Below are 144,179 nucleotides of genomic sequence, written 5' to 3'. Positions count from 1 at the left end.
TCGTAATCCCCCTCCCCAGGAGCGTTGAACGTTTAATGCAACAGTGCTTTCATACCCCCACCATGATAGCGTTAAACGTTTAACGCAACCTTGTTGGAAGTAGCATAAGAAGTTTCACTTCAAACACGTAACAAACTGCAATCAATTAAGATCAGTATAATCTTTCAGACTACCTTTATATTCATAGATGGTACTAAAACATGAGAAAAATATTATAAAGTATTTTTTTACACACACGACGAAAACCAATGCACTGCAATGTCCGCAATTCAATACGCACTGCATGCAGAATAGGCGTAATTTCTATCAAAGACTGACTGACAGCGAGAAACAAAGTTGCAACTTGCACAGCGCACGCACGCGTGCGTTCGAATTTACTTCATTATAGGTAAAACTTCTAGCCGAAGATTCGGCGACTGAATATTCGGCTATTCGGCCGATGGCTCCGCCGAATATTCGGTATTCGGCCAAGCCACTGTTCGTTGTATCTCTATTGATGATTCATGGAGCCCGATTCAGTCAGAGTTAAGAATTTGTAAGTATTTTGATCTTATTTTTAACCGAGTTTAATTTCATAGAAGGAGGAGGTTATGTATTCGGTTGTGGCTATTTTTTATGTACGTTCACACACACAATACTCCGCCACTCGTGGTCCGATTTGAGTATTTTCTGTTCGTTTGAAAGGCGTTACCTCCAAGGTCCCATATTAATTTGGTTCTGATCTGACGATGGGATCCATGAGGAACTGATGGAACCCCTCATTTTTTAAAGACACATGTATTGGATTTGGGTATTTTCTTAAACAGATCGAGCATTTTCTCTCAAAAACTATCAATTTGATGAAGTGAATCTGATGATGATGATTTTTTTAATAATGATGATTTTTTGATGATAATGATGATGACTATTTTAAATGTAGTAACTATGTTCACCGTTTACTCGGACACGTGTGTTTCGAATTGCATTTTTTTTTGTTTGAAAGAAGTTATCTCTAAGGTGGTCTCTGCATGTGTTATTTAAACGTCATAATTTTATAGAAGTCTGACGACTTTAATAACAATAACGCTTTCAGAGAATAAATGTGGATTACAATTACAATATCCACACCAACCCATACCAACCAACCAACCAACCAACCAACCAACCAACCAACCAACCAACCACCAAAAACCAACAACCAACCACCACCAACCAATATACCAACTGTTGATAAATTCATCTCAACTCCGCTCGTCTGCGCCTTAGTGAAAAAGCAACCTGAATTGCCTGAAACTACGCGTACGCAGTAAACTGATCCATAATGTTCGTTTTTAGGGTTCCGTAGCCAAATGGCATAAAACGGAACCCTTATAGTTTCGCCATGTCCGTCTGTCTGTCCGAGGCTTTGCTCCGTGGTCGTTAGTGCTAGAAAGCTGAAATTTGGCATGGATATATAAATCAATAAAGCCGACAAATTCGTACAATAAAATCTAAAAATTTAATTTTTTTTAGGGTACCTCCCCTACACGTAAAGTGGGGGTGATTTTTTTTTTTTCGCTTCAACCCTAGAGTGTGGGGTATCGTTGGAAAGGTCTTTCAAAACTAATAGGGGTTTTCCAGAAACATTTTTTGATAAAGTGAATATATTCGGAGATAATCGCTCCGAAAGAAAAAAAAAATGTGTCCCCCCCCCTCGAACTTTTGAACCATAGGTCCAAAAAATATGGAAAAAATCGTGGAAGTAGAGCTTAAGAAAGACATTAAATGAAAACTATAGCGGACATGATCTCTGATCATGATCATGATCTGTTTTTGAGTTATCGCAAAAAGTTTTCCCTTCATAGTAAAAAGACTTACTTTAATTAGGTATTGATTATGCAAATTTGTCTATTTGTTTAACTCTGGTGAAAGGTACCGTTTCATCCCTTTGTTAACAATTTACTATACTTTAAGCTCCAGTTTAGCTTATTGTGACGGAAGAGTAACTACGGAACCCTACGCTGAGCGTGGCCCGACATGCTCTTGGCCGATTTTTATTTTTAGATAAACTTGTCTTAAACGCATTTGTGAGAAGCAAGTTGGAGACCTGGTCTTCTTTGTAGACCAGTGAAACTGAGACAACCCTACCATGCATTGTGTTGTTATAGCTCAAAGGGGTTAGGCAGCGTTTTCGATTAAAGTCCAAACCAGCGTGATTATTTCCGACATCGTTAGCAAACATCGACATATGTCAACCTTTACAAAAACCTTACCTTTACCTTTAAAAAAATATACAGTTGTACCTTCCTCAAACGATAGGTGAAAACCCTTTGAAAATCTGTTCAGTAATTTTTGAGTTTGGGGAACGTTTTATGAGATGTAGTGATATAATCACTACGTTTTACACGTAGCGAATATAAGTGTCCTACGTGAGTGATGTCGTTGCGAACGCGAATGCCGTGTCATTTTTAGGGTTCCGTAGTCAACTAGGAACCCTTATAGTTTCGCCATGCCCGTCTGTCTGGCTGTCTGTCTGTCTGTCCGAGGCATTGCTCAGTGGTCGTTAGTGCTAGAAAGCTGAAATTTGGCATGGATATATACATCAATAAAGCCGACAAAGTCGTACAACAAAATCTAAACAAATTTTTTTTTAGGGTACCTCCCCTTTACGTAAAGTGGGGGTGATTTTTTTTTTTGCTTCGGCATTACAGTGTGGGGTATCGTTGGAAAGGTCTTTCAAAACTAATAGGGGTCTTCAACAAACATTTTTTTTTTAAATGAATATGTTCGCAGATAATCGCTCCGAAAAAAAAAATGTGTCCCCCCCCTCTAATTATTGAACCATAGGTCCAAAAAATATGAAAAAAAATCGTAGAAGTAGAGCTTAAGAAAGACATTATATGAAAACTATAGCAGACATGATCTGTTTAGCTGTTTTTGAGTTATTACAAAAAGTTTACCCTTCATAGTAAAAAGACGTACATCCACAGTTCATCCCTTGGTTAACAATCTACTATACTTTAAGCTCCATTTTAGCTTATTGTGACAGAAAAGTAACTACGGAACCCTACTCTGAGCATGGCCCGACATGCTCTTAGCCGGTTTTTTGACTAAAGGTTCGGTTTCGGTCAAAATTAGAGCATAAACGAACCTTCTGTTTCGTTTTCGACGTCGGCAAAAAACCTGTTTCGGTCGAACACTCGTATTTATATAGGACATTCGTCTAAAATGTATTTATTATTGTTAAGTGATTGTTAGTAACTAATTATTCAGTAAGCAAAGAATCCAGAATTAGAGTGTAATGTAAACTGACGTGGGCCAGAGTTTAACAAGATACGCGTGTTATTTATACTCGGACCGTGAAACAGTCAAACATTGCTCTGGAGGTCCAATGTCCAACAAAACGTGACTGTGTAAACTGTTAGTAGCTACAACAAATTGATATGGCAGGGGCCCATTTCTCGAACGATATTAGACTAATAATATTAGTCCACAAACTGGGACCCATTTCTCGAACGCTATTAGACTAATATTATTAGTCCGCGAACTGTCAAATCGTATAGGTTACCATGGTGACACACTAATAATATTAGACTAATACCGTTCGAGAAATGGGCCCCTGTCAAGTCGTATGGGTTACCATGGTGACACACTAATAATATTAGACTAATACCGTTCGAGAAATGGGCCCCTGTCAAGTCGTATGGGTTACCATGGCAACACACTAATAATATTAGACTAATACCGTTCGAGAAATGGGCCCCTGTCAAGTCGTATGAGTTACCATGGCAACACACTAATAATATTAGACTAATACCGTTCGAGAAATTGGCCTCAGGACTGTCTTCTTGGATATAAGCATGCATTTTTATCTATTTACCAGCGACCCGACCCGGCTTAGCACGGGTTGGGCGCCAGTTTTATTTAAACAATTTAACACATATCAGTGAAAGAATAAGGATCAAAGTCAAATGGCGTTCTAAAAGTTTGAACCATGTGTCGAAAGATGGCAGTAAATTTACTGCGGCTACAAATCTTACTTTGACAATCCACCTCTATTTCAAATTCTCTTTGATAACCAATTCGAACGTACCGTAATATCATAATGTCATCTAAATTATGTAATTCAGATATCGTGCATTTCACTCCTACTTATCCGCTCTCGTATTGACGCGGGCGGGACGCGCGATAATTAAATGACATCCAGGGATCGGAACCGGTTTTTTGCAAAAACTTCGAAATATATTATATTTCGGTTTATTTTATACTCCAAATGTAGGACTCAGTTGTGTTTTCAGATAACGACTTCGTATTATTAGATTGCCTAATTAGAAATGAAGTAATTAACGAAGAACGAAAAAATACCGTTTTCGTTCCCATACAAAAAATACCGGTTTCCGATCCCTGATGACATCATTCAAATATCATTCTGATGTCAGTGTACGTTCAAATCGGCCTGTTAGTTGCTATAAGTTGTTGTTGTACACTGAATAATTATTATAATAGGTACTTATTGTTTTGTTTAGAAGCAGTTCTATTTAATAATTAAATTTTAAAATATAACACCCGCTACGCTATATCGCTATATCCCAAAATAAAAACATTTTATGCCAAAAATGCCCTACATCATCTTCCTCTCGTTATCCTGGCTTTTTACTACGGCTCATCGGAGCCAGGGGTCCGCTTTGCAACTAATCCCAAAAATTTGCGTAGGCTCTAGTTTTTACGAAAGCGACTGCCATCTGACCTTCCAATCCAGAGGGTAACTGAATGTATGAAAGAATTGTATGAAGTATGCAAGTACGATATGTATAAAAGCGAGAACTGGTATGCATGCAAAACTAGTTATAGCTAGCTACCTTAGCTAGCTAGGCAAAGTCCGATCATGTTGGAGGAGCACTGAGAAAAAATAACTAGACCTTATTGGGAGTCCGGTTTCTTCACGATGTTTTCCTTCACCGAAAAGCGCCTGGTAAATATCTAATGATATTTCGTAGGTAAGTACATAAATTCTGAAAAACACATTGGTATGAACAGGGGTTTGAACACTTTGAACCCGCGACCTCCGGATTAAAAGTTGCACGCTCTTGTCACCAGCACTTCAAATGCCTTACATCCTTTTTGGAAAAGAGCTGATACTCTTCATACGGATATACGATATAGCCAAGAATCACCGCGAGGACCTTCGCTTTCACGTAACAAAAATCACATCGAAATTGGTAAACCACAGTAAGTTTATACATAGAGTGGGCATATTTTGCAAGCTTTCTAGCCGCTATTAGGTAATTAAACTAGACGTAGTTTATTTGAGGGTAAAATCGTGCGTAGAAAATTGTCTGACCTTTCGTTTAGTAGAAAATATAGTATTTATGGGAAAACTCGAGAGGGGGTTGCTGGGAGGATGCTCTACAGCAACCCCAAATACTTTTGGCTTTTACTCCTAATTTGTTGAGGTAAAAAAAGTAAGTACAAATTAAGTACCTATTCTGTACTAAATCCTCATATAATAAAAAAAAATCCGAAATGCAATGTGGGGTTTCTGGAGAGCATGACGTGGTTCATCCGCTGGTGAGCTACGATTCCACAGACAGACAGATATTAGCGTCAAACATATAATACCTCTCTTTTTGTGTTAGGGGTTAAAAAGTAGTCTTAATGAAAAAAAATGAATAATAAATATTGGTCTTTCAGAACGTATTTATTGAGCACAATCCTTAAAACTAATGTTTTCACAGCTAACAGTGTTACGTGCAGATAAATTATACATTAAATGTTAATTAATATTTGGTAACTCCTAATCCTAAATAAATAAACTAAATATTATCGACAAATAATTATCACAAATCGTCACAATAATTAATAGCTAAGTGTAAACAGCTACTCTACAATAGTTTAATTTAAACATTTAAAGTATCGTGAGTCATATTAACACTATTTAACTATGTATACATGTGTATGTGTGTGTGTATGTATGTGTGTGTGTGTATGTGTGTGTATGTATGTGTGTGTATGTATGTGTATGTGTATATGTATGTGTATTGTAAATATATAAATACAAATGCCAACGGATAGGTACATACTACGATGGTCCATAAGCGAGGTCTAGACCAGCAATACTTCTCATTACATTGCGGTATTTGATCAAACTTTTGAATGCAGTCTACTTTAGTAGTCGGCAATGTAAGATAAATTGCGTGCAAGTTCTTGCTAGTCTAGGCCTCAGTATAACGTTATATAAAGTCATGACTTTTTATTTTCCACAAGGTTTTTTTCTATCTAAGATACACACAAAAAACACAAAGAAAATTTCATATAAAATTTGGAGCAATTAAACACCGTTTAGAGCCATTTTTCTATCAGAAAAGTGTATGAAAATAAATTAACCCATCAATCATTTTGCTTTTTGGAGATGCTTTTGATGGCTCTTGGCGTTGTCTTTTTTTATTTGTATGAAACTATTGCAAGTCACAAAAACATAGCGACCGCTAAATGATTATCAAGTGAGTTCAAATTTGGCACATAGATTACTACTTCATAATAAAATAAAGGGATCCTTGTGGAGATAACATTTTTTTTGTCCAAGTTGAACCACTTTTAAACAGTTCCAGTGTTATACAGTATGTCCCTGGCCATTGGACAAAGCCGAAGTGTACATATACATTAGGGTATTTAGAATATTTTAGAACCAGTGTACAAAGTATCATAACAACCGGTGTAGCGGTTTCGAAGAAATTAACAAATTACCATTTTTACTTTGGAGCAGCCTGTATGTAAGAAGCTCCTAAGGTAATATCCTCAAAGAATAGTATGGCACCTTATTCGACCTCTTTGATTATCTTTTTTATTTATGACACTCATAAACTTCTGACTTTTAAAAATGTCATCATTATCAAATATTTCGAACAAATTGTCAAAAACACTGCCAAAGATTAACACAGTGTGTTTCTTTTTGTTGTCGATTATTGCAAGTAACTTTTGTTAAAAAAAATTTTTTTTATTTTGTTCTAATTAAAAAAATATTTGAAGAGCATTCCGTGAGACGTAACCCTACGTGGGATTTCAGGGTTTGTCCAATGGCTAAGGTCACTAGGCTCAAGGTGTATAAAAAAGGAATCCTAAAAGGGCCCAAACATCCCCCGACGAAAATTAATTTTTTTTTTATAGTTAAATGGTGCTAATTAGCAGATACACCTACACTAAGGTAATCTTCACATTACTATACAGACTTCTCATATTGTCAACCGATCTAATCAGTTCATTCAGTCTTGTCGGGGTTGACAATAGTCGCCGCCACCTTCTGCTCAGAAGGCGCGTCGTCCCATCCCCAAACATGGTGGCTACCATCACCCGTTCTCTTCACTCTTTTCTCCACAATATTAGGAGATACAGATTTCAGATCATACGCCCATCCGATTTTAGACATAGTATCGATGAAGAGCTTGGACAGATTGAGAGAATAACCTCCTAACTCAGCAGTTTTATAATCCCAAGGGAATGTGTGATGATAATTATGGAAGCCTTCGCCAAATACGACCAGAGATACGGGCTTGGTTTCGACAGGGTTGATGTTTTTGTCGTAAGGACGGTCTCCCCACTTGTGGGCGGCGGAGTTGACCAACCAGGTGACGTTGAGGACGTAGCAGTAACGGAAGATAGCACAGACGAAGTAGGCGTTCCAGAGGGATTCACCCCAGAGAGTGGGAATGTATGAAGGCAGGATGAAGCAGCATAGCGGCATCAGGGTTAGGTAGTATCTGGAAAAAATAAACATCAATTTTAACTTTCGTATGTCATATTCGTTAATACAAAATAATTAAGGTTTTACTCGTGTATCCGAAACTATTAGGATACCTACAACAACTATTAGAAACTGTGGAAACAACATGTTTTGTAACGAAATTGTGATATTCAGAATTAATTTACCTACCTGTCAATCAATTATGATATGGCAGCAAAACAATATTTAATTGTTTATCCTTTAAAGTTTTGAGAAGGGCATGTGTGATGTCTGATGTTTGATTTAATTATAAATAAATAATAAATAAATAAATATTATACGACATTATTACATAAATTGACTAAGTCCCACAGTAAAGCTCAATAAGGCTTGTGTTGAGGGTACTTAGACAACGATATATATAATATATAAATATTTATAAATACTTAAATACATAGAAAACACCCATGACTCAGGAACAAATATCCATGCTCATCACACGAATAAATGCCCTTACCAGGATTTGAACCCGGGACCATCAGCTTCGTAGGCAGGGTCACTACCCACTAGGCCAAACCGGTCGTCAATTATAAGTTTTGATTATTTACTTGTATTGTTCACGTATTAGTAACCGATTCAAAAAATAAAAGTAGGAGGATATCATTCCGAGAGTATGTGTTTGTTAGTTTAGTTACGCGATAAATCTGTCAATCAAATGGATTGATTTTGATGATTGTTTTTGTAAATAAACATTTTGTAAGTACATTTTGTGGGCGGGTACTAGGTAGTGTAATAATTTTTAATTTCACAGATAAATTTGTCACTTAAACCAGTTTACGACTTTTAAAAAATCTTACCTAGAGATTGGTTCATGGTTCGAATCACAGCTCAAATTTTTTTAATAAACAAATGGGAATGTTATGCCTATGGTCATCTGTGGATGCACCAATAACCAGACAACGAGCAAGAAGAAGAGACACATTACTTACTTTTTCTGGAAACGCAGCATGGAATCGGGCAGTACGCTGATTATATCGTGTGTCCCTTGGCCTTTATCTGCAGATGCTTTCGCACCAATAGCCATCCTACGTGCGAGAAGAAGACAAACAATTACTTACTTCTTCTGGAAGCGCAGCACGGGATCGGCCAGTAAGTCGCTCATATCAATGGTGTGTCCCTTGGCCTTGATTTGCGGATGCTTTCGCACCAATAGCCAGCCAACGTGCGAGAAGAAGAAGCCACGAGTGGCGTTGTGCGGGTCAGCATCGGTCTCGGAGTATTTGTGGTGCATGCGGTGGTCACGCGCCCAGTCCAACACAGAATCCTGGAACAAATTAATGTGATTTTTAAGTTTTGCTGAACAAATTCTTAGTCGAAAGTGAAAACTAACGGCATTATTCATAAGGGCTTGTCAAGTATAATAAATAAGCCCTTGAAAATCGTTTGTCCTTATCCGTGATTTTGACATGTTTGAAAGGGACAAATTTGTTTGAAAGGGACAAAATTTAGCAAAGATTTGTCAAGTTTTGAGAAAAGTAAAGAGACTGACTCTTAGCAAGAGTTTTAAAGGGACTCTCGGATTTTAACCAAAGTTCTTAATTAAGGATAATTTTCTCTTTAATCGGGATTTATGAGCAAATAAATTAAAGAGTCCTTTATTGAGAAAATTGGTCAGAACAAAGTTATGATTAAGTTTAGATACATTTGAGACACGTAACTTTTACGGTTAACTGTACGCTTATACTGATACCCTTTGTGATGAACTCGGACAGAGATTTTTGACCTTTGTTTGGAGGGTTGGTTGGCCGACTTAGACGACCTGCCCCATTTTTTTTGCGCCTTGTAGGTAACGTAAATCGTGATTAAGAATTTTACAATTCAATTATAGAGGTAAACATAATGAAATTACGTCAATAACCATAATAACAACGTATATACGTATATACGCAGGTAGGTCTGTGCGTAATATACTTAATTAACCATCGAATCAAGCTGTATTAAGCCAGGGTATAAATTAATCCTAATTTGTGAAGCTCGACGATATTAAAATTTTTACTTAACTGGATATTAGGTATATAGTACTGTAATTGATCTAGGTACAGATAAAAAACGAGTACAATTTTATTTTCTATTATATTTAGCATTCAATGAAACAATAAGAAAATGGGTTTTGATAAATTAGTAAATAGTTAAGTAATAAAAACTTTAAAAAATTAAGAGGCAACAGGAGTGGTAATTTCTCCATACAAACGTACTCGACTGTTTCTTCCGGGTTTTTTGAAGCTAGAGCAATGATTTTTTCAACACAGATTATTATTATTAATATCTGTGTCGGACTGTTTTACTTATTTTGATATTTTATATTCCTTAAGGCGCTAGTGCACTTCAAATATTCGCATAAACAGCCTAATTTACTAGGCCGCAAAGAGAAGCATGGTATTCAAATCTGACATCAATTAGCCTCAAAATCAAAATAGTCCGACACAGATAATTTCATTACCATTTAGATCTCAAAATTTTGTTACATATGGTTGAGTTTTGAAAGAGGAAACAGTCGAGTACGAAACATCGTTTTTTGGAGAATTATGCGCAGGATTTTTCGCCTAACCTGGCGTTGTATCCTTATCGCACTTGGTTTAGGAGGCGCTTCCGTTAGCGAGACGGATATATTTTTCTAGAAAATTTAAATATCAGCTTCCTTGTCCTCTTATAGTAATTTATATTTATTAACTACTTATTCGAGATGTTTTATGTTTCCAAAGTTATTGAAATATGATTCTTGCGGCGTTGACGCTTATAATGTCAATACCAATTTTCTTAATATAATGAGTGACGCTGACGGATTGAATATGTAGCGATCGTGGCAGTAATGCGGTAACGACGTTAAAGCAATTTATCAAGGATATTGACAGTGGCATGTAAACGTAAAATGACATGTAAGCCACAACTAAAACAGAGAGACAGGGAGCTCTCAGGGCTTCAGTGCCTAAGCCAAATATAAATATAAATAAATATAAATATTATAGGACATTATTACACAAATTGACTAAGTCCCACAGTAAGCTCAATAAGGCTTGTGTTGAGGGTACTTAGACAACGATATATATAATATATAAATATTTATAAATACTTAAATACATAGTAAACACCCATGACTCAGGAACAAATATCCATGCTCATCACACGTATAAATGCCCTTACCAGGATTTGAACCCGGGACCATCGGCTTCGTAGGCGGGGTCACTACCCACTAGGCCAAACTGGTCGTCAAATAATCTTGACTGCTTAGTTTTTCTCGTATAGTTGACGAAATATAATTTGCACCGATTGGTCATATCATATCATCATATCATTTATTCATTGTGAAGTCATGTACATTTCAATTAAGATGTTATATATACGAACAAGTCAGACGCTGACACCCCGTAGGGGCATACAATATTACTTAAAGCTAATTACAGTACCTACATAAAACTTTATCTCTACGAATACAAAAGGAAAAAAAAGAGGTGTGAAGTGTTTTGCCGTACGTCCCATCCATTAGCCTTTAGCAATAACATTAATCAGTGCAAATAATATTTTCTCGACTAAAAGTGGTTATCACACTGATACGGACCAGTTGCTGTTTGAGCGAGACAACGCAATGCACGTATGTATCGATGTCCCGCTCGCAAACCGGCTGTAATGTTTGTAAATAAATGAATTCATAAGCGGTTGCATGCTTCCGCTGAAGTAACTCAACGTTGTTCAATGTTGCAGTTTTTGTCGTAATCAAGCATACCATCAATAATTATCTTTTTGTAGGTATTTGTGTACACTGATAGTTTGATTAAATTATACTACTATTAATAATTATTGTACTTTTATCACAATTTTATGCGCACGTTTCTAAACCGGAGATATTAAATTAATTGCTACTAAAGTTATACAAATTTAGCTACGATCATTTTACAGTTCAAGTGGAAAATTACCAACACATTAATTAGTATTAATTTATTTACTTTAATTTTCAAAATAATAGGTAAATGGTTTTAACAAAGATTTAAAGTTTTTAATATCAATGTGGATTTATTTTCTGATTAATTATCGTAAAAGTACATCATATTTTTTTAAACTTTATTTAAGAAGTGCTGATTTGCTTAGAAAGCGCGTTTGATAACTAAAACCAGTCACTGGCAGTTAATCACATGACCAAAAAAACGCAGAGGTAATAAATGAAATGTACCTACTAATTATAAATTACATTGTCATAACACTAATTATATGACAATCAGCAGTCATTCGCCGATAACAGACACCACAACACAATCACATTTGAACGACCTTTCAGATTAATATACGCAAAGCAACTACAACGCGCCTAAACTAACTTTGCCTCGATTTGACAGAACAAATTGAGGAACAGTTGTTGTACATCTCACAGATAAGGGCTTGAAAGAAGGGGTGATTTTTAAGTCACGAAAAATGTGACTTGTGACTGGCAGCACTGCAGCACTACTTAATAACGTCACGCGTAAAACACATTAATTACATGACAGCACAGATAAGACCACAATCAAATTCTTGAGACCTTTTAGATTAACATGAGAATTAGGTAGGTACCTAATATCAGGCCCCCAGAACGCCTCCGATTATTTTAACTAAAAAACTATACCACTCTAGGGTATTCCTATCTTCTTATCTAATATCGAAGAAGGCACAGAAGTAGTCACATTTTTATGGATCAAGTCACATTTTTGTCCTTTCATTATAAAATATTTAAAAAATAACGTTCAAATACAGCCAAATCATAAGTCACGCATATTGTCGCACATGTCACAGCTAAGGTCCAAAAGTCACAAAAAACGTGACTTTTGTGACAATCTGGCAACATTTCATACGCATTACTTAATAACGTCATGTGTAGAACACGTTAATTACATGACGAACAGCACAGGTAATAATAGACTACAATCACATTTGAACGAGTTACGACGACAACATTTGGCGATATTATTAGGCCCCCAAAATGCCTCAAATTATTGGAACTAGAAAACTATACCGCTCTTCTTCTTATCTCCTAATGTCTAAGTACCATACGCACTACTAAATTATTAAACATCATGTGTAAAACACATAAATTGACGATCAGCACAGATAACAGACAATCACATTCGAGCGACCTTTCAGCGTGACACTCACATGGAAGGAAATGTACGAGATCGAAAACACGTCAGATGATTAACTTCGAGGGGTCAAACGTGGTGGGCGCGTGCCGATAAAACAACGGACGAAAACGTGACGTACTCTCATCTCGGTTAAGTCGGATAGTCACGTGCTAACCCTTGCGTTTTCACGCAAACGCCGCGAATGACGTCGAACTGATATAATTCCAATATCATTCTAATATCGGTTTGATGTCAGTGCACGTTCGAATTGACCTGTGATGCGCTATCCTTGCATGTGTCCATCAATATAAAATCTTTTTGATAAAAAGTCATTGTTTTGTTTGATGTCACGTAACATACATTTACACACACACACACACACACACACACTACACACACTTGACCCTACTCATAGTGTTGTGTTCCTGCCGGTGAGTAAGATTGCCAGAGCTCAACGAGGGGGGGTGGGGTTAGGGTCGGCAACGCGCATGTAACTCCTCTGGAGTTGCAGGTGTACATAGGCTACGGAGACTGCTTACCATCAGGCAGGCCGTATGCTTGTTTGCCTCCGACGTAGTATAAAAAAAAAAACATCGCTAATTATTCGTCATGATCGCCTATAACAAGAAATTATATATACAACGTATATTTTTGATACGACCACATAATCAAAAGGTAGTTGGTTTAAGCTGTATGAACACACTTTCAATGTTTTATAGAAAATGGACGGCTTTTTTTTTCATATAAAATAATTCAGCAAGCAAGGTATCACTACTTTGTTTTTATTCAAAACGTCGTTAATGACGCGACGTCACAACTGTCACAAGTGACCATGAGAAATACATTGCCCTTCGGATTTTTTTTTAAATTAATTATGCTCTGTTAGTTAAGACTAAATTAAAAAAAAAACCTTTATAATTGTTTTATAACACTATAACCTACGTATAGTTTAAGTTTCTGGTTATAACAAAAATACACGCTATATAGTTAATGTATCAGTAACCATGCTAAAAAGTTTCGAAAATTGCGAGATTCACCACATGGGAAAAAATATTTTCTACACTGTTTATATTATTTATACACAGTTTCAAGAATCTTGATGCCATGCCTCATCGCAGGAACAAATATCTGTGCTATCACATAAATAAATGCCCTTACCGGGATTCGAACCCAGGACCAGATATTTTGGTAATATTCAACTTATTTGTTATTTAGGCGCATAATAAATAATATTATGCATAATATTTTGAATATAGTAGTAATCATGAAATATACCTACGCATTGTTTTTGATCAGCAAATGTTAAACGTACAATGCGTGACATGAAACAAATTTATGCATATGTCACAATTTTTGTGATAATTATCTGTTAACAGAGTGTATTATCATCCTATAGTAAACTACAAATATGCCATACATTTTTGAAAATATTTTTTTTTAAACCGATCTATGTCAATTATAGCATATTTTTTGTTAATTATTAATCATTAAAAAACGATGATACTCAGAAATGGATATGACACAATTATATTCTCAGCCGGCGAGATATCATTTTGATGTCACAACGAAGTTTATATAGGCACCCAGTTCCATGGCACGGGAGTGAGCACGGCTCCACTGAACAATTAATGATTCATTTGTTAATTAAAAATTTCAGCATCACGCTACGTATTCCCGTGGTTCGTTAGCACCCGAAAAATTTATTTTAACGAGGAGGTAAATCGTGACATTATCGATGAGTTTAAAGTGCAGTTGCGTTTAAGGTTCAGTCAGTAGAGTTAAATAAGTTTATGACAAAATTTTCATTTTTGGTACAAGATTTTATCGTTGCATATAATTATCTTTCCACAGGCAACTAATACTGCAATTCTAACAGAATTAGTCTGCGTTTTTTGTTACAGTTCCCATGGTCATCTCCGTCTCCATCATCAGATCAGCTCCATGTCATCATAATATTGAATTATCATCCGATTTACATAAGTATGCAAAATTTCAGCTCAATCTAAAATCGGAAAGTGGGTCAAATTTAGCTTCTATGTTTAACCGACACTACTCGTAATTAACATACATACTAACAGGGTAAGTTAAATAAAAGCTTGTAAAAATCGTAGCTCTTATTGAGATCACAGTACAGTTGCCAAAATTTAATGAGCAATCTTGAGGCCTGTTTTCGTAACTTCATCGATTCGAAACCTGATTTCTGGACTTTAGCTCGATGGAAAAATCCAGAACATAGGTCTGAAACGCACCTTAAAATTTGTAATAATTGTAGCATAAAAGCTAAAAATATGAAATACTCCTGAACCCACGGGGCCTTAACGAAGAGGTAAATCATGAAATTATCGAAGCGTTTAACAAGAAGGTAAATTGGTTACATTTCACCAGGGGCGTCCGTATAGTAATTTCATACAAAAAGGTTCACGCTAGATGGCGCTGAACCGACAGCGTTGATTCATACATCACGCTAACGAAATTCTTATCGGGTTTGTATAAAGTGGAGCTCAATAAAATTGCAATTATGTAAACAAATATGATAGACGTTTTGAGCATTTAACATATAACCTAAATATCTTAAGAAGAATATTTTGATAATACTAATAAAATATTTAAGTATCTATTTTAACTGTAAGTGTTAACTGTTGATTTACCATGGTTGCCTTTAAAACGTGCAAGATTACGAAGTAATTAAGGTCTCAATATTTTTGTGTCATCCTTATTGTATTTTTTGCTAGTGTAATAATTTCTGTTTTTGTTATGGTGTTTTTTTTTACACACACTTTTGATTTGTTTACACACACACTTTATTATATATGGATCGGGCATTATTTGTTTGGGCGTATTGGCTTTATTTGTGAAAGTTAATGTTTGTTTTATTCCTTTTCCCCCCACGAGCGATACCTATACCATTGTTATCGACTCAGAAATGGCAGGAAATTTTCAGTGTCACGTGTCAATGCTTGGTGAAATAGGCCCCAAATTTTACCAAAAAGTCATACCTCTTCTACCAGAGTACACCCTTTTATACTCGTAACAATTAGTTAAACTTGGAGCAGAAACCGCGGGGAAAAACAAATGACAACGGGCCCGTATTACGTTCCCTTAGCCATGATAAGACACGATTTCTAAGCGGCTTGTCGTTGCGCAAGCAAATATTATTTAGGTACCGAGATTTTAATTTCAGAGTTTTCTAACGTGAAATAAATGTTCAGAGATAAGTTCAGAAAGCAATTCAATTAAAAGCTTCATAGCTGTTAATTGAATTGATAGGTATAAATTTATAATGGGTCTCTATTGTTTCTCATAAAGTATTAAGTCATAATGTATTGTTTGTCCGCATTTTCGTTAGCCATAATTTGGTTTTTCTCAGAAACGCGTAACATTCCAAGATTGCCATAAAACAAACCTAACCTATCTATAGGATAACCTAAGGAAATTCCTGAAAAGTTAACACTTTCAGAGTTATGACTAATGTTAAAGTATATGTATTTGTATCAATATTATTTATATATATATATGTATGTTTATGTTTGTGTATTTCTTATGATTGTATTGTGTTCGTACATGTACCTAATTGTATCACCTATACCTCATGTTTTTGCACCGCCTACAACTTATTTGCTTTGCATAAAGGTTGACTGGTAGAGAATGCCCCACGGCATTAAGTTCGCCTATTGTACAGTGTGTTTTCTTATGTGCAATAAAGAGTAAATAAATAAAATAATATGACCATCATTACATTATGACTTTCAATAATTATGCCAAACAAAGGGATCCGATTTATAACGTCTTTAACTGATTTATTAACGTCTATAGACATAAAATTATTCAAGAATATCGTCTTTGTATTGTACTTAGACTGCTTATTAATTTAATAGCAATAATTATACAAGGAAAATACAATTTGGGGTAAACAGTTAATAGCTGATTGTAATTAGAATTTAAATGTTTTGCAACTTAAGTGTGCTGTGAGAATCGAATGAAAGCACCCCTGATTTTGTCTTAAATGCGTCTTAAATTTCAAATTCGACAGAATTTTTGGTCATTAGGTATTCCTACTAATATAGGAAAGTAAGTAGCTCTGTCTGACCTCTTCACGCTGAACCGATTTAGTTGACGATTTAGCAGACGAAGTCGAGGGCAGAAGCTAGTTTCAAATAAATAACTTTCATATCTTGATTTTTTTTTTTGCAAATAAACTGAGCAGATTAACACAACTTTCGTGTAATTTAGTTCACCCGCTCTGTAATCGAATAAGTTCGTAGAATTGTTTACAAATAACTTTCGGGACCTAAATTCTTACCACGAACAATTAAGAGGAAATATCAGCCGAGTCCCGTCTCAGTTTTGACAATTTTAGGTAAACATCTCCGTCGAACTGACGGGGGTCGCTACGGATTAATTTTATAATATAGGAGGCAAAAAAGCAGACGAACCGCCTGTTAGTAAGTGATTACCGTCGCTCATGGACACCCGCAATACCATGAGGAGTTGTAAGTTGTAAGTGCGTTGCCGCCTTTAAGATGGAAGTACGCTCTTGCAGAAATCAGAAATCATCGCATTTATTCGTGATAAAATGACATACAAAAGTATAGCATAACAAAACAAAGTAATTATTAAACATAGAATAAATAAATAGTTTACCACGAAATGGCCCCGCCTCAGCATAAATGCTAACCCAAAAGTCAGCGCTGATCTTTCGGCTAGACCATGTGGGTCACCACCAGCTGTACGATATGGCATAAAATTGAACGCGACTTTGCGGCGGCTGAAGGACTACTGTTCTATCGAATGTGTACTGACCTGGAAGGCAATGGTGTTGAAGAGCGTAAGCAGTAGCCTCAGAGGCAGGCGCGCCTTGTACGACTTGTGTGCCCATAACCTGTGCGCTCCCGCCGTGATGCCCAGACCGGACATGATGTACAGTAGCACGGCTGAAATTAAACAAAATAGTACATGACGATACAAGTGCGAAAAATAGGAAATTCGAAACGAGTGGCGATAAATTAAAACACGACCGAAGGGAGTGCTTTAAATCGACACGAGTTGCGAATTACCTATTCGCACATGTATCGTACAACGTTTTACAGTACATATGGCCCTTTAAATGTTCGACACAGTAACGTAATATGCTACTTCTCGCACTAGTGCTATAAAGTAGCCCCATATGTACTGTAAAATATAATTTTTCTTATACTTGGTATAGCAGATGAACGATAAAATACACGAATCATTCTAGGGATAGTTTAAAAACCCACTTTATCAGTAAAAAAAGGCACCAAATTGAATAAATGTATGCGCAAAGGGTTGTTGTAATTAAACGTCTACAAAATAAATATCTGTCTACAAATAGATTTTTTTTGTGTGCCTGTACAAACCCAAATAGCATCTCAATCTTTACCTACATTTCTAGTATTATCCAAACACCCCCGCATAATTCAAAAATGAAGGAATCTTATTGGAAAGGTTCTTAGTAGGTCGCAGCACTAGTATTCCTGGGAGAATCAACTTTTTAGCGTCACTCGTTGCCATGGTTACTATTAGTTGTCCAGGGGACAAAAGTTCATTGAAATACTGATTTTATGGTACTTAAATGTATCAAACTTGCGTTTTTGTGGTCGTTATAACCAATGTCCATAATGGGCCCCCTACTAAGCATGTTAATAGAACGGCATACAACGTCTCTTCAAACAAACTGTGCCACTGTTGTCCCTTGGACAACGGGACAGGATAACAAAACAAAAAAAGTTGATTCACCCTCCTACGTGCGCACTTACTGCCCGTATGATAGCTACGTGTTCTCACGTTAATCTCACCCATAATAGCCGTAAGTAACGTTCGAAGACTCATTCCATTTTGTACCTTAAACTCATGCAATATAATTCAAGTTCAAACAGGTTTCTGAATGTTATTTACGGTTGTTTTGTGTGGTAGTAAAGAAATCGGATCCGTAGATGAAATATTATTACTTATTTTGTGCCCGTAGATGAGTAGTAAATCTATAAAGGGTAGAAATCGAAGAAAAAAGAAGTAACAAAAACCATTCTGGATTTCCTGCAATTACAATGGAATCTTCACGCTTGAACCGCTGAACCGATTAAGTTGAAATTTGGTATGCAGGAACACGAACGGTGACGTTCCTCCACACAATCTGCAGTTTTTTATTCTGGGCCTCGGGCTGGGGTGACCATGGCCACGTCTTTGTCTTATATTAAACACTCACTGAAAATCCTGGTGACCCACATAGCCATAGTAAAGAACAGGTATCCACCGAACAGCACCCCAAGTACAGTGATTCTCCACACAATCTGCATTTTTCTCCTGTCGGCCTCCGGGGCTGGGCCCACATTTTTGTCTTATATTAAACACTCACTAAACATCCTGGTAATCCACAAAGCCATAGTAAAGCACAGGTATCTACGTACAGCACCCCAAGATGCAGCAACATGAACAGGGTGATCCTCTTCCTCTACAGCTACACAATCTGCAAAGGTCTTTGTCTTATTTTAAACACTCACTGAAAATCCTCGTGGTCCACATAGCCTTAGTAAAGAACAGATATCCGCCGTACAGCGCCCCGATATGCAGGAACACGAACAGGGTGACATTTCTCCACACGATCTGCAGTTTTCTCTTCTCGGCCTCCGGGGCTGGGGTGGCCACATCTTTGTCTTCGGTGACGGCGTCGGACTCATCTAGCACCCAGGCTGGGGGTTGCCCTTGAGGCGGCATTGTGCTGCAAACAAAGATTTTCTATTCAATACGACGTTGGAATACTCATTGATTACATACTCAATAAGTTCAAAAATGGTTTCTCAATGGCCGCTGTGACAGGGCTCATTTTAAGGCGCATGAACTCTCATGCGAGTTCAGTTATATTGCGGACAATTGAGGTTTCATTTCACCCAATTCAGCCGGCTGATTAAATTCCGCAATGCAATTAATCTCGCATGCGAGTTTTCGCTAAAATTAAATACATTAAATTAGGGATCAGTAATCATCATCATCATCATATTATATATAGATATTAATCATGATCATCGTAAAGGATTAAGAATGGTAGAATGTGCATTTTGCAATTCTCAAAAAAATTGCGGTGTTTTTGGAATTAAAAAAACGGATATAGCGGACGAACGGATACCTTAATTTATAAATAAATATGTACGAATACTGTTTACTTTCACTCGAGTCTATTATCAGGCCCTGATTTAGCAACCTAGGACCCCTAGGCACTTGGTACGGCACTTGGAATTTAGGGGGCCCCCTCCTCTATCTTAAAACCAGTGCTAGATTGCCTGGGCCCCTAGGCCCTTGGGCCATGTGGGCCTAGGCGGAAATCCGGGCCTATCTATTATAATTTATTTATTCAATGTATGTTTATTTGTTCATAAACAAAATATCAATAATCAATCCAAATAAAGAATCGAACCTTGTTCTAGAAATTTTCTTCAAATACTTAAATAATTATCACAACTTTCCAGCTAAGCCAAGAGAAAGTCTATCTACACCTACTTTGCACTTTGAATTACATACGTCAATACGTGAACAATCATATTTATACGAAGGATAAAGATCTGTTAATTATATTTCACATAATCTCCTTAGATTTAAAAAAAACCGGCCAAGAGCATGTCGGGCCACGCTCAGTGTAGGGTTCCGTAGTTACTCTTCCGTCACAATAAGCTAAACTGGAGCTTAAAGTATAGTAAATTGTTAACCAAGGGATGAAACCGTACCTTTCACGCGAGTTAAACAAATAGGCAAATTTGCATAATCAGTACCTAATTAAAGTAAGTCTTTTTACTATGAAGGGGAAACTTTTTGTGATAACTCAAAAATAGCTAAACTGATCATGTCCGCTATAGTTTTCATTTAATGTCTTTCTTAAGCTCTACTTCCACGATTTTTTTCATATTTTTTGGACCTATGGTTCAAAAGTTAGAGGGGGGGGGACACATTTTTTTTTCGGAGCGATTATCTCCGAATATATTCACTTTATCAAAAAATGTTTGTTGAAGACCCCTATTAGTTTTCCAACGATACGCCACACTGTAGGGTTGAAGCAAAAAAAAATTCACCCCTACTTTACGTGTAGGGGAGGTACCCTCAAAAAAATTAAATTTCTAGATTTTATTGTACGACTTTGTCGACTTTATTGATTTATATATCCATGCCGAATTTCAGCTTTCTAGCACTAACGACCACGGAGCAAAGCCTCGGACAGACAGACAGACAGACAGACGGACATGGCGAAACTATAAGGGTTCCTAGTTGACTACGGAACCCTAAAAAGTCATGTTATTACATGAAAATAACGATTGATGTCGATGACAATGTTTTTATTTATGCATTAATCGTCATTTAGCTTTATCGACATGTGATTTGATAAAAACAAAAACGTGCGTCAAATAACTTTCTTATCAGTTTAATTTGCACGCGACTGTCCATAGAGATACTCGTTTGAACTCGTTATATATAATCTAAAGGCCTACTGCAAACCACGTTCGATGTGTTGCCTCCCTGTCACACTTACGTACGAATTTATAAGTGCGACAGAGAGGCAATACGTCGAACGTGGTTCGCGATAGGTCATCTGATGCCGAGTAGGCCAACACATATTGGGCCAACGTAGACCATTTTAAAGGACGGACGCAGCTATAGGGAGCGCGCATGAACTTATAGGCAGCTCAAGATCCCCTTTTTTATTGGCGCAAAGTGTTAAAGTCAAGTGTATGTTTCCGATTTAGACCACAAGATGGCAGCACCTACAACGCGCAAGAGAGCGTGCGTGCGCTGTAGGGGGCAGTACCGGCTTTGACGTAAAGTGTCAATGTCAAATTTATGTTTCCGATTTAGGCCACAAGATGGCAGACCTACAACGTGCACGGTCCTTATACTGTGGAATAAGATAGCAATATCGCTTGCTCCCACTAACGCCAACCGCGTCCCTAAGATTAATTAAGGCCCAATACGTGTACTCTGCAACAAGCGAGCTGAAGGGATACATTAAACTTTCATCAACATATCACGTGTGAAAAAGGGACAACAGATTAATTTGCGTGACAAAGTTTGAACTCATTGTTGACCAACCTTTCAAATTAATAAAATATAGTTCGTGTCATCCACGAAGACGCGTAGGTTGGTCCAATCTAACCTTTAAGACAATACGAGTCAAGGCGTCTTCGTAAATTACACGATTTGTATAAAGTTATAAAGGCCAGAAAACCGAACAACAATATTCATGGGACAGGGTTTACGGCTTGAAACGTTCTATTAATATTCATATCGTTTCGAATTTCAAATAATAGGGGGTATTACTGCATTGTTCTGCCGCCAGAGTGCAGCTCTAGCTTATATTGTAAACCATAAATTAACTTATAAATGCTATCCCTTAAACAGTTTTTGAAAGTTTTCACTGTCACTTGTTCCATCATACCTATACGTTGGAAAGGGACAAACGATGATCAGCGGCATCGTAACTTTAGTACACGTTTATGAATAAGGGGGAAAGAGTCTACCGCGAAACGCGAAAATCGAAATTTCATTATCCGCCTCTCTATAGGGGGCGTGCATGAACTATAGGAGGCTGCACAGGAGCCGTCAGATTTTTAGCGCGAGGCGTAAATGTGATGTTTATTGTTCCGATGTAGCCCACAAGATGGCAGAACCTACTATGCACAAGAAAACAGGTGACGTGTAAATGTACATGTTTATGGTTCCGATTCAGGCCACAAGATGGCAGACCCTCCAACGCGCACGGTCCCTATAGCTCTAATATGCAAGAGTTATAAAGAAGTAGACCCTAAGATTGTGATGGATTGCGGTAGTAGCGCCCCCTACGCAGAGTTTCGCGTAATATTCCCTATTCGCAAAAATTAATTGGCTATCCTATAAAAAACCTAGAAACTGCCCGAACTGTTATTTCTGTTTGTATTTGAATTGCTAAATATTACCGTTTCTGTTTTAATTGCTAAAGTGTCTTAATAATTTTATACAGTTAAGAATTATTATCAATTAGAATTAATACAGAGCGCTAAGGCACTTTAATAGCGTAACTGGGAGTCTGGTTTCTCAAACTGTGCAATTTAATTCTAATTTAGGTCTATTTGAACGCTGCGAAGGAAACCATTGATGTTGTGTAACCAATCTCGGCTCGGTTTCAATAGAAATTAGTATAAATTGCATTTAATACAAGAGTTAATGTTTACGTTGATTTCTAAAGGTGTTTTTTAAACTCTTTTAATTTTGAGATTGTATTCCTGAGCTTAAAATAAAGTACTTTTTCAAAGACACCGGTATTCTAATTAACTCCATTTCGGAGATAATCAAAAATTGAGTTTTGTCTGGTAAGGCCCTTATCAACTTGTACACTTGCGATAGAGCTTGTTAACATTTTGATTAGTGTTAAATAAGAGTTTATGCATTTGCTACTAAACGCAAGTACTATCTTGGACGATCGATGTTGGAAATAATATTGATATGTCAAAGTCTTCATTTTTTGATTAAGTTCAATAGCATACCCATGTTACAACAACGCTATATGCAGCAATACATATGTTTTTACGAAAAATAATAATTTAAATGTTGAAAATTAACTATGCCATTCAGTTTCCAGCCATACCCCGAAGTTAACGGAGTGTTAAAAACACCGTTTTGTTTGTTCTCAAAAGAGGTTACAGAAATAACATAAAAGTACCCAATTCTACATAACTTTACTGTTAAGTGTGTGTGTGTGGTATAGTGTTTTTTTTAAGTCATAAATTGCTCGACATATTTCGCTCCATAACGAGTGGCTTCAACGTTAACGGTTGGCGAATCGACGACGCTCCGACGCAGACATAATCGCGCGTCACGACGAGGCCGACGAGTTACCCACACCCATTTTAATGTATATAATTTTGATTACAACTGACAAAATATATTTGAGTATTGTTAGAATTTTGAGGCAATTTAAAATAGTTTCTTGATACGTAGAAATAAGTAGTAAAAGATACTGGATTACATGATTACCGGTGCACAATAGAAACATCGTAATATGAAGTAAATAGACTGATTATACTTTTATCGTGTATTACGGGTACTTACATGACGTCAAAAGGAAATCGTTTTTGCTTTCATATTAACCGATTTCAAAACAAAGATGTGGTAGTTTAAGGTAAACTTTCGAAAATATGTTTTTAAGTCCAAGAAACTGATTTTAGTTTGAAACCAGACTGGGAAGTAGATTTGGTAATAAAACAGAAGTTAGAGCTAGACCAAGACAACTTTGCAGCGATTTTGATAGCACGGACTGGAAGCGCTGGTGGCCTAGCGGTAAAAGCGTGTGACTTTTAATCCGGAGGTGGCGGGTTCAAACCCCGGCTCGTACCATTGTGTTTTTCGGAACTTACGTACGAAATATCGTTTGATATTTACCAGTCGCTTTTCGGCGAAGGAACAAAAAAAACGGTTTTTTCCTATGTAGGTAGGTGTATTTGTTTACGCGGCCGGACGGCCGTCTCGTCGCTCGCGGAATAAACCGGAGTAACACCAAAATAAACTGGTATTTACTGCTATTTTAAAACCGGTTCCAAACCTAGCTATGAGGTACTAATCAGTATACAAAATGCGAGAGTTTAAAGTATGGTATTGCACCTAATTGTACCTAAGGCTCCATTAAAATTAATGCATTCCTAAAATGCCTAAATGGCGTTACGACAAACCTGTTTGGTGATCTAATTAAGCGATTACACGTAATCGATCATTACAAGCGCCTCTATCATTTGCTATAATAATGGATACTGAGAGATAGTCACGTACGCAATTGGGAAAGTTTTTGTGGAACGAGTGATGTTTTGCGACCTTTGTACAGCAATCAGAGCTATTGAGGAAGATCAAATGAATCGGATGCCTATTCGCACTTCATAAAGTGATTTAATTTTGACATCATTCACATTGACCTCATTCCTCCGTTGGAAAAAACGATCATATCTGGATGCTGTATTGTCAAAGAAAACTTTGTAGCCACGTAAATTTACTGCCATCTTTCGACACATGATTAAAACTTTTAGAACGCCATTTGACTTTGATCCTTATTCTTTAATGATATGTGTCAAATTTGATAAATATCAAGAAGTGGCGTCATAGTCAAATGGTGTTCTAAAAGTTTTAATCATGTGTTGAAATGAAAGATGGCAGTAAATTTACTGTGGCTACAAAGTTTTCTTTAACAATCCACCTCTATTTCAAATCTCTTTGGTAATAGGGTCACGTTTTTACCCTTTGGGTACAAAATAAAAAATAGCCAAAATGATGCGGAGAGAGCTAAGCCTCACTGTCCGTCCGTCTGTCAGTTTATCTGTAAGCAACTCGGCAAGCTGTAAACAGGAACCGTGACATAAATATAAATACTCTTCATTTCACACCTCAATACAGGCAAATAATACAGATAATACAGCAACTCAAGTACCCAGGGGTAAACAACATACATACATACATATAATCCGTGGTCTCTGCCTACCCCTCCGGTAAATAGGCGTTTCCGGAGGGGTAGGCAGAGACCACTTGCTACGATCCTGACATACCTCTTTCGCTTCCTTCACTTTCATAACATTCCTCATACACGCTCGTCGGTTTAGGGTGCTCTTGACCTGGCCTTTCTTCAGGATTTCCCCGATTTGATCAGAGATAGTCCGCCGAGGTCTACTCCTCTTAGGCCTTGTAGGTAAACAACAGGCGGTCTTATCGCTAAAAAGCGATATCTTCAGTGTGCATATAAATGTGTCATTCAAATATCGGTTTGATGTAGATGCACGTTCGAATTGGCCTCCATGAAAAACCTTAAAAGTTGTCGTTTGACCTTCCCCTAACTTCAAAGCTATCTTTCAAAGGTTTTCCTGTGAAATCAAAGAAATGCTGATATTCCAGGCAAAATATTCAATAACTTAAACAGAGGTTTTTCTTTTTCTTAGGCATCTAATTCTCCGTAACAAGCTTTGTTTTGTACGACGGAGCTTACTTGATATCCCTTGTTTATTTAGCTTTTCGCTTACACAATAAATATTATTATTATCAATATCATTTACAAGATGAAATTATGATTAAGTTTAGAAATAAAAATAATACCATTAAAATGGTACTACTGCTCGTCAGATATAATAAATTCATTGTATACCATTGTAAACCTACCTACTTAAGACGATGCATTGTAATTTATCTCATTTTATTGTACATACCTATGGAATATTATTTCTGGAATAAAAACATTTCATTTCATTTTCATTACATTTCATTTTCATTACATTTCATTTTCATTACACTTCATTTTCATTACATTTCATTTTCATTTCATTTCATTGTAATTTTCGGCGTCGTAAATATTGTTTGGTAAACTGGTTATTTATGGCATCGACTTCATTTTTGTACATTTAGTTACTTTTTATAGCAAAGAAAATCGTATCAAAGATGCTTTTTTTAACAAACAGCTTCATTGTTCGGATAAATGGTACCGATTCAAGCCTCTATTAAATTTTCCATGTAGATTGGTCTAAATTCACACTTCAATACTGTAGTTGTGTTTTTTCGATTAATTCTTGTTTTTTTTAGTTTAAACGGTAGGTAAACCCCGTTTTGCCGTATTCAACCTTATAAAATACGAGTAAGCAAGCTCAAAGGCAAATTCACTAATTATGCGCGAAGTATCGGGATGAGTGCGGGTTTCGGGAATACTGAATAAACATACATAATCTTGGTAATCTAGTAAAATTACAGGCAATAAAAAACGGATTATCGCAGACCCCATATTTAGGTGAAATATTACAAATGTAAATCAACGGACAAAGCTTTAAACGTTACTTTTTAAGGGCAAAAAGCGTAAGTCTAGTAATAAATGAAATTAATAATTAGACTCGAAAGACGTTACTCTGTGGAAATATTAATTAAAACAAAAATATTACTTTGCTAATACACGAAATATCATATTTATTGTATGCAATTGACATCTCCTGGTCATACCTCGTAGAGAGGCGAAACACGTGTCTAGTTTTTTTGGTGGTGGCTTCTTTTATTTACTACCGTATTTAATTCCGCTGTGAAGAACGACGCACCGAAACCGTCTGTACAAACTTTTCATACAAAATTCCGCTACATTTGATTTTTTCGGTACAAAATTCCGCTTCGTTTGGTTTTTTCAATATGACAGGAGTAATAGAAGCAAAAAACAAATTCCATGCAATTTTTTAAAAACTCCTAACTCTTATACTAATTTAAAAATAAAACTAACGAAGGGCCATAGTTGTGGTTAATATATAAACATCAGATTGCGTAAAAATATTTTCCATAATGTTAAATATCTGGGAGAATGCTCGGAAAACATTTAAAAACTCAAAAATGCGCGTTTTTTCCATAGATAAGACGTAGTTAATTTTTCGCCCCCGCAAGACCCATATAGGTAGCAAATTTCATCGAAATCATTAGAACCGTTTCCGAGGTCCCCGAAATATATATAAGAATTGCTCGTTTAAAGGTATAAGAAAGATAAGATATCCAGAGAGAAAAATGGGGACCTTTCGTCTTAACATAAAGGTAAATGTGTAGGTATTTGCCCCGGACATTATACCTAAAATTCAATCAAATATAACAATGCATAACAATCACTATCTTACTGCAATCATTGAATTATCCAAAAGCGAACATTAATAAAGATTATTGTATTTTTAGAGGACAATCCGGTCAAAACGTAATGGTGATACTGGTGATAGCAACTTTGGATTGCAGCTTCACAATACGTGAATGTGTGCGTCCGTGGCGTGATCTGAAGATGACGCGATATGGGTCGAGCAAGACAAATAACTTATGTCGCAGTGACCTGTGACTATATGTGACCTTACTCTTTTGAGGGAACTATCAATTGTCCGATACGCGTCATTGTGTGAGCCGCTCGCGTGACGAGAAATGGTAGCGATTTCGCATATGGTAATGACTAATGGCATATGGTGGCAATAAGAATGTTGAAATGAAATTTGACAACAAAACTAAGTCCCGTAAAACCACTATACCTAGTCTAAAATATCTCAACTAGCATTGTGCCATTTGTACCAAAAAGAATTTTCAAAATATACAGATTGTCATGAAATTCTCTCGGTATTTTTTTCTTCGCGTTTATTCCCATACCTTCTTACAGTTAGTTTCGATTTCTATGACACTAATAGACGCCAATGAGTGACGTAAATGTTGAATGAAAGAGTCGTCAACAGTTAGAACATTGAGTAATAATCCCTAATTTGAACGGGAACTTTCTAAGTGGAAACTTGCAATGAGATAAAATTACCGAAATTTTGAAAATGTTTTGCAACTTACTACTTCCAACTATGCTCCAACATCGACTTCAACATTTCACACATTCAAACATTGTTTATTTCCCCAAAAAATGTGACGGAGTGAGCTTTTTGTATGAAATGGAATTTTGTTATTAATTTTTTCACATCTTAGAAAGACATATAATAGCACTCGACTTTTTTTTTTATTTGATAGAAGACATAGATAACGTGACAGAGTGACCAGAAACAAAAAAACGAAAATAATTTTGACCCAACTACTAAAACTATCATTGACATCTATGATCATGATAACGTGTAAAAATCCAAAATAAATACTACAATTTTACGGGAGCCCCCTCTTAACTAAGTAGTTTAACACATTAACAGCCTAAAACTGTAACGCGAGGAGATTGGCGTTTGATGCTACAGCCTTCTGAAATCGCTACGTTTTTTCGTTCTGTGTGTATCCAGCATTACATGGCCAATATCCTGCCTATCCTTTCTTTCCCTAAAGATCGCGGGTCTCATAACAATGGATCGACTTTAGCGTTATCTGATCGCTAATATACCGACGGCTTATCGGTTTTGCCTTAACGGGCTTCGACCCCCGCGGCCTGTTTGAGATAGGGAATATAAGGGCCTTTGTAAATTATTTGTATGTACATAGTTAGCTGTACATACAGTGTGGAAACTTAACGAGCAATATTGTAAGATACAACTTTAGTAGTTTTTGTAAGTAGTTTAATTTAGACTAGTACTTTTTTATTCACTATGGAGGCAATATAAGTCCGTGAACAAAGTTTAGTAAAGAGCACTAATGACTAGGTACTTGTAAGAAACTGATAATAAAAGTAACTAGGCGTTTTTCATTATAGTATTACATCCGAATAATTTAACGATAATTTATTACTATACGATTTTAGCGCGACTATTCGTTGTATTCACTAGCCAAATTACTTACCGTAATGCCAAACCACACACTCAACAATACGTCCTCTAGGTATATACATATGTTACGGGTAATATTTTAATTAAACTTAAGTTTACCTAGGTATACATAGTATTACCCAAGCCTTTTGGATAAAGCCCGAAAATTAAATCAACTCTAATTTTACAGGTCTACCCAACACTGGGAGGGTAATGTCAGAAGTGGTGATGCAACACCTAACATTATCCAGCCAGTTATACCAGGGTTAACTTGAGTTTATACTTGGCGCAAAACTAAGTGGCGAGTCAGGTCATAATGCCATCTCTTTCACTCTTGGTTGGTCTTAACAAGGGTAAAGGAGATAGCATTATGATCTCAGTGGCCAGTTAGATTTGCGGCAAGTATAATTAATCTTCTAACATTACCCGTAATATATACACGAAACCGTCATTGTCAGTGTCCTGTATATTTTAAATTCGTATTTCTCTATACTTTTTAATGTGTAATTTTATTCATTCATCACCGCCTCTTCTGAAAATGCGAGACAGTTGACAAACACGTTTCTATGCAAATACTTTAGGGCTTTCCTGAATAAATTAAGGTCAACGTAAGGCCTTATAAGTCACAAGTGATTAACAATGTCCAAATTGCAGAACATTCTCTAATTTCCGTAAATTTCTGCAAACTTAAATGAGAAACTTCTCATGCAATTTTCCACTTAGAAACTTCTCGTTCAGATTAGGGATTATTACTCAATGTTCTTAACTGTTGACGACTGTTTCATTTAACATTTACTTCACTCATTGGTGCTATTTCACGTGTCATAAAAATCGAAACTAACTGTAAAAAGATTTGGCAATAAACATTTGCACTTTGCAATTTTTGAAAATTCTCGTTGGCACAATGCTAGGTCAAGGCCTTATACTATTCCAAATCTTACACTTGATAGCGAGAGGTTAAACAAAATGTGCAAAGTTACTGCTACTTATATGTAAATATTTACCTTGACTTTTTTCTAGTTTTGTTCTTACTGTAGATAGTTTTGTTAGTTCGTTAACGCATGAAATATGTATATTAAGTATTATGTCCCAACCCACCCCACCCCACACACATACAGCAACCCGATGGCAGCTGGAGAATCCGCAAAAACGTCGAAGTCGAACAGATAGTAGCTGAGTCAAATATCATGGGTGTCACAAAGGCGCAAAGGCTGCGGTGGCTCGGTCATCTAGAGCGAATGGGAGCCGATCGGGCGGTGAAAAGAGCGTTTGAGGGAAAACCGACAGCACGCCGCCCGTCCGGTCGACCTAGGTATCGATGGGCGGATGTGGTGGACACGGATCTATGCGAGCTCCAGGTTGAAGACTGGCGAGAAACTGCACAGGACCGGGATCAGTGGCGAGCAGTAGTGTTGGAGGCCAAGACACACTTTGGGTCGCTGCGCCAGAGGAGTAAGTAAGTATTATGTAAGATGTTTTATCTCATTGATTATGGGAACCAAAATTTTGTACAATAGTTACTTGTGCACCTAAATTGTAACTTGGTTTTTGCTGTGAGTACTTATGTTGAATCCCTAGCAAGCGACTGGTTTTAAAATCAGAACTTGCAGTTTAACCAACTTTTGCTCTCTTTTCGCACAAATGCCTAATATGCACATTGCTTAGTAAAATTCTATAAATTAATATCAATTAAAAATGTATGCCTCATCGTTTGATATTTTTTTTAATACAATACAATGACATGACATGAGAGGAGGCCTGTGCCCAGCAGTGGGACGTATATAGGCTGAATTATTATTGTTATATTATTTAATACAATACAAATCCTCTTTATTGCACTACCTCAAAATAAATTTACAAGGAAACACACATAATACATAAAGACAGGCAAACAAAAGGCGGCCTTATCACTAAAGAGCGATCCCTTCCAGGCAATCTTAAGATAGTGGAGAAATGAAACTCTAAATTCAACTAATTAGGAGGTACAAAAAACTAAAATGAATACTAAATAGCGGTAAAGAAAATGCCTTAATATTTATGTTTGTGATTATTAATGTGTGTTAAATGTGTGTTCTTTCTAAAATATTTCTCAATCTCCCAATGAAAATTCAATAAGTTCTACAATACAATAACTAAAATGTTCACGTACTAACATTTTATTTTAGGTTTAAAGTTAAAAGCTAGTTGTGAAGTCCAAACAACACTTTCCCAAATAAATAAGCAGCCAAGCGCCGGCTAAAAGAACTGGGAACTAGTACACACCTGCTTGAAATTTGTGTTGAGCTAGCCAACTAGTTTGAAAATACACTTGATTTATTTTTTTATTTACCATTCCATAACGATAGGTATTTTACGATTAAAGATTGGCATTGACAATTGCCGAAAAACGGAGATGTATTAAGGTATTGTCTCTGCGTGTTGAAATTGAGATTTTTTTGATGTCAAACTATTGCAGAACAAAACCTTAAGTTTATTGAAATTTTGTATTTAGAGTTTGATATTGCTTAAAAGAGTTGGCATTGACAATTGTGTCATAGTACATTACGATACAAGTGCGAAAAATAGGATGTACTATTTTCGTTGTCTTGCCAAAAAATGTGACGGAGTGTAGCTTTTTGTATAATATGATTTTTTTTTAATTTTCCTCATGGTAAATGTAATCTACAGCTAAAACGACATGCAATAGCACTCGTTTTTTTTTATTTATATGATAAAATACAGATATACAAACGTGACAGAACGGTCCAAAATAAGACAACGAAAAGAACAACGACCCAATTCGCCAAACTTTATAACATCCTCGAAATTGATATTTTATTGATGTTAATTTTAGAACAAACTCAAGTTTATTGTTATTTTGTATTTCGATTTTGTTACAGTTAAGAGTTAAGTACTACATTTAGAAATAATATTCAACTTCGGCGTCAACACGCAAATTCTACGTGCATAAAATATGCAACTCGAAATTACTAAAAATATTATTTTCTACTTTTTAACTTTTCTAAGTCACTTTCTCATTTTATAAAACAAAAACTCACTATGCAAATTCCGTCCCCGTCCGTTTTAAATCAAAACACAGGAAATAAATAAAATACTTACAATTAATAAACTAGATTACTTCCGACACTTGACAGCAGCTCCTTATGGTCACTTAACCGCGCGACTGTAACGTCTCATTTCTCGCGCGCGATATATATAGATGTGTGACAAGACCGCGTGCGCACCGCGGGAATCGCAAGCGCATATCGTGTAGCGAAACCGTGCGGACCTTGCCCGGCCGTGGATGGCGGGGTGGTCGCGAACTCGCGATGTCTAGGCGTGGATGGGTGATAGGTGAGGGTATAATTGAGTTATAAACTTATCAGGTGAACTTTTTCACTCCTCCAAGCCGAATTCACCACTGTTTTTAAACTGAACTAGGTACTAGTAACTCTGTGAACTGTAGACCTGGTGAGCATGGGTTAAAACTCAATAAAAATAGGGCTCCGTCATTTTGTATCCGATATTAGTGTATGTTCCACAGTAGGTAGACATTGAATAGAATAGAATAGAATATCATTTATTTCAGTATAAGTACACAGTTATACAATACATATAGAGAAAGAAAGAGAAAAAATCGGTTTTCGGTTTAAAGACATTTTATTCTCATAAGAACAGAACAGTTCACTTACATGAGATTACAATAAATTAACATTATGTAACATATTCCAACACATCTTAGTAAATATTATTATATATATATTCTTTCAGCTTAGTTTTAAACATTGTCTCTGAATGACTTTCTTTAACATCTTTTGGTAGGTTGTTATACATTTGTGCACCTTCAAATAAAATGGTTTTTTTTCCATAATTAGTTCTATGTCTAAATAATTTTATTTTATTAGTATTTCTTAAATTATGTCTAAATTTTCGTTTTGTTAATAGTAACTGAGAGTGTATATTCTGTGTAAGTAACTTATCGATGAGTATGCAAGTACAGTATGTGTATAGTTGTTTTAGATTAAATAGTTTTGTTTTAGTATAAAGTGACTTTGATTTCGTGAGCTGAGGATATTGAAATAGAGTTCTTACTAGTTTATTTTGTGATCTCTGCAGAAATTGAAGATTTGTCTTAGCTGCGCATCCCCACACTTCAATTAGGTATTGTAAATGAGACTTTGCTAAAGAATTATATATGAGTAGCCGAGCTTTATAAGGTATGCAGCCCGCACAATGTCTTAATGCTCCTGTCAGAGAAGATAGTTTGGATCTAATTTTATTTATATGACTTTTCCAGCTTAGTTTCTCATCCAGTATCAGGCCTAGATATTTTTCGCTAGTGGAGCGATGTATAGTATCGTTTTCTATCATTATAGTGGGAGGATGCTGAAGTTTTTTGTTTTTCGCAGCAAAGATCATGTAGGATGTTTTATTTGTATTTATTGTCAGCAAATTACTTTGACACCATTTGTTATACAGATGTAAGTCTGCGTGTGCTTTATCAACCAGCTCTGTTAGACTTCGGCCAAAGTAAAATAAACAAGTGTCGTCAGCATATAGAGTTACATGTGCTGACAGACCTATAGTACTAACGTTGTTGACATAAATGGAGAACAGCAGGGGACCTAGTATGGATCCCTGCGGTATTCCACATTGAACAAAAATCGGATCACTTCTGTAATCGCCTATTTTAACAATCTGAGTTCTGTTTGACAAGTATGATTTAAAAATATTGTATGCTGTACCTGTTATACCAAGATTTCCGAGCTTCTGCAATAACTAACTGTATCGAAAGCCTTTTTTAGGTCGATAAAGATTCCGAGAGCTACATTTTTTTTATCTATATTCGTTTTTATTTTAGTCACAAGGTCCACGGTTGCTGATAATGTATTTGATTTTTTTCTAAATCCATATTGCTGTTCAATAAGAAAGTTTAGTTTAGTCAGGTGATTATCAAGTCTTCGATACAAAATTCTTTCAAAAACCTTCGATATAACAGGCAAAACAGATATTGGGCGATAGTTTCCAGGGTCAGTTCTAGACCCTGACTTGTAAATGGGTGTAACTCTGGCTACTTTTAGGCTGTCGGGAAATATGCCAGAACTAAGACATTGATTAATACAATTTGTCAGACCAACCACTATTTGGTCTAATTGATTTTGTGCTTATATTATCAACCCCGGTACTGGTGCTAGTGTCCAGTTTGCTAACGATTCTTACAACTTCATCTACAGTACAGGGTTTCATAATATCCATGGTTATTTCAGGGGTAGATTCTATGTAAGTTAATATGAACTTATTGCTATTAGATGATCTCGGAATTAAATTTGATAATTCAATACCTACATCAGCGAAAAACTTGTTGAAAGTCTGACAAACTGCATATCCGTCGTTAATTACATTAGAGTCCATAACTAGTCTCGGTGGAGAAGACACATCCTTATATTTATTAGTAGCAAGTGAATTGATCAAATTCCACATTTTTTTTTAATTCTTATTGCAGTTTTTAAATTCTTTGAGATAATAGCTTTCTTTTGTAGATTTAATCAATGCACGTACTTTATTTCTTTCCATTTTAAATTCATTCCTTTTTTCTTCATTTTCCTTGTCTTTCTTTAGCTTCTTCCATAAAATGTTTCTTTTTGTTATTTCAGCTAAAATGTTTTTGTTTATCCAATCTTCCTTCGGTTTGTTTAGTATTTTTGTTTTCATAATTTGGTTTTTTTCTAAATGTAGCTTAATAAACGTTTCTAGTTCGTGATATGAACAGTTTTCGTTCGTAAAATTAGATTCACTTACACTTTTATATAATCCTGAGTAGTCTGTAGCATAATATTGTTGTTTTTCTTTAGATGTATGTTTTTCGTTGATTAATTCTACGTATATTTGTTTATGATCTGACAGCGGTGCTTCTATAATAGTCAGATTGTAGGTATTATCCATGACATTTGAGCACACATGATCTAGAAGCGTCTTGCTAGTAGAAGTTTCTCTGGTACAGTACTCGGGCTCTATTTTGTTCATAACGTAGTACCCAGTTTCTCGGAGGCACGTCATATATTTAATTACGTCACTATCCGTTGTTAACAAGTCGATGTTAAAATCTCCGAACACAATCGCTCTGTTCCATTTTTCTAATTGTTGTGTATATACTTTCAAAAAGGCGTCCGTGTTTTTTTTATCTGGTTTATAAATAGCTCCGACGTATAGTGCAAATTTATGTAACCGTATCCATAGGTAATGTATGCCATTGTCATACAGTTCTTCTACTATGTCATACTTTAAGCTATTATGGATGAAAATGGATACGCCGCCTCCCTTCTTGTCGGTCCTATAGTTATATATGTGTTTATATATTTGTAGATAGAAAAAATTGGCTTCCGATTCATTTTTGATCCATGTTTCAGTAAGAATGATTACATGAGCTGTTTTAATTGATTTTAATATACATTTCAACTCATCAAACCTGCCTGCTTTTCGTAAACTTCGTACATTTGCATAAAATAATTTTAAGGAACAATCAGTAACAGGTATTTCATTGCAGTTATATTTAATTAAGTGGTAGTTGTTATCGGAGTCGCTTGGGTCGCCGCCTCGGAGTTTTTTGGCTGAATTCTAACGATTTTCGGTATATTTTTAACGTATCGAATCGTAAGATCTTGTTCTCCGTTTTGTACGCGTCTTTTTAATTCGTCCCTGATATTTTGTAGGTATGTTTTTTGACTGGGTGTCTGGTCGGCAAAAATGCGTCGCGATTTCTCACTATTAAATTTGCCTAACCTGACGACTTTATTTGGCACCGGGCATTCATTAAATATTGATTTAATGATCTTTGTAACCTCATTCAAATCATGTTGTTGTCTAATTGCAAACTCTTTGTTATTAGTTTCCGGAATACCCGCTAGCAAAATATTCTTCGTACGTTCATAACGATCTTGGAATTCTAGGAGTAGGTCTTCGTGTGAAGCGGGTAGCGGATCCAACGATGGTTGCACATTTACGTGGCCAAGTTTATCTTGGTTCTGGTTAATTTTCAGCGATGTAAAATCTTTTTGAAGGTTTTTAATTTTTGCCTGAATGTCAGAATTTTCAGATTTTATATTTGTTATTTCCTGACTAATTTCATTGTATTTTGAGTTAATACATCTGTAGTACCTCTAAGAGTTCTGATTTCATTTTTGATTTCATTTAAATCTTGCCGAATTTGACTGATATCTTGTTTTTGAGTCTTGGCAAAATCCTTGAAAAAAGACATCATTTCTTTCCGAAATGCGTAAAGTTCAGTTGCCATATCAAATGAATCGGGAAGAGTTCTTTTTCTTTGCTGTGCAAACTTCTTACGACGACTTTCAGAGCTTGAGTCAGAATCTGACCCGGTCCCGCTACCGCTTGTGACGTGCGGCGAGTTCTGTCTAATGACTTATAACGAACTTGTACACTGTATATAATTATACTGAAAAAGGTGAACACTCAGCATAATGCCATTGACATTTATGTATTTTTTCTTTTTGTAATATTCAATAGTTTATTTTTATTTTGTTTAATATTTCCAAAAGCATGGCATTGACAGATATTTATTTTAATATATTATTTTAAATCCGCCTATATTATTAAAAAAAATAATGTTGACATAAACATTATATAAAATATATTAAATGACATGTATTAGAAACAATATATTGTACAGTTAGCGTCAAATAGTTCGTAGCAGTCAAAGTAGCCAAATAGTTCGGTACACCATATATTTAGTATGGTGTACCGAACTATTTGGCCACTTTGACTGCTACGAAGTATTTGACGCTGACTGTACGCCAATTACTTGCTGATTTTGACGCACTTCATGTAACATAAACATAATTTCTATTAAGTACTCACTTTCTAAATATAACTAAATGATTTGAATTAAAAAAATACAAAAACAAAAAAAAATCGAACAAGAACATCAGACATTGGTACAAAAGCATTTTTGCACTAGCTCAAACGAAGACCTTTGCTAACACACGGTCAACTAATCATCATCAAAAAAAGTATTTAATACATTACTTGGGCACTTGGGTAACTCCACCAAGACGAGCGCAATGGCGACGATGCCCATCTGTCAGTCCAGGGGGCCTAGCCAAGGTGACAATGGTTAGCAGAAAACGAAAGAAACGAAAGACTATAATTTCCATAGTCCATATTTTACATTTATCTTAGCGTTTCGTTTCTTTTTCTACAAACGATTGTCATCTTGTTTAGGCCCCCCAACCACGCTATAGTAATGTGACCATCAGCAACACCGGCCGTAGGGCTGCAGGTACTCAGAAAGCCTCGTAATCGGTCATCAACACGAACCAAATGGTTTGTAATGTAACATATTCTTCAATTATAACAAATAGGCCTCTGTAAATAGAGAGGCCAAGAACTCTAGTGGCTCTGTGAGACCTCGCAAGCATAACGCTCTACCATTGAAAAATAACCAAAATCTAAATCGACAAAATAACTATAATTGAATCATCGAACCTGCTCACAAAATTACACGATTATCGGTTGAGAATTGTGACATGTACCTAGAGGAAAACATCCGGACATACGAAAGCGGACATGCACTAACGCTAGGTCAACAAGCCATTGAAAACGTATTAAAGTGTAAGCTGAGTCAGAAACGTTTAGGAAAACGGGCATCTTTCCCGTGTTACATAAGTACATTGGTTCATGTTATTTAAGTAGGTACATTAGACTAAAGGTTTTCATCAAACAGCTTTAGAAAGTAGATGAATAATACACCTAAAAAAATCAGCAAGAATTTTGGCTTTAAAATCCAATTATTTTAGGTACATATTTTTACTAATATATGTATGTATATACTTTATTGTACATAGAAATAAAAACACGAAAAACACAGTTACAGAGTAAATTAATTCCCTGTATGCGATCTCTTCCAGTTAACCTTTGAGGAAATGAGTAGAACAGAAGTAACGCTGAATGAATGACAAACACAAACAAAAGTATACAATCAAGCTGAAATTAATGAAATGCACGTTTTGAATACACATTGATACAAATATACATAGATAGAAAAATAACCATAAAATAATGCATACATATATAAATATAACAGAAAAAAAAAATATTCAATATATAATATAATTAGATATGAATTCGAACCAGAAAAGTAAAGTAAATTAAAAAAGTAGAAGTACTCAATGGAACTTGTAAGTCGTAACCAAAGTATCGGAAAGCCACAATTTTTTAAGCCTCTCCTTGAGTGATGCTACAGATTGGGATTGCCTCACGGACACCGGGATCTCGTTCCATAACTTAACGGCATGGACAGTAAAGGATTTCTTATATGTGCGCGTCGTATTGGAAGGAATTGTGAGTGAAAGATTGGTGCTTGATCGAGGGCGATGACCACAACCAGCAGCTAAATAACTAAATCTGTCGGAAAAATTAATATAAAAGCGGGCGGAGCAGCAGGAAGCGCCGAAATTTTTAAACGTAATAAAAATAAGAGCCTCGAACTATTTTGTACCATTTGGCGTTGAAACTCTAGGTCCATGGGTCTCAGGTCTCAGCGCGCACAAGATTTTTGCAGAAATCGCGAAGCGTCTGGTTAACATAACGATGACCGAAGAGCTGGCGACTTCCTCGCACAACGTATCAGCATTGCAATACAACGAGGAAATGCCGCCAGCATCCTTGGTAAAATACCTCAAGAGCCCATTTTAGATTGAAGTAATGTAGTTATAGTAACACCACTGTATATATCCACTATGTATACTGTTATTGTAAGTAAAATATGATGTAACAAATTAAATTAGTAAATAAGTATTATTATTATCTCCTTTATTTATTTCTTTTCAGGCTAGGATTTTTACAATATGTAGGGTAAGTTGTTGATCAATGAAACACCAAAAGTTCAAAGTGTTCAAACCTTCCTATCTCTGTTGTTTTTAAAGTTATGAGTATAATATTTCGTATGAAGATAAATAATTTAGTTGGCTATCGTATGGCATTCTTGATTTCTACTTATCTTTAACAGTTTCTGTATTATAATCCTTTTAAAAAAAATGAGTTTTGTTTCATTGTGTACTTATGCATGTTTTCAATGAAACACTCCAATTTTTACAGTGAAACAAATGTAATAATTTTAGTCTACCTTGAAACATCGTTAATAAACGTTGAAACACTGTTATAAATACGTGACATTAATACATATATGCTTTAAATCAATTAATGACAAAGGAAAGGAGAAAATAGTGGTACCCTGAAATTGGTTATTTAAGAGGTTTCCGACATATGGAATGCATATAAGATTGCCGAAATATATAAGAGCGAAAGACTTGTATCATTGTACACAAATAAAGTTTCATTGTGAATGGAGAATCTGGTCGGCGCGTACGGCATGCTGCAAGAAAGGTACGCCTTTTATGTCCACGGAGCATGATTGCCAACTAGGTGGGCCCGGGAGGGTTTTGAGCATCTCCATGCTTGATATTATACACTTTCTGGCAACATAGTGTTTTATAAATATCGTAAAGTTTCATTGAGTACGACTGTTTTAATGTTAGACATGTGACCTTAAGCCTTGCCATCAATGAAACATTCAACATATAAACCATCCTATATCAGTCGTTGCTAAAGTTAAGTATCTTATATGTTGCCATAGGATAGACAAATTATCATAAACGTTCATGGTATTTTACTTTCACAAATTTCGCATAAATTCTTTAATTATTTAAAAAAATAATGGTTTTGTTTCATTATGTACTGGAACTTGGTGTTCAGTGAAACACCTGGACTGTTACAATGCTGTTTCATTGTCAACAAAAAATGGCATTGGTAATCAACAGTGAAACAATGCTATACGGCCAAGTAGGTTGATCATTTAGATAAAAGTGTAGAAAAAAAAACAAAAGTAGAATGGTCAAAAACAAATTATGAAAGAAATGAAATTTCGGTTATTAACCGGTTTGTGTATCCGCAAAACCGGTTATTAACCGAGCCCAAAAATCTCAGTTAACCGATTTTCGATTAACCGGTCTAATCCCTAGTTGGCAGCCAACGCTCTACTGCCCTCTATGGTATAGGTTTTTAATAAACACTCTATAAAACATTGACTACTCCGCCTTTTGCAAGGCAATGTATGGAGGTGGTTTCCAGATTATTGGCATAAAACGAATTTGACAAACAATTCTTGAAATGAACATATTCACAAAAACAACTTAAAAACCAATCTAAAATAATTTTGTAAAAATGGTATCCTATTGCAATTTATGACTTGGTCTACAATTCTACATAATACATAATGGTACATAATATACAATGAAACACGAGACATGATTCGTTGTACACTATTGTAAAAATGGAAACCTGTTGCAATTTCTCACTCGGTCTACAATAAAACTACATAGTATACAATGGAACATGAGACCTGTTTCATTGTACACTACATACACATGTTTCATTGTGAGACAACGGGATGTTTATTCAAACAATTTAACTGCACCAAAGAGTGAACGATATTTAAAAATATTTAGCTCCAAATAAACTTTAATACACATAGAACACAACAAAAAATTTAATAACACCAAACTCGTTTCTATTTCTTGGTTAAAAATCCAGAAAAATAAATAAAACAACTTACTTTTGCCACACGAATTTATATTAACGCTCGCAACAACGTGCTCTTTCCCCGAGGCGTGCTCGCGTATTGGGGAGGCGCGGGGGGTCCCTGAGTCCATCCTTGCTTGATTGCCGGCACTAGCTGGTAACACCTAGTTTCCGAGATATTGCAAAGTTTCACTGTGTCCGTTTGTTTCAACCTAGGACAACGGACCCTATATAAAAGTAAAATATAAAAACACAAAAAAATACAAAAGATATAAACACATTATAAAAAACCTAACCTAGGGTGCCGCCAGCAGCGGGGCAGGGCCCAAGCTGCCGGTGGTCAGGGCCGCAGAGAAAGGAACCGCCGGAATATCCGCGTCGTGTCCAAGATTATTATTATTTAAGTATTATTGTATCTCCTTGGATTTCACGGGTCTATAAATTCCGGTCTTTTGATAGGCTTGCGTGGGGATATAGATCCAACACGTAGAGGCCTCTTGGAGAGCTTTAATGTCATGTAGAACGCCTGCTGGAACCCGTTCACGGGCGCAACAATAGACACCCATGAACCGGTCGCAACAGGCATTGGGACTATTGTAGTAAAGTGAACAGTATAACGGTCTATGGATTGAAGTTTGGGAGGACAATGAGACTGGGTTATTGCAAAGACGTCCAGACACCTGCCATAACAATGTTTTCACTAGTTATCGAGGCAGGCGGTGACTCGCCGCCCACTAGATGGGCCCCTGAAAATGCCGTCGTGAAGACGACCAGGAGCAACACCGGTGTGAGCGGCTCAGGGGTGTCGAGAGGTGTACGCCGCTTTCTACCCAGTGGCTGATAACAGCCACTGTGCCAACTCGCTTCTTATGCAAGTTTTCACTTCCACCCCTGGAGCATTTAGCTCTTGCGACTCCTCTCTGGACGGCCAATGAAGGCAAGCCAGAGCTGAGAGTCCTGCGGGTCCCCTTGGGGTCCACTCCGACCGACGAAGATACGCCAGAGACGGAGACCCTGACCGACTCTCGAGAATATTCGGGTCCGTGGGGTCGTTACTCCCCAACAGCTCGCCACAAGCTGCCCTGCGGTTTAAGTATTACTATTATTAAATTAGTTAACTACTTACGCATATTTAAATTTTTCTTGGACAAAGTTAATTGGAATCATTTTATGTCTGGCTGTCAATTATTCAAAATGCGAAGCTATTCAAATGTCTGTCAAATGTTAATAATTATAAACACACACCTCGATCGATCAAAAACGCCTCTCCATATAAACGTAGTCCCCATTTCCCTCTCTGGATATTAACTCTATAGAAAATGGTGTTACACAATTTGATTTGTATTAACCACAGCTTTGCCCCTTTGTTTCAATTTGTTTAGACCTTATAAGAGTTAGGAACTCATAAAAAATTTAATAAAATTTGTTTTTCGCCTCCTAACTCTTTTAATATACCACGTTGGTGGCAAACGAGCATACGGCCCGCCCAATGGTAAGCAGTTATCGTAGCCTATAGACGCCTGCAACATCAGAGATATTACATGCGCGTTGCCGACCCTTTAAATACCTGTACACTCCTTTTTTGAAGAACCCCATACTGTATCCCGTCGGGAAAACCTCGGCAGTTATAAAAAAAATCGAAAAAAATCAAGTGAATGGGCCGAGCATTCGGGGAGGAAAATGGGGACTAGGTTTGCATGGAGAAGCGGTCGTCCACTATTTACTTAAGAAACATAAAATCATCAAAAAAACTCTTGCCTGATTATTAATGCACGAAATTTAGCAAATAATGGGTGGTAAGTAGGTAATAAAAATGTAAAACGAATATAAAATTAGATGATTATAGATACCTATTGAATAACCTCCTAAAGCCTGGGGAGCAGTGGGGGAAAACTGTAGCGTTCGGGTATTCTCGGCTCCGTCCGGCACAGCATTGCTACGAGCAATTATTAGGGTTGGCACAACTTCACGTGCGTGCACAAACAGTGGCGGGGCAAGACCAAAATTTTATATGGGCAAGGTACATTTACCGAGGCCCTCAGCTCTGGTGGCGCAAGAAATAACGCACATTTTTACGTTGTATCCGAGATAATATACTTATTTGAGGCGCGAGGCCCTTCGGACCGCGAGGCCGAAGGCGGTAGCCCACGGCGCCCATGCCTATAGCCGCCTCTGTGCACAACCACAGATAAGATAATGACTTGAATTTTCATTATCATTTTTGAAGACCTATCCATAGATACCCCACACGTATGGGTTTGATGAAAAAATATTTTTTGAGTTTCAGTTCTAAGTATGGGGAACCCCCAAAATTTATTGTTTTTTTCTATTTTTGTGTAAAAATCTTAATGCGGTTCATAGAATACATCTACTTACCAAGGTTGAACAGTATAGCTCTTATAATTTCGGAAAAAAGTGGCTGTGACATAATCGGACAGACAGGCGGACATGACGAATCTATAAGGGTTCCGTTTTTTGCCATTTGGCTAAGGAACCCGAAAAATGAGGACTACATTTATATGAAAAGGTTCAAGCGGCAAGCTTTAGTCTTTAATAATTATGAGTTAACATTGTGGATGGTATAGTCGCGGACATTAATTGTTGAACCATTAAGGGTTTAAGTTACATAAGTTACATTGGACATTTCATACCGTTAATATTGAGAATCAAATTAGCTTGAACCATAAATAGATCAACAATTTAAGTCCGTGACCGTACTTACTAGGTACTTTTCCTAAGTTCACTTGCACTGATGATAGGTCACGTACGCTTTTCATATCGGACTTTCATTCAGTCGTGGAATGATCTAACGATAGATAATATTTCTAAGAAATTATGATTAATCGTATAGGCATATGTGAATTATAATATAAATAAATAATAAATAAAGAGTTAAGAGTCACACAATGGTATGGTAATATGGGTAAATCATATTTTATTTACAATAACAGTAGGGCTAAGATGGTCGGCTCTTTATCATTTGTCACCATGCCTGTCACATTCTAACAAGTATGTAAGCGCGAAAGTGACGGACATAGTGACAAGTGATAAAAATGGAACCATGCTGCCAACGCTGTTATACATAATGGATATATACAGTGGTATTACTATAATTAGCTTAAATCTAAAATAGGCCCTTGAGGCATTGTACCAAGGATGCTGGCGGCAATTCCTAGTTGTATCACAATGCTGATACGTTGTGCGAGGAAGCCGCCAGCTCTTCGGTCACCATTTACGTCAACCAGACCAGAGATTTCTGCAAAAAACTTGCGTGCGCTGGGACCCCATGGACCTGGAGTTTCAACGCCAAATGGAATTGACATGGAATTTGACTTGAACATTCAATTAGTACCGAGTTGGCCGTCGGCGGCCATTACATGATTACGTCACAGGTAAAATAACTAGTACCTGTCGACAATAAATAATTTCGTACTTTTTTTTATATATACATCGTTTCGCCGATGATATTGCGTTCGGCCACTAACTCCTCGATCTCGGCATTTGTCCCTGATTCTTCAGGTGCCATCGTCTTTCTGAATAAGTCCTAGGATCTTGCGAAAAACTTTCCTTTCCGCTACTAGGAGCGAAATGAAATCCAATAGACTTCGTTGGTTCGGTCTCTAACTCAGAATGGGAGAGGATCGGGCTGTCCAGAGGGCGTCCTTGGGACGACCGACTGATAGCCGTCCGGTGGGTCGGCCCAGGTATCGCTGGGAAGACAGTGTGGCGACTGCTTGCTTCAGCTTCGCGTCAAGAACTGGCAGGAAGTGTGCGCAGGATCAGGGCAGGTGGCAGGCTCTCGTTTTGGAGGCCAAGATTCTTTTTGGATCACTGAGTCAAGTCAGTTTGAGTTTTTTTTTATGAGGTTTTCGTAAATCAGAGGAAGATTTTTAGGAAATACTGAGAATTTGCGCTTAAGTATATTGTACAGAATTGGGAACTCTATCTATGTTTTCACCAAATGTTATCAAAATCTGACGAAAAAAGAAACCGAAAAAGTGCGAGTCGGACTCGCCCACCGAGGGTTCCGTACTTTTTAGCATTTGTTGTTATAGCGGCAACAGAAATACATCATCTGTGAAAATTTCAACTGTTTATCATGGTTCATGAGATACAGCCAGGTGACAGACGGACAGACAGCCAGACGGACGGACACCGGAGTCTTAGTAATAAGGTCCCGTTTTACTCTTTGGTTACGGAACCCTAAAAAACCACAACCAAATAAAATTCGGTCCTCAAGTGTGTCATAATTCATAAACGGTGTCATTATAATATTGTTTGGTGCTTTGACCTCCCTATTTATAACCGCCTGAATCCATCAGGGGGCCTAGTCAAGACGACAATCAGAAAACGAAACGCTATTGTCTTTCTATCACTCTTCTATATTCGTGCGATAGAGACAACGTTTCGTTTCTCTGCAAACGTTTGTCATCTTAGCTAGCCCAGTCCCGTTAATCGCGAAAGTTTAAACCAGTATAAAAATAGAATGTACTTTGAACCTAAATATGTTATTTCGCGGGTCGCGTGATCCGAAGCATGCTCTCGTGCACGGCAAGGTCGCTCAATGTCGGGCTATCACCATTCTTATCCATGAGCTCTCTCATTTGGGTTCAAACTGAGGGTTTCCGTTATTTTCCTCTCTATCACTTGAATATGCAAGAGCGATAGAGGTGCAGATTATAAAATTTCGATTAGCATTTCGACGGGTAGCATATAGGGATTGCAATCCGGTCCGGCGGATCCGGTAATCCGGCCGGATCCGGCACTTTTCAATGGCTACCGGATCCGGTAAAAATCACCGGATCCGGACCGGATCCGGTAAAATAAAAAAACGCCTAAATACAGCACGCGCTGTGCGTTTTAGATGAGGAAAATGCGACGGATGAGAGGTATGAAGTTGAATAAAACAAAAAACGAATGAACAAGTTTAAATTTAGTGAGATAAAAATATATTTATTATGACGATGACTAGGAACAGGAGAGAATTTCTTCTTCTTTCATGTTGGTGGCATGATATGACGATTACATAAATACTGTAATACAAGGAAAAATTAAAGGATGGAGATGCCATGGAAGGCATTTGTTATGTGATAATGTTGTGATAGGAGATTAAAACTAAACACATGAACAGGATTAAGTCGGCGGTACTCAACCGACTTGAATTGAGCTCTTTAATATGTGTGAATAAATATATGATAATCTTTAGTTTACTCCGATTATATATATATATATATATATATGATAAAATATAGATTATTTTCTGTTCAAATTTAAGAAAGAACCTTTTTCTTCACAATTTCATCCAATTGTATGCAATTTCCTTCATCTTCAGGTACGTGCTACTCTACGTCTAGCCAATTCTTTATTTGATCCATGTAACTTTTCTTAGGGAGTCCCTTTCCGCGATGGTTTTAATCCTACACTCTATTATTTTTGCACGAGTTCGCCGTGTCGCATTTCGTTCCCTATAATTTGCCCTTCTATCCCTAAAAATCATTTTTTTAAATCATACAGTCTAATACTTTCTCGCACAAAAAAAATTAGAGCAAGATATATTGGAGCGCATTTAATATAATTTTGGTTAAAAGTAAAATATCTTATTTTGTTACTAGAATGGATGTCAACGTTACAAAGAATTCAATTAAACAACAGTTACGAAAACTTGTCCTTTCAAGGAGTTCCATTTCCCACCCCACATCAAAAATAATCAAATTCATAATTATAATCGAAAATTTGAGTACATGTGAATGATTAAATATGATAAAAAACCGATTTCATATTTTGTTTTTAAAGTGATACTGACATTGTAACACTTTTTACTACTAAGTTCTATTTTATTGTTAAGAACTTATTTATTTACTTCAAATTATAGACTTAGGAATACGTATTACGCAAAAAACTAGAAAAATATGTCATTTAATTAACCTTAATATCCCTATACCAATCCGGATCCGGTCCGGCCGGATCCGGCCGGATCATGGCCAAAATCCGACCGGATCCGGCCGGATTGAAAATCAATCCGGTTTGCAATCCCTAGTAGCATATATGTGTTCTCGAGTCGGATATTTAAGGCCACTTTTCGACATAATGTCAGTGAATTAAGTATTAATCAGAAGCTTTTATCAGACAAAAATAAAAACGTGGGGCATTTATATAAAAAAAAAATAAGTAAGATATAAGATTATAATAATAAACCACAAGGTTTTATAAGAATATTATCTCCATACAAAAAAGGAAAATGTTTTTTCACTTCTAAATATTTTCCATTCTCCATGATTTTACATATGATAAAAACTAGATTTATATGTTTTCCTTTTTTTCAAAATTTGCAATACTTACCCACATTTTTTTAAACTACTCATAGTGTTCATGCCGATGAGTAATGTTACCAGAGCTCAAAGAGGGTGCGATGTTAGGGCCGGCAACGCGCATGTACTCCTCCAGAGTTGCAGGTGTCCATAGGCTACGGAGACTGCTTGCCATCAGGGCCGTATGCTTTTTTGCCACCGACGTAGTATAAAAAACCTATAAACCTAAATTATATTATGCTGAAGCGATCGATATCAAAATCAAAGTGATTTTTTTAAGATTAAGTAAGTGGAAACAGTCTTCTCCCGAAGTGGAAATTTCATAGAAAAAGTACCGTTATTTCGTTAGGATCGCAAAGCTATTCTTCCCTCTTAAACTTTTCTTTGGTAGTATTTACTTTTCTAAATATAGGTACAGTTTTACATTTTATTAAATCATCATTATTTTATTTTATTTTTTGTTGTCGTCTGAGAGGCCATCACTTAAAGCTAGAAAGGCATGTTTTAGGATACTTTCTGAGGATACTTTTTGAGGGATTGGAACAAACTCCCAGAAGACGTGGTTTCAGCGCAAAATATTATCTAGTTTAAAAATAACTTAGACAAGCATATTACTTATATCCCTATCTATACTCGTTCATGATAACTATCTTTATGATTACCGGATATAGGCTACGTAACGTAGTCCTCATTCAACTTTCCTCTAAAACGAGGGCGCCGACGGCGCTCGGTTCTGGAGCATCTGAAGTGCGCCGCTTACGCTGAAACTTCATCTGACTTTCTCAATCCTGTTGGTTAAGACAGTGAACCTACAGCAGAGCCTGAGGAGTTGGAAGCCAATAATTAAGTGCAAATGCATCTAGGCAATTTATGAAAGAAATGTTCTACCAGCCATTATTAGTAAACAACTCAACATTTGCTTCTAATTACTTTGCCACTTTTGTGGATAAAATCTTGGGATAAAATGCAACTTTTTCATCAGCTCGCGTAGGCAACATGCCAATCGTTAACGCTCTGTAGCGTAGCATAGTCATCTCTCTCTCTTCCATATTAGTGCGACAGCGACAGTTGCATTTCGTTCGCTACGGAGAGTTAAAGATTGGTATGCTGGCTCAGCGGGCTGTTTTTGAAGAATAAATATAGCCTTTACGAGTTTGTGCGGTGAAAACAAATATGGCGGGGTCAAGCTAAATAAAGCCGAAAAATAAATACATTGATAATATTTAATCACGCAAGAATACGGAAAGTAAACAAATGGCTGAGCTTTGGAATGATCCATGCGATTGTCATGCAGGGGCAGTAGGTAATCAATTTTATATTATTTTCCAAACGCTTCTGCTAAATACATATGAATTAATATTTCGTAACTAACAGCAACACCATTTCGGTGTACAGTCAGCGTCAAATAATTCGTAGCAGTCAAAGTGGTCAAATAGTTCGGTACACCATACTAAATATATGGTGTACCGAACTATTTGGCTACTTTGACTGCTACGAAGTATTTGACGCTGACTGTACCTTATGTCATTGCAATAATATTTACAAATAATTTGTACTACATTGGATCAATGTGTATTTTAAACATCAGACTTGAATCCATTAAAAATAAATAAAGATTTTATTGAAAAACTTTATTTCATTATAATCGAAGTCTTGAATCTAAATATTCAATATCACTCATAATTGAGCTAGCTTCAGAACAACCAGAGAGACTCGTACAAATATCTTCATCTGAATTGGATGTGCTTGAATCTGATAATGTCAGAATAATATAATTTAATTATAAAAAACCAAAACCTTAAATTATATTTTAAAAAACCTACCATAATTCAAATAGGTAACACTAAAACTACACTAAGCCTAAAATAACCCACCCTGCATCGTACCTGGCTCAAAGGTCCCCATAATGCCTGCAGCATAAAGGTCCCCATAATGCCAGCAGCATTCCCCCGCTGAACTGCTATAGAGACCTGTTGAACCAAGTCATCTGATAAATACGTGATAGGTACGTGGATTACAAGTGGATCGTGAATATCATCTAGGTACTATATGATAAATTCGAGATACTGGACTTAATCAATCCAATGCATAAAATGGCAAAGTATCAAAATTGTTTGTGAGTAGATAATGAATGACCTGTAAATTAATACATTTTGTATAAATATACTGGAATGTACTTTTTCGTGTGAACAATTTCGTGTCGGAGATTAATTATTAGGGGGACTATTGAATAGGTGACTAGTGAAGAATTAGGGGGACTAGTGAAGGAGCGCTGGTGGCCTAGCGGTAAGAGCGTGCGATTTGCAATCCGGAGGTCGCGGGTTTAAAGTGTTTAAACCCCCCGGCTCGTACCAAAGAGTTTTTCGGAACTTTATGTACGAAGTATCATTTGATATTTACCAGTCGCTTTTCGGTGAAGGAAAACATCGTGAGGAAACCGGACTAATCCCAACAAGGCCTAGTTTACCCTCTGGGTTGGAAGGTCAGATGGCAGTCGCTTTCGTAAAAACTAGTGCCTACGCCAAATCTTGGGATTAGTTGTCAAGCGGACCCCAGGCTCCCATGAGCCGTGGTAATATGCCGGGACAACGCGAGGAAGAAGAAGGGACTATTGAATAGGTGATAGTTCAATATTAAATACAATAGTATAAATACCCGTTATGGCAGAAACACGTTCTGTGAATTTTTAGTAAGTAGATAGTGAAGCTTTAAGCGCTTTTTCTCGCTGATGAAACAAAATAATATTGAAACATAATTTCCCTTGTTTAACTATCTACGATTTTATCCCGTTTCGATATTATTATATACTGTACTGCTGTTTTTAACACGCTTTTATTAGGTCGACCTGTATGTAACTATGTAATGGAATCTAAGGTAACTAATTTAACCATCTTCCAAGGATCGTAGCGTCATGAAAATTGGCCGCTGTATGTAATTCTGATGATAATACAATAATATGGTACTGTCGAACTGATCTGATGATGGAGCTGGAAGATATGAACTGGAACTTCATGATGGAACATCGTATCATAGCTGTGTTTGGATTTGTTAGAAAAGTCTTGTAATGAACTTCAACCACGATTAGGTTTCAAGGTCTGATGATGAAGCTGGAAGATAGGCACTGGCATTCCATGATGGAATATCGATCATAAGCGTGTTTTTCTAGTGTTTTTTAAACTATTAATTTATTGTAAACAAAAAAATATATAAACGACAGAAATTTGTTTACTTTGTATTAGAAATGTGTCTAAGGTTTGATTGCAATGTAAAATTGGTAATGTTAGTTCCCATTTGTCACGACTTTTCTCTTTGCTCAAACTCTACACTTATTCATGTGGACCGTTTTTGAAGGCATAAATATACTAAGAGCTTCGTCTATACATATTGAATTGTCTTTGATATTAACTATAGATCATATCATTGACGACGACGCGTACCTTTATAGGGACCGTACGCGTTGGAGGATCTGCCATCTTGTGACCTGAATCGGAACAATAAACATGTACATTTCCCTATAGGGAGCGTGCATGAACTGTAGGAGGCAGCACAGGAGCCATCAGATATTTGGCGCGAGGCGTAAATGTGATGTTTACTGTTCCGATGTAGCCCACAAGAAAACACGTGACGTGTGAATGTACATGTTTATTGTTCCGATTCAGGTCACAAGATGGCAGATCCTCCAACGCGCACGGTCCCTATTCGTATTGTCATGTACACCTTACACAGTAGATTAAGGAAGAATGTTAAGTGCTACGGTTCGCCAACAAACTGTCAAGCAGTATGGCGAAAAATATGTAAAATGAATTATGCTGTGTATTTCTTATTGAGTAAATAAAAAAAATTAAAAAAAGTTATGAAACGAAGACACGAACTATATTATTTCGTCGCTGGTAATCTGAATACCAACCGGCTAACTATTACAAAAGGGACAATGATATCGCCAAATTGATAAATTGCCGATCGCGCGAACTATGCACTATCCCGCCAATTGGTTAACAGGCCGTATCCTTTATCATACGAGTACATACACTAGCCAGTGGGTCGACACTCCTTCATTCGGCTTTTCCCGGCTCCGTTCGGCTCAGCATTGCTCCGAGCAATTATTAAGGTTGACACAAGACGTCCCTTCACATAGTCAAATAACTAAAGGAAAACCCGATTTTTTTACCGACTTCATAAAAAGCAGGAGGTTGTCAATTTGACCGTTTTTTATGTTTTTTACCTCAGAACTCCGTTATTTTTGAACCAATTTGAGAAAATTATTTTTTGAAGTATAGAGTTCCAAGTTGGTCCCATTTAAGTAACTCAGTTCTGATGACCTCCATGAAAATTGAGGGAATTCTTCAAATCTCGGACTCGGGTACGTCCTTAAACTACGTCCAAAAGAGAGGTATGGGCATTGTGAATGTCATCTCGCTTTGTGTGGTATGGCACAGCCAGTGGATGTCATTCTAGATCTAGAGGAGAGCCCAACTGGAGAAGTACCTCCACCTTACAGAAAACCGCAGCCAAATAACACTAGACCCTATCACCTTACTCATAGTGTTGTGTTCCTGCCGGTGCACGGCGAGTGGGTTGCCACTTATTTTTTCATATGTGGTGCTAAAATCATAACCCTTTTCGCCGTGATCAATTAAAAATCAGTTAGTGTCATGAAAATCACCGTAGAATGAACTGTCGCCTGCGGTATTTCCGGGCCGATTCGACCTTCAACACTTCATGAAAATAAATAGATGAATTTTATAGGGCATTATTACACAAATTGAGGAAGTCCCACAGTAAGCAATAAGGCCTTTGTTGTGGGTACGTAGAGAAAGTTACATATAATACCTATATAATATTTTTAAATACTTAATTAAATACATAGAAAACACCTATTACTCAGGAACAAATATCCGTGCTCATCGTCATCACACAAATAAATACCCTTACTGGGATTTGAACCCGGGACCATCGTACAAAAAGCGGCCAAGTGCGAGTCGGACTCGCCCATGAAGCGTTCCGTACCATTTATGACGTATTAAAAAAACTACTTACTAGATCTCGTTCAAACCAATTTTCGGTGGAAGTTTGCATGGTAATGTATATCATATATTTTTTTAGATTTTTCACTCTATTAATTTAGAATTTACAGGGGGGGGGACACACATTTTTCCACTTTGGAAGTGTCTCTCGCGCAAACTATTCAGTTTAGAAAAAAATGATATTAGAAACCTAAATATCATTTTTGAAGACCTATCCATAGATACCCCACACCCCACACGTATGGGTTTGAGGAAAAAAGATTTTTTGAGTTTCAGTTCTATGTATGGGGAACCGTCAAAATTTATTGTTTTTTTTTTCTATTTTTGTGTAAAAATCTTAATGCGGTTCATAGAATACATCTACTTACCAAGTTTGAACAGTATAGTTCTTATAGTTTCGGAAAAAAGTGGCTGTGACATAAACGGACAGACAGACTGACATGACGAATCTATAAGGGTTCCGTTTTTTGCCATTTGGCTACGGAACCCTAAAAAGAGCGAAGTGGAAAAGAACGTACTCCCATATTATAGATAAAGATAGTTTATTATTCAAGAAGGCATATTACAATGCGCTTATGAACGTCAAATAAAGCTACGCCGGCTCTAACCCTACACCTCTGACCCGAGAAGATAAAGGCCGCCAACGCACTCGCAACGCCTCTGTTGTTGGCGGTGTCCATGGACGACACTAATTGCTTCCCATCGGGCTATTCGTCTACTCGTTTGCCTCCTATATCTCCTGATATATCATAGTTTTAGTGTTATTATTTTTACTAAATAGTCTAAGTCAGGGGTTCTCAAACTGTGCGCCGCGGCGCCCTGGTGCACCGTAGATAGTAAAGAGGGGCGCTGTGAGGCAATCCTTCTATTATAAATAGATATGTACATGGTGAGAAGGATTGCCTCACGGCGTCTAAAGATTTATGGGCATCTTTTTATATAATAAATATAACAAAACTCTAAATATTTATCCCTTATATAAACATGAGTGTAAAAGAAAACTTGATTGGGAACCCCTGGTAGTAAATAAAATATGACTATTATATTTACTTAGACCAGGGGCTCCCAATCTTTTCTGTCGACCAAGATAAGTTGGCAGCGGTTTAGAAAGCCCCGACAGTGCACATAGTATTTTATACGTCAAACTTCTATGAAATTATGACGTGCACTTACACAGGCTGGATGACGTTTACTGAACACTTGCACAGGCTGGATGACGTTTACTGAACACTTGCACAGGCTGGATGACGTTTACTGAACACTTGCACAGGCTGGATGACGTTTACTGAACACTTGCACAGGCTGGATGACGTTTACTGAACACTTGCACAGGCTGGGCTATCAAAGTTGTTGCGTTGGTCTGACTTTACCATCAGTTGAACCGGAATATTACATTGTGTCTGTTCTGTCTTGTTCCAGGTATTACCCAGTTTCTTGCCTTTGTTCTCCGTCTGCCTAAAACGGATTGTGCCTATGTCGCGTTATGCCTAAACTTCAATCCTTAAGGGCATAAAGACTATCTAGCTTGCTGGCCATTTCGCTGTTTGTCTATATAGTGGACCGCCTGTTTAGAGCTCGTGCCTGATTCTCTAAGTGACATACTCGCGTTTTGCCTAAACTTCAATTTTCATGGGCGGTAGGTCATTTCGTTGTTCTTCTATACAGTGCACTGCCTGTTTCGAGCACATACCTAAGTCAGTCATAATACCGCTGTTGTCCTAATGCGTGTTAGTCGTAATGCGATGTAGCTTAACAGCCATTTAGTCTTAATATCCTTTAGTTCAAAAGCTGTAATGGCATATTGATAATTAGGAACTTGACGTTTTATGTCATGTGCGATTTAGACTTGAGAGCTACATAGGCATAATCCGTTTTAGGCAGACGGAGGCCAAAGGGTTTCTTGTCCGTTCTACTTTTCTGATATACCGTCATGTCAGCCGTGCGAAGCTCGATACACGATTTTGACAGAATTGTTGAATGTTTGTTTGTTTGTTTGTTTGTTTTTTTGTTTTTGCGCGCACAAATAGCTCTGTTTTACTATGTAGAAACTACTTAATTTAATAAGCATGATGTTAAAATATTTTCATTAAGGAAACTGTAAGTCTAGTTTTAAGAAAAGTTCCTGTGCTATATATAACTATAAAAGACTGTTTGTTTCTTAAATAAATAAATAAATAAATAAAAATAAAAAAATAAAAATAGAATTGTGCTTAACTGCACGGTAGCCATAGACAAGAGTGAAGTGAAGTGAACCGGAATCACTGATCTAGCATCACGTCATCACGTGTCACCCTTAAATAAGGGATAATCCCATAATTACTAGTACAAATATGACAATTAGATATCAATGGCTTGTTAAAAATCCGCTTCCGTGAGTGTTGTTCCCATCCAAAATGGCGCATATCGCAGCAGATGTGTTTGCGTGTAAGCTTTTTGACCTTCGCGAGACGATTTAGAGGGATTTGATTACCGCGCTTAGATCTCGCATTATGAAACAACGCAATACGCACACAGTAATCAATTACAAGACAGTACTCAGTTACGCAGTATTCAACTCGACATTTCAATATTTTATTTGTTTTTTTCTCTGCGCCTCCTACCGTATATTCTAATTTTATTGTCTCCCATGCCCAAAGGTTGTCTGGAAGAGATCGCTATTAAGCGATAAGACCACCTGTTGTTACCTCTATTAAATTGTCTTTTTTTGTTTCTGTACATTTATTGTAAACTATGTGAGGTGCAATAAAGGGTAATGTATTGTATTGTATGAAAGAGTTTTTTGCCGTAAGTTCAGAAAAAGGAGTTTTGAAAAATCTCACTGCTCATTTAGTTCGCAATACGGTTACGGTACGGATACGGTAGCGCTGGTGGCCTAGCGGTAAGAGCATGCGACTTGCAATCCGGAGGTCGCGGGTTCAAACCCCGGCTCGTACCAATGAGTTTTTCGGAACTTACGTACGAAATATCATTTGATATTTACCCGTCGCTTTTCGGTGAAGGAAAACATCGTGAGGAAACCGGACTAATCCCAACAAGGCCTAGTTTACCCTCCAGGTTGGAAGGTCAGATGGCAGTCGCTTTCGTAAAAACTAGTGCCTACGTCAAATCTTGGGATTAGTTGTCAAGCGGACCCCAGGCTCCCATTAGCCGTGGCAAAATGCCGGGACAACGCGAGGAAGACGAGACGTAGGCGGTTGCAAAAAAATTAATTAGCAATCTTGAGGACTTTCTCTAGTACTTCATCGATTCGAATCCTGATTTTTTGAGTTCTGCTCGATAGAAAAAATCTCGGTCTAAAACGTAATTATAAAATTTATAACAATTACGAGTAATGCACAATAGCTAAAAAGTAGATAATTGCTTCTATAAATGCGTAAGTAATTTTATTTTAGATAATCGATTACTTTTTTTGTTTTAAGTTAAAACACGTTAAAATTTAAAAAGTTGATTATATATCAGCGGTTCCGAGCACGCACGCAACGCAAATAAGGCAGTGTCTTACTTGAGCGAATAACTCGCGAACGCGAAGCGAAAAAAATTGTTATCATTTAATAATTTTTCACTATTTACACTATAGTAAAATATACAGCTAATTAAGTGCTAAATATATTTTAAATTTTGGCAACATAATATGATTATCCAAATGGAAGTTATACTAAATAAGTTACATTACAAATCGAAGTTGCTATTACATTACAACTATGACATAACATATGAATATATTACATTGTAGTAAGTACCTCCAGATTTAATATTGTGACGAAGGACCTGCTTCACAGTGTCCAAGTAAAGTATTAGATAGCTAATCCACAAATAAATTAACCGTCAGGTAACACTTCCTACAAAACTTAGCACTTTATCTACCAGTTTAGCTTATTTGAAGATTGTGAAACGCCAACGTAATGCAGGGGGGAAGGGGTCGGCCTAATCTTATATTTTCTTAAATAGGGTGGGAGGGGGTCAAAAATTGCCAAAAACGTCTTTCGTAATAAATGAATGGTGTCTTATTCGATTGAGCTGCAACTTCACACACATATGAAGGTTGGGTGTCAATTAAGTATTATGGTACCATCGAGCTGATCTGATGATGGACACTGAAGGTGGCCATAGGAACTCTGTGATAAAACAACGCAACCTAGTTGTGTTTGGGTATGTTAGAATTGTCTCGATGAGTATTAGTTGCTCATTGAAAGAAAAGTACAATTCAGTGATAAAAAAATACTTTGACAAAAACTTATTTACCTTCGATTCTAAATATGAAAAGCCCATGAGACTCGAACATATTAGAAATATTTAAAACAAACAAACTCGGAACAACGACTGCACTGCCTCTACTGGTCGAGCGCGTGACGTCAAATTGATTGACCTTCGATTCTCTGTCAAATTCTTTTTTGTTATACCCCTACAGTGGCAAACAAGCATACGGCCCGCTTGATGGTAAGCAGTGACCGTAGCCTATGGACGCCTGCAACTTCAGAGGTATTACATGCGCGTTGCCGACCCTTTAAAAACCTGTACACTCCTTGACTTGAGTCACTTGACAAATTGTCTTCTGTTCAAAATGCTCCATCTAATGTGCTAGCGATCTGTTCTCGGCCTAAATTAGTCTAATGGTTTTAGCGTGACACAGTGCCTTAGCTATTGTTCATATGATACCGACCCATACAAAAACTTATGAACGGGAATGCGATGTACCTATATAAAGGAGGACCATGGTCTGATAGGCACAGTGCAGTTCCAATATGATGGTAAGTTAGAGTGTTAAATAGTTTGTTTTATTTTATTATATTATATTGTATCTCCTTCCTGTTTTATTATATACATTGTATCTCCATCTTGTACATTGTTGGTACATCATGTACCGTAGGCATGTACAGGCAGGGGGTAGCTCTAAAATTTCGTTTTGATTGGTTAAGTTTTGGCGGAAGAAAATTTCGAAAACGAAACCTCGATTTCTGAGATTTTTAGCCTAAGCCGCAGTTGTCCTTATCGTACTAATTTCACGACCCGCCCGCGTCAGCGCATCGGAGATATTTACTTAAAATTCTCAAATCTAAAAAGGGTGCTCATCTAGTATTTCCCCTTATATGAAGTTATACCTACAATTTAGTTTTATCCGATATCCGATATCGGTTCGGTCAATGTGAAAACGCTCTTAGCATGAAAACTTATTAACTTAGTTTTCCAAAGTCCCATTTATAATCTCTGCATAAATATCTGCCACCAACAAGAAAGGCAAGTGCCTTCCTTGTTGCATAAATTTTCTCATTTTTTCCTTCATTTAAACAAGCCACCCTTTACTCATTAACAAAGAACTTAAAAGAGGATAGGCCATGGCCGCTTCTCCATACAAATGTAGTCCCCATTTTCCTCTCTGGACATTGACATTATGGAAAATATTCTTACATATTTTGATGTATATTAACAATAGTTATGTCCCTGTTTGACTTTATTCATTTTGAGGTTCCGTACCCAAATGGTACCCTGTTACTAAGACTCCGCTGTACGTCCGTCTGTCACAAGGTTGTATCTCATGAACCGTAATAACTAGTTAAATTTTTCACAGATGATGTATTTCTGTTGCTGCAACAACAATACTAAAAAGTACGGAACCCTCGGTGGGCGGATCCGACTCGCACTTGTCCGGTTTTTTTAATTTGTGTAAAAATGAAGAGCGAAAAACAGAAACAGAACCGACCAAGTGCGAGTCGGACTCGCGCACCGAGGGTTCCGTACAAACCTGTAGGTAGGTATATAAGTAAAAGTTCACCCATCACGACAATCGAGTCATATCAATTATTAAAAATATTTTTATTATATATGATTTAACTAAAAATTTATGATTTTCGCAATGTTTCCTTTATGTGTGCTATAAGCAGTGATCGGCACGACCCGTGTCGCACGGTGTCAATGACCTCAATCATTATGTTAACACGGATATGCCCCGAGATTTTTACCATTAAATAAAATCGTTCGTTTGAGGAAAGGTCCGAGTTCTCCTACGCGTCATATTCAGGACACCAACGAACAACAGTTCACTTTGTCCAATCAGCAGCCAATAGGAAGTCCAGTTAGTGTAACATAAGAGATTATCGAGTCCGTAAAACAAGCCAAAGTCGTTGAAATAAACACTGAGATAATAAGGAACTTTAACAACACGTGCGAACTTAATGAACCGAGGAACATAAGTAAACATATTTGCCATTAGAAAATAGTTGCAATCCTTATCAGTAAACTAGAAAAGGATGGCATTAACTCTTTATTTAGGCATTTCAATTAGCCGTCTTTTTTGCACCGCACCAGTTTAAACAAACGCAAACAATAGAAAATTCGCAAATGACCTTCGATAAGCCAGGTAGTCGGTCGAAGGGTTTAGTTGCACTTGAAATGGTTACACCGTTTTAACACTTACGTATTTTGTATGAGTGCAAAATTACGTGCCGCTACTTAATATTTCACAAACTGTCAAATTGAAATATTCAACATTCGAAATATATCAATTTTTTATTTAATAATTAATTATACATTTTATAAGCTTATTTAACACTTTATCGTATATTTGCAAATATATATCATACAATAAAATTATTATATTTAACAAAATCACGGAGTTATGTTATAATCTAATCATGTCCATATTATGATTTCTGCTCGCAATCCCGCGGTGCCTCACGGGTCGTGCCGATCACTGGCTATAAGACGTTGCTTCGTACCAAATTTCAAGATTCTGAGTTCACAGGAAGTACCCTGTAGGTTTTTATTCCCTTGCGATTCTCGAAAATTTGCGGAAATTTGTGGCATAAACGGCTGTATCTTTTGATTTCGTTGGCTTACAAGTTTGATTTTTTCACAGCTCCAAGGGACAGTAGACCTGAGTATTTGATATAAATTCCTTGATACCTCTACGCGTTCCTGAGAAAAAGGGTCTTGACAGACAGACAGACGGACGGACGGACAACAAAGTGAGGTCCTATTTAAGGGTTCCGTTTTTTCCTTTCGAGGTACGGAACCCTAAAAAAACATAGGGCAAACATAGCTATAGTTGATAAATACTAACTGTGTCAAAATATTTTTAATAATTTTAATATCCACAGAGGAAAATGAGGGCTACGTTTGTATGGAAAGGCGGTTTTGGGGCGGCCGTGGCCTATCCTCCTGACCTTTCGTTTGTGCTTGTTTAGGATAATAGGAATCCTGTGCATATTTTTCTCCAGTCACCTTTTCCATCTTTTATGAACGATTTATATAGCACGATCTACGTTTGAACTTCAAAATTCAAAAATCTATTCTGCAAGTAGGCTTCAAGGGCCCTTTTACAAGTCAATACAACATTTATAGTAACATCATGTAGTGTCATGAAAATACATAACAATATTTATATATACAACAGGCAATACCTGGGTAAACATTACATTATAATTATCCTAATATAAATAATTACATACTACAATACAACAGAGCTGTAGTCTCTATGGTTAATAATAAATTAAATTTAGAGATGGAAAAGGTCCCCGAGGTCAGAGTATTAATACTAATAAGATTTGGAGGTGTAAAGTAACTCCAAGTGTCAAAATGAAAGTTATACTAAATAATGAACTTTGGTTTGAAACTTTGAACCATAGATGGTAGGATCGTATAGATGTGCTATACCGCGTGCGCCCGTGAGGGACAGAACATACGCAATGCGACAAAATTAAGAACACGTTTTAACATTCCTGACAATATACCAAAAACAACCTACGTAATTTTGTCGGGTTATTTGTTGCCCACCATAAAGCATACTAAAATTTACGATGGGAATTTAAAAAAATGATACTGTGACAAGGAGAAATAATATCGCTTTCTCTGCTACTCCTAGTGAAAGATACATAAGACTATTCCGTTCTGTCAGTTCCCCCCACCATTCATGCCCAATCCATACTAAATTCTAGATGAGGGTTTGAACCCACGTATTATAGTACACACTCAAAGTTAAAAGAGGCATGTAGGAACCGGACTATTTATGAGGATTTTATCTAAGAAATTCGTTAATCATTTATCTTGGATTTTGGATCTTGAACCCATTTTAATAAACAATAATAAAAAACATAAATTTCGAGCAATTTTGAATAGATCTATAGAATGTTAGTAGGCAGAGGCGGGGTTAGGCGTGGGCGATGTGGGCCACCGCCTACGGCCTCGCAGTCCGAGGGGCCTCGCGCCTCAAATAAGTACTTATATCTCGGACACACGTAAAAATGTTCGTTATTTCTTACGCCACCAGAGGGCCTCGCTAAATGTACTTTGCCCACATAAAATTTTGGTCTTGCCCCGCCACTGTTAGTAGGTGCCTATAACGAAAACTTATAACTAAAATCACATTATGTTAATTACATTAGTACTATAACCTAAATGAATTAATGCTAATCAACTAGTAGCCCATAAAAAAATACCTTAATATTAACACACATATTATAATAATATATCTTAAAACTAAACACTTCAAATCACATTATAGTTGCGATGCATTACGCAACCCCGCAGTGTCATGGAGTCGGCCTCGGAACCGCCGGAACTTGACACCCTTCGGCCAAAACTCCTCCTTGTTGAAGGTCGCTAGACGTTCAGTCGGAACGCACACCACAAACGAATAAAAATAATAAATTCATAGTTTAAAAAACACTAGAAAAACACGCTTATGATACGATATTCCATCATGGAATGCCAGTGCCTATCTTCCGGCTTCATCATCACCTTGGAACCTAATCGTGGTCAAAGTTCATTACAAGACTTTTCTAACAAATCCAAACACAGCTATGATACGATGTTCCATCATGAAGTTCCAGTTCATATCTTCCAGCTCCATCATCAGATCAGTTCGACAGTACCATATTATTGTATTGTCAGAACTACATACAGCTGCCAATTTTCATGACGCGACGATCCTTGGAAGATGGTTAAATTAGTTATCTTAGATTCCATTACATAGTTACATACAGGTCGACCTAATGTCCCGTCTCTCTACGACGGACAGGAGGTTTAAATAATATTTTACAGTACATATGGTGCTACTTTACCGCACTAGTGCGAAAATTAGTATATTATGTTACTGTGTCGAACATTTAAAGGGCCATATGTACATACTGTAAAACGTTGTACGACACATGTGCGAATAGGTAATTCGCAACTCGTGTCGATTTAAAACACTCCCTTCGGTCGTGTTTTAATTTATCGCCACTCGTTTCGATTTTCCTATTTTTCGCACTTGTATCGTAATGTACTATGATAATGAGCTCCGTACTTCTTTGACTACGTATACGATTATATAGGTATATGATATAAGACGCCTATTCTCTAAACACTTCTCGTTTCTCGTCTACAGCTGAAAGCGTTGGTCATCTTCGTCGCCATTGGTCTGGCCGCCTCCGCGCCATCGCAGCGCGAAAAGAGGTCTCCAGGTAACTGTCATGACCGTAACTTATTATACATAACACAAATTTAAATTAATAACATAATTTAACATAATTCAAATTTGGTTGCAAACGTATCGACTGAATTGACGTAGGCATTAATTTTTTAAGGAAGTGACTCATCATCATCATAATACCTTCCAACCGAAAAGAAAGAAATGCCTTATGATGTTTTCCTTGATAAGCGATTGGTGAATATTGTTAATATAAAAGAATTTCGTATTCAAAGGTTTTCATATGGTACGTGCCGGGGTTCAAACCCGCGTACTTCGGAATATGATATATATGTATATGATGTACCTTTTCTCTGGGCTACCAACGTTTGTTCGTTTACTCCTGAAAATATGAAATGAACAATATTTATTTTCAATATATCATAAAATATATCTCAAAAATAAAATAAAAACACAATTATGGCTGCGATGCATTTTGCAACCCCCCAGTCAGGAAGCTGGCCGCAGAACCGCCGGAACTTGAGACCCTTCGGACAAAAGTCCCCCTTAGTGAAGCTTGCTAGATGTTCAGTCGGAATGCTCACCAGAAAAGAATTAAAATTCACATATATATTTAAAAAAAACAGCCTACTTAAGTCCCAATAATGGGCACAGGCCTCCTCTCATGCGCGAGAGGCTTAGGCTATAGTCCCCACGCTGGCCTAATGTGAGATGGGGTCCACACATACACCATGAATTTCTTCGCATGTATGCTGGTTTCCTCACGATGTTTTCCTTCACCGAAAATCTAGTGGAAAATATCAAATGATACTCCGTACATAAGTTCCGAAAAACTCATTGATACGAGCCAGGATTTGAACCCGTGATCTCCGGATTAAAAAGTCGGACGTCAGATCCATTCGGCCACCAACGCTCACATATCCACCCGAATCACGAAATAAATAAATAATTATAGGACATTATTACACAAATTGACTAAGTCCCACGGTAAGCTCAATAAGGCTTGTGGTGAGGGCACTTAGACAACGATATATATAATATATAAATATTTATAAATACATAGAAAACACCCATGACTCAGGAACAAATATCCATGCTCATCACACGAATAAAAGCCCTTACCAGGTTTTGAACCCGGGACCATCAGCTTCGTAGTCAGGGTCACTACCCACTAGGCCAAACCGGTCGTCAAACGAAATAACTCGTTGAAATATTCTATGGGAGAGTAAATTATTTTTTGTGATTTCGGGGTTGCCCTATAACAAAGTTGCAGTACCTATGACTATGACCTAAATATGAACGGGTTTGACTAAATGGTTTTAGTTAATTTACATACTGTATAATGTTTCCAATTTAACTAGGTGGAAGTGGATGGCAGAGCGGCGGTGGCTACGGCGGCAGCGGTTTTAGCGGCGGTTTCGGCGGCGGGAGCTTTGGCGACGACTTCGGCGGTCTGCCGTCGGTCGGCGTCGCTCGCTCTTCTTTCGGCGGCAGCGGCGGCTGGGGTGGATCCGGTGGTATGTATTTTTATCTTAAAGGTACTATTCGAATTCACACCGCTCCAGCATTACTACTGCATTGTTACCGCAAATGTCCAATTATCCGGGCCGTAAATGTCATTTTTAATAAAAAAAGTAAAATTACCTTTTTAACATTTTCTGGAGCAATGCAGTCAGCAGAATTACTGCAGCAATATTGCAGCGTGACAAAACAACCGATTGCATTACTGCTGCAAATGCCAAAAATCCGAGCATCAACATTGACATTTCCAGCAGTGATATTACAGTCGACAGTAGATATTGTCGCGTTGCAATACCGTTGCACAAATGCTGCCAACTACATTACTGCCACAAATCTCAAATTTAATAAAAATTTCTCGTTAAAAGGACTTTTTTTACTTTTTAAAAGGATAGGCTACGGCCGCTCCTAAACAGCCTTTTCATACAAACGTAGTTCTCATTTTCCTGTCTGGACATTGTATGTATGTATGTATATACTTTATTGTACATAGAAATAAAAACACGAGAAACACAGTTACAGAGTAAATTAAATACAACAAAGGCGAACTTATCCCTGTATGGGATCTCTTCCAGTATTAACATTGTTAAAAATATTTTGAGACAGCTTGTTCTAATATCAACCACATCTATGCCCCTATGTTTGATTTTTTCGAATCTTTATTTACTATAAAATTTAGGAGCATTTAAAATTTTGTATGAAATTAGTTTTTCGCTCCTAATTTTTGGGAGGATCAACTTTTTAGCGTCACTCGTTGCCATGGTTACGATTAGTTGTCCAGGGGACAAAAGTTCATTGAAATACTGATTTTATGGTACTTAAATGTATCAAACTTGCGTTTTTGTGGTCGTTATAACCAATGTCCATAATGGGCCCCCTCCTAAGCATGTTAATAGAACGGCATACAACGTCTCTTCAAACAAACTGTGCCACTGTTGTCCCTTGGACAACGGGACAGGATAACAAAACAAAAAAAGTTGATTCACCCTTTTACACAAATAAAAAAATCTAACAAGTCAAACAGTAAAATTACCTATTAGGTAGGTAGGTATTAGGGGCGTGGCAGTAATGCTGGTGCAGTCTAAATCCGAACGTCACCTTAATTCTCTACTCCCTTAGGGGATATATCCTAATCCAGCTTTAAAGCTACCTATCTGTATGCTAATAAACAGCAGCCAGTTATATTCAGCCAATTTGTCGTGATTGAGCATTCAAATATATACAAACTCTCAGATTTACTTGCATTTCTGCATATTTCATTTGGGACAGGCAGCTGACGTTGATATATTATGATATTAGTAAAGCTTTTAAATGTGGAAGCTTGTTGCATGACTTTTGCATCGCCTAGTGGGTGTGGGACATATTGCTTATTTGAAATTTTGCAGCCAAGGATCGGAAACCGGTTAAATTTCCAAACCGTTGTCATGTACTTGGCGCAAAACCTTTTAATTTCGGTTTCGCTCGAAAACCCGTTATATTTAAACCAGTTTTATGAGAACAGTTCTTGTCAAATTAACCAGTTTAGAGTAATAAAAACCAGTTTATTCCTATGTCGGTGTCTATATTTACATAACACACCACAGGCCGGCCGGCCGTTTTGTCGCTCGTCGAATAAACTGTTGTTTTAGGTTACAATAAAGTTCTTAAAACGTTCGTTTTCTTATAAAACTTCGGAAGAAAACCGAAATAAACCGGTTTTACCGGTGTTTTATAAACCGATTCCGAGCCTTGTTGGCAGCGGCCAAATAGTATGAAGGTGTCACAAAAGTTTATATGTAGCTTGTATTTTTCTCACCACCAACTTCGCACATAGCCAATAGCTACCTACTATCATAAAATTATAAGTCATTATTATAATATTAATGAATAAGTTTTTGGCAAAAAAATCATTTTGAGTACTAGCTTTTATGGCTGACTGTACTTTTTTCGACAGGCAACTAGTACTAATCGAGACAATTCTAACAACCCTAAGCAGAATTAGTTTGGGTTGTTGGAAGAAAAACTGCAAAAAAAAAAAAAAAGGCAAAAAAGAGCACATTAAATAAAAGCTGATAAAAAGCTTGTACAAATATCTTAAGATGCATTTATTTATTTATCTTATAAGACACACCAACAGTACATAAACAAAGCTAGTAAAGTAACAAGTATAGTGGCCACGTATAATATCTATGCACCAATAACAGGTGTGCAACAACACTCAAACAGTTCGAGGCTTTTTACGCTACATTATTAACTACAACTATTAATAAATTAAGTGATTGAAACATGCATAGGAAAAAACTAACTACTAATAATAGTACTAATATATTACCACAAGCATTTAAGTTTGTTTGACCATTTTGCGCTTAAAATGTTGAATAGAATCACTATTTACATATAGGTCATATGACACGTATCGTCTATTATAAATAACTTACTGTTGGCTGTTTCAGGACTGGGCAGATCCAGCGGCGGCTTTAGCTCTGGTGGCTGGGGCGGGTCTGGTGCTAGCGCGAGGAATGGCTTGAGCTCGGGCGGATGGGGCGGCTCAGGTATATCTAGCTTTGATGAGAAGGGACGACTGAGGGGGACGAAAACTATGATGGCTTCGGTTCAGGTGGTAGGGCGTTAGCGCCCGATATGGAGGCTCTGGTAGATGGGGCGGCTCAGATAGAGGATTAGATATATCTAGCTTATTTGATGAGAAGGGGCGATTGGGTATGCAGAGAATGGAGGCTTCGGTTCCGGCAGCTGGGACATCAGCGCCCCAAGCGGGGGATATGGCTCTGGTGGATGTAGTTGCTCAGATACAGGAGTAATTAGAGCTAGAGTTCTAAAAGCTCATAGCTAAAAATAGTTTTTTAATATTAGATTTTATAGTATTCAAATCTCTTAAGTCATAAGACGTTTCTTTATCGAATTTTTAAACAGACTCGATCGTTATAATACTCGTAATGACTCGGCAACCAATTTTAAATGGTACATTTTAGTGGTACATTTATGACTTTAGGAGTCCCTAAAGAAGACTTTAAGCGTCCAAGGAGATTAAGTACACGAAGCCCGCGCTTCGATTCAAATACTAATCTAAAAATTGAGTGGTGAGGGCTCCAACGAGTCGAGCCTTTGCATTGTCATTGATATTTGCAACTAAACGTCTTTTCAATGCGTGTTATTTAACTTTTAAAATATGACACAAAAACACAAGAAAACAATACAACAATTGAGAACACAACTCTGAACACAAGAAGTGTTCACAACCACGCAAACTCGCGAGGGATAAACTCTTTTAGAAACCGTAACGTGCGAGATAATTAAAATACGAAGATACAAAATTAACGCTTAATGAACCAAAGACAATATCAATAAATTTTCAGGTGCCGCGAGTACCCGAAACAGCGGTGGTTGGGGCGGCATCAGCGGACGCAGCGGCGGCTTCGGTGGCAGCGGAGGTGGGTGGGACTCTAATTCACTCGGGCGGTCTTCGGGATGGAGCTCGGGGCTGGGACGCTCTGGTGGTTCCAGCGGGTGGCAGTCTTCCGGGTGGTAGTTTGGTCAGTTCTCCCGATCGTACGAAATAATGCGACGGGTATTAGTAGCAAGACAGGGTTTGGTACAGTATGATATTTTAAATTTGTCCGAATGTCATTTGGACGGAATAATGAAGGAGGCAGCCAATTTTAATGAAAAAGTGTCCTAAAAAGGTACAGAAAGACGAACACGCTGTCTTTTTCAAGATTGACTTTACTTCAGTTACTTAAACAAATTTACAATATAATTGGTAAAAATCATATTAAGGCTGGCAAATGCACCAGCAACTTTTTTATGATGACGAAATATCTTAAAAAGGGACAGTGAGACGTAGTTATTTTCTAGGCTTGAGCCTGCTTCCTAATACTTAAATTTTTTTTTGCTTCTACTACGTATTCTTCCGAAAGCACTGTTTTGTTACTATCCCGTTGTATATCATTAAAGCTATGGATTGTGTGCTCGCTCGTGCTTATAAGTTAATGTGCAATAAATCAATTATTCAATTGCATTTTGGTTTCAATCAGTTACCTTCCCCACTTTCGAATGCCTTAATTAAACCAGCATTGTGAGACACGAGCAGGTGTTAGTGCGACATGCAAAAGGCGGGATGTTTTACTCGAACTATTGTCCTAGCTTAAGCGTTTCGATTTATAAAACCAGCGAGATGCTAAGTTCGACCTCAGATTGATGGAATGATGCAAATCTGTGTGTCATTTACCTAGAGATGAAAAGTGCCTATTACTTATCTTGAGCTCAATTAAGATTAATATTATAGCATCATGAAAGAAACACGCAACCAAATTGTAGATCTTTCCTGATTAATATTGTTGTTATGATATATTTAAAATCAAAACATATATTCTTTATTATATAAACATATATTCTAGAACATACATCTGCAAGTGATATTAAATTCCGGCGCCGTTAATATACAACATTTTATAGTAAATATCGCCAAGGCTCGGCAACCGGTTAAATTTCCAAACCGTTATCATGTACTTGCTGCAAATATCAAATATCAAACATTTATTCAGCAAATAGGCTACAGGGGCACTTTTACATGTCCATTTTTACAAACAATAAATTAAAAAAAAAAAACAATTACAAATATCGAATCTATGAAATAATAAATACTTTATTAGAGATGTATACTGTCTCTAAATGTCAAATTACACAAAAAAAACTATGATAAAAAAATAAAACCATAAAATACTAAAATTCTTTAGAGATGTATAAGTCTCTAAGTGTCAGAGATAAAATATAAAAATATATATTAAATTATCCTTAGAGATGTAGAGGGTCGCCAAGGCTTGAATTCTTATATAAATAATTAAAAGACAAAAAAATTAAAACAGACAAGAACCGAATGAAGTGTCTCACGTTAATGTCACTCAACCTACCTGCAAAACCTTTTAATTTCGGTTTCGTCTCGTTTCGTTCGTAAAACCGTTTTTTTTTTACCGATTTTAGAACATTTCCATTAAGTGTTTGTCGGATTAACCGGTTTAGAAAAATAAAAACCGGTTTCTACCTATGCTTCGTCGGCCGTCTCGTCGCTCGTCAAAGAAACCCATTTATTTTGGTTATAAGAAAGTTCTTAAAACGTTCGCGTTCTTATGAAAGTTCCGAGTAAAACCAAAATGAACCGGTATTTACCGCTATTTTTAAAATCGGATCTGAGCATTGAATGTCGCTATGCGCCTGCCTAAGGCGTGTCAAACAAAAGAAAGGAATAGAAAAAATCGGTAACCATTGGACCGGTGTTCCTAAAGGTCGCAAGTTCGAGTCTTGCCCGAAGTGGTGAATTTTTCCATTGATAATAATGAATTAATGATAATTAAAGGTAAAATGCTTACTCCTTTCGCGTCGAAGATGACAGTTCATTTTTAGGGTTCCGTACCCAAAGAGTAAAACAGGACCCTATTAGTAAGACTCTGCTGCGCTGTCCGTCCGTCCGTCCGTCTGTCACCAGGCTGTATCTCATGAACCGTGATAGCTAGACAGTAGAAATTTTCACAGATGATGTATTTCTGTTGCCGCTTTAACAACAACTACTAAAAAGTACGGAACCCTCGGTGGGCGAGTCCGACTCGCACTTGTCCGGTTTTTTATATCGAATGCTGTCACGTAATATGTTTGTGGATACTTTTTGGAAGTTTAATACATTAAATTAAGTACTAAGAAATATAACATTTAATAAAAGTACGGTAAAAAATATTTCTTCAATTTATTTTTTTAATTAATCAATACCATCGATTGTTCCATCGTATGACAATTTGATTATTTTAGGTTAATGGTTAGGTTAGGATATACCTGGCTCTCAACCAGGAGGCTCGGGTTCAATTCCTAGTATCGAAACCATTAGTAATCACTCAGATGGCCATTTCACAATTAGATAGAGTCAGACCAAGCTAAGTTAACAGCGATTTTGATAGCCCAGCTTGTGCAAGTAAACGTCATAATTTCATAGAAGTTTGACATTTAAAATAACACTTGCACTGTCTGGGCTGTCTAAATCGCTGCCAACTTATCTTGGTCTGAATATAAGCAAAACATACAGAACAATTTCCCCGTTTCTGTATTTGATGACCGGTCTGGCTTAGTGGGTAGTGAATCCTGGTAAGGGCATTTATTTGTGTGATGAGTACAAATATTTGTTCCTGAGTCATGGATGTTTTCTATGTATTTAAATATTTGTATATTATATATCGTTGTCTGAGTACCTACAACTTACAGTAATAACATATACTAATCCATGTTCTTGCCTTGCCGTGGGACTCAGTCAATTTTGTGTAAGAATGTCCCTATAATATTTATTTATTTATTCTATGACAACACACAAGTCGTTGTATACGTATCTATGTATGTATGTTCCCGCACCATCATTCGGCACGAGAAGTATATTTTTCCTGATTATATGCACAAAAGGCGTTAGGAATAACAGTTCTGCAGTCATTCAGTAGTTTGAGTACACTCGTAGTAGAGTTTTGCAGTTACAAAGGGTGTTAAATTTCGGTTCCAACTTGTTCAAGCGGGACAATTTAAACAGTACGTTTCAGAACTTATGTACAATGGTGTACTGTACTGTACAGCTCGGGTAGTCAACATGCCAATCGTTAATGCTCTGTAGCGTAGCGTAGTCATCTCTCACTCTTTCATATTAATGCGACAGTGACAGTTACCTTAAGGGACTGTCAGCAGACAATGTCCTTGGAATCGAAGCAGTTAAAAAAATATATCAATATATTTTGTTTATAGCAAAAAAAATGTTAGTATTCATCATATCTTAAAGACCGTGGCCGTACTCGATACATGATTGCACGAAATCGGCTCGATAGAAAATAATTGCAAAGATTGGTCTTAAAGTCACCATTAAACGGTTCTGTCTTTATTTTTTTGGGTCTGCAACTAAATTCGGTACTTGACACATGTTGAATATTATAACAAAATTTAGTTAAATGGATAGAAAATAAGCCATCCATTATAAAAAAAAGGAATTTAAAAAATTATATTGAGATTATAAAAAAATACAAGGCTCCGAAGTCTCAAAAAAATATTTTTTTTTGTCTTTCAATAATAGAAAAGAAAATGGTACCATTCGATTCCTTACATTTTATTGAAAAATAAATTGTATGACAACTATAAACATAAACGCAATATTTCAGTACGCAACATTTTATACCTGAACCGCTAACTAGTAATATTACACAAATAATCCACATTTTTAGGGTTCCGTAGCCAAATGGCAAAAAACAGAACCCTTATAGATTCGTCATGTCCGTCTGTCTGTCCGTTTATTTTTCAATAGTTTTCTTATTATTCCCTTACCCAGGCCCAGAAACATGGGACAGTGCTATCTCATTTACTCCGATACAAATAGACAGTGTGCGCGTTTCAGGTATTGACAGCCTGAATTATGGTCCTATTAACAGCAAGCTGCAAAATTGCAAAATCAATTAATTCATAACATATCCAATAATCCATACTAACACACATTCAGTAGGCAGTATGGAGCCCAATTACTTTCTAAATCTTCGATGTCTGTCTGTTGTTTTGTCTATCTGTCAGCCGGCAGTATCTCATAAACCGCTATTACCTGGGCGACCGAGCTTTGCTCGGTTATAACTATTTATTGTAATATGGTGGTGTATAGGTGATAATCTTAACTACATTTTTTTACTAAATTAAACTTGTCTAAAACAATAAAAATTAAAAAATTATATATATTGAACATATAAAACAAAAACCAAAAGTTAGTCACCGGGCGAGATTCGAACCCGTAACACTCGTTTCTAGCCGTCCTCGTCTTAACCCGCTGGACCAGACGGACAGTGGCCGGCAACACGAAATTAGCGACCATATTCTGCATCGAAAGAAAAACGCATGAAAACTCGAAAACACGCGTTTTCCCAAACATAAGACTAATCTAGATCGATTGTATACCCCCAAAAACCCCCATATACCAAATTTCAGCGAAATCGTTAGAGCCGTTTCCGAGATCACAGAAATATATATATATACAAGAATTGCTCGTTTAAAGATATAAGATATGTGAAGATAGATGGAATTATCTAAATATACCACATCAGCAATAAAAAAAAAAGGAAAATTGGAAAATGCTGCTATAATTTTAAACTATACATGGGAGACCAGCTATGGTTGGCTCAGGGGTTAGTTGTTATTACAGTTGCCTTAATATAGTTACTATTTTATAGTACATTGTGCAACGAGGGGGGTAAGTGAAATATTGTACGAGAGTCTATATTCACGACAGCCGTAGGCTGGAGTGAATTAAAGACTCGAGTAACAATATTCTTACGCCGGAGTTACACACAATATTTTTCATCACACTTGCGAAGAAAAACTAAATATTAAGTGAAATAATTCTTAAATTCTTATGAGAAAAGAAATAAAAGTCGTTCCTGAATAACAATTTTAATTAGTTAATCTAATCCTCCTCGCAAAGGAACTAACTCTATTCAGTTACAAATTTAACTAATTATTTAATGAAGTTCCCAACACATGCTGTATACTTAGTTCGCGCTCCCCGCGGGCCTTGTCTATGTACTCGTAACTTGAATAATCTAGGAAACAAACTAGTGTAATTACCTAGAAATTGTCGTAGGGTGGCGGTAGAAATCGGTATTGTGTATTTTGTGAAGTGGCTGACTTTCCACTTTGTATTTTTAACCCTCGACGCAAAAAGCGGGGTGATATACGACTTATATGTTTGACGTCAATGTCTGTCTATCTGTCTGTCTGGGGCATCGTAGCTCTCCAACGGATGGACCGATTTCGATGTGGTTTCCTCACGTGAAAGCGAATTTACTTTTTATACAACGTTGATGGCAAACAAGCATACGACCCGCCTGATGGTAAGCAGTCTCCGTAGCCTATGTACGCCTGCAACTCCAGAGGAGTTACATGCGCGTTGCCGACCCTAACACTCCGCACCCTCGTTAAGCTTTCTTTAAGTTGACTTGCGGCGGTTCTTAGCCATGTTTGATAGAAATCGATCCAATAGTTTGAAGTGTATCAGGTCTTTTCCAAAATTATGTAAGGCAGGTAATAATGGATTTTTTGGAAAATAGCATAGAAGGTTGTCTGCGGTATGTCTTAAAACGAAGGTTTTTGTGCAAAGGGCAGGGCACATTGGTCATACAGGGGACAAAATTGCAAGGACAGGTTGGATGCGATCAGCACGTAACCGGCCGCTGAAGAGATTATTAAGGGAAGCCTTTGTCCAGAAATGGACGTCTTTCGGCTGATATGATGATGATGATAATGAATAGTTATGGAGGTGTATTTGAAAGAAACCTATTAGCGTACGTTAGCTCGTTGGATGGAGATTAGGAAAATCGCGGGGCACTTTGCTCCGGATCGGGAAAAGTGATGGTCTGAGGACCTCACATCAGTGTTTTTTCCGGGGTTTGCACTCAGGTTCAAACATTAGTGTCTTTACTCGGTTCAAACCCCGGAAAAGACACTAATGTGCGTGATGATACACAGGTTTTTGTTAATGAGTCAGGTTTGTGCACGCAGGCTGTTTGAGATACACGCGTAAGTGATACCAAAATGAAATCTAAGTGAAATTTGTATGTAACTTTTAGCGGCCTCTAGACTAAAGTGACCGTTACTTTTGCTACTTAAACTTTAAGGGTTTCACAATGTCCAAGTATAGTACCGGATAGCTAATTAACAAATAAATTAACTGCCAGATAAAACTTCATGCAAAACTTACCACTTTATCCACCAGTTAAGCTTATTTGAAGATTTTGAAACGCCAACGATGACTTTATTCGCATGTAGCTTATTCAGGAATTTACTTGGACATTGTTAAACAGGCCCTAATTGTTTTTCCATGTTTGCCATCTTGTCCCGGTAAAGACACTTCGTTCTGAAAATTCTTACTTACATACAAGAAACTCACAAATGTGTAAGCTATAGAAATTTAAAAAAAATTGAAACAATCACTTACATTTCAAGAAAATTTTTCAAAACATTTTGGAAATGGAAATTTCGAACGCCATACAAAATAACAGAAGTTTCCTAAATAATTCCATTTGGAAATTTAGAAAATTCGGAAACTTTCCGACGGCACAGTACATGAAACTACGAGAAACACTAAAAAGCAATTAAATTCTCACCATCATCAGGAAAAAGAAACCAGATTCCGTTCCAAGCTACACATTATCTGGTAATTACTCTATTTACCCTTAATTAACACCCCTGCCTGTGAAGCCACCGGTAATTAAAGTGATACTAAAATAAACAATTCCACGGAAATTACGAATAAGAGCGTTTTACATTGTACAAAATCGGTTGTCCAATACGACCACAAAAAAATTAAATTAAAAAACCGGCCAAGAGCATGTCGGGCCATGCTCTGAGTAGGGTTCCGTAGTTACTCTTCCATCACAATAAGCTAAACTGGAGCTTAAAGAATGGTAGATTGTTAACCAAGGGATGAACTCTGGGTGTACGTCTTTTTACTATGAAGGGGAAACTTTTTGCGATAACTCAAAAACAGCTAAACTGATCATATCCGCTATAGTTTTCATTTAATGTGTTTCTTAAGCTCTACTTCCAAGATTTTTTTCATATTTTTTGGACCTATGGTTCAAAAGTTAGAGGGGTGGGGACACATTTTTTGTTTTTTCTTTCGGAGCAATTATCTCCGAATATATTCACTTAATCAAGAAATGTTTGTTGAAGACCCCTATTCGTTTTTTCCAACGATATCCCACACTGTAGGGTTGAAGCAAAAAAAAAAATTCACCCCCACTTTACGTGTAGGGGAGGTACCCTAAAAAAATTAAATTTTTAGATTTTATTGTACGACTTTGTCGGCTTTATTGATTTATATATCCATGCCAAATTTCAGCTTTCTAGCACTAACGACCACGGAGCAAAGCCTCGGACAGACAGACAGACAGACGGACATGGCGAAACTATAAGGGTTCCTAGTTGACTACGGAACCCTAAAAAGCGCCTTTTATATTTAAGTACATTATTTATTGTTTAAATGTTTACCTTAAGAGACCGCAGCAACCTCGGTCGAATTTTACTTTCCCATATAAACGGAGTTTCGTTCTCATTTTAAAACTACGAATTGGATTGTAATGAAAATTGTCACATAGGATGATATAAGGTCTAAGGCCTGTGATTAGTTTATATAGCTCCAGCTTATAAAGTTAAAGTCAATATATTCTTTATTCAAATAGGCCTAGCAACAAGCACTTTTAAATCGTCAAATTTTACAAATATCATCTTAATCTAAATATCAGAGCAATTTATTGACGCAGTTATTATTGTTCTAAAAAAAACATTGAATTATTATAGATATGGCAAACTTAATAATAAGAATTCCACAAAAGGATCGACAAACACCATAGACATAACCTCCTGAGACCCAGAAGCAATTGTTTTGTTTTTGAATTTGGAATCCCTAGTTACACAGTAAAAGTTTAAAATATAGGTTTTGGAATAAGTACAAAAATTTGTACTCAGGAGGATAAAACAAAGAAAAACAAGTTCTGCATGAAAAACTTAAATTCGTTGCATTATTTCAACTATTCAATTCAATTCAATGTTATCTTTTGGTATCAATACCTTATCCGTAAGTACTAAGTTTCAGACAAATCTAGCTAGTCGTTTTAAAATGAGAGCGTCACTAAGTTTGTATGGAGACCCAAGCCTGCTGCGGACTCTTAAACTATAAAAGAAAGATTTGATTCCATAAGGCACTCTAGCTTTTCTCCAAAGGTCATTCGACATCCGATGTCGGATCGTACAATGTGAAGACGCTTTAAGCCCCGCGAAGCCTTATAAAGGACAAATACTCGAAATGAAGACGAAAGTGAAGCAAATACTTGTACGTAAATGAGCAGAAGCTTAGCCCGGTTGCGAAATGACTATTTTATTGCATTGACTGCAACAACGGAAAAGTATAAAATCGAAGTTGAAGTAGATTTCGTCAGAAAGGTTTGCGTTTTTGCAAGGAAGATTAAAAACTGACATTATACAAAAATATTACGATACTATAAGGACCTAAAATGGTAAATCAAAACATCAACTTTATCTTGTATTCCTAGTAGATAGATATTAGGGTCGGGAAAACTGCAGTATTTCCTATGAATAATACGAATATTAATAATTTGGGTAAGCAATATGGCAAAGAGAATTTTCAAAACGAGAAAAGTTCCCACGGAACGTGCTTGGTATTTTTTCTGCGTGTTTATTGCCAAACCTTCTTACAGTTAGTTTCGATTTCTATGACACGTGAAATAGCACCAATGAGTGAAGTAAATGTTAAATGAAACAGTCGTCAACAGTTAAGAACATTGAGTAATAATCCGTAATTTGAACGGGAATTTTCTAAGTGGAAACTTGCAATGAGATAAAATTCCCGAAATTTACGATATGACACTTGAAATAGCACCAATGAGTGAAGTAAATGTTAAATGAATCAGTCGTCAACAGTTCTTAACATTGAGTAATAAACTTGCATGAGAATTTTCTCATTAAAGTTTCCAGAAATTTGCAAATGTTCTGCAACTTGTATATTGCTAATTTAGGTAGATTCTAATGAGGCTTTAATAAATTAGTTTTTAAGCAAAAGAAGGTCGAAACGTGCCTACCTATATGGGTTCGGCAAAAAATTGGCTTTAAATTCAATTTATTTTACTATATCCATTAGGGCCAATGTCTATTAGGGCCACTTGCGGGTTCCAGGGTTAGCCAACTTACTCCGAGCAGGCGTATGTCACTCCGCACCGCGCAGTCTGCACCAAATCTGGTGTTGCATAGAAATATGTCTAAAGCAAATAAACACTACATCGCAGATAGTTGCAGAAACAATTTAAAAAGTTGGCGTTGAAACCTATTTGCAGTAAAACAACAACTTTTGTAGATTACGTATAATTTAAAACATTAAAAAAAAAATTAATTTCAGCCTGTATAAAAAAAATTAAAATTTACAAAATTTACCAAAATCACTTTTCTGCCTTCCGCAAGAAGGGTAAAACTGAAAGGAAAATAAAAAATTCGGCTGAAAATTTAGAGAAAAAAAATGAATTAATGTGATGAATTTATTTGTGTTTGTTTATTTCTTTGATTTTTGTTATTAAATATATTTTTTTTTACTTTTTTATTATCAGGAAACCTTCCTAAAATTAATATATTTTTTTCTAGATGAAACAGATATTCATGAATTTATTGTCTCGATACATACCAGTCTGGAATCAAAAGAACCCGAGTATAGCGAACACCGCGCTGCGCCTTATATGTAACACCGGAATATGGCACTACCAAAGCTTAGGGCTTCATTGGGTCGCCAAATTCGCTATCATCTGCTTCATATCCACGAATTTAACACAAGTTGCAACTCTGTTAATAGAAAGGGATGATTCTACGCGAATGTTCGAGACTTTCAGGTATTTATTTAAAGATAAAGATAGTTCATTTTCGACGCTTATGAATGTAAAAGCTACGCCAGCTCTAACCTTAGACCTCTAACCCGAGAAGATCTGATTCTGATCTGACATATGTCTTCTTTAGTGGCTGATCTCAGATATTAAATACTAGGTGTTGCTCGCGACTTCGTACGCGTGGATTGATGCTGGTTGTTATTGTATCTATATCTTCATGTCCATGGAACATTGTGCAGCAAAAGAAAGCATTGTGCAGCAAAGCACGTATTTTTGCAGCATAGTACTCGTAATTTAGATAGAATGGTACCTGATGGGCAAATTTAGATTTTCTAGCTTTTGTAGTTTTGACTACGTTGATGAGTCAGTCTGTCAGGACTAGGGTTTGCAATCCGGATCAAAATGTTTGAAATTATCCCGATATGGATCCGGATCCAGGGATCTTCCCATACATTTCAGATCTGTCGTGCAAACTAGCCAGGACTTTCTTATTTATATATTTAGATAGATTGTAGATTATACTATATCCCGTATATGTTCAGTAAATCAAAAGGACTTATATTATTTGCTATATTTACACCACCTGTGGTTTTATTACCTAAATAAATAAATAAATATTTGATGACAATCTTACACAGATCGACCTAGCCCCAAACTAAGCAAAGCTTGTACTATGGGTACTAGGCGACGATATAAATACGTATATAGATAAATACATACTTATATACATAGAAAAGACCCATGACTCAGGAACAAATATCTGTGTTTACCATACAAATAAATGCCCTTACCGGGATTCGAACCCGGGACCATCGGCTTCATAGACAAGATCACTAGGCCAGACCGGTCGTCTCTTCTTGATTTTCTGTATTTTTATATTGTTTTCTGTATTGAGGTGTGCAATAAAGAGTATTGTATTGTATGTCGCGTTTTGGAAGGGTTTCCAAAGAAGACCAGCGTCAAGGTATTCAAAAGGTACCTTGACACCAAGCTCAGTGAAAACCATTTCAGTCTTTACAAAGTGTTTTCGTGAAATGTCTTAAGTTTTTGTTCTTTAAACGTCCAGCGGTGGCAGCATGGTTCCATTTTTATCGGTGCCACTATACCCGTCACTTTCGCGCTTACAAACTAGTTAGAACGTGACATGCATGGTGACAAATCATAAAGAGCCGGCCATCTTTTCCGTACTGTCGGGATAATATGGTGGGCTCATTGTCATTTGTCACCATTTCTGTCACGTTCTAACAAGTATGTAAGTGCGAAAGTGACGGGCATAGTGACAAGTGATAAAAATGGAACCATGCTTCCACCGCTGAACTCTATTCTATTCTATTTCAGCGTCCTCTCCTTCTGCGGCATGGGCACTTTAAAACTGTTCAACTTATACACTAACAGAAAACGTTGGACTTCTATAATTTCTCAACTACAATGTATAGAACACGAACAGTTGCATGGAAAACTTTTATCGTGCATTGATTCTGACATCGAAGAGGATTATTCCCCGCAAATAATCGCAAAATACACGCAAAGACACACCTTTATATCATCGGTTCTGTTAAGACTGTACAGTATAACTGCAATTGTGTTCATAGCGACACCATTCGTCGAATATGCGGTGACTGCAGACGCCAGCTACTTCCCTCACATTTTACCAGGCTGGGCGCCATTGGACAACATTGGTTTCGCAGGATACTTTTTGACGTTAATCTTCGAGATTGTAGCATCAGTTTACTGCGTCTTTATCCACGTGGCGTTTGACTGTACTTCAGTCGGGATTATGATTTTCATATGCGGGCAGTTCTCGTTGCTCCGTCGAAAGACTGAGGACATTGCTGGTAGCGGTGAGGACTGCATGCCGAGTACGATGAGAGATGTTCGAGCCCATCTTAAGATTATTGAGAGCCATGGCACGCATATCGCACTTCGTACGTAAGTACCCTTATATTAGATATTAAGTCAGTTTTCATATCAATTTAATGAGGTGGCAGATTAATTACGATATGATTGCTAAGGTGATATTACTGCAGCGGCGTTGGTAATGCTGACGAATCTGTCAATTTCCTTGAAAGAATAAGTGACATACGCCACCCTATCACTGCCGCGATTATGATGTTCAATCCGTCACTAATTGTATCAATGAAATTGACAGGTAAGAACAATCCCCACACCAACCGGTAAAGGCCCTCTTGATTGCTCAAAAACTAATGAGAAAGTTGCATTTTATCCACATGTGGGGCAGTAATCAAATGCAAACTTTGAGTTGTTTCCTCATGTTAGCGGATAGAATTGACTTTTAAATGATGGTTTTGAATGATAAATATTTTAATTACATTCATTTGGATTTGATGTGGTTTGTTTTTTTTTGTATTTCATAGCCTAGTATTTTTCTGGCGTTGGTGTGGTGAAAAATTACGTGTTTCACTCGGAGGCAAAGTTTGTTTATCCCTCGTGCTTTGAAACAACAACTTTGCCCCCTTGTAAAACAAATAACTATTCCTATCCTATTTCCGTTCGTATTTGTCATGCAACTTCAAACAGACTAAACTATATAACTAGTAGGACTATGGTTTATACTTAATGTTATATTTTCCACTTTTTACGAAGCTTCTTTTTTAGAGAAGCGCACACTTAGGTTTTAATCATGAAATTGTAATCATTTGTATACCTAAACTAACAATCAAGCACATGGAACATTAACCTTGGGTCACCCTATCTCTAAAATATGATTATGTGTAATAAATAACATTGCAGCGACATAGATTTGTGCGATTACCTACGTCAGAGATTGCGTAGACTACGTAGTATGTTAGATTCCAGATTCATGATTGAAGTTTGGGTAGACTATGACATTGGTTTATTGCAAATATTTACGTCCGGAGTTCCAGACATCTACTAAAACAACGTTTTCACTAGTTATCGAGGCAGGCGGTGACTTGTCACCCACTAGATAGACCCCTGAAACTGCCGTCGTGAAGACGACCAGGAGCAACACCGGTGTGAGCGACTCAGGGGTGTCGAGATGTGTACGCTATCTACCCAGTGGCTGATAACAGCAGTGGAAACAGTGGTGCCAACTCAGGTCTTATGCAAGTTTAGCCGGGGGCCGTCGCGGATAGAATCCCATGAAGCTCCTCTAACGGCAAAGAGGGTGACGCCGCAGGAGATGTTAGTGGTTATTCTCCTCCCCTTCCTCCAGGGGCGGATTAAGAAGGCGCGGGGCCCTTAGCACAATAGCTTGAGGGGCCCCCTGGTTTAAAAAAAAATGATTAAGTGCGAGTCGGACTCGCACCCCAAGGATTCAGTACCATCACAATATTTTTACGCTGTCTTAATATTTTTCGACTCTTTCTCGATTAGTTATTAACATGTTATGCAGTGTATTTTTTAGGGTTTCCTAGTCACCTGGAAACTCTTATAGTTTCGCCATGTCCGTCTGTCCGAGGGTTTGCTCCGCGATCGTTAGTGCTAGATAGCCGTAATTGGGCATGGATACATAAATCATGCATTGCGACAGAACGGTAAAATAAAAACTATAAAAAAATAGGGTACCTCCCATACAAAATGTTTTACTTTGATTTTTTTTTTGCTTTGACCCTATAGTGTGGTTGGATAAGGTATTTCAAAACAGAATAACGATCTTCAAAAACCTTTTTTTATAAAGTTATTACTTTCGGTAATAATCGCTCCGAAAGAAAAAAAATTTTTTTTTGCCATTATAAAAGTGCCTAATCTTAATGAAGTTGTTATTTTATCACAGTTCAATTCTTCTATATAGGTGTCCTCCTTACCTTCGGTTTTCATCACCAGATCAGGTGGATAACATTGTATTGTCACCGATTTTTCCCTAGTAAGTGAATTTTTACCAACAAATTTTGACAAATGGTCACAAAAATAGTTTTCAGATTTTGAAAGCAACTTACCGAGTATTGCAAGTTAAATAAAAGGGTCTCTATTGTTTCCCATAAAGTTTTAAGTCATAATGTATTGTTTGTCCGCATTTTCGTTAGTCATAATTTGGTTTTTCTCAGAAACGCGTAACTTTTCAGGATTGCCATAAAACAAACCTAACCTAACCTAACCTATCTATAGGATAATCTAAGGAAATTCCTGAAAAGTTAACGGTTTCAGAGTTATGACTAATGATAATATGACTATCATTACATTATGACTTTCAATAATTATGTCAAACAAAGGGATCCCTAAATAAAAGCATGTAGAGATACTGTTTAACAATATGAATATTATTAAGTTTAATAAAAGCTTGTAAAAATAGGTGAAACGTGAGTCGGATCTAAGAAGTGGGAACTAATGGCTAAGTGAGCTAAAAAACAAGGCCGAAGGCTGAGCCCCACGAGCTGAATATCCGGACCAAACGATTTCGTAGCGTTCCCGTGCGAAGCTGAAGGCCAAGCTGCAGGAAAGCAGAGCCTAGAATGAAACCAATGCCAGAGTGTGAACGAGGCCGTAGGCCGAGCTCCGTATAAGGGTGGAGGCTCGGAGCGTTCTATGGCGGCGCGCCACCATGCAAAGGCTGAATTGTAGGAGAACAGAGTTTGGAATTGAACCAATGTGATCTCGGCACGCCTGCTGCTCGGCCTTAGTTCTTGCTCGAAAGTGCGACTTGCTGGGATGCTTTGGGTATCGGACCCTATGTAGGGCTTTACACCCGGCCTACGCGAATGCAAAGCCCTGCATAGGGGCCCCGCTGTTTTCTTTTTATAACGGCTTTGCAGCAACTCAGCATATTTTGGGCGCTCGGCCAGCCGTAGAGGAGCGCGTCTTTTGGCCTACTACGGGCCCAAAGCTGATCATCATTAGGCATTAGCTGTAAGGTGCAATTTGTTATTTGACATAATAAATAAATAAATCATCCTTCCTTGATTTTTCACTAATATGTTTTTTAACACAGTATCTTCTTTTGTTCGTTTCCGAGCTCTGCTAAGCTGTTTCCTGCACAGCTTAGCCATACACAAAAGTTTCGAGACACTCTCGGTTTTATGCTAAACTCTGCTCTTGGTCTTTTCGTAAGCCTAAAAATTCTTTAAATTTGGTATCCTTATAAAGAAAAATAGACATGATAATAATAATTGAACAATATTGTGACTGACTTACGAAAAAAATACATTGTAAATAAGATGTACAGGATCTGCGGAGTGCGAGTTCTACTAGAACCTGGCCGGTTCCGCGTGCGTGCGGTTCCGAAATCGCATGGTCAGGGTCGGAGCGCGGGGCCCCCCTAGGCGCGGGGCCCTTAACATATGCTTTTTCTGCTGTTCGGTTAATCCGCCACTGCCTTCCTCTGACTAGCAGAGGGAGTTACGGGAGGAGCGAGTCCCAGATATCCCAGCCCAAATAATTTAGCGTAAGCCGTGCGGCGTAGGTATTACTTACCGGACAAATGCTGTGACATCTTATTGCGTCGAAATACGGTTTATTATTGGCCGGGTGACAGCTGTGTTGTCGATATATGGCTCTCAAGCAGTACCTATTATTGTTTTAGTTTAGTTGGAGCGCATCGCCAACAAACTGTTTTACAGTTTGGCGAAACTTTAATTATAAGTACATTGTATATTGTGATTTGTGAAATAAACTAAAAAAAAAAAAAAAAAAAGATACCACCCCCCAATGGGCTTCCCCAGCCCGGGTGTGAGATGCGTAACCGTTCACCCCTGAAAAAGAAAAGAAAAAAGGTCTTATGCATGTTTCATTTCCACCCCTGGAGCATATAGCTCTCCAACGACTCCCCTTTGGACGGCCAATCTGTTCCTGACCCGCGGTGTCATAGACATGTTAATTTTTTTAAAGATTTTGTGTTTACTAACATGTTTTGTTTCAGCGTCATTAAGGAACTGGATACAGTGCTTCGCGGCATACTCGGTGTATACTTCTTAGTTGCCACCCTGACCGTGTGCTCAGTGGCCGTAAGACTCAACTCCGTAAGTTTACTCTCCTTGTTGTTTACCACAACAATATTATACAACGATAGATAGATTATACTCATACATACATACAAAAAATACTTCCATGTATATTTCATTACCGACGAATCTGTTTTTATTGATTAATTTTCTCATGCCATTCATTTTTATTGCACTCTTTGTTGAACTTAACTTGTCTCTTTCTCTCTCGGTTTGCAGCAGCTCTTTAGAACGTGCACATCTCTCACTTGCCGAGGTGCGACTGAAGAGAAAATGTACAATTTATGCAATGTATTGCATTGTATTGTAGCACGGACAGTTTTTCGCAACTCGACGACTAGCGCCTATTTTGCGAGATGGGGGTGGGGGCTAATCCTCTTAGCTCAATTCCTTAACCTTTAGAACGCTTTCTCTCTCGCATCAAAATGTGGCATATACGCCTGCCTCTCAACTAGTGAGAACGAATTTAAACCTTATCTGTCAACAGTAAAATTGCTTTGACAGCGTCTGCCATGACCCCTTTAGTGGTCGTTAGCGTGGTGGGCACGACAGCACACAACTATTTTAGTGGCTCTTGGCGTTCAAAGGGTTAAGGAATCCTATCAAACCTATGATGTTGAGTAGGACCTCGGGGAGATCTCGGAGAACCTAGATGATTTGCCCTGTCTGGAGCCAATCCGCTGCATTCCAGCACCATATGAGAGGCTGTCTCTTCCCCCTGTACATACCCTGGGTCTATAACAAACTTATTAAATAATATAAATTTGTTAAAAATTTATATTATTTAATAAGAGTCCAGACCTGATATGACACTGGTTACCCATTAGGGAATGCAAACCGGTTTTAACCGAAACCGAAAAAACCGGTTAAGACCGGTTTTTTGACGGAAACCCAAAACCGGGTTTTTAGAATTTGAAAAAACCGGTTTCGGTTTTATTCGGTTTTTTTTTATTTACCTAAGTTGCATGTTTTATTCATTATAAGGGTCCTAAACCGGTTGAATCGACATCAAATCAAATAATGTGATGTTGTGTTAGTTTGATCATTTGTAACGCTAAATGAATTTTTACGATACAAAATACAAAAATACGATATTTACTAGAAGACAGCGAAAAACTTAGAGCAAGATTTCGGATTGGGCCATTTAATTTAAGACAAATAACATTAAATTATAAATTGATATTTTCATATATTTAAGAAAAAATTAATTTAATAAAATTGTTTTGTTCCTATTCCTAGTTACAAATAACATTAAGTTATTTGACAATTCCCATACAATACAATAAAATAGTCAGATATTCGTGTAAAATGATATAAAATCGTGTATAGTATACAAGCATTCGTTTTTACACGTGAAGCAATCTTTTCTTTATTCCATGGCGATGAATTTAAGAATTTTTGTTTTTAATAACCGAAACCGGTTTTAACCGGTTTCGGTTTTTTTTTTAAACCGAAGAAAAAACCGGTTTTGAAAAACCTCCGGTTTTTGCATTCCCTATTACCCATTCTCAGTCGGATCTTACCGAGTTGAGAGAGGGGAAGAGGCAGTTTTAAGGGAAACCCAAAAACTTATAACTAGAGTGGACCTCCCCGCGCGCCAAGAGTTCCTTAACCCCAGTTATCACCATCGACTCAAATCACGTCACCCACCTGTAAGCTGGCTAATAGAATTCGGACTCAGTTTTAAAGAAAAATGGACTTCTGACTAACTTTTTAGTACTTTGGAGGACAATTTCTGCCAATAGGTTGAGTTTGGGCAGCTAAAAAAAAATACGTGTCCGTTATTTTAGACTACTCTATAACATATATCAAAATGAATCAAATCGGAGTCGGACAGTTGGGTACCCTTCCTTGTGAAACCGCTATTACATCGTTCCCCGCGAACCATAAAATAAATCGTTTTCTCTTTCCTTATTAATTTTTATTTTCGTTAGCGTTCAATCAATGTACTTAATGAACGAAATTATACAACGGTTTCAGAACGACACTATTTCAATACCGGTTCTGAGTCCTGGCTACACCCATCATCTGATATTGTCCCTTCAGCCATCTTCGGGTGCACGTAGGGTTTGCAATCCGGATCCGAAATTATCCGGATTCGAATTTATCCAGATCTGGATCCGGATCCGCAGATCTTTCCATACATTTCAAATCCGTCGTGCAAACCCTAGGCGCACGAGCGCCGAACTAACTAGGGGCACTTTCCGACTAGCGTATATCGGTCGTTTCGGCGGTATGAGCTTACACGCGCATTAAATTTCTCTACATTGGTTTTTACGAGCTTACACGGGCTTTCATCTTCCCTATATTTAGTCTATACGAGCTTAAACGCGCGTACGGGTACGCTCGTATAAAACGCTAGTCTGAAACCGCCCTAGAACTAAAAGTTATCGCCATGGCCGAAATCAGCCGAAAGGAAAATCATCATCATCATGATTGGCAGTATCTCATCATCTCAATCTCAATCATGTGCTAGGCCTACAGTTTCCCTAAATGATTCTTTAATTTCAGGAGAGCCTCAGCTTCATGCAGCTCGTGTCTCTCCTGCAGTACATGGCCGGCACCCTCACCCAGCTCTTCCTGTTCTGCCGATATGGGGATGCCGTCTTTCACGAGGTCTGACTTCAGATAAAACGAAATGAAATTAAAAATAAGGAGGCTAGTGGACCCTTCCATGAATCTTCCTTTCATTAAGTATAGATTGTACATGAGTGGTGGGGGGAACTGACAGAACGGGATATTCTTATGTATGTTTCAGTGGGAGTAGCAAAGAACGCGTTATTTCATTTTCGTGGTGGAAGTAAGATAATTTTCGCCCTCTTAACACATTCACTGCCAAGAACACGCACGTGCGTTCATTTTGTATTGGAAATGGGGCGTTTGGTACTGAAAGTAGTAAGGGATGATTTCGGGATAAAAACTATCCTATGTCCTTCCTCTCAAACTACGAGTGTCTCTATACAACATTTCAACTAAATCGGCGATTTAGCGATTTAAGCGTGAAGAGGTAACAGACAGACAGGCAGACAAACAGACACACCTTCTCATTTATATTAAGGCTCCTTCTCCCGCAAAATACCGTAAAACTGTTACTCTGAACCATTTTTTATATTAAATATGACACTTTTTGAGAAGAAAACAATCTACTATGAAACTAAAGATACGTATGAGCAATGATACAATACAATACAATACAAATATACTTTATTGCACACCTCAATACAGAAACAGTACAAATAATACAACACATAAAGAAGAGGTAAACAACAGGCGGTCTTATCGCTAAAAAGAGAGATAATGATATGGTTTTTCTGAAAATCAAAAATCTTGAAATCACTCCTATTTCTTTCAATTGTATACTTATTACTACTGCAACTTTTATCGAAAATGTATGAAACTTTACAATCTTTCTCACTAAACACTACAAAATGATTTGGTTTTCTTGCTTTTTGCAAATTCATAAAACTATGCCTCAATTCCTAAAAACATAAGCCTAAATCCCATCTAGGTTTTGTACCACTACCCCGCTCTCGTCCGTATAGTTAGTGCGGAGTGCGGGGCAAGTCGTGTTGCTAGACGGACCTGTGCTGCGATGCGCGTGTTAGATTATTATTTATAAATTGTATTATGTATGAAACTGACCTGTTTCTCTGACTTCCAATGTTGATAAATATTCATTATTTAAACACTTAACTTAATATCACGCGAAGTTTACACAATTTGTGATTTATGTGGGTACGATACGAAACCACGGTTGATTAGAGAAACATGGATAGTGGTAACTTTGAGACAGTAGTTAACCTACTAATAAGATTTGTTAACTATTTTAAAGTGATTATATTATGTATTAATATTACTTATTAGTAATTATGTATAGCGGAGTTTATTGAAAAGATGTTGTGATCATTTTATTCTGCATTATTCGATAAATGAGAAGATACGTTTGTGACGTCACTTCTCGAACGACAAATGGCATGATTAACCAGTTGTGAGTGGCTGGTTAGCAGTGGATATAAAAGGGCCCGACTCATTTCATTTTGATCATTCTCATTGTGATTCTTCGTTGCGCTGCAGCACTGAGTTAATCGTCGCCACAGGAATATTGAAAGTTAAGTAAATACTATATTGATAATTATTTTAATGTTTATATACCTTAATGCTGAATTAATTATTAAATAATTCATTCAGACATATATTGGTCAATTATAAAGTACTTATTAGTGATTGTATTTATTAAGTAGTTGTTGATGATAAAGTGAATAAATTGGTTTATTGACTATAATAAAAAGGTTTTATTTTCAATTATATTTGTTCATTATTTAATTTATCATACTAGTAATCCACATAGCATCTAGTGATAGTTTTAGCAGTTTCGATTAATTCTGAATCAAGGTAATTAAATAAATAACTTGATGACAAGTTATGCCAAATTTATACAGTTAACTTAGTGTTTTCAAGCAGTATTGTGAATTTAAGGTAATATTGACTATTAATTCTGTTTCAATTGCTTGTTTACATAGCAGCGGGGTTTGCTTTTATCTACTCGGACATCCATTCTAATTTATTATTCTAACATCAGAAGTGGGATAGTATTCAGCCTTACTTTAAAAAATGCTTATGTAATTTCAGAGAGATTTGGAAGCTGTGCATGGCCTTCTGAAAGCGATCAAGGATGCTGTCTCTGGTGCTCTTGGAAAAGACGTGGACATTGCTTTGCCTACTTTCGACCCTGCTACAAGCGACAGTGGAGCAGAGTCCTGGTATATCTATAATGATGTAAATGTTAAAATTGTATTTTTTATAGTAACGTTACCTCAACATCAGAATCGCCTATATATTACAAATAATTTGCTGTACTATAAAACTGCACATAATGCAAAATGAATTGTCAGATTGGCCGAACGGTTTTTAGAGAGTTTAACAAACAGTAAATACCTGCACCGTCGGAAAATCTACAGGATATTCACCTTTTCATTTCATTATGTATTTATGTACACGAACCTTAATGGATCTTTTAACTATACAGAATTTTGAATGATAACCTGTATAATTTTTTAGTTCTGACACTTGGAGACTTTTACACCTCAATAATTTGATTTTTTTTTTGTGTTATTTTTTTAAATATTAAATACTTTTTTAACTTGACGTTTTCATTGGTATTTCCCACGTTGACGTGTAAAAGTGCCCTGGTGGCCTGTTCGCTGAATAAATGTTGAAGGTGCAATTTACTAATAATGTAATGCTGGTAAATATACATTTTGTGCAATAGTATTTTGTACAAGATAATATTATTATCTGCTGTAGATTGGTTAAAAAAAAAATACGCTGGTCGGCCACATACTTGATACCGATTGGTCTCACTGGCAGAGTGTGAATGTGATCGGTATGTCTAGGTATGGTTTGGCATTTTTTAGGTATCCGCTGGTCGGTCATTTACTTGGTGTCAATTGTCTCACTAGCAGCGGGTGAATGTAATTGGCATGCCGAGGTATTTGGCAATACCCACATTTTTTATACACTTAATTGGGTATCCGCTGGTCGGTCATATACTTGATGTCAATTGTTCTCACTTGCAGCGGGTGAATGTAATTGGCATGTCTAGGTATTTGGCAATACCCACACATATTCGCTGGTCGATTTGAATTGGGCTAACATGTATATTCAAGCAGATCATGATATTGATTATACGAAATGTGTAAAATAGGATTATTATATAATTGGATTTGGCTTTATTTAATGAATGAAGTGATTGTCTAATTATGCTTTTAGTACTTCGGGAACGAAGTACACGTCAGTATGGCCGTGTTAGATTATTATTTATAAATTGTATTATGTATGAAACTGACCTGTTTCTCTGACTTCCAATGTTGATAAATATTCATTATTTAAACACTTAACTTAATATCACGCGAAGTTTACACAATTTGTGATTTATGTGGGTACGATACGAAACCACGGTTGATTAGAGAAACATGGATAGTGGTAACTTTGAGACAGTAGTTAACCTACTAATAAGATTTGTTAACTATTTTAAAGTGATTATATTATGTATTAATATTACTTATTAGTAATTATGTATAGCGGAGTTTATTGAAAAGATGTTGTGATCATTTTATTCTGCATTATTCGATAAATGAGAAGATACGTTTGTGACGTCACTTCTCGAACGACAAATGGCATGATTAACCAGTTGTGAGTGGCTGGTTAGCAGTGGATATAAAAGGGCCCGACTCATTTCATTTTGATCATTCTCATTGTGATTCTTCGTTGCGCTGCAGCACTGAGTTAATCGTCGCCACAGGAATATTGAAAGTTAAGTAAATACTATATTGATAATTATTTTAATGTTTATATACCTTAATGCTGAATTAATTATTAAATAATTCATTCAGACATATATTGGTCAATTATAAAGTACTTATTAGTGATTGTATTTATTAAGTAGTTGTTGATGATAAAGTGAATAAATTGGTTTATTGACTATAATAAAAAGGTTTTATTTTCAATTATATTTGTTCATTATTTAATTTATCATACTAGTAATCCACATAGCATCTAGTGATAGTTTTAGCAGTTTCGATTAATTCTGAATCAAGGTAATTAAATAAATAACTTGATGACAAGTTATGCCAAATTTATACAGTTAACTTAGTGTTTTCAAGCAGTATTGTGAATTTAAGGTAATATTGACTATTAATTCTGTTTCAATTGCTTGTTTACATAGCAGCGGGGTTTGCTTTTATCTACTCGGACATCCATTCTAATTTATTATTCTAACACGCGCGTGCATATATAAGGTCTGCCCACACGCGCGAGGTCGTTGGCGTCGGGTGCAGCGTTAGTATGAATTTCCGCAAAGTAACGCCTGGCCTGATTCTATTCGTTATTAGGGTTCCGTAGCCAAATGGCATAAAACGGAACCCTTATAGTTTCGCCATGTCCGTCTGTCTGTCTGTCTGTCTGTCCGAGGCTTTGCTCCGTGGTCGTTAATGCTAGAAAGCTGAAATTTGGCATGGATATATAAATCAATAAAGCCGACAAATTCGTACAATAAAATCAAAAAATTTAATTTTTTTAGGGTACCTCCCCTACACGTAAAGTGGGGGTGAAATTTTTTTTTCGCTTCAACCCTAGAGTGTGGGGTATCGTTGGAAAGGTCTTTCAAAACTAATAGGGGTTTTCAAGAAACATTTTTTGATAAAGTGAATATATTCGGAGATAATCGCACCGAAAGAAAAAAAAATGTGTCCCCCCCTCTAACTTTTGAACCATAGGTCCAAAAAATATGAAAAAAAATCGTGGAAGTAGAGCTTAAGAAAGACATTAAATGAAAACTATAGCGGACATGATCAGTTTAGCTGTTTTTGAGTTATCGCAAAAAGTTTTCCCTTCATAGTAAAAAGACTTATTTTAATTAGGTACTATTTGTTTAACTCAGGTGAAAGGTACCGTTTCATCCCTTGGTTAACAATTTACTATACTTTAAGCTCCAGTTTAGCTTATTGTGACGGAAGAGTAACTACGGAACCCTACACTGAGCGTGGCCCGACATGTTCTTGGCCGGTTATTTAAATTTAGACATCGTTCATGATTTTTTCTATCGAGTCAAATTTAACCTTTTACGGTTTTGCTTCGAGTCGGCCTTCGCAAATATACTCTAGTTTTAGAGTGTTTTTTTTTTCATGGCATTTGCTCGTGATTAAAACGTGTAAAAAAATTAATTTTCCGTTAGCGCCCTCTTAACGCAAAATAATACATATTATGGCGATGCATTACTTACGCAACCCCGCAGTTGCATGTCAGGGAGCCGGCCGCGGAACCGCCGGAACTTGACACCCTTCAGCCAAAACTCCTCCTTGGTGAAGGTCGAGACATTCAGTCGGAACTGTCGGAAGATAAGCAGTGACGTAAACTGTCACGTGTAGCGATGCGTGTGGCGTTAACGTGACTACTAGTGCTTGAGTGCACGTTTTGATCACGCGACAAATGAGTTGTGAAATTAAGTGCTGAATAGAGGCATATTAGGTGACTATTACGCACTGTGTTCAGTATTGTTTTCCCCGTATTTACAATCGTCTAGTAGGATTATACGAGTTAAAGAGCACTCCGTTTTCAAGGCAAGGAGGCTGCTATTGAAAAACATGATAAGTACCTAACCACAGACACAGAAAACCTAACAAAGACGACATCCTAACCATAACAGTTTACGTCTAGTGACATCCTAACCAAACCTAAATTCCAACAAACTCACACGCACGCACGCACGCATGCACATAAAAATAATTAGTTTAATTTTCATGATGCGACATGCGAGTAACACTTTACGAATAGGTTATATTGACCAACACCAACACGAACATTTTTTTAAATTGTTTATTTAGGTGCATTTCCGATATACTCCAGTTTTGTTTGTGCAACCCTTATCTGCAGACTTTTTGTTAATTAACAATTACTGGCCTGACCTTTTCAATTACGTGATCAATGCTGGCAGCCGATAAGATGAGGGTTTCGGGAACTTTCCGCCCGCGTGCTGAAATCTAATCCATTTCTCACTGTGGCGTTAATTAAGGATGATCGATTCGGCCGAATTTATAATGCCAACAACACATGTAATTAACCAAAGAGTAGTATAACACAGTGTGTAAATTCAATACGGGCGAATATCTAAACGGTGGTTGGCCTAGGCCCTAAGAGATAAATTTTGCTTAGAAATACCAGCAAAATGCGGCCCGCAATGTTAAGCAGCACACAAGTTACGATATACGAGCGGTTCAAAAAGTAACTTTAGAGTCTACGCTTGCTGGCAATTACTACAAAAAACTCGTATCTAGTTATTTTATGTCATGTTATTGTCGCGTAATGTTGGCAGTATAGTTTTTGCTGCTCGGTAAATTTTCTAAAAATAATAACGAGGTCATAAATAAGAGTAGCTTAAAAAACCTACTTAATTCATTATTACACGGATAGGTAATAGTACATTACGATACAAGTGTGAAAAATAGGAAATTCGAAACGAGTGGTGACGACTCCCTTCGGTCGTGTTTTAAATCGACACGAGTTGCGAATTACCTATTCGCACATGTATCGTACAACGTTTTACAATACATATGGCCCTTTAAATGTTCGACACAGTAACGTAATATGCTAATTTTCGCACTTGTGCAATAAAGTAGCACCATATGTACTGTAAATAAAATTATATACCTCTCGCATCGAATGATGATCCCTATGAATGACTGAAATCAATAAGGGGTCTTCAAATACATTTACAGTACATATGGTACTACTTTCCCGTACGCGTGCGGGAATGAGCACTTTCCGTGCATATGTCGAAACTCTAAAGAGTAATATGTACTGTAAAACGTTATACGATACACGTGCGAATAAATAATTCGCAAGTCCTGTCGATTTAAAACACTCCCTTCGGTCATGTTTTAATTTATCACCACTCGTTGCGAATTTTCTATTGTCTGCACTTATATCGTAAATAACTATTTTGGTAAAGTGAATTATTTCGGAAATAATCGCATCGAAACAAAAAAAATGTGTCGCCCCTCTTAACTTTTGAAACATCGGTCCAAAAAATATGCAAAAATCATGAAAGTAGAGCTTAATAAAAACTATAAAAAACATGATTAGTTAAGCCGTTTTTGAATAAATAATAAGTCTTCCCTTCTTACCCTTATTTATGAACGGATTTTCGAAGGCAAACTTGTTACTACTGTATTCGAAATAAAATTGCCATCATATTGATATATTTTTCAAGCGGTAGGCAGATGACTGCAATCTTGCATATCAACTCACCTGTTTGAACACGGCAAACAGGTAATAGCAAAGAGAATTTGAAATAGAGGTGGATTGTCCTTTAGCCTATGCCCGGTAAGATGGTGCCACTTTTTGATATTTAACAAATTTAATACAAATCAGTGAAAGAATAAGTATCAAAATCAATAGCGTTCTAAATGTTTTAATCTTTTTTTTTATACTACGTCGACGGCAAACAAGCATACGGCCTGCCTGATGGTAAGCAGTCTCCGTAGCCTATGTACACCTGCAACTCCAGAGGAGTCTAAAGATCATGACTCATCATCATCATGAATCATGTCTCTAAAGATGGCAGTAAACTGTGGCTTCAAAATTTTCTTTGACAATCCACCTCTATTTCAAATTCTCTTTGGTAATAGTAGCCAGAAAAAGATAGGCAACCTAGCTGATTCATATTGTGTATGTTGTATAGTTTCCATAGTTCGTTCGGTAGGCAGGTCAGTGAAATATAAAAAAAAAATAGCCTTGACCATATTTTTATAGGCAATTTATATTTTGAGCAACATATTATTTATTTCATAAAATATAAGTTTCATTCGGTAGGCAGGTCGGTGAAGGTCGGCCTTACGTGGGATCTTAGACCAGACCGCGGCGCCACTAGACTACTTTTCGCATTTTCGCTGAACCACTTGAAGGTATAGGTAATTATCAATTTTGACAAAAAAAAATGTTTAATACGAATCGATTCCATTTCTATCCAGAATATATAGGCAAAGCTACCTATAGAGCTGGCCGTGCATTGTACACAACATTCGTTTCTTGCACGAGAAAATGATCAATAGAACAGTGACATTTCTAATTGGAAAAAAGTCACTGTTCACAGCTGACAGATCATTACAGAGATTAAAGACAGTGTTCAAGGCGAACTATGTCCTCTACTTTTAGGCCAATCAAATTAGATCATGAAAAGCGTGTTGAGGAATTAATTTTTCAGCAAGCTGGAAATCTTTTTAACACCTTCATTTGGTCCTTAATGCATATAATCAGAGTTTGCAATCCCAGGAGGTGTGCATAACTTTTGGGAGCTTTAAGCGATAAGTTTTCCTCGGATTACCAAACCAAACGACTGAAATGAAATTCCGGTCAACTTTAATTTTTCAGTCGTAGGATTTCGGACCGTCAACATCTCCTGAGGATGCCTCGTAGAGAGGTTCACGTGTCGAGTTTTGTACTTTCGGTGGTGGTTTGTTATATGTATTTATTTGCGTATTTATTTTTGCGGTGGGAGGGTGGGAACATTAATTTTATGTAATAATACGCAAGTACGTATAACGGATTAGCACTGATTGACTAGCACGTTACCTTTTCGCGGATTAGCAAAGTAATATTTTGTGTTTTAATTAAGTTTGGTGGATAAGATACTAGTGAAAATGTGTTTATAAATGCTTGCCATAAGGACGCCTTGACAGGTTATTCATGTAAATATACAAGCAAATCCCGTCCTTATGGTAAGCGACAAAAGTGGGACGTTTTGCTGGTTCCGGTCACAAATATAAGTTCGCAAATAAATGAGAATTTTTCCTGATATCTAACGTTTGATTTCGGCTGTACGTTATAATAGATGCTCATTCAACGCAGAATTTAATTCTTTAATATTGAACACAATTACATTTTCCTTCGGACGTACCGTTTTCAAGCTACAAAAAAAAAAAATAGCAAAAATGTATGCACACCTCCCGAGATTGCGGAAACTCGGATTACACACATTTAGGACCAAATGACGGTATTAAAACGAAAAAATCTATCTGGGAATTAATTCTATGAAAAAATCTAACTTGATTGGCCTTTAATCAATGTACAGTCTCTGTTCCTTTGGGGGTAAATAAGTACCTAAATAGTAAAGTTTCATATTTATTGTGTCTCATTGAAAATTTTCGAAAAAATCTAATTAGATTGGCCTATTTCGGCTGAAACTACTATAATTTGGGCTGATGCTGAATGTGAACATTGCAGAGCTCCTTCAACATGGGCGAGGGTCCATTCGGTGCGGCGTGGTGGTCTCTGTGCCCGCGCATGCGCCGGCAACTGGCTATGCTCGGCGCCGGCATGATGCAACCGCGGTCCTTACACGCAGGGCCTTTCAACAGACTCGACCTGCCCTCCTTCGTACAGGTTAGTTTTGTTTATCGAATATATAAGGATCAAATTGCGGTCAACTGTAGTTTTAACCCTTTGACTGCCAATATATACAAGGTGATTCATGAGACGTAAGCAGGACTTAGCCTACAAAATAAGTAAATGTTAATGAATCGTTCACCATCATATTTAAGTAAAACAATCACGCTATTTTTCTGTTACTTAACTTTTTGCTAAGGACAAATTTGATTATCTACAATCATGGACACCCTACAACGCCTAATTAACAAAGATAAAACCTCTTTCACCGTTCTGACAGTTCTTTGATTATGAAGAAAACAAAATGTCACACTTGAGTGAGATACGATTTTTCAAAAGTAACCAGACTCCGATGACATTAATTTTGTCACTTGTTATTAATAAACCATGAAGGTTGACCACAAGTGTCGTAAATAAATGAAAACTTTTTTTTAGAACAGTAAAAATTAAATTATCGTTAATATCATAAATACTAGTACGAAACAGTAGCTTATAACTTACTGAATATGCAGGCTTGATCCTGCTCACGTCTCCTGAATCATCCTGTATAACTAGGAACGTTCCTAGATACGTACTGTATAACTAGGAACGTTCCTAGATACGTACTGTATAACTAGGAACGTTCCTAGATACGTATCTAAGTTATAAGGTGTGTATTTTTGATAAAAGGGTAGTTAGTTTAGACTGTAATTAACACACTTTCATAGGTTTCATAAAAAAATGGCCGACTTTTATTCTTCCATATAAAATAATTCAACGAGCAATGTATCACTATTTTGTTTTAATTCAAAACGTCGCGTTAATGTCGCCACATCACAACTGTCATAAGTGATTAGGTACGATGTACGACATACATTGCCGCTCGAAAAATCTCAAAAATTAATTGTTGTTGTGGTTAAGAGTAAATGAAAAAGAAATTAAAGAATCGTTTACTATCCACTAAAACCTACGCCTCGTTTAAGTTTGTGGTTATATCACAAATACACGCGGTATATATTAATTATGTTGTTGTGGTTAAGAGTAAATAAATAAAATAACCGGCCAAGAGCATGTCGGGCCACGCTCAGTGTAGGGTTCCGTAGTTACTCTTCCGTCACAATAAGCTAAACTGGAGCTTAAAGTATAGTAAATTGTTAACCAAGGGATGAAACGCTACCTTTCACCTGAGTTAAACAAATAGGCAAATTTGCATAATCAGTACCTAATTAAAATAAGGCTTTTTACTATGAAGGGAAAACTTTTTGCGATAACTCAAAAACAGCTAAACTGATCATGTCCGCTATAGTTTTCATTTAATGTCTTTCTTAAGTTCTACTTCCACGATTTTTTTCATATTTTTTGGACCTATGGTTCAAAAGTTAGAGGGGGGGACACATTTTTTTTTCTTTCGGAGCGATTATCTCCGAATATATTCACTTTATCAAAAAATGTTTCTTGAAAACCCCTATTAGTTTTGAAAGACCTTTCCAACGATACCCCACACTCTAGGGTTGAAGCGAAAAAAAAATTTCACCCCCACTTTACGTGTAGGGGAGGTACCCTAAAAAAAAATTTTTAGATTTTATTGTACGACTTTGTCGGCTTTATTGATTTATATATCCATGCCAAATTTCAGCTTTCTAGCACTAACGACCACGGAGCAAAGCCTCGGACAGACAGACAGACAGACAGACAGACTGACATGGCGAAACTATAAGGGTTCCGTTTTATGCCATTTTGCTAAGGAACCCTAAAAATTAAAGAATCGTTTACTACCACTAAAACCTACGCCTCGTTTAAGTTTGTGGTTATATCACAAATACACGCGGTATATATTATAGGTACTGAAATAAACGGTTGAAAAAAAACTCGTGTACGGATTTTTCCGCAAAGCATAAATTAAGTCGCATTGTAACTTAAGTTTTATTTTTTACAGATCGTCCGAGCTGCTTACAGTTACTATGCCGTACTTGGACAAACTTCTAAGTGAAGTTGCCCACTTTTGTGAAAAATAAGTTTGAATAAATCTTCAAGAAGCGGGTATTCGGGGTTCTCGAGGGTCAGCCACGCATAAGTGGCTGACTATAACATAAAAAATAATAAACCTAGCGACACAGTAATCACGTACGTCAGGAACGTGACTTTAAGTCATATAGCAAATAGCGATAGAGTCAGACCAAGCTAAGTTGGCAGCGATTTTGATAGCTCAGGCGCGTGTTACCGGTGGGGCGACAATCCTCCTTTCGGCTCCGTTCGGCTCAGCATTGCTCCGAGCAATGATTAGAGTTGGCACAACTTGACGTCCCTATACGTGCACGACCACAGATGACTTGAATTTTGACAACCCTAAATGACCGAAAGGGATAGTGCCGTACATTAGAAAGGGACAGCATAATTCGTCCCTGAATCGCTGTCAAACTTCGGTTTTGTAGGAAGTGTCATTTCTGTACGGTAGTACTATTATTTATTCTGTGAAGTTACTTTAAACGTCAAACTTCTAAAAAATTATATCGTTAACACTTCCACCGTCTGGTCTATCAAAATCGATGCCAACTTATCTTGGTCTGACTCTACTTATTTTTAAGCGCCTGTGATTTTCTTTAAATATTGTATCTTTTGGTGCACTTACTGTAGAGCAAGTAATAAAAACAGTTATATTTATGTTAGATATTTTATTTTAACACTAATAAAACAAATATAAGTACAACATTCTCAAAGATCTGTGCAGTCTTTCAATAAGTAACTTTAACGTTTTAGAAAATGCTTAAAATTTAAGGCGAATCCTTATCCATTGCTCCGATCCATTTCACTTACTATAAACAAAAATTTAAAGTTGATCGATAAACTTTGGACTGGACAAGTCGACATTAAACATGAAAAAGGAACATTGGGCCTTGCTGACTGACCGACCGGATTCCTAAAACTACACAAACGAATGAACATCATATCATAACGGTGTGTTCTGTCGACGTCTCCTGACGTTGACGTGGTATGACGTCGATGGCGCCCAAAAGGTACCACAGGGTAAGGCAACCTTTTGGGCGCCATCGACGTCATACCACGTCAACGTCAGGGGACGTCGACAGAACCACACCGTTATGATATGATGTTCATTCGTTTGTGTAAAGGACTTTATTGAACTACTATTAGTTCAATAAAGTCCTTTGTCGACGTGATTTGACGTCCATAGCGTGGATGGTTACTCAATGCCGTAGTAGAACATTGAGGACCAATTGCACATAATTGACGGACTAATCGTCGTAACTCAGCAGTGAACTATGAAATTTCCCATACAAGAAAATTTTGCGAACGTCTTAACGGAGACAGATCGGTGCAACCGTTCCTAAACCCTGGAGGTCTTTGACATTTTTCTTAGAGTAAATCTTACGGTAACGGAAACATGGTCGCCCCAAATCTACTTGGCGCCGTTCCGTGGAGCAAGAGTTCGGTGTATCGGGGATGGGGTGGGAGGAGGTTACCCAAGCTGCCCAGGACCGGAGTCAGTGGAAAATTCAGCAGGGGTAACAGGATGGAAAGAAGAGAAGATATCTTACGGTCCGGCACCGTGGTTGTTTATTCTTACAAATTCTCACTAGAAAAGCGAGAAATAAGATAGAAATTAGCTTGTTTTTCGTGTAGCATTTAATGTTGTTGCAAACTGTCTCAAGCGCACTTTACCGCGCTCAAACGGGTATTTAATTTATATTATATATATATATATATATATATATATTGTATGTATTATGTGTATATGTATTTTGTTGCTTATTTATGTTCAATCTCAGATAAGCTTTTGTGTTTTTAATAGTACCTAGTAATAGCCTTTTGGCATTAAATCCGCCTTTTGTACGATAAGTTTTCTTTTGTGCAATTAAGTTTAAATAAATAAACGGGTACTATATGGACAGATTAGGAATAAGGGCAGTGGGGCGACACTCCTCCTTTCGGGCTTTCTCGGTTCCGTCTGTTTCGGCATTGCTCCGAGCAATTATTAGGGTTGGCACAACTTGACGGCCCTTTGCATGTACGACCACAGATAAGATAACGACTTGAATTTTGATAACCCTAAATAGCAGAAAGGGATATTGTCATACATTAGAAAGGGAGAGCATGAATCGTCCCTGAATCGCTGTCAAACTTCGGTTTTGTAGGAAGTGTAATTTCTGTAATTTATTCTGTAGTAAGGGTTAGAGGATTTCCAGGAAGACATTTATCGCGTGGAAAAGTTATCGATAGCTTATTGCTTCCTCGTCAACCGCTGTACTGGTATCAGAAATACATGTAGATTAGGATTTTTGTGTGGAGCGCTGTCCGCGTCTCTGTTGCAGCCAGGCGTTTACAGCGGGCGCTCTGTTGGCGGCCCACTTGATGTTGTTGCGGACAGTTTCGAGCGCGCGTTGTCGCGCTGACGTACCCGCGCCCGCCTCGGGGTACTTCGCGAAGAAATCCTCCATCTGCAACAACAAATAAAGGCGCTGCAAATGCTGCAACGGTATGCAAAAAAGATAAGATCCGATCAAAATGTAAATGGCGCCAATTTCAGTCAGGACCAACATTTCTTGTGTTTGACTTTCCTCCTAGTCGAAATGAAGAGTAGTGTTTAACTCGGGTAAAAGTAACCATCTCACACTCGAACTATTAACGCTCGAACGAATATCTCGGGTGATATGTTTCACTTTCCACCCTTGGTTAATAATCTACTAAATAATACTAAGCCCCCAGGCCAGCTTGTGGCGAGCTGAATGGGAAGTGACGTCCCTTGGTCCCATACCCCCGAGAATCGGGCAGGCCCCTCTCTCCGGCTTGCCTTGATTGGCCGGCTGGAGTGAACACTGAGCAGGGGCCGCAGGACTCTCACCTCTGGCTTGCCTTTACCGGCCGTCCAGAGTGGGGTTTCAGAGCTATATGCTCGCAGGGTGGAAGTGAAATATGCATAAAACGCGAGCTGGCACAGTGGCTGCTTACAGCCGTTTTCGGGGACCCACCACCACCACACCTATCCATTTTTGTTGTTTTTAAACATAGATTAGGGCAGTCTTTCCCATAGACCCGGTTACCAGTACACTAACATCTCAACCCAATAGCCCTCTTTATTTTGTTTCTTTTCACTGCAATAGTCCTACACTAACTTGTCCTTGGGTGTCCGTATCGATGGCTATAAATATTTTTGTAATATAGTCGCACTGAAGCTCATTTCGCTCGCTTTTCAAGTTGAATGGAACCTGACTGTTGAGCGTGTAGCGCTCCAGTAGAGAGAGCCAACGATTGCGGTCGTCCTCCCATATTAGAGTGCCTGAAAAGTTGTAAAGTTCTCACCTCTTTCAGCTCCCTTTCAGAGTTGAATGAGTCACTGATACTCGGAACAATGGCGCCCAGGTACCGACTGTTGGGCGTGTAGCGCTCCACTAGAGGGCCAACGATTACGGACATCGTCCCATATTAGAGTGATTGAAGGGTTGTACAGTTCTCACCTCTTTAAGCTCCCTTTCCGAGTTAAATGAGTCAGACATACCGAGAATAATGGCGCCCAGGTACCGACTGTTGAGCGTGTACCGCTCCACTAGAGGGCCAACGATTGCGGACGTCCTCCCATATTAGTGCCTGAAGGGTTGTACAGTTCTCACCTCTTTAATCTCCCTTTCCGAGTTGAATGAGTCAGTGATACCCGGAACAATGGCGCCCAGGTACCGACTGTTGAGCGTGTAGCGCTCCACTAGAGAGGGCTAACGATTGCGGACATCCTCCCATATTAGAGTGCCTGAAGGGTTGTAATATTCTCACCTCTTTAAGCTCTCTTTCCGAGTTGAATGAGTCAGTGATACCCGGAACAAGGGCGCCCAGGTACCGACTGTTGAGCGTGTAGCGCTCCACTAGAGAGGGCTAACGATTGCGGACATCCTCCCATATTAGTGCCTGAAGGGTTGTACAGTTCTCACCTCTTTAATCTCCCTTTCCGAGTTGAATGAGTCAGTGATACCCGGAACAAGGGCGCCCAGGTACCGACTGTTGAGCGTGTAGCGCTCCACTAGAGAGGGCCAACGATTGCGGACGTCCTCCCATATTAGAGCGGTGCCCGAAGGGTTGTTGCTGATCATTTGGATGACGTTCAGGTAGTCTTGGGCTCGGACGTTAGTTTCGTCCCACGCGAGGTCGAGATACCTGAAAATAATCATATTACGAGGTGTAAGTGTGAGGGAATTCCGTCAATAAGATTCTTTATTTTAAGAATTGTGACGTAACATTCAGTCCTCCCATATTAGACTGCCTGAAAAGTTGAAAAGTTCTCACCTCTTTAAGCTCCCTTTCCGAGCAACAACACAACACCAAAACTTTGACAATTTATTGGAAACAAATGGGAGAGAAATCTATAAACTATCGTCCTAGCTATACCTATATACAATTATACAGGTACCCAGCTCATTTACCGCAATGATTTTCGATTTAGGCCTCTTTACATATTTTGAAATATTGTCAATTATGTCTCAATTAGACACCAAAACATTACAGAAAACATATTGTAATTTGAATGAAAACAACACCAAGCGTCTGTCAAAAAAAAGCTTTGTTTCTGGCCGGTCCCATATTGGGATACCCTCCTCCAATTGAGGAAGCATTTCAATCTTCTCGGGCAGAGGTGTCGGGTTAGAGCCCATTGTAATATGCCTACTTGAAAAATAAACTATCTTTATCTTTATTTTTAAATCATTATTAAAAACACACTTTACTAAACGCCCCCAAATAATTGCCTTCATTCTCGGTGAGTGAAGGACTAGTCAAAACGAGCCATATGGGTATAAACTCGAGGGACCTTCTAATAGCCACCGAATTATACTCTCCATCATTAGATCAGGTCGATGGTATCAAATTATTGTATTGCTAACTATGTCATATATGTTCGCAAACTTACGGATCAATAGGGCTATTAGAAGTAAGTTAAAATCGACTAGCAATATTTTATTAAATTGTTAGTTAATTACAAGTGAAGTTAGGGATGTTACCAAACCAATCAATCGATCATCGATCGATGCCATTGATCGACATCGATAGATTAGTGTAGTAGTGTTGGCTGATCGACGGATACACTAATCGATCGATGTTGATCGATACCATCAATCGACATCGATTGATTGGTGTGGTCTAATAGAAACTATCGATCTACGTCGACTGTTCCAGTCTACCATGAATCGATGTCATCGATCGATATCGATCGATTAGCCTAGTCGAAACTATCGATCGACGTCGACTGTTCCATTCTACCATCGATCGATTGGTCTAGTTGAAACTATCGATCGATGTCGACTGTTCCATTCTACCATCGATTGATTAGTCTTGTAACTATCGATCGACGTCGAATGTTCTACGTTTGATGATCGATCGATTGGTGTGGAAACACCCTTCGCATTGAGCATTCTTTGCATGGAGTTTTTCTTAAAAACGAGTATAAATAAAACGATCAATATTTCATACTTTCTGAGTATATTCGTATCCCGCGGCGCCGCCAACGCTTGCCTAATCTTCGACTGCTCGTGTACGTCCTCTTCCCTCTTGTAGATCTGCCAGAGTTTGTCCCACTCTTCCTGCGTACCCTGTTTCATGCCTGCAAGAAACAGACAATGAGTGGAAAAAGTAAGAATAATCTTTTTTACAAAAAATATACCATGACGTATGAGATAGTTCAAATGTATAGTAATGAGGCCTGTTCCCAGCAGTTGGACGTACGTACGTGATGAATACCTAGAACTTTTTGTGGCACAAACGACGGATTGGTAAAATGAAATATAACTGTGCCTACAGCCTCATTGGTACAGGTCTAAATATCATTGTCCAGTCTGTCTTATTGTAGTCATGTATGCATGATTTAATATAACGTCGTTATCGCAAAGTTACTCCTTACCGTGATAATACACTAAGACCCTCAAGATCAGCCACTCGTGAAACATTCGTTGAACCTTGCTCTAAGCCGAGCAACGCACAGTGGGAGATGCGTTGAGAAACGTCATCGACGTGATATGACGTCGTTGTCGCCTTACCATGGTAATACACTAGGGCCCTCAAGTCGGTCTCCACAGTCTTCACGTGGCCGGCGTCGTGGCTGTTCAGCCACTCGAGTAACATCTGTCGCACCTTGCTCTTAGCCCAGCTACGCGCAGTTTGAGATGCGTTGAGAAACGTCATCGACGTGATATGACGTCGTTGTCGCCTTACCGTGGTAATACACTAGGGCCCTCAAGTCGGTTTCAACTGTCTTCACGTGTCCGGAGTCGTGGCTGTTCAGCCACTCGAGTAACATCTGTCGCACCTTGCTCTGAGCCCAGCTACGCGCAGGTTGAGATGCGTTGAGAAACGTCATCGACGTGATATGACGTCATTGTCGCCTTACCGTGGTAGTACACGAGGGCCCTCAAGTCGGTTTCAACTGTCTTCACGTGTCCGGAGTCGTGGCTGTTCAGCCACTCGAGTAACATCTGTCGCACCTTGCTCTGAGCCCAGCTACGCGCAGTTTGAGATGCGTTGAGAAACGTCATCGACGTGATATGACGTCGTTGTCGCCTTACCGTGGTAATACACGAGGGCCCTCAAGTCGGTTTCAACTGTCTTCACGTGTCCGGAGTCGTGGCTGTTCAGCCACTCGAGTAACATCTGTCGCACCTTGCTCTGAGCCCAGCTACGCGCAGTTTGAGATGCGTTGAGAAACGTCATCGACGTGATATGACGTCGTTGTCGTCTTACCGTGGTAGTACACGAGGGCCCTCAAGTCGGTTTCAACAGTCTTCACGTGGCCGGCGTCGTGGCTGTTCAGCCACTCGAGGAACATCTGTCGCACCTTGCTCTGGGCTTCGGGGAGCTCCGCTTTAGTGGCGAGCGACAGTATCGTGGTACGTAGGAGACTGTTGATATTTAAATTTTTGAAAATGGTAGGACATTAAAATGGTAAAGGAAATTGTATTCAATGTTGTACAGTGTAAGTACACTATACTTTTTTGTTTTGTATTTTTATATGGTATTTCTACTCAAAATGACGAGCTCTTTGATCCTAATAGAATAAAAGTTTCCCAATGTGTTTTGTTGTAATAAAAAAAAATGAGAATTTTACAACACTTTATATATAGAGCTGTGAAATATGTGTTTGATACTATACTCTGTACCTTTAGTTATTTAAATAAAAATAAACAAACAATTTGTAATTTTTCGGGTAGTAATAACAATTATTGGTTAACCAACCAAATACAAAACCGCCTGGATCTGTGACTGAACGACCTGACTTTAACCTACATTATTTGATCGTGTAATGTTTTCATCTACCCACAACTTGCTTAAGGAGCCATTTGAGGGTAGATTTTTTAGCTGTATGTGGTTTAAAAGAGATGAACGAAGTGATGAATGCATATGGTGGTAAGTTAGATGTTGTGCTAGTGTCAGAGCGCATCCCGAAGTCGGTAGTGATGGAGATAGTGGGAGGAGGGCTGGTTCCGAGATCTGATGCGTACCACCCCCCCCCCCCCCCTAGAGATTTCGATACCGGTGGGTAATCTAACACGTCGCCCGCCGGCTGAACGGCTAGATCCTAGCAATGTCGACATGCAACGCGACTGGAATTTTGCTAAAGGTAACTATGAGCTCCTCTACTAATTAGTCTCAGAAGTAAATTGGCAGAAAATTCTCAGTGCTGGAAATGTCGACAATGCTGTACAATTGTTTTATCAAATGTTGTACATCATTTTTGATAAATGTATACCCAAACGAATTCGCCCAAGGAAGTCAACTAGACGCTATCCTGTTTGGTTCACCTTAGATCTCATCAATGATTTGAAAGTTAAAAGTAACTTGCACCGTGAGTGGAAATCTACCAATAATAAAAATGTGTACAACCAGTTCGCTAAACTACGGTCTGAGGTGAAGAAACAAATAGCGTCCGCTTACCAAGACTACATTGGTCGAATACAGAGCAGTGTAAAGAGCAATCCGCGATCGTTCTGGAAACACTTAGACAGCCTGAAGTCGAAAGGAGGGTTCATCAATAGTGTAAGTCTCAATGGGGAGCAATTCACCGGTGCTGAAGTAGCTAATGCGTTTGCAAGGTATTTCTCAGGTGTGTTTTTACCTGATGCTCCGCACCTTAATCCTAATGTGCAGGGGACACATGATCGGAGCCGAGGCGCGAACCACATCCACATTAATTCAATATCGATGAAGGAAGTGGAATCAGGGATAAAACGACTCAAGTCCAATTGCGCTATGGGACCGGATAACTTGCCAGCGTATGTGGTGAAAGGATGTATGGAGTACCTGAAGGCCCCTCTACACTATATTTTCAATTTGGCGCTTACCACCGGATCGTACCCTCTTTGCTGGAAAGTTTCGAGAGTGAGACCCATCCCGAAAGAGAATGATGCTACTGTCGTGGAGAACTATAGACCCATTGCCGTTCTTCCTACTTTGGCTAAGCTCTACGAATCTATCCTACACCGGGCCCTGTCAACGCAGGTAAAACCATTTTTGTGTGACGAACAGCATGGATTTAGACCTAGGCGCTCTGTCAATACGAATCTTCTCATTCTGGTTGACAATATTTCGGAGCACCTCGACAGAGGCATCCAAGTAGATGTTCTCTATTTTGATTTCGCAAAGGCTTTTGATCGCGTAGATAACGATGTGTTGTTGATGAAATTAGATCAGATTGGCTTCTCGCCCACTTTGCTAACTCTCTTCGCTAGTTATCTACGTGATCGGCAGCAGTATGTCCAGCATGGGTGTTTTGTCTCGGCCCCATATCATACGCGGTCTGGTGTCAGTCAAGGCTCCATATTAGGGCCGTTTCTGTTTGGGATCATGATAAACGACCTCAAGTCAGTTCTCCAGTCGGCTCAGTGTCTCCTATACGCTGATGATTTAAAACTAGTGTATGGAGTGGAGCAAACCACCGATTGTGAGTCCCTGCAGAAGGATATCGATGCGGTATTCCGGTGGAGTGTGGAAAACAAGCTGTCATTTAACACCACTAAGTGTTGTGTCTGCACCTTTACTCGTGCACGTATGCCAATATTTGCCAAATATTTGCTTGCATCCGAGCCCATCAATCGCGTGTTCTCCGTTAAGGATTTGGGCGTGGTTTTTGATACGCGGTTCACTTTCCATGAGCACATTACATCGCTTGCTGCTAACTGCTACCGAAAACTAGGCTACATCATTCGCAACCTTCGCGATTTTCATGACCCTACAGCAATCAAGCTCGTCTACAATGCCTTAGTAAGAAGTAAGCTAGAAACTTCCTCAATCGTTTGGCATCCCTTTGAGTCGACGTATGCACTGCTACTTGAAAAGGTTCAAAAAGCCTTCTTGAGATTTTTTTACCGTAGAACGCATGGGTACTACCCCTTCCTATACCCGACGAAGTACCTTCTAGGGACTCTAGGTTACAACTCATTGGAGGTAAGACGCAACTATAATTTGTTGACGTTTGCGTGTAAGGTGTTGCGCGGTGAGTCGGACTGTCCGGAACTGGTGAGTCGCCTGGTGCGCCTGCATGTTCCGGACGTTCCGAGGCAATCACCAAGACCGCGGCGACGCGATCTGTTGGCGGTGCCGGCGGCGCGCACCGTGTCGCGCATGAATTCTCCATTGCTTCGCTCTCTCTCACAATTGAATGCGCTCTTGACATTAGCACCGGAGTGCGACTTGATTGCGTGGCGATGGGCGGCTGTGAGAAGGGAATGCCTGAGATTCTGTGAGATGATGGATGCTAGGCCCTCAACTGTTGTTGTGTAGTTTTACGCTGTTAATTTATATAATTTCATGGCGTATTGGTTGCGACTGTAATGTTATGGAAATATGTTTGAAATAAAATAAAAATAAAATAAAATAAAAATTTTGTTTACTATTTTTTAAATACCTAAAGATACAGAGTATAGTTATATAGTCTATGAAATTTACTTACCGCTCTATCACTCCCAAATTGCCGGATCCTTTGTCCACTTTAGAAAAAATGGGCTTGACAAGTTCTTGCATGTATAGCTGCCAACAATAAAATTAAATTAGTTTTCGCTTATATTTTATTACTATTTTCATGAATTGCTTTGTTTTAATGCAAAATAATGGGTAGAATAAGAATATGAAGATGCAGATAAAATAAATTCATACTTAATAAAGTAAAAAATAAATAAATATCATACATTCTTACACAGATTGACTAAGCTCAAGAAGGCTTGTGTTGTAATATTTGTGCTTATCACACAAATAAATGCCCTTACCGGGATTCGAACCCAGGACCATCGCCTTCATAATTAATAAAGTAAGATAAGTAAGATTAAGTACTTTGTTTTGATATTGGACGATTTAGCGTCGTGTTCCCAAATGTCAAAATGTATTAAGATGGTCATACTAAACAAACTTCAATACAATACAATATAATACATCCTCTTTATTGCAGAACCTTAATAAATGTACATGGAAACAACAGACGGCCTTATCGCTACAGAGCGATCTCTTCCATTCTTCCGTATTGGGCTAACCATAACGAAAAAAATCTAATTGACACCTTGAGAACCCGATGCACAGTGTGGGATTTTCGATCAGATTTAACTATTTTCATTGTTTAATTCATCGCATTAGTCTCGTCAAATAAAAGCTCAGAATGAAACTCCAAAATTTCTATCATGCGTAGTTTTGGAGATAATCATAAACTTGAGAAATGTCCATAGAAAACATAGAAACGAAATTTCTTATTTTATGTGCATCTTTTTTGTGTCAATCTAATTTATATCTATTAGGGATATATTGAAGTATACATTTCATCAAAATAAAGTTAAAATTTCTTATTCTGGGTGACGATATAAAATTTTTTAATATATTGAAAAACTTTTTTTTGCTCGATAATCCTACATTTCTAGCATTTTATTTCTAAACGAAACTGTTCTATGCTATAAAAGGCGGTACTGAAAAAAAAATTGAATTAAAATAACGCAGGATTGCCGAGATATGCATTTTTAAATATTTGGGTCAGGGCTGTCACATAACTCCGGTGGTGTACCTAGGTGAATACCTACATAGTTAGAATGTCTGGAAATACAATGAATTATAATGATTAATATTTATTGTTTTGATATCTAAGCATTTATTCAGTACATTAAGTATTTATAAGATAAATTGTTACACCACAACGGATGTGTTGTTATGTTACTAACCAATATAGTCTTGCCTAAAAGCCTTAACTCTACAGCAGAACGAACGGTCATATCAGCACTGCGTTATATCTCTGATGAAGGATATCATGTGGTATTGGGAAGGGGTCCGCCCTCGTAAAGCAATTGCTGAAACCCAATACTTATACATGATATCTGGCGGAGCGGGGGTGAGGCGTCATGGTGCCGGTAAAGACCCATGACGCTGCTTTGCCCCGGCAGGAGCTGACCCAGGCCGGTGAATCCAGGAACAAATTCTGGCGTTATGACAGAGAGCACCACACGAGGAAAATCAATAAGCAAATTACAATCCTAGATCTTTTTCGGCGTGCGTTAGAGTCATCTGATCCTTACATTTCACATTTCTCCCTGAAAGACCGTTTAAGTAAACAAAAGCGTCAGCCTATTCCGGCAAAAGTTTTGGCCATTTTAAAACCAATCGAACCAAATTCTTCCATTGCAACAGAGGAGTCGGATGTGTCGGAATTGGAGTTAAGCACGGATTTAATTCTCACAGAAGAAATTCTACTTCATTCAGATGATGATGATAATGATGTTGACGACTGAAGACGATTCTCATTTAACTGGTTAATTCAAATTTTCTGTTAAAAACTATATTACTGTATCATGTCTTAAAGTCAATCTTGACAACCCTATTTCCATAGAAATCGGTAAAAAACTTAGAAATGTTATAAATCCTAAATCCCGCAAGATTAGCTTTTGAAATTTTGAGTAATTATAGTTAACCATATTTTAAATACATTTAATAAAAAATAAAACGCTAATATCGGAAAATGTAGGAGATATAAAAAAAAAATGTTTGAAAACTTTAGTAACTTCTAACTTTTAACTGAATGGCACTAAAATGCTGGATTTTTCGTACAATTAATGAGTATCTCTCACTAAAACTCAGAAATAAAAATTGGAACTATATTGACGGTACTTTAGTAATTATGCCAATAAACATGTTTTCTTAAGGTCATTGACCTAATCAACAAAAAAATATTGTGCATTAACTACGCAAGATAATCATTCGGGAGTTTTACACGGGGATGGAGGATATTATAATGCGTATTATAAAAATATAAAACGAGGGTGGTCAAAACTGATCGAAAATCCCACACTGTGCGATGTAGGCAAAACGTATGGGCCATGAGGTATATTTTATTTTCACGATTTTCATATCGACCCCGTGGGAAACCTTGTTCAGTATGATCATACCCTTTAGTGCATACCAAAGAGAATTTAGTATAGAGGCGTATTGTCAAAGTAAATTTTGTAGTCAACTAAGTTTACTGCCATCTTTCGAGAATAAAGTGTGGCAAGCGTCTTATAAAACTGGAAGTAGCATACATTATGGTAGCTTGCAACCATATATCCCAGTTAGACCATGGTTTTTCAAGAACAAGGGGTTTTCAAAATTAATCACGTCATGTATTATTAGGCTTCGCCTTGGATTCATTTGTTCCCCTGTGCGTTTGGCCAAAATGAGGATAAGGGACAGCTCTATTTGTGAGTGTGGACTGGACGAGGGTACTACAAATCATATTTTATTGGAGTGTCCTAAAATACGTTATCCTATATATGATTTTCTTCCTCGTGAGATTAGCCGTCCAGTAAATATAAACTTTTTACTAACTTTAGTTTTTACTCCGTTTTGTGGTATTTTGAATAAATTCCTAGCTAAAAATAATCTTAAATTGTAGTATGTATCATATTATTGTACAATAAGTTCGTAGATTTAATACTTAACTGTAGTTTGTTCTGTACATAGTGTAGTGTTCATATTGTTTAATAGTTGTATGTAGTCTATTAGTTAGTCGTAATTTGTATTTCTTTGCAGATCGGATACTCCACCGAACACTGTTTATGATCGTTATATGATAAGATTCATATACTAGCCGTGTCTTATCCAACCTCGACATTGGCAGAATCATCAACACCTTGATGGAGCCATAACACGAAAAATTTATTGATTGAACCTTAAAATGCCAAATTGTATTGAGATGACAGCCGTCACAGAACCCTTGTGAAAAATATTATAGTTGAAATACCTTTAGATCGTCATGCGCCGGCGTATTAAGTAGCCTCAGCGACAAATGTCCGAAGATTCCAGCGGCGGTTTGCCACGGCATGTAGGCCTCCTCCACGCTGAGGTACGTGGTCAGGTCGAGGCCCAGCGAGTACGGCACGAGGCCGGCCGAGGCCAGCGCCGACACGTCGTCCAGCAGGTGCGAGCGGTCTGATATCGTTAGCTGCAATAATATACAATGTCTTTGTATTCACCATGGACCTAGAATACTAAGGACGTAGTTTCGCTAAAACACAAATAGGATTCCATCATCCACCAATTTTCTAGTATTTACGCGTGACACACTCACATTGACAGTTATCTCTATGGCCTCATCCACCAATCTGCCGTCAGTGCATTAATTGTTCGAAGAAAAAAATTTAATACGTGCGTGGTCAGGGCGTCACTTGAACTAACCACATAATATGTACCACCTTTACAACTGGTTTGTGACATGCAATAAATGATTCTATTATATTCTATTCTATTCTAATGTTGCAAAAATTATACCGTTCGAAAGAAAAAAAAGCCGGATAAATGTATCTTTCGTAAAATACGATATTAATCCATGAAGTTGTACCTAAAGTGAAAGCCGCTCTCATTTTTTTTTGCAATACTAAATTGAACCTTATCCGCGAGCTAGAAAGGTGTTCGTACCAAACTAGAGAAAATGTACTCAATCCGCCTAGGTATACATTCGTGACACGCACACATTGAATCCTTCCGCCATTGCAGTGTCACAGCTGGTCGTCAGTTGCGCGGCCTCTGTTAAATTGTTCCTCTATGGTATACACGTATAGTGGAGCCGTTTACCACGTATAGTACGATGAACTTTATCTACAAACGTCATCTTAGTTCCGAAGAATACTTGCCGGCCGCCCGAATTATCATTTGGAACTAAGCGATTTAGTTCGACGCACATTTTAGAAGGGCTTGTTTGAGCTACTGTAACTTGTGAAATGTTTAAAGGAGCGCTATTATTTTGATGTCAATTTTTAGTATATCGTGTACTACGAGTATCACTTACCAATTAAAAAAGTACAGGTCAACGACCTCCTTTTCAAAAAAAAAGGTAAAAAATAACGAAGACTATTTTTCTTTTGGAGTAATTGTTTCTCTGTGGCATTTATGCTTGAAATATATGGCATAATTCATATGCTATTGAATGATAATTTTTCTTTAAATGTGCAACGGGTAAAGGAACAGATAATGGTACATTTACCAAGTGCAGTCGTGTTTGGCGCCATACAATTTTAAATGGGTGCATTTTTAAAATGGTTGAAAAATAACATAGTTATGGGAGGTGTTTTGTCGATAAAATTAATCGTAGTATACGTGGTTAACGGCTCCACTATACGTGTACAAACACATTGTATAATACAATAAATATCAAACAAAATGTTCAGCGCTGGAGAAGTCAAATCACGTCGACTGTTTATTAGGAGCTAAAATAAAAAAGTACTATAGCAGGTACCTGACTTATGGGACTAAAACTAGTTTATATATTACAATTTACTTACTTGATACGTATCAACTTCATGCAGGCAAGCTGTATAGCTGACCATAAAACTTCTTACCAACCGCCTGAGTCAAACAACCTGCACTTACCTGATCAGATCTCGCCTTCAGCTGCTGTACCAAGCTCTGCCACATCTCCTGTGGGTAGTTGACGCGGTAGTACCCCACTTGGTTGTTATTAATCTTGAGCCAAGTAGCGTCCGGCTCAGATATTTCAACTGCGACAGAACAAAGTGATAGTCAGTTGATTGACCGAGCAAGCACGAAGCGCGAGCGATGCATCTCCATTGCAGCTTGGGTATTAAGGCTTTTTTAAATTCAGTTTTTGATTTTTTTCAAAATGGCGGAGCTCCTGAGGTTTGCGAGACAGCTCACAGAGTCACTAGAGAAATAAAAATGAATTTTTTTGCCCTCCGGGCGGAAAGCGTCTACTTTGCTCCCGCTGCGCTAAACGAAGTTGCCGCTTTCCGCCTCCGTCGAGCAGAAAAAAAGTATGCGCACCACGGGAGGAAACGTAGTGCATTCCATCCCGCGTGTTTGCCACCCTCTCCTTCGGCTCGGGTAACAATTTTACACGCCGCAGGCAATTTCCTACTTTTCCTCCCTTGGGACACAAATAACTATTTTTGTAGATCAATACTTTAAAAGTGATAGAAATATTATAAACGCTATAAAATAAACAAATAAATAAAATTTCATTAGCAACATACCGTTTTCCTTTTTGTCACCGAACCAGATGACTTTTTCGTTGACGCCATTATTAGTTTTGTATGTAACAGGCACGAACCATCTATAACTGTAGAAAAACCAATCATACAGGATAATTTTTTAGTCGCAAATCAAAACAATTTCCGAATAAAGCTTCCTTAGCACGGAGCGCCAAGTCACACAATTATTAGCTCTATAATTCATAATTAATTTTAAAAAGTTGACCAATTTTTCATCAAATAAGGTATGAAAGATGGTAAGGAATGAAATCTCCATGTACCAAAAAGTATCATCAAAAAACCTTAAATAGGTGGCGCTACAATACCTAGAATACTTGAACAAAAAAATCAAATCATAGACAGCGCACTTCACTCCGTCAATAACGCCTAGGTTCTTAGCTATTCCAGTGCTACTCTGGAGAGATTTGGAACTATTATTTATAGCTGACAGCTGGACACTTTTGCAACAGTTCTACCATAAGAGTTTTTACTCCTTACAATTCCACAATCCATAAAATAAGGTCACCCCATTGGTCACGTGACTTTGACCGCCATAGACGTCAATTGACGTGACCGACTGCAGCCCAATATGTACCTTCGTACATTCCGACAAGGTTCACGATAACGCGCCGCGCACGATAGGCGTGACATTGGACCCGGGTACGTCCTTAAACTACGTCCAAAAGAGAGGTATGGGCATTGTGAATGTCATCTCGCTTTGTGTGGTAGGGCACAGCCAGTGGATGTCATTCCAGATCTAGAGCAGAGCCCAACTGGAGAAGTACCTCCACCTTACAGCCAAATAACACTAGACCCTACTCATAGTGTTGTGTTCCTGCCGGTGAGTAAGGTTGCCAGAGCTCAATGCGGGGGGGCGGGTTTAGGGTCGGCAACGCGCATGTAACTCCTCTGGAGTTGCAGGCGTGCATAGGCTACGGAGGCTGCTTACCATCAGGCGGGCCGTATGCTTGTTTGCCACCGAAGTAGTATTAAAAAAAAAAAAAACATTCTACAAGTTAATGGCAGTGTTTACCTAAATCTAAAACCTGAAAAACCTAGAAAAGGAGTACCATGACGACTTTTACGAAAAAGTACATGTCGGTGACGGCATTTCAAGTCATCAGTCTTGAAATATGCACGAACGAAAACCTAGGAAACGAGTTAAGAGTCCCCGGGAACTCGGCCAAATTTCACCTTCCCATACAAACGGAGTTTCGTTCTCATTTTAAAACTATGTGTTGGATTGTAATGAAACTTTACACATCTACTCGTAGTTCTGTAATTAGTTTATATAGCTCGAGTTTATAAAACAAACGAAATAGAGCAAAAACAAGTTTTGTATTAAAAACTTAAATTATCTGTGTTTTTGTAATTAATAATATAATCCGCAGGGCAGCTTGTGGCGAGCTGTTGGGGAGTAACGACCCCACGGACCCGAGTACTCCCGAGAGTCGGTCAGGGTCTCCGTCTCCGGCGTGTCTTCGTCGGTCGGAGTGGACCCCAAGGGGACCCGCAGGACTCTCAGCTCTGGCTTGCCTTCATTGGCCGTCCAGAGAGGAGTCGTTAGAGCTAAATGCTCCAGGGGTGGAAGTGAAAACTTGCATAAGACGCGAGTTGGCACAGTCGCTGTTATCAGCCACTGGGTAGAAAGCGGCGCACACCTCTCGACACCCCTGAGCCGCTCACACCGGTGTTGCTCCTGGTCGTCTTCAGGACGGCATTTTCAGGGGCCCATCTAGTGGGCGGCGAGTCACCGCCTGCCTCGATAACTAGTGGAAACATTGTTATGGCAGGTGTCCGGACGTTTTTGCAATAACCCAGTCTCATTGTCCACCCAAACTTCAATCCATAGACCGTTATACTGTTAATTTTTACTACAATAGTCCCAATGCCTGCTGCGACCGGTTCATGGGTGTCTATTGTTGCGCCTGTGAACGGGTTCCAGCAGGCGTTCTACATGACATTAAAGCTCTCCAAGGGGCCTCTACGTGTTGGATCTATATCCCCACGCAAGCCTATCAAAAGACCGGGATTTATAGGCCCGTGAAATCCAAGGAGATATAATAATAAATAAATATTATAGGACATTATTACACAAATTGACTAAGTCCCACAGTAAGCTAATAAGGCTTGTGTTGAGGGTACTTAGACAACGATATATATAATATATAAATATTTATAAATACTTAAATACATAGAAAACATACATGACTCAGGAACAAATATCCATGCTCATTACACGAATACATGAACTTACCAGGATTTGAACCCGGGACCATCAGCTTCGTAGGCAGGGTCACTACCCACTAGGCCAAACCGGTCGTCAAACGTCAAATTATTGTATCTCAGGCTACATAAACTAATTACAGGACTAGATACACCTCATCCAATTGTAAGTAGACAGTTTCAGAGCAATCTATCTAGTCGTGTTAAAATGAGAGCATAACTACGTTTTTAATACAGTTGCTCAAAAAGTGCTACATTACGTAGCTGTTTAGCGTGCGGAAAGTTGGATTTCGCGAACTAGTGCTTTTTACTTTTCCACTTGTTCCAATTCATGACTACTTATTGATGAGTGTTAATGTTAGTTTCCTTTAAAAGTCGTAATCAACATAAAAACCTATTGTTAAGGTAAGAATAATAAATATATGCATATTTCATATTTTATTACTTACCTCTTCATCATTATAACACGTTTATTTTTTAATACTGAATATAGAAAAACCGTTCTTAATAAACTATCTGAATGGAACGGAATAGCTGCCGAAACGCCTGACAACGCCTGTCATAGACGAGGCGTTCTTTCATACTGCCATAATGTTTTAAGTTTCCAAAGGCAACATACGATACACAAATAATCGTAAATAATGATACTTAGGTTATAATAGTGTAATATTTTTGTTTACAATTGTTCCTATCTTATAGAACATGCATAAAAAAGTACTTGTTGTTTTTCTTATTTTTTCGCAACTGTATTAAAAATCGTCGTTCTATACACGTGCGGAAATGTCATTCTTCACTCGTCCCCGATATCTCGGTACTCGTGAAGTAATGACATACTTTCTGCACTAGCATCGAAATGTACTATTGTATAAAGAACCGAGCTTGCTCGGGATTCTTAACCTTTTGAACGCTTTCTCTCTCGCATCAAAATGTGGCATACACGCCAACATCTCAACTAGTGAAACACGAATCTTATCTGTCAACAGTAAAATTGCTTTGACAGCGTCTGCCATGAACCCTTTAGTGGTCGTTGTCGTGGTGGGCACGACTGCACACGACCACTTTAGTGGCTCTTGGCGTTCAAAGGGTTAAGGAAAAAACCGGCCAAGAGCATGTCGGGCCATGCTCTGAGTAGGGTTCCGTAGTTACTCTTCCGTCACAATAAGCTAAACTGGAGCTTAAAGTATGGTAGATTGTTAAGCAAGGGATGAAATGTGGGTGTACGTCTTTTTACTATGAAGGGGACACTTTTTGCGATAACTCAAAAACAGCTGATCATATCCGCTATAGTTTTCATTTAATGTCTTTCTTAAGCTCTACTTCCAAGATTTTTTTCAAATGGACCTATGGTTCAAAAGTTAGAGGGGGGGACACATTTTTTTTTTTCTTTCGGAGCAATTATCTCCGAATATATTCACTTTATCAAGAATTGTTTGTTGAAGACCCCTATTAGTTTTGAAAGACCTTTCCAACGTTATCCCACACTGTAGGGTTGAAGCAAAAAAAAATCACCCCCACTTTACGTGTAGGGGAGGTACCCTAAAAAAAAAATTTTTTAGATTTTATTGTACGACTTTGTCGGCTTTATTGATTTATATATCCATGCCAAATTTCAGCTTTCTAGCACTAACGACCACGGAGCAAAGTCTCGGACAGACAGACAGACAGACGGACATGGCGAAACTATAAGGGTTCCTAGTTGACTACGGAACCCTAAAAAGTGCGTGTGTGCCATCTTGGATTTCAATGTGGTAATCAGTTTGCTCGATCAGTTCATTCATTGTTCACAGTGCAATTCGCCTTTATAAATAGGTAAATGGAATATCTTTGACGACCAGTCTGGCCTAGTGGGTAGTGACCCTGCCTATGAAGCCGATGGGCCCGGGTTCAAATCCTGGTAAGGGCATGTATTCGTGTGATGAGCATGGATATTTGTTCCTGAGTCATGGATGTTTTCTATGTATTTAAGTATTTATAAATATTTATATATTATATATATCGTTGTCTAAGTACCCTCAATACAAGCCTTATTGAGCTTACTGTGGAACTTAGTCAATTTGCGTAATATGTATGTATATGTATGTATCTTACTTATAATCGGAATCATTGGGTGACGTAGCCTCTGGGTCCAAGAGGAACCGCGATTGCGTGACGCGGTATGTGGTGTTCGTCTTGCTCACCGTCAGGACCGGGTAGCCCATCTGTCGCGTCCATGTATCCATTATGTATCTGAAAATTATTTATATTTATAAACAATACCCCACAATAAGTTATAGTACTGCCGTACAGAAAAGAAACTGCCCACAAAGCCGAACTTTGACAGCGATTCAGGGACGAATCATGCTGTCCCTTTCTTATATATGATACTATCGCTATCGGCTATTTAGGGTTGTAAAATCCAAGTCATTATTTTATCTGTGGTACACGCAAAGGGACGTCAAGTTGTGCGAACCCTAATTGCTCGGAGTAATGCTGAGCCGAACGGAGTCGGGAATGCCCGAAAGGAACAGTTTTGCCCCCCTGACAATACTGGCTCTGATCCTAATAGGCCAATCAACCTAGATACAAAAAAACGTTTTGAGGAATTCATTCCCAGCAAGCTGGAAATCGTTTTAATACATTCATTTGGTCCTAAATGTGTGATATCCGAATTTGCGCAAGCCCAGGACGTGTGCATAGCTTTTGGGAACCTTCGAAGATACATTTTTCCGTGGATTGCCAAACCACTCGCTGTAGAAGGTACCCACCATGAATTACAATGGCAGTACCAGCAAGGTTTGGTGGATTACACACTGGTGAAAAAGGCGTTATCGGATTTTAACATGATCATACCAAATAAGGAAATTCAAAAACGCACCCATTTATTACAACTTTGACTAGGTATGAATTCGTATTAAGGTACCTTTCCAGTCATTAGTTATAAATTTTCATCATGATGAAAGCATTCTTACTCAATCTGAAACGAAGACCTTCGCTAACGCTTGGTCAATTAAAGAGAGTTTTATCTGACAAGCACTTTATGTAGTACTTTCGTGAGATTATCGGAATTGATCTTCCAAAAGTAGGTATTCAAGGGCAACGAGCTATATAAAATTATTATCAACATTTCGAAGAGCTGCGGTGGCAGCATGGTTCCATTTTTATCACTTGTCACTATGCCTGTCACTTTCGCACTTACATACTTGTTAGAACGTGACAGCCATGGTGACAAATGATAAAGAGCCGACCATCTTAGGGCTACTGGAAGTTGAAGAATGGGATATTTTATTATAAGACAGGTTCTAAATTATTATTATTATTACTTGGTTTTAGACAGGCAGCTGATGCTGGTACGTCTAAATCAGAGTTCACTACACGATTTCACTGCTTAGCTAGTCTGTCAAGTTGTTTTTTTAAATGTTAAAACTCACGTAAGATTAAGATCGGGGTTGTCCTTCTTGAAGTAGGGCTCCAGCGACGCGAGCAGGTCCTGCGTCACCGTGTTCCCAAACTTGTGTTTCTTGAGGTAGTCCGAGACGCCCCTGCGGAAATTCTCCTCGCCTATGAAACCTTCCAGCATACGTAATACTGATGAACCCTGTCGAAATTATTAGTATGCAGAATTTTTTTCGTCGTAACTATACTCTTGCAAACCAACTTTGCCAGTAGAAAGGAGCGAAAGGACAATCCCACAGGCCTCATTTACCTTATTGTAGGAAATGGAGTCGAATATGGCGGTGATCTGATCTGGTGTGTCCACAGTTTGCACGATGGGATGGCTCGACAGCTTCGCGTCCGTCACCATGACGGAGTGCATCCCTTTCAAAAATTGATCCAGCTGAAAAATTGACGTTATTATTTTCGTTTCGCAATAAAAATGGTCTAAGAACTTGCCCGAAAAAATACTTGAAATTTATTTAAGATGCATGTCGAATAAGATGTTTACAAGCTCTTTCACCGCATGTAATTCTTGTGGTGGTACACATACTCTACTCATGGGCGTCGCCAGCCGATGGGATAGGGGGGGCAGTTGATATGTTCGATGGCCAAGGGGAGGGGGAGGGGCATATATTTAGTTACAAATGTTACTCTAGGGGTAGGCAGCTGCCTCCCCCTGCCACTTCCTTTCTTGCTGTGTCTCATGTGTCTTAGCGAAGTACGTATTTAAATACCCAAGTTCTTGCCTATGACGGACTTTCCAACCAAAAGTTGAATATGCCACATTGACCTTGGCTTACCTTAGCCTAGAAAAACGGGACTGCTTTAGTGAGTGTACCGTAATACCCTTATCTCTTTATCCGGTTGCCTGACGTGTATTCATCAATGGAAACTTGAGTTACATTTCAGTTCACGCGTCTAGGGTGACGTGATGTATTTAGTAGCTTATTATGAAATAATTCGAGCTTTTCGTCTATAAATCGCTTCTAACCAGGCAACTGCAAAAAGCTAACAGGTGCCAATTTGCGTTATCTTATTTTAATTTTAACGGTAGATCGTCCTAACCCGGGTACGTCCTTAAACTACGTCCAAAAGAGAGGTATGGGCATTGTGAATGTCATCTCGCTTTGTGTGGTAGGGCACAGCCAGTGGATGTCATTCCAGATCTAGAGCAGAGCCCAACTGGGGAAGTACCTCCACCTTACAGAAAACAGCAGCCAAATAACACTAGACCCTACTTATAGTGTCGTGTTCCTGCCGGTGAGTAAGGTTACCAGAGCTCAACGAGGGGGGCGGGTTTAGGGTCGGCAACGCGCATGTAACTCCTCTGGAGTTGCAGGCGTACATGGGTTACGGAGACTGCTTACCATCAGGCGGGCCGTATGCTTGTTTGCCACCGACGTAGTATTAAAAAAAAACCTCCAACTGGAAGACAGCCCGTAGACCGCCGAAGACGTCAACTGACGCGCGTGGCTACACCCGAATAACCTTCGTGCATTCCGACAAGGTTACGCACGCACGCTAGGCGTGGCGGTCAGAGGGTTAACGGGTCCAAAAACGTACAAATTATCTCAATACATCTGAATCTCAGGAGAGTTTCTAGTTAAAATTTCACTTGGTCTCACCATAGTCCAGGAAGGCTCGATGGCGTTCAAGCACTTGACCTGCATGTAGGAGGCGAAGCCCTCGTTCAGCCACAAGTCGTCCCACCACTTCATAGTCACTGTGAACAGATAAATATAAATTAATATAGTCTGGCAAACACAACTTGTCAGTCAGTAAGAAGCAGGAAAACTATACTCATCCCTTTCTTTTGGGTGCTAGTACCAGCGTAAGACAAAGACAGTATGGTTCTCTCTGTAAATGAAATAGTCCTGGGCCAAACTATTAATAACCTATCTACCTGAAGGTCAGCTACATGACATTCCTTTTAATTAGAAAAACGCCGAACTTTTAAACTTTGAAAATAATGAATATTTCTTGTACTAAAAGACGTCTATTACCAGACGTCATTTAGTACAAGAAATATTCAAGGAATAAATAAAATAAAAATCATTGCCTCGGGCTCTGACTGGCTTTGACCGACCTTTCAGTGTGAAGAACGCCGCAAGAGTCATGTATGTAATAAGAGCGCGCATCTAAATGTCAGGCTTCACCCGACCTTTTCGTATATGTATGAAAGTGCGCTCTCTGAATGTTCCGACCTTATAGCGAGAAGGGCACCGCAGGCGCCCTGTATATTAGAGCGCACGAAGCACGCTCTGAATGTCAGGCTTCGCTCGACATTTTAGAATGGAGGGCACCGCAGGCGCCTCGTATATAAGTGCGAGCGAAGCGCGCTCTGAATGTTCCGATCTTACAATGTGAAGGGCACCGCAGGCGCCTTGCATATTAGAGCGCACGAAGCACGCTCTGAAAGTCAAGATTCGCTCGACCTTTTAGAATGAAGGGCACCGCAGGCGCCCCGTATGTAAGTGCTAGCAAAGCGCGCTCTGAATGTCCCGACCTCTTAGTGCGAAGAGCGTCGCAGGAGTCATGCATGTAAGAGCGCGCGACGCAGTCATATGCCAGTGGCCCGGCCCAATACCATAGAACAAAACTAGAAACCCGAAGAAGCACGAAGCACGTTCTGAATATCAGCCTTCGCTCGACCTTTTAGAATTGAGGGCAAAGCAGGCGCCCCATATGTAAATGCGAGCGAAGCGCGCTCTGAATGTCCCGACCTCTTAGTGCGAAGAGCGCTGCAGGAGTCATGTAAGTAAAAGCGGGCGAAGCAGTCATATGCCAGCGGCATGCGACCAACTCCCATAGAAAACTAGAAACAGGGCCACACAATGACAATTGCCATCCCCATTCACGTACCTAAGTTCCCGAACCACATGTGCGCCAGCTCGTGCGCGATGGTGTTGGCGACGCTGACCTTGTTCTGCGCAGAGGCCGTGGCCTCGTCCACGAGGAACGAAGTCTCGCGGTACGTCACCAGGCCCCAGTGCTCCGTGGCTCCCGATATGTAGTCAGGGATGGCTATCATGTCTGCAATGTAATGAGAATAATAGACTATGGCTCTGTGAGCTGTAGAACTCCCAAACCACTATATTAGGTAGCTTACGCCATTTTGAAAATGTTTAAGACTGAATCGACCACAAAGATCTATCTAATTATATATCTTGCTCATAAAACTTCACGAGAACCGAACGAGAAAAACGATCTGTAGTCTTCTACAGTTCTCTTGAAAAGCTATATTTATAGGAGACATACGAAAGCATTTTCGCCCAAGCTGAAATGAAGCCCCTCAACTTTGCTCGGTCAATAAAGCGTTTTCTCAGCCTGCGGGCTCCTGAAAGGAGCCCCTAAAACGTCACAAGATTCTTACACAGGTATTCATGCTATGGGAATCACATCACATGAATAAAGTTTGGAAACCATTAAGATACACAACAAACACAATTACAACTATGGTCGAAATTACGTAGTTTTTTAAGACCCTTCGTATAGACCCCTTGTGCATATCGCCCTTCTATAAACAGTTTTGAAATTTAGTAAATAATTATGTTAATAAGAGTACAGGCGAGTAAAAGTTTCTGTTAAAATCCCATTTCCATGTCCAGATCATTTGACGTTTGGTACGAACCGCCGCCATCTTGAAAAATGTGTTTTCTCCTGAAGCATTTCAACTTTTACTCTTCATCACTGTGTAAATGTAATCTAGGGCAACATTAAAGCTTATTCAATTCTAAATAAAAAGTACACGTTTGCGGAAAACCTAATGGAGTAACATAACCAACTTATAGTAAGAAACTATTAACAAACCTAGTTTGGGCAGAGGAAATGGCACTTCATAATACTGTATATAGAATTCAGTCGCTCTCTTTCCAATACTCTGAGCAAAATCAATTTTATGTGTCTGGTCCTTCTGCGCGAACGATCTCAATATAAAGTTACTTCCTATACCACTGGAGTTGATCTCTGTTTCTTTAGAGGCAAAGTCACAAATCACGAAACATGCTAAGTATGTTGACATGGGAACGCTAGTTGCAAACGTCACAACATCTGAGGACGTTGTATTATCGTGAGATCTGGATATTTCCTGAAAGGAATAGAAGAGTATAATTTAATTTTAAGCTTATTTATAGATGTGCCTAGTGCCTTGACTCGTATTGTCATTGCATTAAAGGTTAGATTTGACAAATCTGCGCGTCATCATGGATGACACGAACTATATTATATTAATATGTGTATGTTAATTTTAAACATGTGTGTGTAAATGTGAAAACATGTATTCTTCAAGTGCACAGCTAATGAAATTACACATGCACCAAGCAATATAAAGCTTATAAATGGACGGACCACATCAGTATGAAAGCAAAAGAATGTAAATGATCATATATGATTTATAATTGTTATATATTTGCAGTAACTTATTTATCAAAAGTGTTTTTCAATAAAACTACGGAACCCTAAAAACGCGTCAAAATTGCTTACCTTCATTCTAATGCTAAAAAAAACAATATACAAACTGTAGTTGTAGAACTTACATTCATATTGGAGAGGGCTACATAATTCTCCGGTTTCACAAGAGTGATATCATAAGTAGCTTTGAAATCCGGCTCGTCAAAGCAAGGGAACGCTTGCCGGGCATATGTTGGCTGAAACTTGCTTGCCACCATTGTTCTGAAATAAATGAATTGAAATAAATTGCATAATATTCTCCTACTAATTGCATATAGTCTGCAAACTTAAGTCTCGGTACCTCTGTACTTTTGTTTTGTTTAACCCTTTAATGGTCACACAAGTATCAGATATCACGGAAACTTGAACACTGTCATTTTGAAATGAAGTTTAAAATCATTTTTAAAGGGTGATCATTTTAGCAATATAAAATTTTGGCCCGTTAAAGTTATTATTTAATTGACAATTTAAATTACACCAAAGACACATTATTATTATTTATTGACATTTTATTATTTTTACGGTCATCCAGTTATGTTTGTGTTTGTGATTTCTGTATGTACTAACATAGTCTTGTAAGTTAAGTTGTGTAATACTAACATTTTTATGGGCTTTGGCTGAAATAAACAATTTAATAAAATAAAATAATAAGTTTTTTTTTTCGTTTTGGGCATCCTTATTTAAATGAAAAGATCACACTACCTATGTTTAAGAAATTGTCTAACATTTTGTATGCTTAGAAAACATAATTTAATTTAATTTTAAATTTACGGGGCAAAGCTGGAAATCTAAAAAATAAGCATGGGAAAGTTTAGACTTGTGACACTATAAACATCAAAATTACGTACTTGCCATCTCTCAGGCGTGAAGAATAGAATCCAACAATTTTCTGTGTTAATTTGCCTTCAAAATCTATATCTATCTGGTAACTCCCCGGGCTCAAAGGGTCATTAAACTCAATCAAAAGTTGTTCAAGTTTTTCCACCTCCATATATTTAAATACTGGTATTTCTCTATCACCCCTGAACACTTGAACTTTACTTATATCTAAGAACTTGGAATGCAAGTTCACATAGTTCTTTTCCTGCTTTATAACGATGTTGATTTTAACGTTTCCTTGAAAAATACCGGTGTCTAAGTTAGGCTTCAACAATAATTTGTAGTTCACCGGACGAACTAGGGAAGAAAGCCTTTCGAAAAGTGTTATATGTAATGGCGGACCCATTATTAAACAACGTTCAAACACACTGATACTAGTAATTTGTTGAGTTTTTAGCCAATAAAACGAGAAAAGAATGATCGTATAATGATAAACACTTTTTGACGTTACAGTGACGTTGACGTTTAAGACAGCTGAAGTTGACAAGCTGAAGAGATACTGACAGTAAAGAGAAGTGTTTTAATAACTTAAAATTAAACATTAATTATTGTCAATAGGTCTCTACATACCTTACAACAAATCGCATGCGATTTCGCATTGGAGAAAACTGTGAAGAGCTCAGTAATATAGAAGTTATTATCTTGATATGAAATATTATTACTTGTCCTGTTTCTACGTTTTGCCAGACACTTTCTGACATCTATTTTTATTTCCTTATTCACAATATTCTTTCCAATCTTTTTTTGAATACGGAGAATTTTACTAATCTTGTCTTCAATTATTGTTTCAATTTCAAGGCCTATATTAATAACATAGGGGGGATTCAACTTACCTGCCAATTTTTAGTGTACTTCCATAGAATCCAACCAATCCCTCAAGCTTCCCCGAGAAATCTATCCTCAGAGTGTAACGGCCTCTTGATATCTCTTCTTTAGTTCTTATTATTAACATATCTCTTCGGCCGTCAATATATTTTTCTGTTTTTATATTATTTTTATTCAAGTCATCGTCTCTTTTCAAATCCACAAATGTAATATGGAGTTTATTAGAATGCAAAGTCACGTTTTGCGTGGGTTGCAGTATGTCGAGCTGAATTTCGACAGAGCCGGTGAATGTTTTGTTGTGCCCCTTCAACGTTGGCTCCAGCCTCAGTTTGTAATTTTTCGGTATTACATGTCTAGGAAGCCTGTAATTCATGCTCTACAAAACAATAGAAATAGTTAGATCAAGATAAATCTGCAGCGATTTTGATAGCCCAGACCGTGCACGTGTTATTTTAAACGTCAAACTTCTATGAAATTCAGTTTGTGCTATCAAAATTGTTGCAGAGTTATCTTGGTCTTACTCTAATACATCAATTAAAAAAAAAAATCGAAAAAAAAATCTGCAAGTAGGCCTCAAGGGCTCTTTTACAAGTCAATACAAAATTTAGAGTAACATCATATAGTGACATGAAAAAAACATAACAACATTTATAAAATACAACAGCCAATACCTGGGTAAACATTATATTATAAATCTTAAAATAAATAATTAATATAAATATTAAATAAATAATACTCTTTCATTAGACTGGCAAGAAAGTAAAGATAAGATAAACGATATTTTTTGTTAATAATAAATAAAGGTGACTTTTAAAATGCGTTTATGGTTGACAGTGTTGACAGTCACGTGAGTGACTGAGGGTCTCTCTCTACGTGTTATCACTGCCAAGTCGATACAAATTTAGCGTGGTCACCCCTAGGCGGTTTGTTTAAGTAGGCTAGTGGCGCCACCTACGCAGAATTTCGCGTAAAATCCCCTATTTACATACAGGATCAACCTATATTTAAATTAATTTACATAGAATTGCCCCTTATGTAATAGGCACAGGTATAAGTAGTATAATAATTAGACTAGTATAAGCAACCGATATTTTAGTTAAGAGATATAGTTATTTCAAACTACTTAAATCTAGTGTTTTAAGTAGTTTCATACTGCAAAAATATTCTATTAAAAAAACTAGCTTTAATTACAATATAATATCAATTATGGCCAGTTCACGCTAGAATTTTATATCACTTATAATAACCATAACTCAATAATATACATAAACCTACATAACGTAGGTACAGTCAGCATCAATAGTAGCGGATGAAAAAACGCGCCAAAAGCGGAACCTGGTGTTTTTAGGGTTCCGTGGTCAACTAGGACCCCTTATACTTTCGCCATGTCCGTCCGTCTGTCCATCCGCAGCTTTGTTCCGTGATCGTTAGTATTATAAAGCTGCAATTTGGCATAGATACATAAATGCAGCATGGCGATAAAACGGTAAAATTAAAACTACTTTTTTTAGGGTACCTCCCATACAAAAAGTTTTTTTAATTTATTTTTTTCGCTTTAACCATGATGTGGGGTATCGTTGATTAGGTTTTTCAAAACTAATACGGGTATGCAATAGCCATTTTTTGCTAGAGTGAATATTTTCGGAAATAATCGCTCTGAAAACAAAAAATATACCAATGCGTTAAAAAAATATGAAAAATATCGTGAAAATAGAGCTCAATAAATACTTTCAACAAAAACTACAGAGAATATGATGGGTCCAGCCGTTTTCGAGTTATTGAAAAAAGTCTTCCCTTCATAGTAAAAAGACGTACAAAGCGTTACGAAGAGGTATGCCCTTATGCTTTTAATGTTACGATCAGTAGTAAAGTGCACGGCGACTTTAGCAATAAATTCATTTATAATTTCTCCATGAAATTTCGCATGTCATTGTGCATGATACTAATAGCCCCCGTTTAGCCTATTCTGACAGAATGGTAAGTACGGAACCCTACATGACCCCATTCGACGCTACAGTTCGGGTTCAAAAGTATATCACCTGTAATTGGTCTAGATATACATCTAAATATATAAAAAAAAGAAACTGACTGACTGACTGACATATCAACGCCCAGCCTAAACCGCTAGTTCTAGAGATTCCAAATTTGGCACGTAGGTTCTTTGGAAGGTCTAGTGGTGCACTAAGATAAGGATTCTTCAAAATTCACCCCCTAAAAGGGTGAAATGGGGGTCTAAAATTTGTATGGGGAAACAAGATTAGTTAGACTATTTTATTCGAAACTTAACAAGAGTATTCCTAACGATACATGAGTTAACATGTGTTTCGGGTAATTTGAGAATTAAACCCCTAATAGGGGGAAATATGGTGACTAAGTCTAAAAATCAAAATGGGTATTATTTCTATGGTTTATCGGGTCGCTGATTACGAAAATAACAACAATTTTAAAATCTAACGAGGTGGACGTGAAATACAAATGTGCGATGGGGTTGAAATTAAGTACTAAATATCAATATGGGTGTCGTTATTATGGTTTTTGGGACGTTATTTACGAAAATGGCATTGAATGATTTTAAAATTTAATGTTGTGGACATGAAAACTGTTGAAAGTACGAGTATTTTTACCATAAAAGAAGAAACTGACTGCCTGAGTGATTGACTGACATATATATCAACGCAAAGCCTAAACCGCTGGTTTATAGATTCTAAATTTGGCACCTAGGTTCTTTACAAGGTCTACGGGTACATTTAGAAAACACTTTTCAAAATTTACCCCCTAAGGGGGTGAAATGGGGGTCCAAAATTGTATGGGGAAACAATATGTGTTAGACTATTTTATTCGAAACTATACAAGAGTATACCTAACTGCGTAAATGCGTAAACATGTGTTTCAGGTTTTTTGAGAATTCAACCCCTAAAAGGGGGAATAATGGTGACTAAGTCTAAAAATCAACATGGGTATTATTTCTATGGTTTATCGGGTTGCTGATTACGAAAATAACAACGATTTTATAATCTAACGAGGTAGACGTGAAATACAAATCCCCTGTTGGGGTGCGATGTGGTTGAAATCACTAAATATCAATATGGGTGTCATTTTTATGGGTTTTTGGGACGTTATTTATTAAAATGGCATTTAATGATTTTAAAATTTAATATTGTGGACATGAAAAATTTAGAAAGTATTTTTGCCAAATTGCAAATCAATTGGTTAATTAGTTCCGGAGCAAATCGGTTGTAACAGATGGATTGACATACAGCCACACGTGATCCAATAAGGGTTTTATTTTAGCTTTTGAGGTATTGAACGAGACCCGCGTTTTCCTAATAGATATTATGACAGGACTGTTTCTCCCACGGTCAGTTCTATGTGGCGTGCTCCCGTGTAAGTTCACCTCAAAGTTTGGTTCTATAGCTACCACCTTCAAACATGGCAAAAAATGTTGTTCATAAGGAATTTAACAAGTCCTAAGTTGTTGAACACTTCATGCATTTTTCGGAACACGAATCTAATAATTGCGGACAAACATACCTACATGCGTTCATAGAAAGATACGGGTCAAACTGAGAACCTTTTTTTTGCTTAGTACGCGGGCGAAGCCGCGGGCAAAATCTAAGTAAAGTAGAAACATATTTCTTTTTGTTAAACTGTTAGAGGATGGTACATACTTTTGAGTTTTGACGCGTAGTTTGATTGGCTACTTTTGGTGTTGACTGTATTACAGGTGGTAAGTAAAATCTCATTTTCATAATCGTGTAAAACTATTAATTTTATTCAGTAGACAAAGGAACATTTACACTTTATGCTTTCAATTTGTAAGTTACAACTGAACAACGGAATACAATCACTCAATTTGTGCAGCAGAATTAAATTAAATGTGATTAGTGATAACAGTCCCATATATTTTGTAATAATATTACTTAGATCTCATAACTTCATAATTCATAATCATTCATTTGCACATAAAAAGGGTTTACATAAAAGGTGTTACAAAAGTTAGATGTCCTACCTTTTTAGCCTTCGGTTTTGAGGGAAGTTTCATTTCTTTACGGTATAATTAATATAATTATATATCCAGCGACCCTAGACCCAACCATAAACGACCTTGAAGTTTATAACTTATGGGCTCTACAAACGTCACCGATAATCGCACTGATTTCGATCCATTGCGGCATTTAATCGATCGATTGAATTCGTTGCTCTTACTTAAGGTACTTAGCCGGCAATTATTTAAAATCGCATACTATTTGTTCAATTTGTTGCAACGTTTGTATTTGTAGCCTTTAAAATTAATGTCGATTGTCATTTCGGAAGTAAAAGCCAATCCAGACGGGATGATCAAATCAACCGATTTGATCAGATAATAATTGGCGTCTATTTCATTTTTGGTAGGTATATACAAGCTTTTAACGCTGACTGGATCTTTCTTTCCACAGTCAACTAATACTCATCGAGACAGTTGCGTATCACAGAGTTCCTATGGCCACCTCCTTCCCCATCATCGGAACAGCTCGATGGTTCCATAATACTGCATTGTCACCCGACTTACGTATGTAGGTATGCAAAATTTCAGCTTCATCGGAAACAGGGAAATAGACTTGACCAGTACAAACATACATAGTTACATTGCAAGCAAGAGATTTGAAGGAACTGTCAGATGGCCTATATGCATCATCATTCGACGCGACAGGTACCTAAAGGTATTACGGAATTCACAGACGTCATGGTGAAACAAAAGACTCACCACAGCTTTATGAATTTTATGATTCTCTGAGGAAAGTTTAGGCAGAGTCGATACATCTCGGTCCTGTTTGCAAGTAGTTCCCCTCGATGCGAGTGCTACCGTAGATATGCAAAAGCACAACGCCAGCAAACCAACAACGATCAGCAATTTGTTGCTGCCAACCCACTGCTGGACACGCTGCGGCTTCATCTAGTACACACGATATAAATAAAGATGTATGAATTATAATAACAAAACTTTCGTGAAACTCAAACTTAACCTCTAGTCGCCCAGAGTCGTATAAAAAGGTCTCTCATTCTTTATCTTTATTTTGACAAATTGAAATTTCTATTGTCGCGGCAATTTTTAATGTGTGCGCCGCTAGAAGATAAATATATCAAAATGGGTCACTCACGAAATTCGAAAATTGCTCGACGTGTATCGCTCCATAATGAGGAGCTTCAACTGAAAGTCGAGCAATTTTCTACTTGAAAAACGTGAGTGACGCGTTTTAATATATACTCGTAAATATTTAATTAAAGCCCGATTTGTTTGCTTAAATATCATAGGTTTTCCATCTTTTTAGTACTTTTAAGCGAGGTTTAGACTAGTAAGAACTTGCATGCAATTTTCATTACATTGCGGTAATTATCTGATCAAACTATTGACTACTTTTACCTACAGTAGTTGGCAATGTAACACAAATTGCATGCAAGTTCATGCAGATGATATATCAGCTGAGCTTCTTCTTAGATTTGAGAATTCTAGGTAAATATCTCCGTCGCGCTGACGGGGGCGGCTCCTAGAATTAGTGCGATAAGGACAACTGAAGCTCAGGCGACAAATCCTGCGTAAAAATCTCAGATATCGAGGTTTTGTTCTCGACATTTTTCTTTTGCAAAACTTAACCAACCGAAACGAAATTTTGGGAACGGAGACGTCTGACCGTTTTGATTTTTACGTCTATTGTTGCTGATTTTGTATGCTAGGCATCTATTTACAGCGTATTTAGTGGGCCGATATAACGATGTTTGAAGTGACCTAGTTCTTATAGAATATCAAAAAAAGCAAAACGTACAGACACAGATACTGGTAATCTTGAACTCATGTTAAAGAACATTCATCTAAGTCCAAAATCCAGCGAGGAAAATGTCGATGTTTGTTTGTATATAGTGAAACTATATGGATTTATGTATACATACTTAACTAAGAAACCATAAGAACAATACGTACATCTATTTTAATGATCGTTAAACATCATTGAAGATCAATATTGAATGGCTAATAATGCTACAAGAATGACAAACTGCAACGTAAATCAATAATTTACCTCACGTAGAGGTCATAGATATTCCTTTATTTTTCACAATTGAGCGCCTTGCAAAATAACGATGTTGCAACTTGTAAGAGTTGTAGTAAGTGCAACGCCGCCCCGCCGGTTTCTCTCGCATGACTTGTGACGCGAAGACTTCTTATACGGGGATTTTGGTATGGGGGCTCTAACACAAAATTGTAGTTTTTATATTGAATGTTTACACATTTTAATCGAGAGCAAATGCCATTAAAAAATTCACTCATAAACTAGACTATATTTGAGAGGATAGCCTCTAAGCAAAATCTTAAAAGATGAAGGTTGGCTCAATAGAAAAGAAAGCACGAAAACATGTCTAATATTTATTTATTTTCAATTATATGTCGTTACCGTGTATACCATAGCAGTATAATTTTAATATAAAATAGGTAGTGATATAGCCGAGGGATTTGACTAGCAAAATTTTAATCGGAAATATACTTTCAGAGTTATTGAAATTTCCTCGCAGCGTGTCATAATTTTTTGTTCCTCTTTAATTATGACGACCAGTTTGGCCTAGTGGGTAGTGACCCTGCCTACGAAGCTGATGGTCCCGGGTTCAAATCCCGCTAAGGGCATTTATTCGTGTGCTGATGAGCATGGATATTTGTTCCTGAGTCATGGGCTTTGGCTGTCAGTCATGGCTTGATCTTTTCTATGTATTTTTAGTATTTATAAATATTTATATATTATATATATCGTTGTCTAAGTACCCTCAACACAAGCCTTATTGAGCTTACTGTGGGACTTAGTCAATTTGTGTAATAATGTCCTATAATATTTATTTATTACTTATAATTTCCTGGCTTTACATCCCCCTTATTTGTGGTGATTTTTTTTTTGTGATTACCTCACTATCAAAGTTTGTTTAACCTCACGAAGGTTGAAACGTGCAGGTTGAAATCGTCATGTAACGTTACAATACCACTTTTTGCGCCAGTTTTTCTTCGAGTAATATACCTATTTATTAGCACGATGGGTTAAACAACACTTTCCTACTTTAATTGTGTTTAAAACAAATAACTATTTCTCGTGCTAGTACGTACGCATAACTTTTTTTTATAACTTTTTTGGCATTAGGCATGATTTTGGAGACATGGCTCATTTCTTTGGCATATTTAGGGTTCCATGTAGTCAACTGAGATTCCTTATAGTTTCGACGTGTCCGATGGTGCGTCCGCTAGTGATTAAGCGGTAAAATAAATACCTACTACAAAAGAAATGGGTATAAAAAAAAAGTAATGTACAAGTAAAGTCGGGATAATTTATTTTTCGCTTCAACCCTATGTAGGTGAGGATCGTTGGTTAGTCCTTTCAAAACGGTTGCGGGGCTTACGAGTATACTATTTTTGATAAAGTGCATATTTTTGAAAAATAATCTTTTATAGTACAAAAAAGTGCGTTATTATTTTACCTTCGACTCATGAAATTTAACCAACAGTTTTTTTTAATTCACTTTTACGGGGTGTAGGTATATATTAATTTAAAACTCACCGTTAATATTTATTTCTTTCTTACGTCGACGCACAAAAACATTAGTTAATTAGTTAAACATCACAAAAGTATTGTAACGGGGTCTCCTAGCGAAATGATGAGATAAAAATAGATTAAATAATAGTTTCACTATCAAGCTGTTCGCTACGGTTACCCGATAAAAACTGTGCCGTACGTTGATAGTGAGAGTGAGTAGGCGATCGGCAGCGCGTTAGACGATGGAATGCGAATAGTTAAGTAGGGCCGGTATAATTGACAACCACGTGCCGACAACTTTAGGACAAGTTGATCAGTATTTTACGGAAGTACATACACCACAGGATAAAAGTGTGGAAAAAACTGTTTTCTTTAATATTTCATGTTTTTACTAATTAAAATACTCTTTTATTTAGTAGAAAAGCTCTTTAAAAACTGATGAGAAAGTTGCATATTATCCACATTTGGGGCAAAGTAATCAAATGCATGCTTATGTTGGCTGGTAGAATTGACATTTAAATGATGATTTTGAATGATGACTATTTTATAACCTTAATTTTCAATTTACTTGCGTTGATTTTGTCTGATATTTTATAGTTAGTATTTTCTCCGTGCCAACACAGGGAAAATACAGTGATGAAAATTGTCGTGTTTCACTTGGTCACAAAATTTGTTTAACCCTCATGTCTTGAAACCCTCTCAATGCTCAAATTCCATTATTCGAACCACACTTGCTGCGCTTGGTTCAATTTTGCAATCCTACGCTTGCTCGGGTATCAATATTAGCACGAGAGGTTAAACAACAACTTTGCCCCCTTGGAAAACAAATCTCGGGCCTGATAAAGTGTGTATGTAGTTGGCACTTTAGAGACAAAGTATTTTTTACATTTCAAAGATTATTAACGATGTGGATTATAACTCCGTGGAACGAAAACGATTATCAGGCCCGAAATCGGGAAGTGTGGATGTAAATGGCCCTTCATTGGCACTTAAGTACCAATTACATCCACACTTTATTAGGACCCGATTTCGGGCCTGAAAAATAATATATTTCCGTTTCACCAAATACAGCACATCGTTTACAATATTTGAAATGTAAAAAAATGGTTCATATGAAAAAATATCAAACATTGAACATTTTTTGCAATTAGAGACAAAGATTTTTTTACATTTCAAATACCCGTAACGATCTGCTGATATTCCGTTTAACGAAAACGCTTATCACGCCCGAAATCGGGACTGATTTCGGGTCCGAAATCGGAAAGTATGGATGTAATTGGCGCTTTGAAAAGTGAACTACTAATTCATTTTTAAGGTGAATCAAAGTAGCAATATGTTAAGTAGTTATAAATTTTGCTTAAAACATAATATTAGTAATATACTTAACTCATATAAAAACTATACTTTACTTTATTAATGATCAGTAAAGTATAATTATATTATTCCTACATTTTAATTACACTTGGCGTATTTCTGAACGAACGTGACCCAAGAGCGAAACGTCACGGGGATTTCCCAATGATATCCCAAATTCGAATGGTTTATAATTCAGTGTTGCCAGGCGTACGGTAATTATCGTACATGTACAATAATTTGGACTTCCATACGATGTACGTTCCAAAAAACATAATCGGACGCAAAAGTACCATAATTTCAGCCCTTGGATGATGCCACATGAAAACGACTGGTATTTGAATCAAAATATGAAACTTTCACTCAAAAATAAGCTACAATGAGCTGATCGGCTGGTTGGTTTAAGCCAAAAATGTCGAAATTTCCTAAAACCGTTTGGATCTATCACAGAATACATAAATATAAATTAATTTTAGCGCAATTTAGACGAAAATTGCGTTCCCTTTGATTATACATTGGACATGTAAGCTTATTTTGCAAGAAATTTTAGGGGTCTTTTTGGTAGGTGTCCTTACGATATTTTTTCATCGGTACGATAATTTTGACACTTAAATACAATAATTCTTTTCCGCTCACCTGGCAACACTGGTTTATATTTATTTACACTATCGTGGCATCATGGTTCCATTTTTATAACTTGTCACTATGCCCGTCACTTTCGCGCTTATATACTTGTTAGAACGTGACAGGCATGGCGACAAATGATAAAGAGCCGACCATCTTAGCCCTACTGCTGTATACCTATACTGATAACTTATTTTATTTATTTGTTTAAGTGTAACATCTTAGTGATCATATCCTCTTTGTTTTTATTAGACAAGTGGTGCGTATTAAACTAAGTTCTTGGTTATAGTGGACAGTGGTATCCTTTCAGCAAGATGTTAGTAAAGACAGATAAGGAAATTCGCAAAGTAGGACCGGGTGAAATATATTCCCTTGTAGATATCTTACACGCTGTAGAAGATGACTGGAAAATTTTCATGTCTCTTATACCTAAGGACCCTCTGAACGAAAATTCGGAACGAAAATACAACAGTGAAGATATTAGGTTAGTAAAAGTAGCTGATTTGAACAGATATCGTGCTGTAAATAAAATTCGAAAGTATTGTTAAAAGTCAAAATTGTATTTTTTCTTATTTAATGCATGTTAATAAAAATATTTAATGTTTTGAGAAGATGTGTCCTGCGAACTTCTTATCGGTCCCATATTAGGACACCCTCCTCCAATTGAGGGGGGATTTAAATCTTCTCGGGTCAGAGGTGTGGTGTAGGGTTAGAGTCGGCGTAGCTTTATTTGACGTTCATAAGCGCATGGTAATATGCCTACTTGAATAATTAACTTCCATCTTTATCTTTTGTTAACTATTTTAATATTGCGCTTACCAATGCTGATATACATAATGATATGTGCTCGATTGTGACCAAACACTTAAGGAATTAAATCCATACATGACAGGAAGAAGTTGATAACTCGAGATATATAATTGAAGAAATATGAACCTAATGCAATTCTATTTTAAATATAAACATAACACAAAGGTCAACAGTCCACAATTAAACCACATCATAGTCAAGCAGAAAACAGTACTGAAACATTTTAAGACCTTCCAACTAAAAATATATTTTATTTTTATTATATTGTTATGCAGAAAACTTGAAGAGCATGCGAGAGACAAACAAGAAAAATGTGCCAAGATTATGTTTGATGAATGGGGGACGTCGGGCCAATTCCGCCCAACACTGAGGACTGTGCAGAAAATTGCTTTAAAGGCAGAGATGATGCGCCTTGTTGATAAAATATCTATCATGTTGGGAGGTAAATACTATATAACATAAAATATATAATTCCTTTTAAAATACTACTTTGTAATTAATCAAATATAAAAAGGGTTGCAAATTGGATCAAAAAATAATTATCTAATCATGAGATAACAGAATTTTAAATTATGGTTCTTTAACTACTATTACCAATTGTACATTGATCTTTATAAAACAAATGTGAAAACCATATGTGACTCAGTAATTAAACCAGTTATTAAACCTATATAGTTTCAATGAAATATATGACAATGCAATGTGTCGTTACTATCAAGGTTATCTGATGCTAGAGGCTAAAGGTCATAAGAATAGTTCAATAAGATAACACTAAGTCATTTACTGTATGCCTATTACTTAGAATTATAAAGAAAGTATGTTTGGTTATAAAAGCTTCCATCAAAAAATTAAGTTTTGTATTTTTATCAACATTTTTGAATATGACACAATATTAATTTTAGAGCCACTTCTTCCACGGCCAACGCAAGGCCCCGGAGCGACTGTGACTACGCAAGTCACTCTTTTATTAAACGAAGCAAGCACTGCAGAAGTGATATCTCAAAATAATGGAAGAAATGGAGCTAATGATATGAGCACCGAGCAAGTACATAATGTACCAAACTGGGTACAATTACAGAGGTAATTATGGAAAAATCAAATACATTATTTGTAATAATATAGCCAATTGCTGAGTGTTCACCTTTTTCAGTATAATTATATACAGTGTACAAGTTAGTTATAAGTCATTTTTTCTCTTTCTTTCTCTATATGTATTGTATAACTGTGTACTTAGACTGAAATAAATGATATTCTATTCTATTCAATTTTCTCGCTATCTCCATGGACTAAGTCTCGGAATCTCTTAAGTGAATATAATGTTTTAATTGAATAGGGACTGTGCGCGTTGAAGGGTCTGCCATCTTGTGGCCTGAATCGGAAACATAAACATATAAATTAACACTTCCGGCCAAAGCAAGTGCTGTTATCTACCATTCCCATAAGTTTTCTTGTGCATCGTAGGTTCTGCCATCTTGTGGGCTATATTGGAAGCATAAACTTCCCGTTTACCCAAAAATCTGACATCTCCTGCACTGCCCCCAGTTTATGCACGGCTCCCTATAGGAAGTGTGGTGACATTTCTTAAGATTAATAGCAAAACGTCAAAAAATCTGATGATGTCTTAGAGCCTAGTGTACTAAAGGCAGTCTATGTTGTGGGACGCGAAAGCTGGCTGGTTTAAATTCATAAGAAGCTAGCAGACCAAGGAATTTGAACTTTTCCTTTAATATCTCTTTTAAATTCATTTCACAGGTCCCACAGCGCTGATTTGAACCTTACCTCGCAAATTCAGCTTGAACCACACAATAACAATACCTCACCAAATCAACTTGGACCAGCAAATAATGTGCCTAACTGGGATCTATTGACCAAAAGCAGAACCTTCAGTACCCAACAGTCTTCTTCTTCTTCCAATAATAATAATACCTTACCAACACCGCTTGAGCCAAACAACAATAATAGCTTAAATCGACCTGGACCAGTAAATAATGCGCCTAACTGGGCTCGATTAGCTAGAAGCGCATCCGGAAGTACTCAGCAGTCTTCTGAAAGCCAGGAATTCAGCAATGAACAGCCTAACCAACATGGTTAATGCAATAGGGCACAAGGTAGATAAGAGGTAGGGTCTGCAAGACAAAAGTGTCACTTCATGGCAAGCCCATTTTGCATGCATTCATTCATTGCACCGTTCACCGCTCAGCCCTCGAGTTGTGAATGTTGCGTGCGTAAACGCGAGGAATTTGGTGATATGAAGTCACAGTTATGTCGTAGCGACCATACCTCTGCCATTCTTGCAGAATCTCTATGTACTTATATATATATATTGTACGATCGCTAGATAAACGATTTAGAAGGATCGTGATCATTTGGATTGCGGTATGTACGTAGCTTTTGTAAAGTTAGGAGCAAAGAATATGGCTGAATGTAAAAGTGGTTTCTATCTTACCTAACTATGATCCACCAAAATATATACTTATAGGTAATATTGTAAAAAAGAATTGTTCAAAAACATCACTTTATTCAAATAAATTTGAAATGAACAACGGTTTTTTGTTGACATTTGCCTTTTTAGTACCCAAGTTAAAAACATTGGTACAAATTGCCACAATATTAAAACTAAGTTGGTCCCACTTATAGCCGATGTAAGCCACGACCAAGAATATAGGCTTCAACTTCTTTAACTTTAATGAACAGGAGATACATTTTTTCGGTCTGTTGATAGGTACAAAGAAAATGTACAGATTCCTTACATTTCAAGGCCTGCTATTTTTATAAACTTTTGCCTCATAATTTACTATACCAAAATTAGAGTTCTGTCTGTCGAAGCCTGTTTGCTGACGACTGTTGCTTACTACTAGGTAGTAAGTTTTACTGGCCATTTTCCGTAAATTGGCCGTCATTGTGCTTGTTTTGCATGAAATATGAAGGTATCGCTACTCTTGCCAGCCCAGCTTTAGCTGACATGAAACCTAGCAATGTTTTTAGGATGCTAATTGCTTCCTTTAGTGTCCACGGAGATCTACCTAGGTACTAGGGCTCGCGGTCGTGTCCGTGATTCGTGAACCCGTAGCCGTGCGCCCGGTTTCGTGATTCACGGCAACGGTTTTATGGTCCGTTCCGCACGTGACATTCGGCTACGTGAAATTAGGGTACGTGAATCCGTGTAGATCCGTGTAGGCGTGATCACGGCTTCACGTATCTTAAGAACACGCCGGTTCGGTCCGCCCGCGACGTTGAGTGAAGATACGATGCGGTCTCTAAGAGCTACGAATAAATATTTATCATGAATTTTTTATTCATAGCTCTAATTTCGTTTCATTACTTTTCAATTAAAATTTATTTCCAATAGTAAGGCTTTTTAAATATTAATGAGTAATAAATGAAAAGAACCAAACATTAATTACAATGAATAGCTACTTTAATAAACGAGTTGCTAAAATAATACAACAACACTGTGTGTCAGGAGACCAACTGTGATGTCAGGAGTAACTAATGACAATGAATGTGAGTTCAAAATTCTAAACTGCCCCCTCCAGATTAAATAAAAAATACCACGAATTTGTAAAACAAAACATCGCGGTCACTTCTTTCAACTTCACGAATAAAAGGTAAAGCCCACAGCTACTTATGTATATTGTTTGTTTCATTTTAATAAGTCGCTCGCAAATCTTATTATCTTTGTCTGCACGTGCAACTGCACTTCTTATCTACAAAAAAAAAACCCGGTATGTTGGCTTAGCTTGTTAGTCATATAATAAAACGCTCTAACAATAATATGTCATCCTTCCTGCCTTCAATCTAGAAATAAACAGTACTCTTTAATGTGCCGAAAGTCCGAAACTGATAAGAAGTATAAGAACTGCAGCTGCGTACTTTTTTTTCCGTGGCCCCGTACATGTGTTTTTGTTGAATTTGTTTACCTGTATTACCTTTATCATACCTACCGAAGATTTGTAGAAATTTACACTTTTGTTTCTTTGGATTAGGATTGCCTTGTTTATATTTAGGCTACGTTATATTCTTTGATAGTAGCAAGCTTTTACAAGTAGGTATGTTACATTCATTTCATTAATACTTAACAGAAAAAAATGTCTTCCCTTGATTTAATACTGACAACCAGTAGCACAGCGTTGCTTAAGTTCATAATTATAATGATACTTACTAGGGAGTTTTACACCTTATATTTATATTAGTGTTATGCAACAAGCAGGTCGCTAGTTTTGACTATTCATCATTAGCTGGTTATACAAAAAACAGGATAACCCCATAATTTTTTTAGTTATAACCATTATATTCAAATCGATGCAAAAAATACAATTTAAGTTTTATTCACACGTAAATTTTTGTCCGCTGAACGTCCCGTATTCAATATACTAAGTGGTAACTCAATTCAATAATAAGTACCTAGTCCTTATTTATTTTTCTCCCGGGCGTGTCGAACCTACGAGACGTGCGATAAGTACCTATCCAACGGAACCGAGCCCGAAGCACCGCACACGAACGCAGGTACGGGCTACGTATCATGGCGTGTCACGGTCACGGCGTGTCACGTGAATCCGGTCGCGAACGCAGGTACGAGGTACGTACCTTGCCGTGTTCGTGAAATTCGTGATCTTAGTACCGCCGGGCTTAAGAACCTGTAGCTACGGATCGGCGTGTATCACGGATATCAGGAGCCCTACTAGGTACTTATTCTTGTATACTTCTACCTGATGGCAGCCCAGAAGAATGTGTTTTGTTGTTTCCTGTTTCCATACGCGCTCTGCACATGGAACTATCTGTTTTACTTATATTATAGCTTATCTCATTTACCATTTTGCTCTCCTATCTCGATACAACCTTTCCTCATCCTGGGATAAGACAGGCATTGATAAACCACTGTCCTGCTTTTCAACAACTATTAAGTTACTATCATGTTTCCCAGCACTTTTCAGTTCACATGGCCTTTCGGCCACTGCCTTCTCTACCTGGTCATGTGTCTTAGCAACACTCTGATTACGGGGTCTCTCAAACACTGTGCAACGTTTTCCCAGTTCAGAGGGTATTTTAGCTGCAGAATTATGGCTTCCATACTCGCAGGGGTCGGGTTCTGAACATTTCTTTCCTTGTTCGAAGGGTATTTGGTCTTCTGGTCGTTGCTTGCGCCAATATAGCTTTCCAATCTTTGCACTTTTCTTATAGGGCTTTTCGGCTACTTCACCTTGCTTCCAATGTTCACGATGTTTTTTCAAATCCAGTACTTTGGTTCCCTTGCCCTTCGGGCTTTTTAGGAACAGTAATTTTCTTCAAGAGTCTTTCGGCCAAGTTACATTTCTTTTCCTCACAGGGTTTCTTGGATAAGGTACTTTGCTCAGACTGTTCAGCGCCATCTTCTGGCAACGCGGTAACAACGGTGTCGGCTGTCACCATTTTTAAAATCTTCCTGTCGTGGAATGGATGTATGTGGTTAAACATTCTGGAAATAGAAAGACAAAACATAAGTGTATAGAATTACACTTTAAGCTTATTCAGTATAGGGTAATTGTCTGACAAGACAAATTCGCTTTTTTTCGAACTGTCAAAACGATTAGCCACTATGAAATCTATACTAAAAACAGGAGATGTGACGTTGCGGTCCTCACTACCAAGTTATCCTTAGTAACGACAAAGGCTTTGCAGTTAAGGTTCCTGTTAATGCAGCGCCAGTTGCGTCGACTACCTCTGTAGCGGTACTCTATAAATAGGTTGAAGTGTAGGTATATGTATGTACTAACCTCACTACCAAATTATCCTTAGTAACGACAAAGCCTTTGCAGTTAAGGTTCCTATTACTGCAGCGCCATTTGCGTCGACTGTCTCTATAGCGGTATTCTATAAATAGGTTGAAGTGTAGGTATATGTATGTAGGTACTAACCTCTCTACCAAATTATCCTTAGTAACGACAAAGCCTTTGTAGTTAAGGTTCCCATTACTGCAGCGCCATTTGCGGCGACTGTCTCTATAGCGGTATTCTATAAATAGGTTGAAGTGTAGGTATATGTATGTTACAGTACCTGCAGTACAGTTAAGGTTCCTATTGATTACATTACTAACCTCCTTACTACAAAGATGTCCTTAGTAACGACAAACGCTTTGCAGTTAAGGTTCCTATTAAGTACATTACTAACCTCCTTACTACCAAATTGTGCTTAGTAACGACAAACGCTTTGCAGTTATTGTTCCTGTTACTGCAACGCCATTTGCGTCGACCGTCGCTGTAGCGGTATTCCGCCGAGTACACGAACCGATTCATTATCAGGCGGAGAACGCCGTTCTTTGATACTGAATAGTTCAATGTTGTTTCTGAAACAATAAGACTAGAGAGTAATCCTCTAAAAATTAAACTAGTAGTTTGCCCCGAACTGAGAACTCGCGGTTCGCCAAAAAGCGGCAAAGGATCGAAGAGCGCGTGCGATTTATTGCAAGGTCTGTGAAGCCTTTACCTGACTGATAGATTGATTTAAGTCACCATAGCGATTAAAATCATTGATGTACGTAATAGGGGTAGATGAGGTACCAGGCGCTCGATCGTGAGCCACAAAATATAGGTTCCGGGACCTATATTGAATTAGTCGTACGGGTGACGCTGAAGTGTCAACATTGTCATCAAATTCGATAAAATATTGCCAAAGAATGCCGTGTTGCGCCTTTTTCCAGTGCTTCAATAGCTCCAAGCACAAAAACAAAGCTCACGGTATCACTTTTCATTCGTAAGTACTGTTATAACATTTGAAAACATAATTTTTTCTAAATAAAATTAAAAATTTCCTTGTTATTGAGTGAGCGCGACAGCTAAATAATGCATTACCCATGTGAGTAACACGTTTATCCGAGTGTCAAGTAGGCCTGCCCACTTCAAGCATTGTAGAGTCAGCAATTTTTTTTATAAATAATGCAACTTTTTAAATCATGTGCTCCTATTCCTTGAAACTATAGAATGTAACCGGTTTTTATTTTAATACACGAATAACCGGTTGTTAACCAAAAATTCAGTTTTTCTGATAGTATTGTTAAAACAATATCTTGCATTAACTTGAAATCCAAAGATCGGGAATAGTCCATCAAAAATTACTAAATAGTACTTGTACAACAATAGGAAAACTATGGACAACATTTTTAACGAGAGCTCGATTTACAATTTTAATATGCGAGTTATAGTGTAGTTTTAAGATGTATTTATGTATGTTGAAAACTGTGTAAAAATATTTAGAACAGATATTAGATCAATCAAATTTAACCTTTTATCATAAACAAAAGAAATAAATAATAATCATCTCTATTTGTCAAGTAAAATGTATGATGACTGGTCTGGCCTAGTGAGCAGTGACCCTGCCTATAAAGCCGATGGTCCCGTCCCGGGTTCAAAGTTCTAATGATGGAATCCATGAAGAATTGAGGGAACACTTAAAGTCTTATAGGTACACATATAGTGATTTTTGTGGTTTTTGTTTACAAATTAAGCATTTTCATCCAAAAACTGGCAATTAGTGTAGTGGAACTGCTGATTATAAACAGAACGAAACTCCCTAACTACGTATTTACCGTTTGAGTATTTGTTTTAATTTGTCCTCTTTGTAGAGCAACTAAGGTGATGAAAATGAAAACGATGAAAATCAGAACGAATACTTTAAATTGAACATTCTAATGTAAGGGCACGCTGCCGTCTCAAATCGAGAAAAGTGGGACATTGCTAATTTCGCCTTCGATAGGGAATGATTTAAAAAAATATAACTTTTTGCTATTTTTTTGACTAAAAATGAGTATGAACGTTAAAAAAATTAAAACTATTATGTTTAGAGAAAAAACTTTAACTTGTTTCTATTTTAAAACGAGCCGCAGCAGTGGAAATGCCTAGCGTTGAATTGTGAAAATTAAAAATGATGTTCGGTTTCGTTTTTGATACAATTTTTTTCTCTCCATACATTATAATTTTCCTTTTTATACCGCCCTCTACGCATATTTTTTTTAATTCTATAGATAAACTATCGGTTTTACATATAAAATACATACGGTTTTACATATTTTATTTAGTGTGTTAGCGAAAAAATAATTGTTTTCCATAAAATAAATAAAGTGCCTATTTATTTTAATTTCGTATATATTCTATAAATATTTGTTTCCTGACGCTACCTAATAAAGACCGACGTTGAAGGCGCTTATTCCCATGACTTACAACTTGTCCAATATAAGTGAATCCGTATACGTATCGTAGCTATGAATAAACAAGGTTCACACTTTTATATTGGTTCTCTTGAGTCGTGCGCTCGGTGAACGATTGGAATATATAAATACCAGGAGTAACTACGAATTACCAGTGATTACAATATTGGCTCTTGTCAAGCGTACCTGTCTTTTCCGAAAAACCATCAGAAGTGAAACCCTGAAACCTCGAGATCCCTATCAACTGAGATCATATCGTTATACTGGTTTTCTCGAGGCGACACGTTAGTTGAACATAGTGAATAGTCGACCAGGGTTTCAGAAGTAAAAAACGAGGGTCAATTTCATGCTTTAAAAATATGATAGTCAATAATTTGATATTAATCTCAGTGTAACTCGCTCGCTCAGATATTTGCTTGAGAGAGACGGTCTAAGATTAGGTAATATCAAATCATTGATATTTTTTAAAAATCGAAATGACTTAATATCACTTTAAGACGACAATGTAAGAAGTATGTACGTCTCGCCTACACATTTGTATAATGTTATTAGTTTTTCTCTGTTGCACCTCGAGGAATACGCAAAATATAGGGGTCTCGCTTGCGCAGCACTGTTAACTATATTTGGTTATCCTTGTTGCTTGTTGTGCACATGTACATTATAATGGTGTGCAGTATTTGCAAATGTATGGGTGCTGGACCAGATTTTAGTTTTGTCAACTATTAACGTCACATATCTACCCCTTTTACTTATATCAATGATTAAAATAAACTGTTTCTGTGGTAAGCCGTAATCTTTCTTGTCAAATGTCAAATACCTACATACATTATGGTTATTTTATTTCGTTTTTATCTTTATCTTGCTAATTATTTTAAAATCGTAAATTTAAAAACAAAATTATAAATGTATAAGCCGAGCCCTTTTAATTTGATACTAAACTCGACCATACTTTCGTGCAAATAACTTGACCAGAATAGTAAGACCCCTCACAAATAGCTTTTTGGACTTCTAGGCTCCTGTAGCTCCATAACTCCTTGATGGAGCCTGCTCATAATTTAATGACTAAAATATAATGCCCTCAACTACGCGTTTACCTAGTTTCAGAAAGCTCAGATTAACAAAATAAAGTAAATAAAACCAATAACTTAATACTTAAATTATAATAAAAACATGACCACTTCCAGCATCTGTAAGTCAGCGTACTTGCTGCACTGTATTATACTATTATAATACATGTCTATTACAAAAAAAGACCTTAACTTAAGTAACTAATAGGATCGATATTTGCATATTTAATGAGCTCATGGCAACTAATGAACCGGTCCGATATTCGTAATACCTACCGTCTACGGCGTCTACCTACGCGGTATATTGACCAGTACAGGGATGATCCCCGCCGACGCTTAGTTATTACGAATTTCGGAAACAAGTTGCGCTGGCCTTAGCTTACTATAATAATTACAAAATGTTTTGTGTATATCTGAACAGACGGAATATTTACCATTTACCATCCATGCACCACTAATCACCTTGTTTTGTTTAAGTGTATCGGCAGATTTTATTTTAATGTAATGTTTAAATACCCTCTATATTTTTAGTTCTTTCGCTAATTTCATGCAAAATAAATGTATTTGTATAGCTTTAAGTTCTCACGTAAGTGAATTGTCAAATTCTTAGTGAGAAATAAAAAATCTTAAACCTTCATTTAGATTAGAACAAATTTACTTAAGTATTGTCTATCAAACTATCCTCTGATAGTTCATCTTAGTAACATAGAATACCACGTGACGTGCCGCTAGTCGTGTGTTCCAAGTTGAATGTAAGAACTTCACTTCGCTTCGCGCGCTCATTCGATTACTTTCTATGAAAATACAAATTAAAAAAAATGTACGCGTCGACTTGAGAACCTCCTCCGTTTTTTTCGTCGATTAAAAATATTTTCATATAAAGTAATTTAATTTGTTCTCAAGGGGTCCACTGATTACCAGTTTGCCGGACGATATCGGCCCACCAGAGTTGTTTCGGTTAGGAAGTCGAACCATGCTGTTATACCTTGGCCAGGGGGCGCCACAAGCCTTCGGATATTGTCATATACTTGGAAATTTCTACCCATGCCACCGAGCCCAGGTGGCCGTGCGGTTCAGCCATCTGTTGGGCGGATTTTTATCACATGAAAGTATTGGATTGCTGTGACCAGATCTTAGGATTGATCATTTAATGATGTGTCAATCATTCCATGAAATGATCGGTTGTCCGCATC

The 144,179-nt window shown here is 37.6% G+C and overlaps 6 protein-coding genes across 10 annotated transcripts; 3 read left to right on the top strand and 3 right to left on the bottom strand.

Moving 5' to 3' along the window:
• Positions 1–5,637: 5,637 nt before the first annotated feature.
• On the bottom strand, positions 5,638–32,300 carry LOC133515429 (acyl-CoA Delta-9 desaturase-like). Of its 2 annotated transcripts, XM_061847971.1 has the most exons (5): positions 32,142–32,300; positions 19,338–19,555; positions 17,623–17,753; positions 8,794–8,999; positions 5,638–7,712 (listed from the first exon to the last, which is right to left on the bottom strand). In XM_061847971.1, the coding sequence occupies exons 2-5, from the start codon at positions 19,549–19,551 to the stop codon at positions 7,214–7,216; spliced, it is 1,050 nt and encodes a 349-aa protein (XP_061703955.1). In that variant the 5' UTR covers positions 19,552–19,555; positions 32,142–32,300; the 3' UTR covers positions 5,638–7,213. The 2 variants fall into 2 exon arrangements, with proteins under 2 accessions (XP_061703955.1, XP_061703956.1); XM_061847972.1 differs by lacking the exons at positions 19,338–19,555; positions 32,142–32,300 and adding an exon at positions 19,043–19,148.
• A 21,887-nt stretch (positions 32,301–54,187) lies between these two features.
• LOC133515431 (keratin, type I cytoskeletal 9-like) lies at positions 54,188–66,882 on the top strand. Of its 2 annotated transcripts, XM_061847974.1 has the most exons (5): positions 54,188–56,696; positions 61,310–61,385; positions 62,713–62,868; positions 65,302–65,400; positions 66,223–66,882. In XM_061847974.1, exons 1-5 carry the CDS (start codon positions 56,691–56,693, stop codon positions 66,393–66,395), a joined length of 510 nt encoding a protein of 169 aa, XP_061703958.1. In that variant the 5' UTR covers positions 54,188–56,690; the 3' UTR covers positions 66,396–66,882. The 2 variants fall into 2 exon arrangements, with proteins under 2 accessions (XP_061703958.1, XP_061703957.1); XM_061847973.1 differs by lacking the exons at positions 65,302–65,400; positions 66,223–66,882 and having other exon boundaries at positions 62,713–63,589.
• Positions 66,883–70,976: 4,094 nt separating this feature from the next.
• Positions 70,977–96,803, top strand: LOC133515460 (uncharacterized). The gene is made up of 7 exons (XM_061848013.1): positions 70,977–74,934; positions 76,070–76,311; positions 77,644–78,234; positions 82,142–82,241; positions 84,735–84,839; positions 94,002–94,160; positions 96,079–96,803. The coding sequence occupies exons 1-7, from the start codon at positions 74,932–74,934 to the stop codon at positions 96,130–96,132; spliced, it is 1,254 nt and encodes a 417-aa protein (XP_061703997.1). The 5' UTR covers positions 70,977–74,931; the 3' UTR covers positions 96,133–96,803.
• Positions 96,795–131,765, bottom strand: LOC133515452 (glutamyl aminopeptidase-like). 3 transcript variants are annotated; one of them, XM_061848001.1, is made up of 18 exons: positions 130,978–131,765; positions 128,154–128,342; positions 123,418–123,785; positions 121,792–121,927; positions 121,067–121,343; positions 120,119–120,289; positions 118,882–118,979; positions 117,525–117,656; positions 117,250–117,416; positions 115,931–116,068; positions 111,620–111,705; positions 111,000–111,127; positions 109,375–109,575; positions 106,078–106,154; positions 102,873–103,030; positions 101,610–101,739; positions 100,079–100,301; positions 96,795–98,596 (listed from the first exon to the last, which is right to left on the bottom strand). In XM_061848001.1, exons 2-18 carry the CDS (start codon positions 128,340–128,342, stop codon positions 98,429–98,431), a joined length of 2,847 nt encoding a protein of 948 aa, XP_061703985.1. In that variant the 5' UTR covers positions 130,978–131,765; the 3' UTR covers positions 96,795–98,428. The 3 variants fall into 3 exon arrangements, with proteins under 3 accessions (XP_061703985.1, XP_061703987.1, XP_061703986.1); XM_061848003.1 differs by lacking the exon at positions 128,154–128,342 and having other exon boundaries at positions 130,978–131,761; XM_061848002.1 differs by lacking the exons at positions 123,418–123,785; positions 128,154–128,342; positions 130,978–131,765 and adding an exon at positions 122,554–123,059.
• A 1,182-nt stretch (positions 131,766–132,947) lies between these two features.
• On the top strand, positions 132,948–136,297 carry LOC133515427 (putative uncharacterized protein DDB_G0285119). The gene is made up of 4 exons (XM_061847969.1): positions 132,948–133,414; positions 134,016–134,182; positions 134,643–134,820; positions 135,493–136,297. The coding sequence occupies exons 1-4, from the start codon at positions 133,245–133,247 to the stop codon at positions 135,830–135,832; spliced, it is 855 nt and encodes a 284-aa protein (XP_061703953.1). The 5' UTR covers positions 132,948–133,244; the 3' UTR covers positions 135,833–136,297.
• A 2,130-nt stretch (positions 136,298–138,427) lies between these two features.
• On the bottom strand, positions 138,428–140,141 carry LOC133515428 (uncharacterized). Its single transcript, XM_061847970.1, has 2 exons — positions 139,888–140,141; positions 138,428–139,195 (listed from the first exon to the last, which is right to left on the bottom strand). The coding sequence occupies exons 1-2, from the start codon at positions 140,010–140,012 to the stop codon at positions 138,955–138,957; spliced, it is 366 nt and encodes a 121-aa protein (XP_061703954.1). The 5' UTR covers positions 140,013–140,141; the 3' UTR covers positions 138,428–138,954.
• Positions 140,142–144,179: the final 4,038 nt, after the last annotated feature.

The sequence above is a fragment of the Cydia pomonella genome, chromosome 2 (assembly GCF_033807575.1).
Source record: "Cydia pomonella isolate Wapato2018A chromosome 2, ilCydPomo1, whole genome shotgun sequence".
Lineage (NCBI taxonomy): Eukaryota > Metazoa > Arthropoda > Insecta > Lepidoptera > Tortricidae > Cydia > Cydia pomonella.
The sequence above is the reverse complement of the archived record's forward strand: the minus strand, read 5'-3'. Positions and strand labels throughout refer to the sequence as shown.

Excerpts from the sequence above, each read along its gene's own strand:
- LOC133515428 (XM_061847970.1), bottom strand. The coding sequence starts at position 140,012 with ATGAATCGGTTCGTGTACTCGGCGGAATACCGCTACAGCGACGGTCGA. Across the intron at positions 139,196-139,887 it reads CACAATTTGGTAGTAAGGAG|AATGTTTAACCACATACATC; the intron begins GTTAGTAATGTA and ends TTCTATTTCCAG.
- LOC133515427 (XM_061847969.1), top strand. The coding sequence starts at position 133,245 with ATGTTAGTAAAGACAGATAAGGAAATTCGCAAAGTAGGACCGGGTGAA. Across the intron at positions 134,183-134,642 it reads AATATCTATCATGTTGGGAG|AGCCACTTCTTCCACGGCCA; the intron begins GTAAATACTATA and ends TATTAATTTTAG. Across the intron at positions 134,821-135,492 it reads AACTGGGTACAATTACAGAG|GTCCCACAGCGCTGATTTGA; the intron begins GTAATTATGGAA and ends TTCATTTCACAG.
- LOC133515429 (XM_061847971.1), bottom strand. The coding sequence starts at position 19,551 with ATGCCGCCTCAAGGGCAACCCCCAGCCTGGGTGCTAGATGAGTCCGAC. Across the intron at positions 17,754-19,337 it reads GTGGACCACGAGGATTTTCA|CCGTGCTACTGTACATCATG; the intron begins GTGAGTGTTTAA and ends GTTTAATTTCAG. Across the intron at positions 9,000-17,622 it reads TCAACACCATTGCCTTCCAG|GATTCTGTGTTGGACTGGGC; the intron begins GTCAGTACACAT and ends AATTTGTTCCAG.
- LOC133515452 (XM_061848001.1), bottom strand. The coding sequence starts at position 128,342 with ATGAAGCCGCAGCGTGTCCAGCAGTGGGTTGGCAGCAACAAATTGCTG. Across the intron at positions 116,069-117,249 it reads AACCCCGATCTTAATCTTAC|ATACATAATGGATACATGGA; the intron begins GTGAGTTTTAAC and ends AATAATTTTCAG. Across the intron at positions 111,128-111,619 it reads CGGTGACAAAAAGGAAAACG|TTGAAATATCTGAGCCGGAC; the intron begins GTATGTTGCTAA and ends GTTCTGTCGCAG.
- LOC133515431 (XM_061847973.1), top strand. Across the intron at positions 61,386-62,712 it reads GCGCGAAAAGAGGTCTCCAG|GTGGAAGTGGATGGCAGAGC; the intron begins GTAACTGTCATG and ends CAATTTAACTAG.
- LOC133515460 (XM_061848013.1), top strand. Across the intron at positions 78,235-82,141 it reads ACGCATATCGCACTTCGTAC|CGTCATTAAGGAACTGGATA; the intron begins GTAAGTACCCTT and ends GTTTTGTTTCAG. Across the intron at positions 82,242-84,734 it reads TGGCCGTAAGACTCAACTCC|GAGAGCCTCAGCTTCATGCA; the intron begins GTAAGTTTACTC and ends CTTTAATTTCAG.